General features: G+C 41.1%; 5 protein-coding genes across 10 annotated transcripts in view; 3 read left to right on the plus strand and 2 right to left on the minus strand.

Moving 5' to 3' along the window:
• Window positions 1–26,614: 26,614 nt before the first annotated feature.
• On the plus strand, window positions 26,615–46,036 carry APCDD1L (APC down-regulated 1 like). 2 transcript variants are annotated; one of them, XM_054845091.1, is made up of 5 exons: window positions 26,615–26,632; window positions 27,176–27,430; window positions 40,113–40,242; window positions 40,916–41,474; window positions 43,867–46,036. In XM_054845091.1, the coding sequence occupies exons 2-5, from the start codon at window positions 27,394–27,396 to the stop codon at window positions 44,629–44,631; spliced, it is 1,491 nt and encodes a 496-aa protein (XP_054701066.1). In that variant the 5' UTR covers window positions 26,615–26,632; window positions 27,176–27,393; the 3' UTR covers window positions 44,632–46,036. The 2 variants fall into 2 exon arrangements, with proteins under 2 accessions (XP_054701066.1, XP_054701065.1); XM_054845090.1 differs by lacking the exon at window positions 26,615–26,632 and having other exon boundaries at window positions 27,053–27,430.
• Window positions 46,037–46,979: 943 nt separating this feature from the next.
• On the minus strand, window positions 46,980–86,248 carry VAPB (VAMP associated protein B and C). Of its 3 annotated transcripts, XM_054845093.1 has the most exons (7): window positions 85,815–86,152; window positions 69,695–69,847; window positions 61,915–62,018; window positions 59,572–59,652; window positions 58,463–58,516; window positions 58,165–58,203; window positions 46,980–56,078 (listed from the first exon to the last, which is right to left on the minus strand). In XM_054845093.1, exons 1-7 carry the CDS (start codon window positions 85,870–85,872, stop codon window positions 55,920–55,922), a joined length of 648 nt encoding a protein of 215 aa, XP_054701068.1. In that variant the 5' UTR covers window positions 85,873–86,152; the 3' UTR covers window positions 46,980–55,919. The 3 variants fall into 3 exon arrangements, with proteins under 3 accessions (XP_054701068.1, XP_054701067.1, XP_054701069.1); XM_054845092.1 differs by lacking the exons at window positions 58,165–58,203; window positions 58,463–58,516 and adding an exon at window positions 58,231–58,407 and having other exon boundaries at window positions 85,815–86,248; XM_054845094.1 differs by lacking the exon at window positions 58,463–58,516 and having other exon boundaries at window positions 85,815–86,151.
• A 3,877-nt stretch (window positions 86,249–90,125) lies between these two features.
• Window positions 90,126–111,320, minus strand: RAB22A (RAB22A, member RAS oncogene family). Its single transcript, XM_054845099.1, has 7 exons — window positions 111,086–111,320; window positions 109,106–109,185; window positions 105,055–105,136; window positions 100,893–100,964; window positions 100,680–100,786; window positions 98,699–98,808; window positions 90,126–97,362 (listed from the first exon to the last, which is right to left on the minus strand). The coding sequence occupies exons 1-7, from the start codon at window positions 111,119–111,121 to the stop codon at window positions 97,265–97,267; spliced, it is 585 nt and encodes a 194-aa protein (XP_054701074.1). The 5' UTR covers window positions 111,122–111,320; the 3' UTR covers window positions 90,126–97,264.
• An 88-nt stretch (window positions 111,321–111,408) lies between these two features.
• Window positions 111,409–137,430, plus strand: LOC129214059 (serine/threonine-protein phosphatase 4 regulatory subunit 1-like). 3 transcript variants are annotated; one of them, XM_054845095.1, is made up of 20 exons: window positions 111,409–111,532; window positions 111,657–111,701; window positions 118,341–118,473; window positions 118,826–118,932; window positions 119,542–119,684; window positions 120,189–120,335; window positions 123,161–123,268; window positions 124,380–124,445; window positions 125,034–125,192; window positions 125,702–125,895; window positions 126,244–126,680; window positions 127,989–128,221; window positions 129,290–129,382; window positions 129,894–130,079; window positions 130,363–130,524; window positions 131,125–131,225; window positions 132,303–132,423; window positions 133,132–133,266; window positions 134,100–134,241; window positions 135,220–137,430. In XM_054845095.1, exons 1-20 carry the CDS (start codon window positions 111,526–111,528, stop codon window positions 135,369–135,371), a joined length of 2,871 nt encoding a protein of 956 aa, XP_054701070.1. In that variant the 5' UTR covers window positions 111,409–111,525; the 3' UTR covers window positions 135,372–137,430. The 3 variants fall into 3 exon arrangements, with proteins under 3 accessions (XP_054701070.1, XP_054701072.1, XP_054701071.1); XM_054845097.1 differs by lacking the exon at window positions 111,409–111,532 and adding an exon at window positions 112,230–112,371 and having other exon boundaries at window positions 111,656–111,701; XM_054845096.1 differs by lacking the exon at window positions 111,409–111,532 and adding an exon at window positions 115,147–115,240.
• A 1,066-nt stretch (window positions 137,431–138,496) lies between these two features.
• Window positions 138,497–143,694, plus strand: part of ANKRD60 (ankyrin repeat domain 60) — a 6,328-nt gene continuing 1,130 nt past the window's right edge. The window contains exons 1-3 of the mRNA XM_054845098.1: window positions 138,497–139,761; window positions 140,592–140,722; window positions 142,776–142,941. Of these exons, the coding sequence (XP_054701073.1) occupies window positions 139,587–139,761; window positions 140,592–140,722; window positions 142,776–142,941 (472 nt within the window). The 5' untranslated portion in view covers window positions 138,497–139,586. The remainder of the gene's footprint in view (window positions 139,762–140,591; window positions 140,723–142,775; window positions 142,942–143,694) is intronic.

Genomic DNA, 143,694 nt, shown 5'->3' on the forward strand with positions numbered 1-143,694 from the left:
CGGCCACGAGGAGGGCAGTGCTGGACTGGCGTTTGGGACACCTCCAGACTACCCTCAGCTCTGCTAAACCAATCGGGGAGCGTGCGGGATTTTTATAATTATTGGTAAATAGCTGAGGGGGTTTGTTTTTGCACTTTCATTTTGGTCATTGTAATCTCTGGCATCACAGCGCTCAGAATGTGAGCAAATACCTTTTCTGATTGAAATAACAGAGAAAATGAATATCAGTTCATCCACGATCGCTTTACGTCAGAGAGGAAAGGTGAGGAAAGGTGAAGGACAAAGAAACTTTTGCTAAAATGTCTAACAGTGCTGCAAGACCCCTAAGAGTGAAGAAGTGCCTTGCTGGGCTGCCTGGCACCCTGACCGAGCAAGCCAGGTCCTGAGTATTTTTTAAATATTAAAAAACAGGCACCATAAAATCTCTGTCCTGGAAATCCAACACAGGGAAAACTAAAGCAAAGCTACAAAGGAAATCTCGTTCTCTGGCCTGCTCTGTGTGCTGGCTTCCTACATGCCGGGCTGAGGAAACTCTGAATCCTGTGGAAGAAATCCATGGAGAGGAAGCAACAGCCGTCACACAGTATAAAAGATGGGACTGGTTTTAATCAGGGCTGACTCTTCACAAATAACAAATGGGAGAGAGAGGTTCAAGTGGGCCATAAGGCTAAGCCAATAAAGCCTTTTTTGAGACGAAATAAGAAGGGCATATTTCAATATGCCACAGTGGAGAGTCGAACTAACATGCCTAGGACGGACAAACACTGTCTGAGTCCAGGCGTGTGAGCTTACGCTGCCTCCCCAGCTCACGGCGAGCAGCAGGCTCCTAATTTAGGAGCTCTGAGTAACCCTTGTCAGAAGGCGAGTCTCTTTGACGATGCAACCAGGCCAGATCTTAATTGAATTAGACATATAAAATTAGACAGTGTGAATGTCCACATGCCTGCATCCCTCCCCCCCCGCCCCCGACATGACCATGCGTCACTTGCTTAGGAGCGTCCTAGCATTTTTCAGACTTTATTGGGGGAAAAATACCATTTTTGGAACATCAAATTAGTGAGAAAAGTGTGAATGAGAGCAGTGTTTGGCTCTGCCTGCATCCAGGATGCGGAGAGCTTTCCTCCTCGGGTGAAGCCGGGGTCTCCTGCCTGAGTGGGGTGGGTGAAGGATGTTACTTGTGCTGCTGGTGAAGGTTTCCAGCGGATTTAAGTGCAATATGGATCCAGTGCACAGGTTTCAACGATTCTCCTGCAACCAGCATCTAACACTAGCCCTTAAACTGCCATGCTCCTTTTTCTGAAATTCTGGTGTGTTCAGAGACTGGATAACTAGGCTGGAAACAAGGGACTGCTGGTGACAGAAGGGAAAATTTCAGGAGATCTTGATCTGATGGTCGTGTGTGGGGTTGGCACTAAATCATTCACTGTTGCAGCACCAAAGCTAAAAAATGATCCCAGCAAGCTGTGTAAATGCCTTGGGTACCAGTTGATGTTAGGGCCAAGGAAAAAACCAGCTTTCTGGATTTCTGTAACAGATATTGGCAACACCTAGAGCAGAATCTTCCAAGACCACAATAAAATTTTCAGTGCTTACTGGATTTTTTTCAGCATAAAGCTGTGGTTTGTGTGGGTTGCTCCTTAGTGTCCTTCAAGTAACTAGCCTGCTGCTATGCAAACATTTGGGGTATGCAGTGGCCTGTGTGGATGCTGTCTTGATTTATAGCAAATCCTGTGAAGAACTCCTATAGCACCTGAAAGCAATCTTTCAGCAACTCAAGGAAGCTGAGTTGACTTTTAATTCTCCAGTGTTCAGTAAGAAAGCAGGAAACCATATATATATATATATATATGAGATATAGTAGGGCAGGGGAGTTATGAAACCAGAGATATGTAAAATGCAAGCTATTAAAATGCACCTATTACTGACTACTAAATGGCAGGTGAGATCTTTTCTGAGTATTGCGGTATATTATTGGAAATTTATTCCACATTTTGCAACACTGGCTGCTCCATTAACTGATCTCACTAGGAAAAAATCATCTCATAAAATAAATATGACCCCATGGCGTGTGCTAGCCTTTCAAGGACTGAAATCAGTTCCTAGAGATCAAACGGTTTTCATGAGCCTGGAATTTTAAGGTCCGTAGAGGATGAATTTCAATGTCAATAATCTTAAATCGGGGTCAAAATCAGCACAAAATTTAGAAGGATGATAAAAAAAAATAAATCTCCACATTTGCTTGATAAATTATCTGAAAGAAGTTGAATTCACTAGGTATGCAGAGATTTTAATAAAGTGGATCATAGCATTTCCCTGGAAGGAATTATATGCCAGACTAAGGCATAGGTGGTTAAACAACAGGAAATTCATAAAGCCAAGCAGAAAGTTAGCGATTATGCAACTTTATATGATCAGTTTAGTAACTTACATTTGCATTGGACCAAATATACCAATGAACGTATTTTTCCCAGAGTGACTGAGAATAAAGGGATCGGTTTCTCATAATGCAATTGCCCTTCACTGAAGCTGATTTGGAACAGATCTTCCTAAGTATAAATCTTTTATTAAAAAAGAAATAATTAAAAAATAATCAAATACAAACTAGAACTCTTGCAGTGAAGTGGTATTGCCTGTGATTTCCAGGACACCAGAGATCACCCTGGTCTCCTTCTCCTCGGTGACTCTCCGGTTTGCCAGAGCCCAAAATTTTGACTCAGAGTGCAACAAATGATGGATGCAAACAACTATTCATGCAGAAAACTCACTGGTGTCAGATTGTTTCCTTCAAAGAAAATAACTTTTCCAAGTCTGGCTTTCATGGTTCTTCACTCCTGAAGCAAACAATTTTCAGCAATAAAGGGAGCGAATACCAAGTTGGTCTGGAATAGAATTTTCATTCCTAGGAGTGCAGGATGGACTCAGCCAAAAGAAAAAAGACTAAATCTATCCTGAAGGTAGGAGGAAAGTGTGCAAGCGACAAAAGCCAGTGCCTCACCTGCTCTCCAACACTGGCGTGCACATGCTGCCGAGAGAGAAATCGCAGGCATGCTGTGAACCCAGTGTGCGGAAGGTGGGTTCCTAGAGCCCTCGAGGACACATCTGAATCTGCGTTTTGGTGCAGCTGAACCAAGCCATGTCCTCAGTCTGAGAAACTGTGCTATATTCATTCCTATCATTAATCTTTCTCTGCATCTAATGTCTTAAGTGGTTCCTGAAGAGGTTTGGATTGGGGTTTTTTTCTCCCAAAGAATACAACTTTGCACAGCAATAAGGAAAACATTCATCCAGCAACAGCAGTCATTGCGATAGTGGCTCATACAACTTCAATCCTTCCAGCCTCCACCTGCCGTTACACAGAGGTAAGCGATACCTCCTCGTGGGCACTGGCTCTCCAGGGTTACAGGTGCTTTTCTTCACCCTGGCAGGGAAATCTGCAGTATAGTCACTGAGACCCAGGTATTAAATTAAGTTTTTGGGTTTTTGTGAGCTCAGGTGTACAGCTCACATTCGAGCCCAGGTCCTGTACATGAAGAGCCGACTGGGGTCTGCAGGAGAGCGAGGAAATGTAGGTGCAGGGGAGCAGCCCCATGGTTTGAATTACTCCTTTGCTCACCCAAGGACCAAGAGATGCTCCCCACGGACCTGAGGACACCCTGCAGTACAAGCAGTGGTTCAGTTACCGTGTTGTCGAAGGAGGGAGACTATTTGCTTTTATCCTTTGGATACTTGCACTGAAACAATTTATCAAAAAACCCCATGGAAAACCAGCTAATCTCTTCACCCTGAATAAAAAAATCCCTTGCACTGCTGCTTCCCTCTGTGAAACATGACATGTGGCCCGGTCATTTGGTTTTCCATCCAAAAACCTGACCTCAAGTGCTATTTTCTTAGGCACACTTACATTTAATTAAAAGGAAACTATCAGACATTAAAGTAACCCTCTTAGATATGCTGTATCCAGTCCCAGGTTAGGCCTGTTCATAACTTCTCCATGTACAATTTCCTCCAGGATTCCACCCTAAACTGAGACCCGGTGTGATGCAACACCACTTTCAGCACAGAAGATAGAGTAATGCTGGCTTGACAAGTGAAATTAATTATTGCATTCCATTAATTTTGAGTCATGCGCCCAGCCCATGGAAGCTAGGAGAACCTTGTGAAAAACAAACTCACTACATTGTACTGTAATATTATTCTTGGCCGGAGTTTCAGGAAGCCTGCTGGGGTCCTCCTGAGCAGCCGAGCTCCACAGCGGTTTCTCCACGAGCATCAGTAGAGCAGCTGCTGTCTTCAGAGAGAGAAAGAGAGGCTCAGCCTTTATCCGGGACTATAATAAGGACAGCAAGGGCCTCCTTGGGATCTTTAAATGCAAGAATGATTTGGGAGGGTGGTGATATTGGCTCCTGATGCTTTTGAGTGTTGAGCTTCAATTATATATTTACTTGGAATTGCTAAGTGACTGCTTTGAGCATTTCCTGTGCAAAACTGAACTCCTGGAGCGTGCCATGGGAATGGCTGTGGCAGTGAAGGGACTTTGATCCTCCTGAGAACAAAGGGACCTCCATAAAGGCTCTGTGACAACCGCGTGAAATCTGCACCGCAGCATTCAGCTGAAACCCTGCGGTAGCATCTTTCCAGTTGTAAAGAGGAATGGCTTAGTGTGACTCAGAGCAGAAACACAGCCCATCCCAAATGTTGTATTAAAATTTTGAGTGTGAGTCAGCCCAGTTCCCTCTGGGGAATACAATTACTGTCAGTGGGCGTCTGCGAAGCAAGGCCCTGCTCAGGGATCATGTCCGTGGGTTTCTCCGATGGGAACCCGTGCTGGAGACACCGGGGTACTTTGCTGGCCTGGCACCATGTTGGTAAGTCCGTGACTCATAGTGGTGGCTGTCTTGCAGTACTGACTTCATCAAGCCACAGGTGCTGATGTGGATCTACCAGACTTCTGGAGAGTGGGATAAAGCAGAGCTTCCCAGGCTCGTCTGTAGGCAGGCCTCATGGTATGACAGAAAGATGGCACCTTCTCCTTCGGTAAGGACAGTGGCTAAGCACGGAGGAGACAGAACTAACAGATAAGGCTTTTGCACCGTCACAGCAGGGAGCAGACACTGTGTCCACAGCCTGAAGGCCAGGGCAACAGTCCCCATCCCAGTCCCTGCTCTTTTCTCTTCTTTTTCCTGGCAGCCTGAACTGGGCTGGGCCTCTGCATTAACTGACTTCACTTACTTTGGTAAACAAAGTACATCTTTTGCCCCAGCTGTACAACGGCTCACACTTAGCAGTGCTCTGGGTCCTTTCCATACGTGCCGCTGGGCTGAGGAGACACAAGCCTTTCTCCTCTCGGAGAGCCAGGACGTGCGACCAGTGGCTGCCCCAAGGCCCCCCAGGAGCCTCCACGCTCACCTCTTCGCTACCGATGTCAACAGAGTGCTTCCCACCCCACCTCTTTCCCTTAGCACCCACTTTCCGTCTCTCTCTGACAGATAATGAAGTATGTAAGTGCTGTCTTATCTCAGGTATCTGTCTGGGGCATCAAAATTTTTCCCTGCAGTGAACGAGGGTGCTTTGACACAGTTCAGGCGGAGGCTGTTTGAACACTACAGGCCAGGGGCACGCACCGCTTCTGCCTCTCCTCCTGATCAGCTTTCTGCCGTCAGGCTGCTCGTTTTGTGTGGGAAGAGAAACGAGGAGAGCGGCGACGGAGATAAAATTAACTGCGCAGGCAATCTGAAAAGCCTTTCGCTGAGCGCAAGGACAAAGCGAGGAGGATTTATCAGCGGGAAGGCAGCAGTCATGAGAGGCGGCAGAGTGATAAAGCAGAGGGGACGAGGACGAGCTCCGTCTCCCCAGCATGGCCCGGCCTTGCCATGCGCTTGGCACCTTCGCTGCCGGGGTTCCTCAAGGCAGCAAAAAGGAGGTGCTGACCCCGGGATGTGGGAGGTTTGGAAGGGATCCTGTCGATGTTGGTTTTCAGTGGAGAAATTTTCAGTTAGCAGTATTATTTTAAGGAGAAAAGGACTCTTCTCAACAAAGTCCCACCTTTCTGAGAACTGAAAAATCTTTAGTCCCGTTTCTTCATTTTTTGAGTATGAAAATTCTCTGCAAGAATCTCCCTTGGAAATCACTGGTGGTTTCTGTGGCTCTGACTGCTTTTATCTGCTTGTCCTGGGAGGAAGAAGAAATAGAAGGACAACTTCCAGAAAGACATCTTCCCTCCTGGGGAGCACCGGAGCTCCCTTTTGCTTTCCATGCCCCGAAACAGGCTCTGCGCTTCTGACTGTAGAAGATGCTACATTTGCATGCTGGTTCAGACCCTCGGGAGAAGCTGAAGTACCACGACAAAGGCAAGTCAGCGCACGCAGGTGTTGACCGCACGGCAGCAGGATGCACAGACAAACTCTATCTTTTGTAGCCAGAACTCCTGTTGTACCAGGGCGAATGATACAAAAGTCATCTGAATTTCTTGACTTTTCAGTTGAGCATCTCAAAGAAAATTTCACATCTGGATGAGTAAAATTGGACACATTGTCTCCCGTGTCGCAGCCAAGAATCTGAAGATGACAAAACCAAACTGCATGCAAGACTACAGCCTGGCTCTTCCCATCCCTGCGCTAACCATGGGGCTGGCAACAGCCAGCCTGACAGCACAGCCCTGATAGGGAATTCAAAGTTATGGTAGCTCACTAACAGTAGGGAGCAACCTAGTCTTCCAGGTGTGAAAATATGGGTAATAAATATTAAAAGATCAAGGCTCTGAGAATAGCCAGGGAAAACAAATCAGAAACATTTTGCAGAATCTCACTGATTAAAGTGAAATTTAATTTAAAATACTTGATAGCATTAGTTCTGCCTTTACCATGTCATTTTAGCCACATCAAAATGTTTCAGTTTGGTAAGAAAAAGCAGCTTTATTTTAACAGTCTCAGTTGGATTAGTTCTGATTTATGTTAGACTTCAATCGTAGAATAGATACTTTTTTTTTAAGAAGAACTACAGCTTTCAATATGCTGAGAGGAATGTCATTTTCTGAGCCAGGACTTCACAAGCTCATGTTTTGTCCAGGGAGGAGCCAGGACCACATTTACGCTGGTAATTACAGACCTGTGACCATCCCACCCGGGGCTGGAGCAGGGTTTTGCAGAATGTGCTGATGGATTTGGTAGGCATTTCCACACATGCTGTGCAAACCGCTGTGGAGAATAAACCTGGGGAACCACCATGATGGAGTGACTGCCTGTTCTCTGAGGACTCCACATAAATCTCCGCAGCCTCTGTAACCACCAGGCAGTGCCCAGCTCTAATTAAGGCCTTGGAAGACTTTTTGGGGCATACGGTGGGATGTCTCTTCATGGTTCCTGCAGCAAAACCCCAGGCTCTGTCTTGTCCCACACTCAACTGCCCACTGAAGTCAGTAGGAATTTAGCATGCAGAGGTCTTGTAAGGTCAAAGTTAGTAAGGATTTTGATCCATCTTGGTCTCAGTTTTTGGGATGGAGGAGTCCAGTGTCCACATAAAGGCACTATCACTGTCTGGGCTGCTGAACACACGTGTATGAGGCAGCACTTTACCTCGAAAGGTTCATAGAGGTGCCCACAGTGATAACGCTGCTGACTCTTTTATGGGATATAATCACATTACACTGATGGCAATAAAACTTGATATATTGGGAGGACAAACAATTTTGCAACAGCCAGTGAGAAACAAATCTTAGAATGACACAGATCTTACTAAAAGTCTTGTTTTTGCTAAGTCTTGCAGAGAAAAAATGAATAGTTATAAAGATTCTGAAAAGGATGGTACATATTGTTTAATTTTAAAAAGGGAGTCAATCATAAACTACATTTTAAAACTTATCAGTTCAACAGCATCCTTGGTGCAAAATGCCATGTTATATTCATTAGCAGGTTGTTTTCCGGGATCACTCATCCAGGGACTGGACATTTGGTGCAAATCTTTGATTGTAACAGACTGTCTCTTAGACTTCTTCCTTGTGTATATCAAGCCTGAAAACACAGCTAATAAAGGCCAGATGGCTGCAGGCTCCTTCTCACACCCATAATATTGATGGGAACATTCTGGAGGGAGTGGATTCTGCCCGAGTCTTTGCCTTGTGCATGACATGATGATAACCACATTTCAGCCTTTGCACTGTTTGGTCCTAACTCGATTCAAATGTTTCCTGGATTTCTAGCAAATGAATGAAGTGCAGCTCAAAAGAAAATATATCCAGCCCTTATTAGAAAAGGTTGTACTCATCACGAATCATCTAAATACCTCATTTCTGACAGCGGGGAAATCCTTTTATTACTGCGTTTGTTTGGAAAGATTTTGAATAGTTCATTATAAAATTGCATTCATCTCTGCCAGAACATATAGAAACCAGCCAAAGTCTGGCCCCACTCAAGTCCATGGGATTTTTTAAAGTTTATTTCAGTGGGATCAGGGTTTGGCATAAAATGGCAGAACTACTGGGCAGACTACTTTGATCTGGAATAAAGTAGCACATCATATCTGCTAACGTAACCCACTGAAGTGTGGTCTCCAACACTGCAAAGACCTTGCAGTTAGGTTCTGTCTGACTAATTAAGACTAATTAATGCCAAGATATAATTCTCTGGAATGTTGCAGATATCACAGATATTTCACGATTGCACAGGATATTGCACAGGATTAGATACTGTCTCTGTTAGTAAATTCCTCATGGTTAGTAATCTCATCTTTTATATTTAGTTTTTAATAAGGAGCTGCCTTCATTCTGAAGTCAGCTCTGTTTAAAGCTGCAAGAAAAAAGTAATTAAATCTGACAGGACTCACTTTCATGACATATATTGCAGGCTATCTCATGACACAGAGACCTGGTCATATTTTTGTTATAAGGAGCTGATTTATTTTCACCAAGTATCTCTCCTAGAATCAGAGTTTTCCTGAATTCTGTATTGCTTTGGCTAAACGAGACCCGCTGCCTGTCTCTGGTTTGTGCGCTGCAGCGCTGCTGGCTGCACACCCTGTATATGTTGACATGTAATGGTTCGAACATTTGACATTTATATGTAGCTGGCATTCGTTTTGTTGCCTTGCAACCATCTGGTTCCCGAAGAAACTCATAAACTGATCTTGAATCATGCAAGCACCAGACAGCAAACAGATAGAGCTGTAGGACTCTGACAGCACATTTATCACACTTCTGCGATAGCTGACACAAATACTGCACTGCACTGTCTTCTCCTATCGCTGTCATACAGACCAGTGAGGGCTGCATTTTAAAAAGAGGATTTGATTCTTCACAGCAGTGGGAGCTTCTGGTTTGCACTGACTTTGGCACATCCCGTGTTTAGGCTCTCTGTCAGCTCGTGGGAGCTCTGCATGAACCAGCATGTGCCACTGGGTCCCGGCATCTGGCGTATGGTAACAAGTCACCTTGCCAACCCGAGCTAGAGGGGACAACGCCAAAGCCTAGGGTTTGAGCTGCATTTTTCCAAACTTTGGAAATATCAGGGTGCGGTTTTCAAGTCAGAGCCTTTCATGTTTGCGCATGAAACGAAAATGAAAAATGTGTAGCCCATGCTGATTCTGGTGGTGTCACAGCTAAGGAAAGAGGACTGGCAGTGACGTGCCATCACCCCCTGGCTCCATCACCCAGGCCAGAAGCAGGCAAGCCAGCCTGCTCAGAGGTTTCTATTAGATAAAATCCTGTCCAGAATATGCTTGCCGCAAAAGCTATATTCTTTATTGTCAAGTGTTTTGCTCAGTAGATTAACTGATACATGAATGGAAAGTTTCTAGGAACAAAGTGTGGTCTTGAAAACAGAGCAAGGTGAGTGCAGTTGCGTTTTTCCTGGCTGTGGTTCGTTTAGGAGAACAGTGGCTCCCCTGTCATCCCACTTGCTTGTCCTCTCCTTTTTATTTCCAGTTTCTAAATCCCTGACACTGGTCTTGTGACCATGAAGCAAAAGAGATCACTTTCCTCAATAAACAGGAGAACTGAAAAATGCAGGAAGACCAGGCTATTAAATCCTAAGAACTTTTACTCACACATTATGTAATACCAATTTAACGAGAATCTTGCTCTGTAATTAAATGCCTATAACTCATCATATAACTAGTACCTCCTCTTTCCAAATTAAACATTGCTTTTTCTATAATTGGATAATATTAGAGTACTACAGCAATTTGGGTTAAGATTTCATCACTTTTTTTTATTTTCAACTTCCATAGATGTGTACACAAACACACATTACACCCTAATGCAAAAGAATGACATTTACATTACAAAACTCAGCAACTAATAGTAGCAGTCACTGGAGGGCACCTGCCTCAAATTCTCACCTGGCTAAATACGCCAGAAAGGAAAAGTATGTACTTAAGATGACTGGAAATGCTTCCAAATTCCAAGTCAAAGTGCCTGCAAAAATGTTTTATTGGGTCTGTACTGGTTTTCTGAATCTTTAAGAGTGTGATGGAAAAGGAACCAGAAAAATAAAAAAAAAAAAATGGGGTCTGTATGCTAAGGATTTCACAAACATATAACAAGAAGCCATTCCTGTGCCAGAGATCCTTATATGTATATGGACAAGACAGCAAAAGAGAGGATGGATGCACAGGCAGTTACGGATGCAAAGCAGAAACAGAACTTTGTTATCAAGACTGGTCTGAACCTGACAGAGGCAGGGATTTCCAGTGCCCTTTAATGGTATTGGCTCTTCAGGGAGGGCTTAAGATCTTATTCTTGAAAACTGCATCTCTGTAAGGGTTAGATAAAAAGAGAGGCATCGCAAAGAGCCAGGGAGACGCATCCAAGTCCTTTGCGCTCTTTACAACAGCCCACAGGAATGCCTCTGCCTTCTGCTCTCCTTCAGGGGCATCTGCCTCCTGCTCGGGTCAGCGGATTGAACACATCTTGTGTTTTTACTCTTTTACACCCTATAGCAAAGCAGTGCAGGTCACGGCATCGCTTACTGATGCTCCAGATTACAAAGGTGTGAAGTACTGGGCTGTGTAAATATTCAGAGTCTCAGACACGTGAACCATCCCAAACCTAAGTGATGAAGAATGACCTGTTCTGCTCCCTGATACACCCTGTCTCTCTGCAAACCTGAGTTCATCTCGTCAGGCATCAACAGACTCAGATAAACAGATAAAAGGTGTCAGAAGAATTTTACAGGAAGAAAACTATACGCAAGAAAAGCAACACTGCTTCAACTGAAGGACACTCACGAGTTCTTTGGATTTTAGTTTTACTTTCAACTATTGATCGATTATTTAAATTCTTCTAGTGCAGCAAAAAATGCAACTGGAAATCCTTCTCTATTCTGTACACATACTTATTGAAAAGCCAGTGGATGATTTCAATAACCAGAGTCATTTGGTAGACTAAGCTATCTTTAGGGAAAAACATGTTTACTGTGTTAAGATTAAAAGTTCTCTGTTAGTGTCTGGGATATTGTCCAGCCCACCACTGAGATGTGCAGTAGGCATTGCTTGTACTTCTACACAGCACAAAGTGCTATGCGCTTGCTACATACTTAGGCAGAGGCGTTCTGCCTGAACTGAAACAAGACTTCACACAGCTTTATGAGAGAAAACCACTAAGAAACAAGTTGTCGTGGTTTAGCCCCAGCCGGCAGCCGAGCACCACGCAGCCACTCACTCACTCCCCGCGCCCCCCGCCCCCCCCCAGTGGGATGGGGAGGAGAATGGGAAGGAAAAGGCAAGACCTGGTGGGTTGGTATAAGGACAGTTTACTGGGATAGCAAAGGGAGAAGGGAAGACAAAACAGAACAAAACAAAACAGTACTTAACAGAATACACAAAACTGGTAATACACAATGCAGTTTCTCACCCAAGGACCGTACAACTCAGACCGCATGCTCAGACCTGTCCCGAAACCGGACTGTCCCCAAGCCATGCGTCCTGGAGCTGCTACTCCCCTCCCCGGCTAGCCCCCCTTTTATGCTGAGCATGATGTCATATGGTATGGAATACCCTCTTTGGCTAGTTTGGGTCACCTGTCCTGTCTATGTCCCCTCCCAACCCCAGCCGTGCCACTGGCAAGGCGGTGTGAGAAGCAGAAAAGGCCTTGGCTCTGTGTAAGCACTGCTCAACAACAGGTCCACATAACAAAAACATCTCTATATTATCAACGCTGTTTCCAGCACAAATCCAAAACATAGCCCCATACTAGCTACCGTGAAGAAAATGAACCCTGTCAGCTGAAACCAGGACGCAAGTAAATTAAGACACATTGCTGGGTATCTGCTTCCATGTGAGTGTAGCTGCTAGTCTATACTGCAGCTACGCTTAAGCTACAGGAGATTCAAGCCCAGCTTTTCCACACACCAAACCAAAGCCTGGATTCCTCTTACACCACAGTTAGGTGCTGGAGCACCTACACTTCCCTCCTCTCTACTTTTCTCTTCTTCAAGTGATGTTTAACAGCTTGGTTTAGTCTTTCCACGTAGAAGAGCACACAGAACTGCCCTCACTGGCACCTTGTGGGCCTCGGTTGTTTTCCCACTCAGACTGCATTGAGAATATCCTCAACACCAGGTATATCGAATTTTTTTCCTGGCCTCTCAATTTATTGAAAACCTTAGGTGAAACTCTCTTCACAAAGAAATGCAATGAAATTACTCTCCACAGGGAAATTCCTCCTCTTTAAAAAACAAACTGAAAGGAAGAAGCTGTCTGAAATGAAGCTCTGGGAACTATTCATAGGGCTGAGTTTCGCATGGCTATAGCTGTTCTAGGGCTGGCACGTTGAAAATATCTTTGAGTAACATGACAGTTAAGAGCAACTAGGATACAGGAGAATTACCCTGGCCCATTTTCCTCTGATTGCTGAAACTCAGTTGCTCACTAGGAGGAAACCACAGAAATGGGCACTTTTTATAGTGTCATGTATTAGAAACCTACATAAATGGGCACTTTTTATAAGCTTTGCACTGAGAACCATTATTGTCAGTGCCAATACGTCTTAGAAGCTGGGACAAAGCACTGGAATGATGGCAGACCGATGATTTAAGGCATGACAGCGAGGGGCTCAAGAGGGAGCCTACTTACGAGAGGCTAATGGCAGTAGCAACACTCAAAACGTACCGCAGGCTGCAATAACAATGTCTCCCAACATCGCTGCACGCTGGCGTGCTGGCGGGAAAGAAAGGGAGGATGGCTGCAAACTTCCTGCCCGGAGCAATGCCACGGCACGGGGCTCTCACTCATGCCGTAGTGGCTCTGGCAGCGATGGCTATTGCTCAGTCACTTTTGGCTGTTGATGGATTTCAGGGATCCCCCTGCAAATTGCTGAGGCGTTTTCCAGCGGAGGCTAGCACCGGGATCTCTCGGCGGGCAGCGCAGCATGGCTGGCGTTTAGGAGCACAAATGGTGCGAGAGGATTTCTTGCTGTTTGTCACCGTGACATGACAGACACACCGAGGTCCTTTTCCAAACAAGACGGAGCATTTCCAAGGAATTTAAATCTAGTGGGAAACCTCTCTACCCCAACTGTCCTCTTGCAAATGCCTCTCTCAGGTTATGTGAGCAGCAAACCTCAACCGGAGGGATATACTTGTTGAAAGGAGAAAAAAAAAAAAATGTTTGGCAGGCTGCAGTGCGGGGAGGCTCTGACAGAGCTGCCTGCGCTCCGGTGCCTGCCCCACGCCCAGGACAGGGCAGCTCCTGCAGGATCAGGCTCCGGGGAACAGCCTGGTGCGTGGCAACCTGTGGGATTTCGGAGGAGCGGGGAGGGGAGGGTTGCAGCTGGCGAGAATTTCTGAGCTCAAACTGAGTAGTCTTGATGCGCTGCCGAGGCAGGTTACTGTGGAAGTGCTAAAATCTGATGTACCCATCAAACCACGACTGTCGTACGGTCCAGATCTGTCAGTCCGACACTCTAGGAGAGGACTGATCCTGGGATCTCAGCAGCAGAGCCAGGACAGCCTGCCCCAGTCGTACCCAGTTCAGAAGAAAAGTGGGATACCAGTTACCAACTGGAAGATAACTCTGTTAGGCATGTATCTATATATGCTTCATCTTTTATCCTACAGTAAGAAAGCTTTAAAAATATTTATTGCTAATTCGTGGTGACCCTTCCAACAAAGTTATGTTACTGCAGAGTCCTTGTTATAGCCACATAACTGTGGTATCAGAAGCATTTTATTATTATCTCACTGCCCAACTGATTTGTTTTATAAGTTTCCCCTCCTGTATTTTTATTTATTTTCCTAATAATTTTCCTGGTTTTATGCTGAAGGTAAAAAGGTCAATGTCTGTTCAATCTCCAGGAACATAATAAAATATCTATCGATGCAAACAAAGGAGAAGTAGGTTCCGGATTTTTTTTTTCACTGTCTTTGCAAAAGGAAAGACTGTGGTAATTTTTAGAAGGATTTTTGTGTGTTTTGGGTTTTTTTGTTGTTTTGTTGTGGGTTTTTTTTTCATTTAAACCAGCCAAAACAAAAGTCATCCTTAGGTAATATTTAAGGAGATATTTCACTCTAGTTCTGAACACTCTTGGAATGTTTTCAAAGGAGAAAATGAAGGAAAGTCCACCATTAGCAGGCAGTTAGTTAGAGAAATTTTCAGATTACTTTCAGTTTCTTACTTATCTTGGCACTCCATTAAAATAATTACATTTGCTGCAGTAATAGAGAGATTGATTAGACTGAAAACTTTATTGTTAGCATGTTTAACATTATATTTACCCTACTTAGCAGTTTTTGATTCACAGTGAGGCACTAACAATAAAAAATGGAAAGTATGAGGAAGCTTCAATTTTAGTAGCTTTAGTATAATCACTATAAAGAGGAACTCTGGTTTAATCTAATTTTTCTTGGGATTAGAAAACTTTTAATAATTGCTTGGAATCAAACTTTCTAGCCTTGTGTGAAGCAACGCATTAAAGCTGGGATTTTAAAAGAGCCTAAGGAATACATCTATCATTAAAATTCAGTGACACTGGCAGCTTAGCTCCCTGCCTCCTTTGATCATCTCAGGGTTTCCTATTAATAAAACAACATATGTGAAATTCAGAAAAAAATATTAATTTTGACCCCCTCTGGATTTTAAATGGGCATATTGACCTGATGCAAACCCATCCTCCGCTCCCACAAGCCCTTCCTGCACATTTCACTTTCCTGTGAGCAGTTTTCTTCAGTCCTGGGGTTTTTTTATTGCAATGTAATGGTTTTTCAAAATAGGAAACTATCAGGACCATAGTGGGGGGATTCTCTGAACATTTCCAAAGAGAAATGAGCATCAGCTTTGGTCAAGGACTACGCGATGGGGTGGCTGCAGAGCATCACTGAAATGTTTGGTCCAGAATGTGGCCAGGGTGGTAGCACAGAGTGTGTGCGCGTGTACACGGGAGTGAGTGAGTCTGGAGGACCTGAACTCATGTTTGTGCTAAAGTTTTAATTGATAATGACAATTTTCCACACTAGGTAAGTCACCCTCGTACTTCGTCACACTCTCCCAAAACCAAACCAGCACACTCCTCCCTCAGGCAATGCTGCTGCTGCTCTGAGACCCGTCCCTAAGGCTGTGCTCTGCTAGCCCCAGGGAAATTTGCTTCGACAAAGCTTCTGCACTAAAAGTGGCATTTATCTTTAATTCTTTCTCCCCCAGAGTTTCCACTGGATTCCCATTACAGACAGAAAATTGGCAACTGTTCAGATTAAACACCAGAGTGAATTTGCTTGGCTCCAAGGAAGACATTTCTGTGTCGAAAGCTAAATTATGTTGCTGTTTTTCCACCTGTTAATGTGTAGATTATATAATAGAGACATTTTTCAATTTATTTTTTTTCTTCTTATGATTGCAATGATGTGGAAGATGTGATCTTCACAGCTTTTTCTTTGCTTCATAGACTAATGCCAATGTTTTTGTCAAAAAGATCAAATAGTAATATTTGAAACCATGAGGATTTTGCTTGCTGCTTACAAAGATGTTTTTAGTGGTAAATCTTACAAAAATTTTAGTCCAAAGCCTTTTTTCTTTTTCTTTTGGTTTTTTTTTTTTTTTTAGGTTTAAATCTTTGGCAATACAAGAGCTCAATCCTAAAATTTAGATGGTTGTGGGTAGCACTGTTGGAAATCCAGATGCGTGGGTCCCAATTTGCGTGTGTTTGGGGATGCCTTGATTTCAGGGTAGCCGGCCTGCAACATCTTCTGAAACTCCCAACTTCCTGGGCTGGTGCAGTCAGAACATCTGAAGACCAGTCCCGATACATAATGAAAGGGCAAGGACAAGGGCTGAGATCCCCAAACCAACCGTCTTGACCTCCAAGTTGATCACAGGTTGTGCTATAACCAGTGCCTGATTATTTCCTTCGACGGACTGGAGCTGCACCCAGTGTAGCAGCATGGATGTCACATACTGAGCCCACTAATGCAGCTGGGCTTTATATTTTCAGACTGCTATTGAATATGCAATGGCAATTTCTGTTACTTTTAATCTCTCCTTAAACAAAGTCATAGTTCTTACATAGTCACCTCTGAGACAGGGAGAGAAATATTTTCCTAACAATTACTGCAGTCGGCTTAGCTGGGCATTTGAAAGTAACAGACATTTAAAAATATACAATAACAGTAATCTTTAAAAATACTTTATTTTAAAAATATTATTTGGGAAAAAAAGTCCTTGCTCCCTTTATTCAGCAGGAAATGCCACACAATTATCTTTATTTTCTTACTGTTTGTGGGACGAATTGAAAATCACTGTTTTAGATGAATTTACCTAGCAGCAATTAACATTTAATTTCCTTTAAAAACACAGAAACAAGATTAAAATGCCCATTGGGGGGTGATTTCTCCTTGATTAAAGTTTAGAAGAGACCAAAAAAAGTTGATGTTCAATGCACTAATCAAGAAATAACAGAATGAAAACTTATGTCTGATATTCCAGAAGCAAACTCAGAAGTGGCTCAGAAACTGGTTTAGCTTATTTTTATTATCAGAGAAATAAGTGTCTTACAGATGTGCTGGGGTGAGCAGAGCCCAGCAAAGCAAACAGCAGCCATTGAACTCAGTGGGCCTTGGATGGTCAGAAAGGTGGACTAATATCCCTAAAGAAGGGATACAAATGTGATAACCCGTGTGATTCAAATTGTAATATTGCTTACGATGATCTGTATTAATATATTTTTTACCTCTACAATTACCTGACACTAACCTGCTCATGACCCTGCAAGTCCTTGTCCTGCAGTTGCCTAGAAAAGGTAAATATTTCTGTGCGTACTAGAAACCTTTTATCTCAAAGGCTCAGTGGGGAGATTTATGAAGGCCATTATATTCTGTTGTCCTTTATTTAGAAGTCTTACAAAGAGAAATAATAAGAAACAATCCTGTAAAAATTCCAGAAGGAAATATGTCACTACTGAGCATAATGATGCATTAAGTAAGGTGGCACTGCCAGGATAAAGAATGGTATTTTTCAAGGGAGTGTACGGCTACACACCCAGCAACGTTTATTTATTTAATGAGAAGTATGAATTTTACACCTTCACAGTGACTTAGCTAAAAGGATTAAGCAGCATTTTTATTCTCCAGACTTAAAAAGATCTCCAGAGTGGCTGTGTGCTTACAGTTGCATTGTGCATGACAGTAACTGCTGCTCTCTACATACACTGGTTTGTGCACAGACACTTACTGGGACACCCAGGGAGCAAATACTAGGGACATGAGCATGGCTGAAAGCCCCCTGCCCCTTCTGCTGGAGGGACTTGTGGCAGAGGATTGCTGGTGGTTTTCTTGTCAAGAATATTTACCTCTCTGCTTAATATATTGCTGATACCAACTTTCACTTTCAGGTCATGCCTTTAGGTCATACACCTTAAAGTCACTGAGATTTTTACTAACTAAAGCAGAAAAAAAGCTTCTTCCATCACCCATGTTGTTGTGTTGTCTTTCATAACCAAAGATGCTGTCGATCATACTGTGTTTTGTACATATGGGCAGAAAGCATTGGGCTTGAACAGCAATCTTTGCCATACCACACAGTAAACACATTCAGGCCGTTCTGATTTCTTTACTGAACAGTGAACGGATCTACGTTTTAGACCTGCCCACCTCTACAGAGACCTAGAGGTACACAACTGGTCTTTAAACTGTTTCTTCTCTGGAGGGATCCTGTGCAGCTCTCTGCATGTAGGACTGTGATCCCTGTGTACACAGTCATCATGGAGTGGATGCATAAACACGCAGGAGAATAAAGACGGAGACAAAATGATGACATTTTTATTGCATTTTGACTCTTTGCAGATTGAAAAATTTGGAATCTGGTACACCAAAACCAATGTTCCAGATTGTTCAAAATGCACGTGTAGTTGAGTAAGTTCATGTGGCCAATTATTTGACTTGTGAGTAGATTGGGTAAAACTTGGCATATTTTTTCTAGCATATGGCTGTACTTGTTTGAAACTTTCAACTGGTTTGAAAGAAAAAATGACCCAAGATCCACATAAATAACTGTCCCACAGTTTTTCCTGTCTGTCTATTTTGTCTATTTTCCCCACTAGTAACCAGAGATCCAAGAAACTACTGAAGGCTAAAGGCTGATGTAACTTCTTTTTTAGGGCAGTGATTTCAACAACAGCAACTGTGTATGAAGAGTTTTTTTAAAAAAAAACTAGGGAAGAAGAGCAAACAGCTAGAAAAACAAAAATGTAAAGTGCTTATGCAAAAATCTGTCATGGACATCTGGACCACCCTTGTCCAGCTCAGGAAACGTAACACCAGCCATGCCTCCAAGTGAAAAGAATCAATTGCACTTTCTGTTTTCAGAGGATCAAAGATCCCTCTGTCAGCTCTGCATTTCAGGCTGGGCAATAACTGGCAGAGCTGGGGTCTTGGTGCAGGTCTCTGTCTCCCCTCTGTCCTGCAGCACATCTGCAGCTGCGGGCTCGTGAGGTGTTTCCAGCATTCTTGTTGCTATGACTTCTTAGCATCCATGCAGTCAGGCACCTGTGCACCATGATGCTGCAGTGGTGATGCAGAGAAAGGGAAAGGCTGGCACTGAAAGTCACACAAGTCACCTCTTTCTGTGAAAGCCTGACTCGAGCCCAACGATATCATTGTTTACAGCACACATCCACCTCACTAGATACTGAGGTTTAAATCTCTTCACATTCTGTAAATAGGGAGTACCTCTGCCTTACCCCTAAGGTTTTGGGACATACAGGTACAGAGCTCAGATTTCTAATCATCTTATTTTTGGAATACCTAGACTGCCACTGCTGTGATAGACTGTATTGGCTCTGAAGGTCCGGTATAACTAAAAAGTGACACAGTTTGATTTAAGATTAGATACTTTTGTAAAAACAAAGCTTTACAAAATATAAGGTGAGGAGAAATTTGCCATATTTATAGTTCAAATACTAAAGAAATCTCTCTCCCACTACTGGGTCTAGACATCTGTTTTTCATGCTTAAAATACAAATGCTGTAACAGCAAATCGGTTCACAACTGCAGGAATTGAAGCTGTCTAGAAACAAGAATAAAAATGACCTGTCCTCTACGGCAAGCAAAAAGCAGGAGTAAAAAGCCTCTTGCAATTAGTGGTGGAAAATAAAATTAGTTTTTTCAAAATTGTTACAGCCATATGTAAGATGGACTCCCTCACCGCTGAGGGCACAGGCAAAACACAGTCTGGAGCACTCTTCATACACTGATCCCTAAGTAGCTGGGAACGATCGGGACTTTTGGGGTCCTAAGGCTCACAGCTATCCCATACAACCACATCAGAAAATACCAAGAGAGGTCTTGTTCCCCCCCCCACCTCTTTTCCCTGTAGAAGGCTGTACATCCAGTCAAAAACCAGTTCCAATCCATCATCACCTGTCCAAGGTTACATCCGTCTTCTTTCAGGTCTATTCTTTTTATAATGAACTATGCTCTCTGCTGATTTAATCCTCATGAGAGTCATTGACTCACAGTTTCAAATGTAATGTGGATAACATGAAAAGAATAATCTATAAAAAAATACATGTGGCCAAATTCACTGGCTAACCTGGACAATGTTCCTTTAAGTTTAAAGCCTCTATTGTGCTAAATACCCAGATGTTAACAATCACTTCCAGCAGCTATTGAATGCAGGAAGGACATGTTTTTAGCAATTAGAAAAATAGTAGTACACTTACACATGGCAATATTTAGCAGAGTTTGTTTGGTTAATAGGTCAGCAGTTTGGGACAGTTGGTGGTTGTTATGGGGCAGCAAGGAAGGTTTGTGCAAGGAGATGTAATGGCAAGCACAAGAACAGCCAGGTGCCCACGAGGCACTCGCAGATGAAAGTGTGCTATATAATCCAAGACACTCAAAAGACATCCCTTATTCTATCATTTCTTTCTACCTTTTAAAAAAAAGCTTTGAAAACACTTTGCGAAAGATATGAACAGTGGCAGGGAAAGTGCACATACATAAACCAGAAAAAAAGTGCACGTGGTGGAATAATGTTTTGGGCATATAGGGATACTACGCATGTAAAATTTGAACTAAAGTTCCTATCCATAAATAATTTTTGGGTAAAGCAAGAATTAAATAAGTGATTAAGTGCTTTCCTGATTAGGGCACCAGTCTTGGCTGCTATTTGCAGACTCCTGTGAAGATTTTCTCATGCTCTGCAGGAATACACCGTGCAAGGGGCTGGTCTCAAGCCGTGAGCAGGTGCATACTAACATTGCTTCTAGGGTAGACATGTGTCTGCTGCAACGATTTACGATGCGTTCCTCACAGTAGCATGAATTTGGCTGGTGGCCTTTGTAATTTATCTTTGCTGATATCGTTATGTGCCTTGAGAACATTTATCTTCCCAAAAGTAAAGAGTAAATGATTGTTTTAACGAGGAGAAAACAAGCCTTATTATAAGAGCCCTGGACCAGGGACCACAGAAAGGCTTGGATTTTTAACACATTCCCATCTGTTTTAACAGCTGCTTATGGTTACTATAGTCACTGAACAAAGAAACGGTTATTTTACCTTTCTTTAGTGATAGCCCAAGTTCCCTCTTCTTTCCTCTGTCTGCAGAATGGCAGAGGCCGTGCTTGGAGCCACAGACCTTTGGCGTCAGCCAGATCTGTGCAGTTTTCTGCATGCAGTGGTGCAACTGGCACTTCTTACATTGAAATCTTACACTGAAAAATTGGATTGCACATAAGGATACAAAAAAGAGGCCATATCCAAGCTAAATAATCCATCCATTGATCTCAGTGGTGGTTTCCAGTCTTTTAGAATTCATGGACACCCCCCCGGAGTCACTGACAATGGACTTGCTTTTCTTGGTTATTTTTTGCAGAACCTTAGAATTAGCTCACAGTCACCACCAGGGCCATGGAAAACATACATAAAATCACACATCTAAGGTATTTATAAGACGTAGCACCTAAATTCCTACAATCCTAACAGATGAACACTGAGAAACCTTGCTGAAGTTTTATTACTTGCCCAGCAATCAGACTAGATATATGATTATGCTTGCTTGTTGTTTCTAAGCCACATGCTGCCCTAAAGAAACCAGTCTCGGTACAGACTACATCTGTATCTATAGTAGCTTCTCCTCTAGCGGAAGTCACAGCTAGCAGCGATTTTGCAATTCATAAGAATAAAAGCAATTTCTTTCCAGATCGTTATTCTTCTCCCTTCCTGGGTACGGGCAGAAACAGAAAGGAACAGGACCTCCCACTAATCTGAAAAAGCTAAACCCTAGAGAGGAGTAAAATGAAATTTTAATGAGGAATCGGGGCTTTGGAGGTGTCAAGTGTTGGAGTATGACTGTCCCAGCTCTCATGCCACTAGAAGGGAGAATGGAAATTAATGCTGGGCTGCTGGGATTGCGAAGGAAGCAGCATAACCACAGAATCAGCACCAATTTTTTTTGAATACAGGCCCAGCTTTTGCTTTGGAACAAGAACTTGGACTCACATGAATTGTGTGAGGGCTTGGCCTTGAAAAATCAATGGGTGCTCAGTATCTGGCAGGATCAAGTCCGTGGTGAACATGAAACTTGGCCCAGATGTGAAACAACACTTCTTCTGCTTTCCAACCCCATGGTGTAACCACCAGACCACAGACGTCTTTCCCACTTTTTGCTGTTAAGAAGGAAGCGTCAGTTTTCAGGCTTGGAGAAATGTGGTGGACTGAGGGCAGGAAGGATCTGTCATTCATAAGAAAACGTGGGCTAGAGTTTCAAGATCTATTTAAATTTTAAATTTCCTTAACGCTGATAGAGTCCGGGGGCAGAAGAAGGTTCCGTCGCCTGTAGCTCTCACTGCAGCACGCAGCGAGATCTCTCCTCTAGCTGCCTTTTAAAGTGCCTGCAAAAACTAACGTCACACTTAATTCCTTCACACTTTGGAAAACAGTGGCACCTTGCACTAGATAGAAAGCTGGCTCAGTTTTGATTCTTTCTTCTTCCCCTAGCACCAAAAGGGACCTTGAATTAATGCGCATTCCTGATTAGCATGATGATATAAATCACAGCAAGCTGCTTTCATGTTGAGATGTGAAGCCAGCACTGTGCAGTGCCCTGCAGTGCTCGTAATCTCAACAACGTGCAGTGCAATGAAAGCAAACAAAGTTGCTTCTGGTGTAATGTGCTACACAAACTGTTGTAATTCTCTCCAAGGATGTGGGATCTTTATCTCCTTCAAACCTTTGGTCTCAGACGTTATAAAGTTAATTGTAAAACGTGCCAAGGGGGAGGCAAGGAGAAACCTTGTTAACCTTTTCTTTCTGTGGTTTTCCCCCCTCATTGCATTTACATTGGCCTTGAAGAACTGGGACATTTTGCAGATGGTTTAGGGTCCATAAATTCTTATTTAAATCATCACGAGCCAAGTATAACAGGTAGCAGTCCAGACTTCTCCAGAAAGGACAAACCCCAGCTAAGCATGTAAATAATACTCCAGTGCTTTTTAGCATATAAATACATACACTGAGCCAGGTACCCTGGAAGGTTTATTCACATTTTCCTATTGTTATTCTGTAAAGTGCACTGGGTATGCGCCGTATGACTCTGCAACATTTTTTAAAAATGCTGCCTCTCAGTGAATAGCTTAAAGTGACAGGCTAAAGGAAGGTGATACTTCCTTCGCTGCTCCACTGTCAGAAGGTGCTCATCTCTGGTGGCTGATAAAGACAATCGAAACGCCAGCGATCTCTGCCTACATCCACAAGCAGCCTCAAATGGCAGAGTCCAAATAGGCTGTCGCCAATCATGAAAAACCAAGAGGAAATTACCTGCTTAAGATCAGGTTGGGCAATGTTACGTTTTCTTTACTAATGGTGAAGAGCGAGGCAATAATACAGCATGCTGCACAGCAGGGGAATAGTGTTCTGTGCCGAACCGAGAGAAACAGGGTACTCATTACTGCACATAATACCTGGGAGATGTCCTGAGACAGGCACTGATGACACCATTTACTTGTTTGAGCAAAACATATCATCCCTGGCCCCAGTGTCTCTGTGGGGAAGATAACGCTATCGTCCTTTGGCCATGCTATGAGAGTTAATGAATAAAGGCTCTGCACGTTGGATTTCTGATGAAGAATCCTCTGCACATATTGACTGGTTTTAAGAGTGAAAGAAATAGAATCTGCATCTTATATATATATATTTTTTTTTCTGAGAAATTCCAGAATCCTTTCCAGGTTTGTTTATTTTTATAGCTTTTTTATATCTTTTTTCTGTCCCCACCTGCCAGCTCTGCATCATGGTCCATCTGTTGGTGTGTCAGAGTGTTAAATGTATATAGCTCCCTCCAGAGTTTCCCAGTGAGATTCAATGAAGTTCTTGCCATGAGGGATGCCTAGCTCTTCTCCCACAAGCCCCCCAAAACAGGGATTTATTATTCAATTCCATCTATTCTTGGCTGAGACTTGACAAAAGAAGCTCTAGATTGGAAGTCATTCACAGGCACTGAGAAAGATGTCGGCTGTGCCTTTAACCTCCATCCTGCTGCAGAACAATATTTCACAGGTGACCATCCATAGCAGTTGAAATTACCTGGGTAGAAACAGAGTCTGAATGTTAAGAAAGATTTTTTTTAATATTGTACTTTCACTAACATTTTTGCAGTAGTCTTGTGCCTAAACATATAGGCTACCCTAGAAAGCTGTTAGGACATACTAATTCCCATAGCCCCATAAAATACACCCCTGAAACTGAAACAGAGTGCAAGTGGTTCTGCAGGGTAAACATTAGTTGTAAATGCACACACTCAGCACTTTCAGGTCACCCAGTATTTTCAGCTCTGCAAACATTATATCCCTCAGCATTACCTCTTAGAGACTAAACTTCAGAAGCGGAGTTGCTATGATTATGGGCATGGCTTTTGGGGGACCCAAGTACCTGGTCAGAGGATCGCTTTCTTCAGACAAACGGTATTTTCAGAGCTGTTGGCTTATTAATCTTTGTTTTCCTGGCCTGCTGCCTTCATGTGTGGTTGCCTATCCTTACTAGTCTGGCAAGGGGAAGAGAAAATATTTGGCCTTCGGGGGCTAGGCAACTCATTGCCCTGTATTGCTGACAAGAGTGCATGATTCTGAGTTCAAATATTCTGTACCTGTTTTGCACAGGAATGAATATTACACAAGGTGCCAGGCAAGTGAAGCATAGCTAATGTAAAAACACCTTGGTCTGGTTCCCAGTTACCCTGCAGCTGTGTTAGTATTTACAGCACCGTGAGTAAAGTGCTCCTGAATCAGAATAGGAACAACTTATATTCAATTTGAATGCGTAAATCAGGCCACAGAGTTCTGCTGGGATTACAGGCTATTTGCAATCATTTGTCTCCCTCAACGTGCTTTGCCCAGCAGGTAGTCTGTAATTATTTGATAATAAAAATTATAGGCATTTTTATATTGCTGGTCCTCTGCAGGAGCTGAAGATTACCCAGCAATTTTTACACGAGTTGAGAATTTAAGCCTGATGTCCTGGCAGACTTCCAGGTTGGAAGACTCGACCGCCTATCTAAATCCTCACGGTATTTCTAACAGGCTGTGGCACTCTTCTCGTCCTCCCGGGGCGGCGTGCTGCAGAACAGCTGCGTTGCTGTGCTCGGGCAGCTCTGCAACACAATGGTGGCAGGCGAAATTCTTCCAAAGAAAAAGTGCTTATGACTTGGTTACTTTGATAAGGTCCCTCAGGAGCTGCAGGGATGAAAGAGGGCATATGAACGAAATCTATTGCTATGCCCTGTGAGTTTGATATATGATAAAAGCTTATGATAGTTTACATATGATTATTAAAATTTTCAAACACCTGCATAAAAGTACTCTGAAATTGCTTTGGTTTTACTCCCTCCCTCAAAAAAATGCTCTCAAAAGACTCAAAAGAAATGAAGGAGATTAGCATTAGACATTAGAAGTGTCATGTAAGAAGCGCATAGCTGAAACCTGAGTTTGTTACCAATAGACTACCTGTACCATCATTTTTCTGGGTTTCACTGGACTAGGTCTGAAAAGAATATGTCCTGCTTTGTAAAGGTAACCTTGCAAAAGTATTCCTGTCTCTCTAGCATCATTATAAAGGACAATTTTTTTGCCTATGTGTTTGATAATTTTTGTAGTTGTAAATATAAGGAAACTACAGTGGTTTGGACATTTACGGAGAATGACTGGTTTGGGGAATTTGAGAAACAAAAAGAGATAAAAACATCAGCTAGAAAAAGGAGTGCCTGCATTACAAATGGACTTTGTTATTTTTATCTTGGCAAGTATCATTAAACTTTAATTCTTTATGCACCCATGACAGATAAGTTTGTCCCACTTCGCATTAAAGATGTTATGTGTTATTTTTGACAAAGTAATAAACCCACTGCACCGAGACCTCACCCCAGCATGCTGAGGCCTCTGCTCAGCAAATGTGTGACTGCAGAATCCAGCTCCACTTCTCCTCCTCATTGCAATCAACGGGATTACTGCTGTGAACTCACTGACTAGCTTTTTTTTCCCCTAAAGTTTCCCTTTACCCAGTTAAAGAGCCAGTTGCACTAGGAAAAGGGAGTTTGCAGGGTCCTGGGGTTCTGCTGGGGGCATACGTGTATTTTGATTTCTTTGCCCATTTGCAAAAACTGAACCTAGTTTTTCAGTCTGGAAAAATGCACTACACTTCAACCTTTAGTGCCAGCATCAGCATGAACATCAGACTGTCAGAGCAACAACGGCTTGGCCTCTTCCCCTCGCTGCTTCCAAAGACAACAGAGCCCTCACAGCATCAGACCCATGTCATTTTATGGTGTTTGAAGGACAGTGAACAAACCGGTTCACTGCTAATCATCAATATGGACAAGGAGAAGCATTGTTTTGTCCTAGACACGTCTAAGTTCAGGTTGGTGCTTAGCTTCGTACCAAGAGCTGGTTACAAGCCCTTTATCAGTCGCGGTTCTGTCCCGTGCGCCTCGTTCAGGTAATGGAGAGGGAATTGCCTGGCAGGAGCGCGAGGGCCCTGGGCAAGCACTGCCTGAGGTAGGCACTTCTGAGTCACCTTCAAAGGGTTCTATACTTTTTCAGCCTGGGATTTTAGAGGGTTTTTAGGGGCTTTAGGCTCTTCAGGGGACACACTGGTGTCTCTTGATGGCCCCAGCAGCTGAGGCTGAAGATAAAGGAGGGCTGTTGGGCCTGAGGGAGCCATGGCCCATGGTGAGCGGGAGGGCTAGGCAGTGGGGAGGCAGGGATGATCCCCTCTCAGCCCCCCACTGAGGAGAGCTGGCTCGAGACCCCACAGATGCTTCTGGGGCGTCGGGGGAGCCGGGGCAGCCCGACCACCGCGGGTGGGGGTGAGGCGGGGGTGACAGCCGCCTTGGCCCGCCGGGGGGGCCCCTGAGGCACAGAGCGGCCCACCACAGCCATGGCGCCCACGTCGGGGCCGGCCCCTGAGGAGAAGTGCCGGGTCCTGAGGGGAAAGTGCCGGTCCCGGGCGGGGGTGCGGGACTCGGGCGAGGGTGCCGGCCCCGCTCGGCCGGCGGGGCAGCCCTCCTCCTCCTCCCCCGCGTGTGCGATGCGCGGCCGCATGTGGGGCGCAGGCGGCGGAGTCTCCACCTCTTCTGGCAACTTGAACCTGTGGCTGCCAAGCTCCATTAAAGCTATCAGCAGTCGGGGGGACGCGCTCCACAGCGAAGGCGGGCTGGGTTGTGGTGGGTTTTTTTAAAAATATATATATTCATTTTTTTCCGCCTTTTCAAGGCTTGGGGCTGAGCAGAGGAACTGCTCCGGAGCCTGCCCCGCCGCGCTTAGCCTCCCGCCGGCGGGGTGAAGCCAGGGTCCCGCCGCCGCGGGCACTGGAGCGCCGAGGGCGGCCCATGGCTGCGCCGCCGGGCGCCGCGCCCCGCTGAGCTCCGCGGGCACCGGCGGCGATCGCACCTCTCCTGCCGCCGGCTCAGCGAGGAAACAGAGCGGTGACCATGGTCCGGTGCTGGTGGCTCGCCGGGCTGCTCGTAGGTAGGTGGCACCGGCGGCCGCTGCCATTCCGGGGCGGGTGGAGGGGAGGGTGAGCGGGTGCCGGAGTCGGGGTCGTCCCTTCGGGGGGCTCTCCGTCACCTCCCTCTTCCCCCGGGCGCTGCGAAGGGGCAGGAGGAGTCAGGGGATTGCTAGGAGGGTGCAAGGAATTAGGGTGCAAGGAGATTGTATGGAGAGTGCAAAGAAATAGCAAGGAGTGTGCAAGAAGTGTGCGAGGAAGGTGCAAGAAGAGCGCAACGAAATGGCAAGGAGGATGCGGGAAAGCTATAAGGGGAGTGCAAGGAGATTGCAAAGAGGGTGCAAAGAAACGGCAAGGAGTGTGCGAAGAGGGTGCGAGAAGATTGCAAGCAGGGCGCAAGGAAGTTGCAAGGCGGGTCTCCGCGGGGCCGGCTCTGGGACGGGGGTCCCCTGGGGTGTCCCTGCCGCCCCCGGGCGTGCTGGCGGCGGGGCAGGAGGCACCTAGCGCCCGGGGCTCCGCTCGCTCGCCCCCTGCCCGGCTCTCTCCTCGGATGCCCGCCCGGCCCGGGGAGGGTTTCTCCGCCGTGCGCACCCGCGGTGTCCGGCCGGAGGGTCCGCGGAGGAGCCAGGGCAGCATCCCCGGGAGTGCTCCGCGCAGCCCTGCACCATCTACCGCCGTTTCCCTGGGGAGGGCACGGGCAGGGAGAACCCCGGAGGGAGCCCGGAGCCGCGGGATGCTGCTGAGCTGTGGGGCCGGGGAGGGGGACAGCCCCCCGCCGCCGAGGGACTTCCCTGGAGCCTTTCCCGTCCCCCGCTCTGAGCGGCGTGTGGAGATGCCAGAAGGGCGGGAGGTCCGGTGCTGAGCTGCTCAGGGCGGTGCTGGGCTGGGGCTCAGCCTCTGCCTCCCACTTGAGGCTCCCAGAATGGTGGGGGTCGCAGTATCCCTCCCCGCCCCCCGAAATCCTGTTAAGCTGCCCCTGTGCCATTGCAGCTTGCTCCTGTCCGGAGCGCGGAGCACGGTGAGCACTTGAGCCGAGTTTAGATCCAGGAAGGGCTCCGAGGTGATTCTCAGTGGTGTTTCACTGCGAATTATCCCTGGGAGGATCCAGCACCTGCCCCAGCAGTGGACAACTTTCCAAGCACTCTCCTGCTCCAGGGACGTGCCACTGAGCCCCACCTGCGCAGACAGACCCTCAGAGCAGCGCAGGCTGCATCTTTGCCGGCTCCCTTTCAGAAAGGCGTCTTTCAACCCCACAGTTCTTGGAGCAATTTCAGAAGAAAAGGTTCTGGCTTAAGAGACCATATGGGAGAACAAAGACAACTGTGCTGTGAAAAAAGGCAAAATGATTTCTGTTTACGACAAGGAGCAGAGCCTGAGGGGGCTCCTCCATCCTTGGACAGAGTATTTTCATAGGAAATGCAAGGGAGACCCTTTGTTGAGACTGTGCACCCCTGAACAGAAGGGGTAGGTGAAAGGAAGGGTGGGAGGGTGCCCCTGAGGCCCCCATGCAGTCTGGACACTGGAAATCCAGACACCTGGCTTTCCTGCTGCTCGCTTCCTTTCTACTACTTAGTTAACTCATCTGAGGGTTTGGGGCAGCAAAATATCATACTGACTGTCTCTCCAGCTCAGGGCTGTGTTTAGTGATCATTGCAAAAGAATTGTGTAGTGGTAGCTATCGGACATTATTTGCATGAAGTGTAACGGACCAGACTACAGAAAGAAATCTCTAAGCATGGTAATTCTCTAGGGTTACTTTTCTGTTCTCCTTATGCGGAGTCTTTGTCATATGTTGTTCCCCAAAGATAAGGCTTAACAGGTTGGGAAATATGTATTCTCCTTCTCTATTTATTAGCTCAAGTTGCTCTGCTCAGAGATCTGTTATACTGCGTTATGTAAGATTACTCACTTAAGTCTAATTAGAATACTTCTTTCTTAAATCCTCATACAATTTATTTTAATCCAATCTAATTTAAACCCTGTGCTTCTTCGATCTGATGTCAGCGAGAGAACTTTCATTGATTTCAGTAAGAACAGAAGCTGGACCTTAAAACATATATTTAAACAGCTAAGTCAGATCCAGAACTCATTAAAAGCAAAGCAAGGTTTGCCAGTGACTTCACGGTGAGCAAGACTGGCATTCTGTATTTTGCATAAAACTGAACATCAGCATGAGCATGACACCAGTGCATAATTAGTCGAAAAAGCACTTTACTTAGGTAACTGGATCTGATTTTGGAGTCTCCTCCAGAAAAGAATCACTCATTCCTGGAAATGTCCCCAGAGACTTGCTGAGTTTTACCTAAGCTTTCATTAAAGTCTTCACATTCCAATAACACCACGCTGATATTTTTCATGTGCAGCTTCTCCTACACGGTTTTAACATAAAAGATCTATTCTTGCTTTCAATGTTTACTTTTAAGTTTGAAAATTACAGTGTTGAGGTAAGATAAGATCAGCAGTTGCATTCAATTATGAGATTAGGAAGAGAATCCCATAAATGATAGTAGTACATTCAATATAGATATGTGTGCATGTATTTACACATGCATATATATGTACTTACTATTAAATTAACATCATTGCCTTTGGTTCAAATATTTATTTGGGCAATGTTTACTTAGTTAATTTATTTTTACCAAGTTGGTGGTTTTTATTCTTCATTTCTCAAGCTTGCCAAAAAATCAATAAATAATGTATTATGCCAGATCATGTGATATGACTCTATTTGTTCTTTTGATAATTATAGGTTAGCCATGTTTCAAAGTATATAGATATAGATAAAAACAGGGCTAAGATGTAAAAAAAGCACAAGTGAAAAAAAATATCGTGTGGTTTCTATATTTTCCCCACAAGCACAAATTGTTGAGTAAGGAGATTTTCAAAAGCCAGAAATTGCTGTGAAGAAAACCAAAGCTGGAATCCAATGCTAGGGGAGGGTGCATCTGGCAGAACAAAGTTTGGAAAGAGATTCTGCTTTCAATGGGATCCTGTGTTTCCCCACAACATAGCATATGTCATCTATAAAGACAACGCTTTCATGGATGAGATGCAATCACTGCTAAAATCAGCCTCAAAATTAGGAAGCACCTATACAATGCTGTTACACAATTCCTTTGGTTTTCTTACTTATTTGCCAAGGAAGATAAAGTTATGAAAAAAGAAAATACCTAACTTCATGCTTTTAAGGTGGTGCATCTCAGATATAATTATACCAAGAAACTGACCGTGAGAATGTTAGAATTTTAATGTGTAACCCTTCTTCAGTAGGCTAAGAGCGCTGCCAGAAACTGAAAATGTGATTCATAGAACAGCTCCTTCTCTACCTATTTTAAATTGTGTAAGAGGTTAGTAATCTGCAATCTGTGGGTTATTTTTTTTCTTTCAGGAGTTAAAAGGTGTCATGCTCTAAAATGCAAAACTAGGAAAGTTCTGATTCTGTATATTAGGAAAGAAACTCTGATGTCTATTTGAAATGCCAAAGCACCAGAGTGTTAATTGATAAGAGGGTTGAAATCCATCATTATTTTTGAGTTTTAGCAGGGTGATGGTGTGATAATCATGTCTTTCATACTGATGTTTTCTCATTTTCAGTGAATAGCTTATTAAATCATCACGGTTTGAATTCAGCTGAAACTGAGAATGCCGCAATGAAGCTCAGCTCCTGTGGCCCTGTTAGATAGACATTTGAATCAGTGCAACAACAGCTCTCGACTTACAACTGGTGTGATGGTACATAAATCAACAGGAGAGGTCTCACCACTGAGTGTTTGAAGAGATTTGCTTCAGCTTAGTTTTTAAAATAATGCTTTAAACTGGAGTGTATCCATTCGGTCGATGAGTGAAAAAGTCCCCCATGGTTTCTGCTGGGTTAATAAGAAACACTGACAAACGTGTGACATTTTGGCCTTGCGTGAGTCAAAGACAGGGATCTTTGGAAGCGGGCTTTCACCCCGTACTCAAAGATCAATGTATACACCAAGCTCCCCACTGAGACAATTGGATTCACCTTGTTCACACTCTTACTATAATCCAGAAGTGCTGGACACTGGCAGGTTATGGCTTTTAAGTGTCTCTTCTCCCCTGTTGATACAAAAATACAATGACACTTTATTTTTAAAGCTTTTCAGAGAAGCTTTTTCAGAGAAAAAGTCATTTTTCCAAATTAGACTCCCTGGAAAAGATGGATGAAAATATAAATGGCAGCAAAGTTTTGCTGCGGAAAAGCTCTTAAGTTTTGTTAGTGTTGAGTAGCACAAGTCCCGTTATTAGATTATGCAGCACGTAGGTTGAATGTCAGCTTTGATTTTAGCATCTGTCGGCAGTGTTTAAGAGAACTGGAACACATCAAAACTTGGCTAATGTTGACAGGCAAAACAGTAGACTGAAATTTCAGGCTATCTAGAAACCACACCCAGACCCCAAAACACATGTTAGAAGTAACTTTAATTCTGTGCTTCAGCTGAACAAGTAACCTTTTTCTGTGGTCACTTGTGATTCTAAGTTAAACACGTGTGCTTATTTCTGGTGTGGGCTATGTATCAGTTTACCACCTTTCTGCAGAGCTTTTTTCCCGAGGATCCCCTCCGCTATGACTGCTTTTGAATGCCCTTCTCATCCTTGGCTTCGCAGGAGCCCAGTAGCCTTAGAGTATTAGATCCTATTAGATCCCATTTTTATTACTATAAACAGCATCCTTGCAGCAGCGCCAAGAATCCTGTTGTGTTAGGTGCTAAATAAGTACAGAACAAAAGGATCGTTCTTGCTTTAGTGGGTTTATAATCTAATTTCCTGGACTTAGATTTTCAGCAGTGAGTACTTGACATTGCAGGGACCTACTGGGATTCCCAGCTGTGTCCAGCAGTTTAGTACTGATTGCAGTCGCTTATGTCATTATGCACCTAAATGCCTTTGTGCATCTGGCCCGTATTTCTAGTCTCGTGGAGGCCAGGCAGCGATTTCAATGGGGAGGATGGTGAACAATGTGCTTACACAGGAGAGCAGCTGCCTCCCGTGGGAGCAGGGGACTGGGACGGCTCCACGGCAGTGGGAGAGTGAAAGGCCACTCAGAGTATCCCTGCCAAGAGCGGGTTATTCCCTGCTGTACTAATGCTTTGTTCAATCCCTCAAAATCCTGCCAAGCAAGTGGACTTGCGCTGCCTACTAGATTGTGCCTCAAGAAGTTCACCCTGATATACAAGCCACATTTTTTCCTCTCTTCATTCACTCCCAACAGAACCTCTTTATTCACTGCAAGGAATTCCTTCCCTTCCTTGGTGTTTATGCTTTGTGAATATTTATAGGCTGTTATCATGGTCCATCTTGCCCCAGCCGTCACTCAGCCAGGCTACATGTACTCTGCTCTTTTAATCTTGCTTCGTAACTCAATCCCTCCCACCCCCTAATCATTTTTTGTTGTTCTACTCTCGACTCCCGCCAGTGCCAGTTGCTCATTTTGCTTTGGGTAAATGCTATATTTATGTTAATGTTATGTGGTGGGTGGTCCTCTCTGTGCTCATGGTCCATGTGAGTGATTTAGACGTTCAAAATGAGGTTGGCATTTTATGGCCAAGCCATGGCCTGATTACTGGTTCCGCTCTTCAAAGCACTCTGGGAAAAAATATGCTTAGCCATCACTATTAAAAATGGCCACAATAGCCACTAATAAAGTGTCTGAGCAGGGCTTCAAGGGAATTGCCAAAACTGCATGGGTACTCTATACATTCGAAATGACAGTGTGCCATTAATTTCAAACCCATCTGCTGTATTTTCTAATGAGTTTCTATCTTGTCTAAATTGAGGAAGATAGAAGTAACATTTCCCATTTGGTAAGAATATGAATTCTGGTCAGAATACCATTGTACCCCTGGGGTATTGTTCAGCCTTGGACTGAGTTGGTTTGCTTTTGGTTTTGAAAATAAATGTTTTCCTCCGTGTGTTCTCACCAACCTCTCACCGTCTAGGTACTCAGAGATTAGAGATCATCTTACTATGGTCTCACCTATGTCACCAAATTAAAATTTAAATTTTCACCAGTGTTCAAGGAAAAAAGCTCTAGCATTGCCCTTCTTTCCTTCTGTTTCTTTTGCTTTTTGGTTCTATATTTCTCTGTGCCAAACTTCTGTGGCAGTACTGATCAGAGTTTAACACAAGTCACGATGTGTTAGCATAGCCTGAACCCATTTGCTTTTTTCAGTGCTTGGCCGATGCCAAAAAAAGAAGGCACTTAGTAATTACCCTGTTAGTTCTTACCTCTCCTGATAAACCATCCCTCTTCCTCCAGACTCTGTCCTGTAGGTTTGTGTGGAGGCAGTGAATCGCTGCAGGGCAGCTGTGTGATTTCTCTGATTGCAGCTCAGAGCGGGACCCCGTTCTCAGCACTCTGGCCCGCCCTCCTGGACGCCCCGGCTGGGCTGCCCGGCGTGGGGCTGGCAGCAGGACAGCGCTCCGGGCTAAGGGCCGGCTGCCGCTGAGCTGACCACAGTGGTTGGGCCAACCGGGGCTGTTGGGCCATGTGGAATTGCTCAGCTGTTCTCCAGCGAATCTTTTGACATTGACCGATTTAGCTGTGGAAAAATCATGCGACTCCCCTTTCTGAGCCTGCGCAATATCTTCCAGGCGGTGGGAGGAAGAAACGCGCAGTGAAATGACTCTTGTATCTGTCAGTGTGTAGTGAGTAAAGCTGTTGTGTAACTGGAAAGCGTGGCATTTTGATTAACTGTCGGAGATGTCTTGGGAAGATGTACTCACATCCACCTCTAGTGCTTTTCTTTCTCCTCGCACCGCTGAACTCCTCTATGCCAACTCTTGCATGTCTTGCTTCGGTCACTCCATTTGAGAATATTCCATATGCCGTTTCTCCTTTGTATCCCTTTGTTCTGCACATGGAGCGTTTACTGTCAGTTTATGGGGGCGGGCGTTTTCTGAATACGGTGCTGGTGCTGTGTTGGTGCAGTCATGGGATCTTTCCTGTGGAACTGGGCTCAAGCCCCACAAACCCATTTACAGTGTTAGGCCTGGTTTTCTTCTTTGGGGTAAACAGCTAGAGAGGGCAATTTTAAGAAGCCATTTTATTTAAATGTAGATTATACTGAAGAAGATCTTTGAGGTGCAGGAGAGAATACTTTCTCCCTTCTCCCCTTTCCTACCACAAATCCCATCTGTCTTGCCATCTATCGCTAGGCATGACACTTACAGGAGAAATAAATGATTCCATGATTCCAAGAGCAAAATATTTACTTCTCTAGTGCCTCAAAAACTTTCATTCAACTCACCACAAATACTTCACTATTTTAATTGTGGACATGAGACAAATTAGGCAACGATCACAGCCTCAGAATAAAGCTAGGCTAAAGCCATAGAATACAGTGTCTGAACCTGTTTGCCAGTGTGTTGAAAGTGCGTTTTGAAAACGTCTCCAAAATCCTGAGCTGCTTGGCAATTTTGAGTTGGCTGAGTTCCCGCTTAGGATCTGCAGAATTTCATATACGATGATGCTCTGTTGTGCGCAGGAAGCTCAAGGTGATGCTCTGCGATGTAATGTAATACATTTATTGTGCCATCCTTAAAAGAATAACTGAGAAACATCTAGTAAATTTGAAGCATTTTACAAAGAGCATGAACTGAGCATCAGACTGGTGAAACAGCTCTATGTAATTATACCCGTTTTACAGACAAATAAGAGAAGGGATGAATAATAGAAATACTTTTCCAGAAGCCAAACAGTACTCCAGTGAAAGCGCTGGCATCCTTCCTCAACCACTTGACCACATTCTGGCTTCAACTCAGGGAGGCATTACTAATCAGGAAAAATGCTCATGCATGGCTTAATTTCAAGCACATGCTTAAGTTTCACTGAAACCAATTAGACTTAAGCGTGTGCTTAAGTCCTGTCCTGAACTGGGTTGAGTTTGCAGATAGGCAAAATGCAAAGTTCTGTTGGGATACAGTTTTCCACCCCCAGTGGGTTATATTTAAGTTTTATAACTTTATAATATTATAATATAAAATGGATCTCTTCCCACAGAATTGTTCTTTTGGGAATGCCTTATTCTGAGTGAATTAAAAGCACCACTAGCTTAATCTCCACACAAATGCAAGAAAAATTGATTTGCTAAATACAAACATTTTCTTTGCTTTTAAAAGAATTCTTACTCCTTTAGTGGCTAAACCAAAATCCGTTCTGCGTGGTCTCAGGAGAGAAAAATGCTAAAGAAAGACTATTTTGCTCTGTTAATGAAGTCTGTGTGGATAAGTATAATTCGCTTATGCAGAATATATTGATACATTTCTTATCGTCCCTTTCATCCCAGTCTGAACATTCCTCAGAAAATATCAAAGGTTTTATGTCATCTCTAAATGAAGAAATGTGTAATGCTCCATGACTTCAGGCACTGATCTTATCCCTGTGAATGGGTGACTAACTGAGACATTAGAATTATAAATGGGAATAATAAATTCTGGCCATAGGAGGCCATAACATGTAACAGATTAAGCAATCTAGCTCTGGAGAAGAGTTGATCTACAGTAACTAATTTGGTGCAAACTGTAATGTATGCATTTTCTCCTCCATTTATAAAGAAACAGATGTGTGACTCAACTTTGCTTTTTTCCAAAGTCAATCTGCTCAGAGGAACACAAACAAGATTTGTTTCCAAGAAGGCATATTACAGTATTTCTGCCCTGGTTGGTATTTTTTTCCTTTAAAAGTGAGAAGTGGGTCGGAATCGAGCGTACAGCAGTTATGTAGCACAACCCCACTGGCAGGCTCTCATTTTCAGGCTTGGCCATTGCCTAGGAATCTTTCGTCTTAATTTTACCAACAATTTACTTTGCAAAGAACTTCCAGCTCTGCCTTTCTATCATTTGATGCTGTGGGCCTGATGTTTCTGAAAATAGCTTATACAAATAAGTGTATGGAATAGTTGGTCAGTATTTGCTACTGCTGTTGTCTCAAGGCTTGATCCAGTTTCTGCTGATTGCAGTGATGAGCCGCTGTTCCCGGTTACTGGCATTCCCAACTGCCTGAGCGCTCGTGCAGCCCCATTGCTCGGAGACTTTGGGCCAGTACTTTGGATGCAGCACGCACCGGAAAGCTGGAAAAAGATACTGTTTTGTCTAGCTGCTGTACTGAGGAGCTCTCTGGAAACGCTTGTGGTTAATCGATACAGACAGATGGGATAACGAGAGAGTGGAAGAGATCACAGTTGGGGATTTTTTTTTTTTTTTTTTAGATTTTTCCTATGAATGAGTATTTTTGTCTTGAAGATGAATTGTGAATAATTCCTTCCCCCTGCCCAAGAACTCTATAAAGCAGTTAATTTTTGTCTCTCGTAAGATGGAGAGAGGAGCTGCTCTGATGTGCTTTCACCAGGGGCTGAGTAACAGAGTGACATATGAGTGACAGCCACTTTATGCTGGTTTTGGAATAGAGATGTGCCCTAACTACAGATTTTAGGTCTGGAACTGAACTTTTCCAGTTTGAAAGGATGTTTGGATCTGGTGGGGCTGGGATGGAGTATTTGAGAAAGAAAAGCAGCCACAAAATTTGGACACAAGCCAATAGCTTTTGGTTTGAGGGTGCATCCAGCTTGGAGTCTTGTGTACAGTTAAGTAAGACAAAATCCCCAGGAATTCCCATCATGTCAAATATTTACATTCTGGGGGCTTTTTTTTTTTTTTTTCCCATGCAGTTTGATCCCGATTATAAAAATTCCCTTTCTATTGAATGTGTCAAAATGTAGTGATTGCTTTGCCAAAGTGTCTGTGCTCTCAAACAATGTAGACTTTTAGTGTTTCTGCCAAAAGTAGCAATAAGGGTTTAGTCAAATATTGAAGCTTCTGCTGCAATAAACACACACAGAGCAGTTTCAGAGTTGAGGATGGGGCCATATTCTGTGCTGGTATTTCGGTATAGCTATAGGCTGCACCCATACCGCTATAGCCTGTCTGTGGTTATGAGCAAGAGCAAATTGGACCCTTGTAGTCCATTACCTCTAATACAGTTATTTTTTAGCTTACTGTATTGTCTAGGATAATGATTTCATGTTTGTTTTAAGCGTAAGTCAGTTCGGACTATCCTTGTACTGAAGGCTCTCCAAAAGCTTTGCCAGTAATTAGGCCTCTTGATAGGTCAGTCAGATGAAACTTGGCATATTTTGCAGACGAGTAAAAAAAAGACACAGGAGTAAGGAGCACACAGGAGTAAATTTGCCCGAGACCGCAGAGCAAAGTCATGGCACAACCGGGACGAGGACGCAGAGCCCCAACTCCTAATGGGCTCTGCTAACTGGGCACCCATGGGGCAGCCTGCATGGACGCTGCAGCTGCCAAATTCAAGGTTTAACTAACGGCAAAGGGGTTTGTCATCCAGTATTTTCCCCTTTTCATATGAGGACTCGCAGGAACTGCTTTTTAGAAAGCACTAGTGCAAGCAATTGTGAAGGAGCTGGCTATGCCTGCTCGCCACGTCCAGCCCTTAAAGATGATAAAAACAGTACAACTGTGAGTCTGCTCCAAAAAGAGCCCTTAACACTAATAATGCGTCTTTCCAGCTAGTTTATGCACTCCAGTGCACAGTGAGGTAACAGAAAATCCGGGGCTGGTTTCACTGGCCTTTAGGTCGGTAGGCTGCTTCTGTTATTGCTCTCCTGCTTCGCTGGGGGCTTCACTTGCCTTGTGTTTATTCCCTTTGTGGTAGTTTCAGGGTTTGCGTGCTCAAATCTACACAAATACATTTCAAGGACCCTGTTACTGTGACGTGTGAGACCTTTGCAAATGGCAGTGCCGTAGTGAAGTGACTGAATTTGTCCATCAGACATAAGTCTTCAGTTATATATTACTAGATGAGTAATAAAATAGTATTTGAGTGGAAATCTCTCTGCTTTGCCACATGTTCAGGAGTCCCTGACTTGCACAGTTTCCATTGGACTTGGTCTAGGGCTTGTATTTGTGGCAAACTTGGATGCTGAAGATTTGTAACAGGGATTTAACCCTGTGTGTGTGTAGGATGTGTTGATACCAGGGATGAGAGGCTCCTGTCTTGGAATAAATTGGCTGTGGGAATTGGGAGAGCCTCCCTGTTAGACCCCAGCTGTGAATCTCACCCTGAGTGTTTATATTTGTGTTATATCCTGAGCTTGTGAGCCAGGGAATTTTGCTGATGTTGCTCAGCAGCTCGTAGTCTTGTCCATGGCTTTTGGCAGATCCGTAAGCGCCAGCTTCATCTGCAAACGCTTCTTGTTAGGAAGATGATTGCACTCTCCAAGCTGGGCTTGGGCCCTTCGTGATCTCAGCTGTCACTTCTCTCAGGTGCAGGCAGGTGGCTTGGATTTCTCTTCCCAGTGAAGGGTCTGGTTTGGGCAAATCCCCCTATAAAGCTCACGGGATGGTTCAGGTTATACAGAAGTACGTATATGGCACGCAGGGACTAAGAGGAGCAGTTGTGACTCTGGATCTGGATCTCCTTGACTGAGGCGCAGAGCGTGCAAACGTTGAGCATCCTCACTCTGGGAAGGTAAGACATACACGTTAGATCTTTCTTTACAGCTGGTAGGCAGGCCGGAAAGCAACCTGTGTCCTAACCATTGGTACGCAGTGAATGAAAGTTGGCTGGAAAATCCCCAGCACGCTACTGGGCAGATTGCAAAGTACAGCTAGAGCGAGTGAACCCCGGCTGGGCCCACAAACCCCAGGCAGCCCTGGGCTGGGCTGAGCACCACCCAGCGAGGGACCGGGCTCTGCCAGACGGGGCAGCTGTGCCACAGCAGAAGATCCGTGGGGCTGCAGGAGGAGCTGCACTGAAAGCTCGTTTCGTGGTGTTAGAAAGAGGCAAATCCCAAGTTTCTTACTGAAGCAAACTCATGATGAGTGCAACAGAAGTTTGCTTAAGTCAAGAGTGAATAACATATAGGAATATACGTACATATATATGTGCATGCAAAGGTCTTCAGGATTTAGCTGAGTGTTCACACATTCCCTAAGCCAATAACATCCGTTGTTATGGGAAATGAGGTAAGTGACAGAATTACTGTCCTTATGGCGGGCGACAGGCGAGGGTAATGTTCCCATGCTGTAATTCCCTGTTTCAGTTACTGCTTCAACAATAGCTTGAGGGAGAGAGAACACGAACAAAGAGCACTCAGTTTTATTTGAAGATTTCATCTAAAAAATAGTTGGATTCAGATGAGACTCAAGTTGGAAAACAGTAAAATAAAACCTCTGTGTCCTTAACTAAGAGCTTGCTGCTTCGCTAACCCTTCTGGGGGTTTCATTCTCTAGCTAGCTTTTCTGGTTAATGCAGCCAGAGGAGTTTTTCTAGGCAATGGCGTTTGAAACGTTCCCGTGTCGGTGAAGCAGTGCCGGGTTCTTGGCAGGATCCGAGCTGTACCCGTAGGTACCGGCAGACCTCCGCAGCCCTCCCAGCGCGGGCCGCAGCCCCCCGCAGGCGCAGCTCCCCCCCGGGGGTTCGCTGGGGCGCGTACCCCTGCCAGCGGGTGCGGCTCCCAAGAGCAGCCCCCAGCGGGACCCCCAGCCCCCGCCCCACCGCCGAGCCGCGCAGGGCTCCGGGGCTGCCGGGGTGTGGGGGGGGAAGAGATCCGCAGCGCGGGGCGGGCGTGCGGGCGTGTGGCTGCGGCGGAGCGGGAGCGACCTCCGCGCTGCCCCGCGGTGCTGACGGCCTCTCCCCTCTCCCCCCCCCCCCCGCAGCCTGCGCGGCCGCGGAGCCGCCGCTGCGCTGGGAGCCGCGGTGCCGGCAGCAGCTCCGCCACCTGCAGGACGGCGCCAGGATCGCGGCGCGGCTGCCGCCCCGCCTGGAGGGGCGCTGGGTCTCCACCGGGTAAGGCACCCCCGCCCCGGGAACGCACCCCGAACTCGGGAATCCACCCCAAACTCGGGAACCCACCCCAGCATCCCCCCGGGAACGCACCCTCCGCCCCGGGAACGCACCCCAAACCCCCCGCCCCAGCCCCTCTGCACTGCTCCTGCACCCCCCCCGCCCCCCCCAGCCGGTGCTGCCGGGCTGGACTTGGCGGCACGGAGAAAGCAAATAGCTGAGCCACCACAGAAAGCAAGCCTGTCCTTCTGTCTCCCCTCCCCGAGCACCCAGTCCTGGCCGGAGGGAGGCCTGAGCTCCCCCCCCCCACTCCCCCCCGAGCCGCCTTATTGCCCCCTGCCTCTCTCCCCCATTAGGGTGCAGCTGATGAGCACACCCGGCTCAAACGGGCAGAGCAGCCTTGACACCCCCCCCCCCCCCCAGCCCCCGGCACTCCTCCCTGGGCAGGTGGCACAACGTGCGAGATACTCTGTCTGGCACCGTCGCATTTTGGTAACAGATGCCCAGATCTTCAGATCACCCAAGGGTGGCCACCGGGTGTGGGAGGCTCCTGCCCACGATGCTGCTCCCACCCATGCTCACCCCTCACCTCCTGCACCCCGGGTGCCCCAGGGAGGGATTTCACCCTGTCCCCCCTCCCCGGCCATGGTTGGCTCAGGACTGCCTTGCTCCCCAGGTGCGAGGTGCGGCCGGGACCCGAGTTCCTCACCCGATCCTACCTCTTCTACGCCAACCGCCTCTTCAAGGCTTACCAGTTCTACTACTGGGACCCCTCCTGCCGCGACCCCTCTTACTCGCTGGTCATCAAAGGCAAACTCCGCCTGCGCCAGGCCTCCTGGATCACCCGCGGGGCCACCGAGGCAGACTACCACCTCCACAAAGTCGGCATCGTTTTCCACAGCCAGAAAGCCATGCGGGAGGTGGCTGCCTGGATCAACCAGACCTCTGGCGAGGGCTGCAGGGGGTTCCTGCCCCCGGGGCGCACCTGGGCTCCCGGAGCCCTCTACGAACTGCTGAGCGCCAAGACCGAGCGCGATTGCACCGCCGCCTTGGGCTTCGCCATGCACGAGCTGAGCCTGGTGCGGGTGGAGAAGCATTACCAGCCCTTGCTGCAGCCGCAGCAGAGCGGGAGCCGGCTGGTGGAGGAGCTGTACCTGGGGGACATTCACACGGAGTGGGTCGAGAGGCTCCACTACCGACCCACCGGTTATCAGCGACCTATGCAGAGCGCCGTGGTAAGGACGATGCCTCCCTCATACAAGACCAAGCACATATGATTTCCTTGCTGTTAAAATAGCACCCGCCTGCCCTTAGTCCCCTTCTGTCCTAAGGGCACATGGATGAGGAGGTGCAGGCCGGAGGTGTGGGTTCCCAGGGTGCTGCCTGGGTGCTCCACAGCACACGGGGCTCACCCTCTCCCTTACCGAGAGAGCGGGGCTGGGTGGGTGAGAGCTCAGCAAAACCAACATCAGAAACAAGCCTGCGCTGGCACAGGCCTGGAGTTAATGGCTTTTCTTTGGCTCTGTGTTTTCCTAGGAAATGCAGTTTCCTGCACCAAAGTCAGTGAAAGCTTCGGGCTGCACGTCATTAGAGACTGCCTGCTCTGTCGTTTGTCTTCCTCCCCTCTCTTTCGCTCTTTGTCGCGTCCTCCAGGTTGAGAGAGGAACAAGGAAGCAACTTCTGCCATTAAGTCATTACTCCTTGGTGTAATGCCATTAGAAGAGGAAGTTGCGCTGAATACAATTATGTTATTATGCAGAAATCAAACTTTCACTTTGACATAAAACCGAGCAGGCGACTTGGTTGCATTTTATATTTTAATTTGCAGGAGGTTAGTTTATTTCCAGGAAAGCACATTTCTATCTGAATAGTAGCTAATCAATTCAGAAATGATTGAGCAGTGAGATGGGGTGAAAAAACCTCTCTGAACTTTACCAGATAGAATTGAATTAACTGAAAAAAAAATATTTTGGGGACAACATTTCCCACACCCAAAACTACACCAACTGAACTCTGAAAAACACAGAGCAACACCCCTCTCCCCCTCTAAAGTAACATTCTCAAATTGGTTAAACTTGTGTAATCTTGGGCCAAGACCATATATATGAGCAAAACCAGATGGTAAACATAAACACTTTAAAAAGTTAATTTAAAACCAAACCTAAAGATACTGAAATTCACTCTCTGAATATAGCACAGTAATTAATCAGCCAACAGCTCTCCAATGGACCAGCACATGATGTCACCACTTGGCGATAATTAGAAGCTGCCATACATTAGAAATAACTTCACACAACTGGTTTAAGCAAGTAAGATTTTTGGTTCCATGTCTCTAGTGATAATTTTATTAGGCATAGGATTTTTCTTTTTTTTTCTTTTTTTTTTTTCCTGAGCTAACATCCATTTGCTTGCACTAGTGAGGGTTACACAGCTATGTTAGGAATTATTTTTTAACCCTCTTTATGAAAATATCACTCTTTTTCCCTTAAATTTATATCTGTTTTAAAGAAACCCATTCTCCCCAAATTACCTTTCATTATCAAAGAATTTCCTGTCTAAGGAGAGCATTTATATTTGCCAACTTCTGGGATTATTTAGCCATAATGTACTGTGTACTGTCAGCACTCATTAACGTGACAGTAGCAGTAAAGCAAGCTGAAAAGGACTAAATTACAGTAGACTCCAATCAACTTGCATGTAAATTACCCACCCTACAGTTAACTACTGAGTTATTTAACCTTGTTGGGTACGACAGTTCAGTAAAGATTAGCTTGCGTTCTAGAAAATGATACAACGTTCAGACCCTGGTTATTTAAAAATAAATCAGTTGTGATATATGAACTATAAGGAAAAGTTCCAAGCTGCACAAACCCCTCCTGGCATTGCACCGGCCGCAGGACTCGTTTGGCTCGGAGCTCTGTGCGGAGCGCCGGCAGAGAAGCAAAGGTCAGGCCTGCGTTTTGCAGGTCCTTTTCTTCTCCGGCTCCGGTGCGATGCCCGTTCTGGCTGCTTTGCAAACCCGCTGCCTCCCTCCCCACCCGCCTCGCCTGCCGCCCGGACAAACGCGACCGGAGATGCGGGAGCACGGGCAGGGGCTCTGTGCAGCGCGGGGGACGCGGTGCTTCTGGCTGCCCTGGAGAGGCTGCCAGCGATGAGGTGTAGCGCAGCCACAGAAGCCTCCCCTCGGTAGGGTTTCACAGCCCTTTTCATTGCCAGAAAGGCTGCATCGGTTTTTCTGACGCGGTGGCGTAGCTGACAGCTCCCAGCACCCTCATCCGCACCGGGGGTACGCGCAGCAGCTTGCGGTGGGAAATTTGTGGGGGAACAGCCTGGATGGCCCGGGGGAGCGTTCCCTGCCCGTGCCCCGTCCTCCTCCCCGCAGCCCGTCCTCAGCAGCCCCGGCACAGGGCAGGGCGCAGCCTCAGGGCACGGACCTCTCCGTCCTTCCCGGCGTACCAGAATAGCAAAGAGCCAGGGCAGCGCTTTATCTCACTTAATCTGCTTGGATGTCTTGGGCCAAGTTCACTGCAGCTGAACAGCCTGGTGCAGCAGTTTCAGCTTTTAAAATATTCTGAGAGGGTTTTCTGTCTATCAGTTTACAAAAACGTTATTTTTTGTCTTCTGCAGCACCACGTGCACCCTTGCCCGGCCTGTGGGATTATATACAGAGCTGACGAACACCACCCACCCATACTACCCGTCAGAGCTCAGCTGCCAATGCAGCTCAGCGGCAGCTGGGTGAGCACCCACTGCGAGGTCCGACCCGCGGTGCTTTTCCTTACCAGGTACTTCATATTCCACGGTAACAACCACACCTGGGAAGGTTACTACTACCACTACTCCGACCCACTCTGCAAACAGCCGACTTTCACCATCTACGCATCCGGGCATTACACTCAAGGCATCCCCTCCTCCAAAGTGCGAGGTGGGACAGAGCTGGCTTTTAAAGTCACGCAGGCTCGGGTGACGCCGATGGACCAGGTGACGGTGATGATGCTGAATTCCTCGGAACCGGGAAGCTGTGGGCTGACAAGCTCCTGGAGTGCTGGGGCGGAGCAGGATATAACACCCACAAACGGGTGTTTGGCTTTGGGCATCAGACTGCCCCACACCGAGTACGAACTTTTCAAAACGGAGCAAGACACCAAAGACCGCAGCCTGCTGTACGTTGGCGAAAGGCCCACGGACGGATCCAGTCCTGACAGCCCAGACAAGCGACCCACGTCGTATCAGGCACCTCTGATTCAGTGCGCTGGAGCACCAGAGGAATTCTCTAACTATGTTAGTCTAAAATACTTGGGAAAAAAGGATGCTAATGGGAGCGAAGCACTAAAACCTTTGCCTGTGGCCTTTTTATTGTTTATAGCACTTCTGTTTTTAAGATGGGACTAGTTCTCTATGCAGGTACAGCACAGAATTCAGATATTCTTGGTGCTAGCGTGATTTTTATATCCTTCGAATGAGCACATCTGGAATCAGTTTTACTCAGATTTGGAAACACTTTTTAAAAACACTCGACAGCAGCAAATGAAGCCAAGAAGATATGCCTGACTACGCGCCGTTTGTCCTGTGGCTTTATTGCCTAATCTCCCCTCTTCTTCATGTACAAACTTAATGTAGTGACATGGATGCGCTGCACATGGCAATAGATAATTTAGCAATATGAGGGGGGGAAGAAGCAACATCAATTACAATTGCTGCTTTGAGCTTTTGACATTGCTAAGATTTAATCAAGAGCTCGATTCAGATGTAATTCAAACATCCAAAGTGTCAGCTGCTGAGTTTCGCTGAGGTTAAGTTCCCTCTCATCATACTCCTTATTGCTGTTCTTGCAAATTTAATCTGCAGAGTCAGTCAGCAACAGATAAACAGCCAAGTGCTCTTGATGAGGGCACAGCTAATCATGCCTTTCTCAGTTTACACTGTCTGTAGTTTTTGCGTGTATGTACACGCAAAGATGCAGCGTACAATCTTCAGCTTACGCACATACCAGAAGCAGCCCTCAGAGCGTTACCTCCACAGACTGTTATGCCCGACCCTGCTCATAAAAGAAGACAGAGAAAAACGGAAAAGGCTTCTCTGCACAACCGCTCCAACCTTCAGCATTACCTAGCCGCAGACGCTGCATCCTTGCTGCATTATTCTGGCCTTTCCAGTGCGGTACTGGCCTGCGCTCTGGGACGCCCGCATGGCCCCGTGTCACTGCGTGCCTCCTCCAGCAGGCAAAGGCGCTGCCAGGCAATCCCGGCTCCCGCTCGCCGAGAGAAGCAAAAGATCGCTTACAGATCTTCTCAGGCCATGTATTTTCACTGTCTCCTCTTTAGTAAGTGTACCGGCATACCAGTTGTTAATCCAGCTCTCTTTTTCAATCAAAATGTCACTTCCAGCCTCATTCCTGTAAAGACGGTTTATAAATCTGCCTCCAGTGAACAACGGGCTGAGGAGAGGCTTGAATCAGACAGCACAGTCAGGTCAGACTGATTTCTACTGACAAGAAGGACAAACTAGGAAATTATATTCCCTGTCTGCTGCAGCTAAGAAGCATATAACTTACTTGGAGAAGCTCTCCTCCCAGTAGTGAAACCCTTTCCACATAAGCCTATATATCTTACTCAAAAAGGATATTTTGGTAAACCAGCTATGCAACAGCTACCTACTTAATGCTGTATTTACGAACTTGCAGCTTGTACTTAGATAAATTATGGGTTTTATAACATAAAAATACTTCTGGGGGATCTGTACATTAACTAATAATTCAAATGAGATGCTTATTAAATGCATACAATTGTGACATAAATGTTGTCGGCATGTTCGCGTGTTCCAGGCACGATCAAGTATTAATCCTGCACATAAACGGTTACACTTCTAAGATGATACACAAAAAGGCCAACCTTGGCTACCTCGACAATCAGCGGAGCAGGAGACTTCTCCAGGGTTGGCTCAGCAGGCAAAACTCCTCCCTCTGTTCCTGAGGGTTGTTGTGTTTTGTTGCCTGCTGCTGCGTGGAGATCCACGGGCAAACGTTCCAAGAACTGGAAGCGCACTTTGGGGAATGTGGCGTCTCCTTTAGGATGTCCCCGTTGAGATGCTACGAATCGGGGCAAGTCCAGGGTGGCACGGCTGCATCTCACGTGAGCCATGCACGCGGCAGGTTTCCCTTCGACAGACCTGCTTCCATCGCCATGCTGCAGCCTAGAGGAAAGGCCTCCGTCACTCAAATCTGGAAAGCTACGGCTTTGTGCAGGACCCAAAGATGTCCATGGCAAGAACAGGGAACAGCCTCGTGCTGTCTTTGGAAGGGGGTGGAGGAGGGGGAAGGCAATTCCTGCCCTGCATTTTACTCCCAAGAATGAGATTTGTGTGCAGATACATTTCCATACTACGTACATGAAAAAAAAGTATTAAACTTAGCAAGTGTTCAGATATCGCGTGGTGTAAAAAGCCCTTGAAGACCGCAGATCCTCTCAAAGTGGTGCTGGGATTAACATGACGTAAGAAGTTACAGGCCAGCGTCACATACTTATGCAACAAACGCCTGAGAGCCCCACGGCCGCCCGTGGCGGGTCGGGCACCGCTCGGCTCCCGCAGTACCGGGTGCTCGGACGCGGCTCTGCAACTCTGCACCGCAGACGGGCTACGCTGCCTGAAGCTCCCTATGAAAGGCTCATCGGAGCCTCTTTGTCCTCTGTTCCCCCCCTTTAATATCCTTCTGAAAGAAAAAAAAAGCCATGAAAAAGCTATTTGCATAAATATCGTAACTTTTATTGTTCTGTTCACAGTTTTTGGAGAAACATTCCTAAATTACACAGTTACTCTCTCTTAGGAATTTGTGCCTTTTTCCAATTTGAATTTGCCTGGCTTCGATTGCCAGTCAGCGATTCTTGTTGTGTTGCTCTTTTTAAGATTGGAGAGCCACAGTGTTCAGTATTTTCTCCCCGTGAAGGTATTTGCGCACTGTAATCAAGACATTCTCCATTTTGGCAGATAAACTCAGCCAACTGACTTTCTCTCTCACCCTCTCTAAGGCATTTTCACTCTCCACCAGTCATTTTTGAATCTTTTTTTGCATCCATTCCAATTACTCAGCTTTTCTTTTAAAATGTAAATATCCAAATTGCATCCAAAATTCCCAACTCTCGCAGCTGAGACATACAGAAGTATAATCACTTAATGCTAACGGTAATTAAAACCAAGAACACATTCTTATTCGTTAGTCTCTCACCCTGGGACTGCACTGGGAATGCACGTGGAGCTCTTACTCACTCTGGTCCCGAGTATGGATATTTTTGCCACGTTAATGTTTTATCAGTAGTGATTTTGCATCTATTTTCACCAGCGATCTGGAACCACGGAACGGTGTTGGGTCCCAGCAGAACCCTTCTATGAGCATCCCTATTTCACTCTGGTTCTCTTTAAACGTCCTTCCCGAAGGTCTGATTGTCAGAAAACACCAAGCTTTGCAGGGGCCCAGACATACTCAGCTCCCTCTAATCCCAAAGAAAACTGAAAACCAAAGGTAGAACGAAACGATTTACATCATGCTCCTACGTTAACATTCGTCTCCTCCGCCATCCCTTCCCTGGGGGTGCTGACCTAGCCAAGCACCTCACCTGAGCGTCCTCTCCTGTTTGCCATCCCTCTCATCCGCGGGTCAGACTGCCCCAGGAACCTCCCTCAGAAATACTGGTACAAGGTTTCTAGACCTAACGAATTTAAAATGTTAATTTTTAATATTGAGCATTGCTCATGAGTGACATCACCTTTCCAGTTCTCTTACATCATCACTAGCAGTTTTTACCACCTGCATCTAGTAATGGTCCTTATCCTACCGCAAAGACTTCCTCTGAACTTCAGCTCTCCAACCCATACATTCCTCTTTTCCTTTGGCTATTGCTTTCCTTATTAATTTTCTGCACTTCATAACTCTCATTTTGAGTTGATTGCTGTCTGCTTCCCTTTTTCTTATTTGTTTTATATTACTTTACATCTAATTTTTCCCTTCATTTCATCACTGAAATAGGATGGGCGGTTAGCCAAAGTTGTCCCCCTTCTTGATGGCAAAATTGTTGGGGTTTTGGCCATTTAATAGCTTTCACTTAGAAAACTGCCAATTCTAATTCAGTTCTCCATCTCGTTTCTTCTTCACTACCAGAGCTGATATGAAATTTGCTCAGCTCTGCCTTTCTGAAGCACCAGTTACGTTTATTAGCAGTTTGCATGGCTGTATGCCTAACTCCAACGTAATCGGGATTCCACGGCAACCACCAACTTCTGGTTCTGTGATTCATTTATCTTTATCTGGCATAAACACGACAAATCCAAATACCTTAATGTTTCATGTCTAACACTGCATTAGAAAAACAGGTCTAGGACACAAACAAACATTAGTCCTGACTACTGTATTCCTTTCGACTGTAAAATCAATAGATACCTTTTTATTGTACCTGCGAAGAAAAACCAGGCTAACAGAAGCACTGACAGGTTAGTACCAGCCAAAAGTCAATGATAACAGGCACACGTGTCTTGGAAACCTCTTCCCCATTCAGTCCTCACATAGTACTTTTCAAAAATCTAATCATTTTTTAACCACTTCAAAAAGCAGAGGAAAATAAAATAATTTTCAAACACTCCGAATACATTTACCAGCTTCCTGCGCTAAGTCTGAGCATGGAAGTCTTTTGTACCTTCTTTAGTATCAGAAGCTTCAGAAAAGTTGCCTTTGCAAAGCAGGCACAAAAATTTAAAGCATGAGCTGAATTTGCCGGACAAACGTAGTCATGGGTCTGATCTCTTCACAGCTCAATTAACAGTAACTTATTTTTCCAATTAGCCACCTTCACGCCCCATGGTGTAAAATACCGTAGAATGTGTTTTGCGTTCTAGATTTCTCAATTCTTAAACAAAACACAGAAAGTTTTAAAACACTTTTGGATGTATTAACAGCATTGAGCTAATGCTTTGCTTGATAAACAATCCCGGCTGAATACAAAAGCACACTAGTTACTATAAATAAAACTGCTGCATTGAAATGGCAGAAAAAAGCTGGGGACAGAAAGGAGATGACTGGCAAGACTCATTGCTCAATCTCCAGAGAGCAAAGAGGAAAAAGGAACGAATTTGATCAAAGCAGCAGCAGAAAGGTGAGTGGTTCCCTAGGGTGGATGGGAAAAGGCGTGTGGGGCCGGAGTGACACATGTCAAGGGAGCTGTGGGCCCGAAGTCCGGGTCAGGCAGTCGGGGAAGAGCAAGACTGGAAGGGCAATGGGAAGAAAGGCAATGGAAAATAAATAGGGAGCAGAGAAGAAAAGGCATTGAAAGATGCTGGGCTGAACATCGGTTCCTTTGCCAAGGAGCAGTGAAGGAATAAGGATGACTTGGATGGAACCAAAGGGCTGAGGGAGGGAACGGAGTGAGATTTGACAGCTCAGGCAGAATAGGTCAGGAAAGAAACTGAGCTGGAGAGTCTGCAACCTTCACAGAAACGCTCTGTTGGGCTCAGAACTGAAGCAGAAATTCCTGGCTCCAGTCACAGTTGTGTGCAGCCAGCCAGCGAAACGCGGCCACAGACCCTGCTCCTGCAGCTCCGTTACTCACCACCACCTCGGATGCTTGGGTCAAGAACAGGCGCCTGTACGCAGAACATAGAGGATTCGGTCCTGATACACATGTGGCTTACACCTAATACCATCATGGTGCCATTTTTTAAGTTCAACTTTTAAACCCCCAACTATACGTATCTGAAGAGAACTTAAGATTATATAAGGTCAGGCACGCGAAGCTGGGCAGTTTTAGATGCCATCGGGGCGGCCTTGGCTCACTTTCCGACCAGGGACTGAAAGCTTGGTCAGACAGTGCAACGTGCTCACAAAAAACAGCCGAACTAACAGTGCACAAACTTGGCTTTGCCATTTCCTAACTTCTGAGAGCTTGACTTCATACCGCCTTAATAAAGGCCTTTCAAAAGTAGTTGCGTGTGGATAATTGTGTGTGGGAATTCTGCCAACTCAAACACGAGGGAGTTCAAGAGGCTTTTCTAATCTTGTGAGTTTATCCACTGAAGAAAAAGATTTGATTAAAAAAAATGAAGTACAGCTAAAGTGGGAACAATACTTTACTACGGGCTGTGCTTCAGTTCTTCACAGGCACTTCGAAAACTTGAAAAAAAAAGTCACAAAATTAGGAACTTATTAAATAGAAATGAAATGTACTGATGCAGAAACAAACAGAAATGCCAGATGTATAATGTCAACTTGTAATATGCGGCTTCAATTAATTCTTCTTAATTCATTTGTTTTCTTAACTTCTTTTGTTTTGCCATCTGGAAAAGGCCATTTTCTAATGACAGATCATAGGAGGAAAGATCCAAAGTTCAAGTTTGCTTCACGGAAAAGCAGCCTTGGTTCTGTGCTCGCGGACTCAGTGTCCCATTTTGTAGCTTTCACTCACGCAGAAGCTTCAGGACAAACTTAGGCCTGGACTGGGAGGCAAAAAGATCTATGTGGAAGTTTAGTAAGGTTTTCAGAAGTTTTACTCTTCAAAGTAGAAACATGAAAGCAGTACGGTAAAAGGAAATGAAGCCACAGGAAACAGTGGAGTGACAGGTATATAGTCATTTTGGAAGTGTGCAAATGCATGCTTATTCAAATATTACATATAAGAGATTTCTGGCTGGTTCTTACTTGTGTTATTTAAAAAAACAATCTGCATTTATCCCATTTAAAAAAAAATCAACCCGTTAATAAAACAAACACATTTTATAGTTAAGCAGATTTGAGTAGTGGAAACGACAATTACTTTGTCCTCTGAAGCTAATCAAAATAAAAGTTAATAACAGCACAATGAGCAATGCCACTTTTGCACTCATACCCATTAGACAAAGCAATTCAGTATACATGAAGCTGTCAGCATAATATAAAGAAATCTTAATTGGACATGGTCAAAGGATCAGCATTGCCCTGCTTGAACAACAAATCCCACTGTTTGTCTAACTGTAACAGACGATTGATACCAGCACTGCATCCCACTGTCATCTTTTAACTGCTAGGTTTTGCTATATGAGCAAGCAGCCTTGCTCAGTAGTTGCTTTTCTTTCTCAAATGCCTAAACATTGGTTTATACAAATATTTTCCAATTAGTAAACTGAATTTGTAGACATGTATCTGATTACAAAGAATATTAACTTCCACGTACGGTACTGAACTAGTCTCACTCCTGTACAGATTACTGTCTTCTTTTTACATTAGTGTTTCTGACTCAACTCCCCCCTCCAAAATCTCAAGTATCTGTACTGAAATTCACCCACCACCTGCCCCTTCTCAACTTGCTCACTTGAGGATTTGAGTAATGGATGCAAACCCATTTTCAAACAATGAAAAAGCGGCTCTCCGCCCCCAAACTGCTCTCGTGCTGCTGTGAAGTACTATTGCAGCTGTAACACAGCCACAACAAACATTGAGTTCAGAGTGCTTGTTTTACATGTTCTTTAATTTCAAACAGAGGGATTTTTGGTTGTGTTTTTTTCTCAGTTACTTTATATATAAAACAGAACTCAGGATATGGCATTTCAGGACATCACGTAGAGCAAGAGAAGTGTAGTTTCAAAAACGTAAAATACTACAGTTAAGTCACTATAGTGCCAGAGAATTAAGAAGTGTTCCAATTCAGAGATGAGTGTCATACACATTTTCTAAAGAAAAGGGATGACAGAGTTTTCTTTCATTAGGCAACTGCAACATCAAGTATCTTAAGACATTAACAATCCATTTTTGTGCGCACACCACTATGTAAATATGCTAAGTCAAGATTATAATAAGAACTGCAAGTTTACATGTGTAGTGAATAGAAACCCTTTATAGTTTATTGGTGAGAAGAAACTAGCCATTTGCAAAGTGAGGTTCCAACTTTATCCCACTAACAGCATTTCAGGACAAAAAAGTTACATGGAATACCACCATCAAGCTATTACAATCCTGTATTTTTAGAAAATGACGTTATGGTACATCAATCCCTTGTAACGTGACACACATGGTATTATCTCGCCCTTCAATCCCTAAGGCTATTCAACAGTAACTTGAAACTGGGTGCCTAGCTTGCACGTGCAATTGTTGCAGTTGTGCGCTCACAGCTGACAACTGCCAATGCAGAGCAATAGCCATCCTCAGTCATGCACGGAATATTTGCTTTAAGATGCGGATAACTACATGAAAATAGTAGAAACCATTTTCCATTCATTTCCCAGTACTAGGCTTCAAGACATTTTAGATAGATCTATTTATACCACATTTGCCCAAAGAGTGCAGACAGGAGTGTAAAGCTCCACAAAATGAAGACTACCTAAGCAGCCTCTACTGGCTTACAAAAATTAACAATAAATGTATTTGCAAGTGGGCATCTATAATAACAGTAAGGACAATAATTAGATTAAGTAATAACTTGATTTCTACTATCATGTATCAATTACTGTTTTCTAATATCTGGTATGTGAGGACACCAGACAATAATCTTATTTAGAATCTCTATGTTTCATGCATAACTTCTTAAGATACACAATGCCCTCCAGAATAGTTCACTTTCTATGAATACTTCATGAAAACATTTGCTCTGGTGTCGTCACGTAAGGAACAACTCACAAAAGATCCAGGTGGCTTAAGAACATCCGTCCAATATATTTTTGCAATGTATCTACAGACTGGCCTTTTAGGAACCTTGCAAGAAAAATCATCTTTAGATTTCTTTCCACTGCATATGAAAGAAGGCTCCGGTCAAACAGACAGGTAACAAGGATTCCACTGATCAGCTGTTTTCTTTTAAGCTCACAAAGGCAAAGCACTACTCTGACAATTCAGTGCTACTGTCTGTTCAGGCTGTTGTCAGAACGGTTAGGAAAGACCTCAGAATTTTGTTAAGTTCCAAAATATAAGCAGTTACTTTAAGTGTCTTGTTTAGGACTGATGGTGTGGGTCAGCCCCAACCACAGGCTACAGTCAGTGCCAACAGCTCCTTAACTCACTAGGGTCCTCCGTTTGTTGCTCTCCTCCATCACGCGTGTGTAAGGCATCTAGCAAAGCATGAGAGTGTTTTCTGGGACCTCTTTATAATCCTAGAGTGCAAACAACAGGAACAACTTTGCTCACAAATGATTTTAAGTTCCAAGTTGTCACAGATCTCTAAGTGACTCCTGAACTCTGGAAGGAGGACAGACATTCTGCGGGCTTTCCCCTTCATCTGGGAGCTGCCTGTGCCAGCAGAGTCAGCTGTGGTAGCTAACAGCGTGTGTAAAATTTGCCTGGAACATTATTACAGATATACTCACAGGAGACCACTTTAAAGCTTCGATCCTCCCCCTTTGCCCTGCAAAGGCAGTGATTTTTATTTTTTTTTTAAACAAACTTTTTGGAGGCTGTTTTTCAGCAGAACAAAGGGGTCTCAAAAATTTAGTATTTTTTTAAAAAGCAAATTAGGAATTCAGCTCTTCTGATAATGCATTTTTAGTGAGATCAAGATATTTACAGCCTCTTAAAAAGCAACCCCGTATAGCTCAGTCTTCCTTCAGTAAGGGTTTTCTCAAATATATTCTTCAAAGCCATGAAAACTAATTTTGCAACATCACTTACAACCTTGTCTTTCTGAAGAAGTTTTTTTTTTTTTTTTTCAAATGTTTTACATAAAAGTTTTCATTAGCTTCTACTGCCCGGAAAGTACCTTCTGCTTGATCAGTTCTGCCCGATTTGTCACACTGAACTCACTGCTTCATTCTTTCCAGCTCATGTCCCATCTTCTCTGCCCTTTATAGGCATACTTTAATAGCTTCCATCCTGAGCCGACAAGGCACTAGCATTTTAAAATGCTGAAGACACACCTCTCATTTCTGTTGAATCTTCTAGAAGTACCTCCAGAGCTGTGTTCGTAAGCTGAACACACCAGTTAAGATTTTTTTCCCCTATTTTCTTATTAAACCTCACATAAAATTTATTTGCACTTGCAAAGCAGGAAACCCTTGAGACACAAGGGGAACAAATAAAGGTCAAGGAGGGTAGTAGACAGGCTGCAGCCCAAACAGCTTTCTCGAGAAGTCACAGGAATAACAAAGGAATTAAAGAAGTCACTTTTAAAAGACGTATCTTAATCCCGAAAGGTGTTACAAAAACTTTTGTTACCGACAGTTTTTGGACCTACCATCTCAGAATACATGGGAATTTACCTGCTCAAAAGCGATTTCACCTACTGAAGTTCAACATGTTGAAACACACTGAGTTTATGTATTTTGTACTAAAGTATGCTTAGAAACAAAATTACCTTAACCTTACTGCCAATGCTATCAAGCCTCTGAACTACTGAACCCAACTAAACTGAAAAATGGGAAGTTACCCTGTACCTCAGCAGGCAGCATGGTTACTCCGAACACCACTTACGTGTATCAGGCTCATGATGGGGTGGTTTGGATTGATTTTAAAATTAGCCTGGAAAAAAAAAATCACCCTGAAACAATGCTGCAAGTTTCCTTATGTCATAAACAAAGTTGAAACAGAGAATACTGTTTCCTCCCCCCCTCTAAAACTGTGAGAACATGACAAAAGTAACAAAGGAAACATTAATTTGGGGGCTTTATTTAATTTTTCTTTTCTTTTTTTTTTTCTTTTTTTTAAGATGCTACATAGTCAAACAGGATTGGTCTTTTACGTCATAGGACTAATTTACTACTAATATTTTTTCCCCTAGATAGACTTATTTACATACAAAAACAGTTTCCTGACCACTGTTTCTCCAATGCTCAGATGATCAAAACTCCCAACAATTGTGTAGTGCCCAAAACACCAGAAGGCAGAAGAATCTCGCATCGCTACAGCAGCAAATTTTTAGTTCTAGTCACTGGCTTTAAACAGGTGCCTTTTCATACCATATAGTATTAGTCAATTTTGTGACAATAAGGAAACATGAGATGAAATACATTAAATAAGTTAAATATGCATTAAACATCTCTGAATAACATTTCAATTCAACTAAATGAACCAACAGCAATGTAGCTTGGTCCCTTTATGAGAACAAGGCATTGACCTTTATTCCAAATGAGCGTCATATCAGTCAATATATGCCTCTTAATGATGCCTAGCACATTCAGCATTGCCACATACAAGTCTTTTCAGCTTCTCACTATTCATTTAAGTGCCAAGAAATTGGTAACTTGCACAGAGTTGAAGACACTGACAGAAACTGTTAAATTTATGAGCAGAATGGTGGATTAACGTATTTTACAGAAGTTATCAACACCTCCTGCCTAACCCAGCTCCAAACATCCAATAGGGCCAGCTCCAGCAGTGGAGGAATAGGTTTTTTTCTATTTTTCCTTTTTTTTTTTCCTTTTTTTTTTTAAAAAGAGGTAATCCAGCAACATGTACCAGGGTCTAAGAATGTTTAAAATGACATACACAATATTCCATTGTAGTGTTAAATCATGATTTTCTCCCCCCCTTCATCACTGAAGCATATTCTCTTTCATTCATTCACTCATTGTACATTTTAAACTTTCTAGATTATGTTACATAGTATTTGTGCAGGGGTAATTTAAAGGCAAGACCTGTGAGATGTCATACATTAATTTTTTTTAAACATTGTTATGAATAAATTTAATCCAATGATATGGCAGAACCATCAAACCAATTTACAATTTCCAGCATGCTGCCTCTACAAGGCTATTTTTCCTATAATTACACCAAAGACAAAGAACAAAACCACCAAAGCAAGTAGTCTGGAGCTGAGCCCTTCGTCCTTGACAGCAGCTGCAGAAGCAGATATTGGGTTGTTTGTCTGGGGTGCCTTCCTCATCCGCAGTCCATCTTCTTCCTGAAGGAAGATACATTGATTATTTCTACTGAAAACAACAACAAAAAAAGCTTTAAATGTTCACCCTTATCATATTTCTTTTAGGTGGGCATAATAAAATAGGTGAAAGCTAATTTACAGCTAATTTAGAGCTCTATTTCTTAGCTAATCCTGAAAAGGAAAGGAATTCTGTACCTACAGACTAGCAGAGCAAAAATCCCCTGTTTTGGAAGTTTTCTCCTGTTGACTAAGGTAACAGGGGAAGCAATGAGGAAGCCTGCAAGAACTCGTCCAAAGTCTGGAGACAGCTCCAGAACTTCAAAAACAATGATGGAGGGAATGGCACAAAGATGCTTTTCTTGCTCTGTAAGCAAATGTAGTGCTGTTGGGGAACACGCTTTTCAATATAACTGAGATAGGTTGTGAAAAAATATACAACTTTAAGGCAATTATACCATCATTCCCCTAGTTAGATGCCACAAGCACATTTTACTAGCATTTGAAGGGAAATCTTTCCCCCATCACATTAATGCTGACATTTTGACATGAAACTAATGGCAATAATTAGGATATTTTCTTGGTATGAGTTTGACAGCTCTCGATTTAAAGATGTATGAGACAACAGATAAAAAAATCGTAACACCAGATATTATCATTTCAAGTGGAGATGATGTTCCCCACATCTTGATCTAAACTGCTGTGCAGCACAGCTGTGTGTTAGCACACTCCATTCCACACACACACACACACAGAGGAGACGGTAAAGTGAGCCTTTTGTGACCTAACTTGTATACAGCTGAAGCAACAGTGTTAGACTTTATGTGATACATTATTACAGTGCAAAAGTATAAGATACTGAAGCAAAAGCCTCCAGTCTATACATAAAAAAATACTCACAAAAATAAAATTGTAATAAAAGTTACTGCAGTCTTAAAAATTGTCAGATAAGTGAAACTCAAAAGACTCAGTGTATAGCACTGCTGCTCACTTTTGAATTTAAATGGGCACCTACTATTCTGGAATAAAATATTTCTATTTTTTAAAAAAAATATTATTTATTAAAAGTCACGGACAACCTGATACCTTGCTACTGCTATAAGTCTGGATAGGGACAACTGACTTTTGTACACAATAAAATGTTGTTTACCTATACAGTAATTTTACTGCTAAAACCAACACATTTTCATTTTAATTACTTTAACTTCCTTTTGACAGTGACTCTAGCCTGACATTGACAGCACCTGGTGGCTGGCAGCAATTTAACATTGTTTTCTGATCTTTTACAGAGTTTCTAACACTCCACAAAGGGAACAAACAGCTCACCGTTTTAAGATGTTACTGTAAGACATCAGCTCAATTCTAAGTATCTCCTGTAGAGTGTTTATTCAAGACTGATTTGCAAAAAATAAAATAAAATCATATAGTACTTATAGTATTGTGAGACGATGGCAAAACAAGAACACAAGGAGAAGTTAAGGTCATGTCTCAGCTATATACATATACTATTTCTATGCGCAAAACAAAACTGGTTTACAAGTGTTTAAAGAATTTCTTCGTGCCTCAACCAGCCAAGCAGCATCAGAGCTGACAGAACAGAGTTCCTTTCATTAGGCTCCAATAGTCACAAATTTTCACTGGTGCTGTCATCTATGAAACTAGACATTTACAACAAATAAAACTACTGTAAAAAGAGTTTTTCAGCATGGTGATAAAGGCTTCTCAATTACTTGATTTCACAGTGATGTGCTGGATATGACAGGAAGCACATAATCTGTGGTCATTTCAACTACATATTATAGGTGCAATTACTAAAACAGTATTTGCACAATACTGCCCTCAAGCTCCCACCAGTTTGAGAGAACAGGGCCAAATCCAACACTAAGGGCTTAATTCAGACTGAGAAAATTAGGTAGGAAAAGAAAAAAAGAGAGGTAATTCATTACTTTGAGTTGCTATCCAATCAGTTTCTCTGACTGCATGACTTGTGTGCTCCTTTCAAAGGAAGCATTGAGTTCAACACTTTTTCTCAGTTTATAGACAGAAACCTCAATTATCTTTTAATTTATAGACAATGTTAAAATATTGTGCCAAGGCCAGGTAACCAAACCTTTAAGTTGGAAACTTCTTTTTCAGGAAAGGGATACATCTGGAAAAAAAAAAAAAGTATCTTTACCTTAAACTGTTTATTCTCCTCCCGTAACCTTTGAACTTCTACTTGAAGCCTCTTATAGTCTTCCATTACTTTCTTAACTTCAGTGTCATCCAAAGAAGAACTTATTGATTTAGACATTACAGAGGAATCTGTCTTTGTTGCAGTTGTGGATACAATTTTATTTATTTCTATGTCATGCTGTTAAAAAAGGATAGAGTGATACTTGGTTAGTTACTCACACCACACCACACACCTGATATTTAGGAGGAGAATCAGGTAAAATTGTCTGTGCACACCTGAAACATGCCTGTATCAAAAGAAATAAACAACATTTTTCTTTCTGTAACCTTTACTTCCCCTTTCTGTTTCACAGAAAACACCAGATCAGCAGCAGTAAGTGCAGACAGAATGACCTCAAATTTTCAGTCCCTGCATATACAGAAAAGGAAATATCCTTAGATATTTTTTTGCCCTAATGAATTTCAGGGATTATGGAAAAAATTATGGCTAAACAGAATAGTTGTTATGCTTCATTTAATTCTTTTTTTTTCCTTCCTCTCATCATACCTCTAAAACTGCAAACACAGAAAGTACCCTGGCCTAAACCAAAAGCACCTACTTTTAGAGCAAATGTTTGCTGCCTGGAACAGGTAGAGCAGACATACTGAGACTACAATAGTGACATCATAACAATAAATAATCGTAATTACAAGCTGTCCAGTGCAAGGTAGAACAATTGTGCCTTCAGTACCTGCATACTAGGAAACATTTTTCAATTTATTCAATCCATTATCAGTTCTACATTTGACACTACACACTTCCATTAGAAATTAATGTGTCCATTATCCTAACAAAAACCAATCCTACAATATTATAGCTGCTAATTGCAATATAATCTCTAACTGCATTTGCATCTTCCTTACTAGCTTTCTACTGATTTACTTGCTAAAATCAGTGTTTCATCAAGGAAGCAAAGGGGAGTGTTGGACAGGCAAATTTATAGTGCTGACGGTTGTAACTATTTCAGCATAAACTCTGAGCTTTATGACCGTCAATCAGCATCTTTCAATTTTTTTTAAATATTCTTTATCCTGTTATCTTTCACTAAGTGAAAACAGATCAAGACAAAGATTTCTTTGTGCTTGTGTTGCACTTACGTTGTTCAAATTAGCTGCTAGTTACATTAAGCATCACTAAGATTTTAAATAGTTTATATTGTGTTTTCAAAGGGTGATGCCATCCAGGCAGTGAAACAGAGGGTTCTGTCTTTTGCTTATATAGCTGTCTGCATAAACATGCCATTTTACATGATTTACTGTGCTATTAAGTTAAAACACTCAATATGTATCTGAAAATACTCACAGGCTTATCATTTTCCGCTGGTAGCTCAAACACACACCTAAGTTTCGAATCCATGAGTTCTTCTGGCTTTGCTTCTTTCCACTGGAATAATTTAGTATTAATTTAATATTAAACATATTAGGATAATAAGGCAGATGGAAAATGCAGTGTATTACGTAAACAAATCACATCATCTTTACTCAGGAAAAACCCCACAGGTGTTTATCACATTACCATTAACCACATACATGATGAAAAATGAAACCAAGTACGTAACTGAGTAGCAGCCTAAAGAAAGACCAGATACCATGAAGAAAATAATTCTAAACAGTCTGAAACTTACACAGGTAATTTATGAGAGAACTGGGAATTGTGTATGAGTAATTAGCATAGATAGGGGGAGCTATGGTCCTGATTAAATAAATTAAAAAAAAAAAAAAAAAGAGGGGTGCATTCAAAGGAAGGGAGAGATAACAAAACCCCAAATCAGTAACAGTGTTAGTTCTGAAGTCTTTGTTCAGTGGAGCTCCTATTCAAGCTTTTCAAATTTCATATAAGGTTTTCTTCCTGACTGGTATGAACTACAGGAGTGTTCTTCCCCGTCCTTGTTTTCCACCTCCTTATTTTTCAGCATCAATGCCTAAACAATAACAGATGTGCTACATACAGAAAGGGATAGCTTCCACCTCATCCTTCTCTCCCCTTCAACTAGGGAGTCTACCATAAGAAGTTTCCTTCCAGTATTTTTAATAGGGTTTAACAGTAGTAAATCTTTGCTCGATATCAGCTGTAACCCTGAACTGAAAAGATTGATTCATAGTAGTGACATACAGCAAGAAGTGTCCACATTTATGTCCTGGGGTTCTCACATGCTTCTCTTCACCGTGACCATAGTCCTGGTAGCATGGTATTGCTCGGCACATCTCAAGTAGGCGTCAAATTATGGCTAACCCCTGTGCAACCTCCTGAAGAAGTATTTGACTCATCCTAAATAGTTGAATCTTACTTCAGCTCTTGTGTGGCTGAAGTCAGAATTCTATTTCGAGCTCGTTGGCTGGCTGTGAAGTGCTGAAAGCTTTATAGTACTCCAGTAATTTGTCTCACCTGTTTATCCAGAATAGGAAGAGATTTGGACAGTGGTAACAAAACTGAGAACTGATCAAGTGTTATAGGAAAAGAAGTCGAAGGTCTGGAGAGCTCTGGAAAACTGAAAGGGCCATATAGGTCCTAAAAAATATTCTTTGCTAGGAGAATAACATTTTTCATAGTATAAAGTAACTCATAACAATTAAAGAGTTAGAAAGAAAGGCAGACTGGCTTATCTTTTGAGCAATGCAGATGTTTTATTACTATTGCTGTTTCTCCCACTGGATCTTATTTTGAGGTCATTAAACAAATATAGTTCCATAAATCTCTTTCAGAAGGGCAATTCTTAACCCTGAAGAGTGCTGTAGCTTTAAAAAGCTATTCAGAAGGAGATGCATTTTGTAAAAACTACTTTAAAAAAGCCATGATAAAAAAATATAAACCTCACAGTATGTAAGTAACACACAAACATACAAAGGCACACACTTTATAGAGTAATGGTCTTTTTTTCTTTTTTGTTGTGTCCTCAATAGCTACTGAGTATTCTCCCAAGCTAACAAAAGCTAAACCAGAGAAAGCTTCCTTGTTCCTTCTTGCAGTAGCAAATCTTGCTGTTGTAGGAAAGCCACCAGTTGACATACTGGTTTGTTCCTTTCCAAGTTGTCTTAATGTAGGCTGACATCTTATTTCTAAGTCTTTTGTCCTTCTCTGCTTCAAGCACCTACGTGCTTCTGTTACTCTCATTTGTAATCTAAAGGACAAGCTCTATGAAGGCCTTTCATTTACCTAAGCCACAACAGAGATAGGTAGGGATAAAGAAAAATACAATACTTGTAAATCACCCTCCTGGTTCTTGCCAGAAAAAGGAGATGCTCAAGGGAAGAGTCAAGACTGAGAGTAGAGGCATAAAACATAAAAGATGCCACAGACTTAGAATATATTCTCTCTACATACATAGTTCCAGTTGGCCTTTCTAAAAAATGATATAATAAAAAAACCCTACAACTACTTAACATTTGTTTCATGGCTTGATATTCCATTACTGACAGCAGCGTCCTAAAGAAGCAACCACAGACACCAACTGTGTCTTTCAGTGCAAGATTCCTGGGCCTTGAAATAAAGAGAAAACACCTTGCCATGCACAGAGATGGAAATCTGGCAAAGCTTTCAGGCCTCATTCCAGTGTGGTTTGACAACAGACCTTAAGCTATGCAGTAAAAGGTCTTATAAAATCATACAATCAGAAACAAATCAATTTTAATTAATTTCAATACTTACTACTGCTTCCATATCTGAAGTATCAGCTGGAGCAAACATAGACTGAACCATAAACTTGTGTTTACTTTTTTCATTAGGGTCATAGTCAAAAGGCTGTAGCATCACTGCAAGAAAAACCCCAAAACACATTATGTTAACGTTGCTCTGATGCATAGTCATGCACTGATGATACAGTTACCAGAGTTGAGAAATACAAACATTAAAACAGTTTCAAGTTGTGTGTCTGTTACAATCAAAGCAGCAGCTGAGATCAGGAACCTCACTTTTAAAACAAAATTCTAAAAGAAAGTAAGAGAAACAGACTTCCTCAGTCTGTCTAGATTTTTCGCCAAGAATTTTGGAAATGTTGACCACTGTACAATATTCTGTAGACAACTATGGCAAGATGATAATAGTAATTTAAAGTAAATAGGATAATTTACATATCTTCTGGGACAGAGGGGAAAAATTCTCAAAGAAAGCATCTTTTTTTCTTCCTCTGTCCTTGGGGCAGAAGTAACAAGCTGGCATTGTGATTAGTTGTACACACAGTACTTCTGATGGTTCCTGAGAAACGCTACAGGGGCAAAGTCAAACATTTTAAACCTTGAGTTCAAGTCTCAGGATGGAAATTTCCTCTACAAAGTTTAAGACTCACGATATTTGTTTTATCAAGTACAAGTTTATCTTCCAAAAACAAGTTGCTGAAAGTTTGTTACCAATTTATAGCTGGAAGTTTACAGGTAAATGTTATATAAACATCACCTCTGAAGGGTATACAAGAAATGGATTTTTCTCCATTCAAAAATCACAAACATTCCAGAACTTACTTATGCAGAAAACAACCATGTTCAGGGGGCAGAGAGAAAGAAACAGAAGGTTTGGGGTTGTTTTTTTTGTTGTTGGTGGTGTTTTGGGTTTTTTTAAAATTTTTATTTTTTTAATATTAGGAATTTCCATGTCTTCTCTTTTTGGGTAAAGAACCAACCTGTTAAAATAAGTTGAAGAGGGGGAGTTATTTGTTTAATTTACAGGGAATATTCTTTAAACACAGTGGTCACTTAGAACCCCTACATTTTGCAAATGACAGCTGGACATTCAGCTACTGTGACATTAACACACACAGGTTTGGCTTCAATGTGAGACAGTACGTATGTGAAAATAAGCAAAGCAGTTTACACAAACATGTTACTGGACATTGCAAAAAGCTACCACCTCCCCAAATTTAAAATGAAACTTACATATACTGCAATTACTGCTAGCATAAAAAAAATGGCGCAAGGTTTAAAAAATTCACATTTTATGACCGATGAGGCTACTTCAGTCCCTCAATCCAATCATTATGAAGAGAAGCAGTTCAAGAATTAGGATTACTTTCAAGTACTAGTGCTATTAACATTACGTGCCCAAATTCACATGCACTAATTGCAGGGGTTTGTTGTATAAAAGCGATATCCAAAGATCCCATTTATTGCAAATGAAGGCAAGTCAAACCAATTTGCCTCCTTCAGTGAGCAGAATGTTATGGCTGTGCCATCTTTATTACGCACACAATCTGTGGCTATCAACAACCACACGCCTTTTAAAGCCAGAAGAAAAGGAAGATGGCAAATTCTCTCAGAGGAGGTGCTTTAAAAATTATTACACATTTTTAACTCACCTTTCAGTAATCAAATACTAGTCCAAAATAATGGTTTGCAAATTAACAGGCTACTTTTAAACCTATTTTTGCAAACAGAAGTGACTGCATTGTGAAAGCACATGTATTTCAACATTCCATGATACATCACTGAAAAGCAGCAGCATAATTTTTTCTCCCCTGTAGTACACACCTCACTTATTTCAAGCCTACATAACGCGTAAGATCCAACTGGGTAGTCAAAACTATCCACTGTTTATGGAACTTCTCCAGATCTGCAGTTTGCTCAGTTTGCTTTGCCGAGTGCAGCTATAACCTCATTTGAAAATCATTATTTCCCAAGTGATAGTGCTGAAGCCATTCTTGAACACCGAACGATTGCTGCTCTGAATTCCATTCACTGAATCATAAGAGCAAGCAGCTAGAGAGGGCTTGACAGTACAAATGTTGTTAGCACTTGTATTTTTAGATCAATACATGAAAGCCACATTGACACAAATTATTCAGCAAATGTCTTGTAAGCCAGATGGGAAGCTCAAAAAGACGTACTTTGTTCAAGAGGAAACCAAACCATTTCAACATTTATTCCCATACTACTGAGGGTTTCTGTGAAAGATCAGTTCCATGTAACTGCCCTAATTGCTGGAGAATTTGCTACTGTGAACGTGGCTCCTTTGTTTTGACTGGAAATTCCATACCTTATGCAAGAACTATGCGAAAAGCATATGTTCCTACAAAATGCCTTATCAAGTCAGTCATCTCATCCGGTCAAAAGTTTCTGACCAGCTTTCATCAGAACCCAGATTTCCGAGAAACAAAATGATTAATGTGAGCTTCAAGTTCACTAGCACCAACGTCCATTAGGCAGAGATCAGTATTTCAACCGGTTTCTAAACTGATCACCCTACAGCTAAAGCACCAGAAGTATTCTACCACAAGCAAAAACTGCAAAGTCATTGAGAGATCAATGGAATGAGCAGTAACGCAATTTGTATTTGTTAGCCCACTTTTTTCTCTCAAAACTCAAACACAAAGGACTGACCTTATGTACATCCTGCTCTGAAGTGTTTCCAAAGAAATAGATACCAGTTTTCTCACACATTCCTGCTAAACCCCCCATATTTTACGCAAGGCCCTCTGTAGATAGTGAAGGAGAGGCGGTGACCACCTAATATGCTCTTTCCTGTTCCTAGAACAGTTTACTGGCAAAGCTAGTAACAATATCAGAAGCATTAAACTCTTCTGGTTTTCCTAGAGTAAACCTGCTTTCTCAAAGAACAGAGGAAATTTGAAGCAAGGAACTCGGAAGGAGGTAAAACGCTACTGCTAATGCCTACTAGGATCTAGCACTCCCTTCCAAGAGCAGAAGGAACAGAAAAGTCAGCAACCTTCCTCTAGTTTCCATCTAAGTTTATTAATGGCCTGTTTACTTGGTCCTGGACCAATACTGCCCTTATGCTTAAATATCAAAGAAGGGGAAGAGTCATTTACTTCTGGTGCACTCCAAGACATCAATCACAGTAACTCCTGGCTTTATGGTAAACTAAGCAAGCCAGACTCTGTGGGTCCTCTCTGGGCCAGGCTCCTCATTCACCCCCTGCACCTGCTCTGGCTTCAGCTCCTCTAATTATACATCCAGGAAGTTTTACTAGTGCCTTGGACAATAGTATTTATATCCTCTTATCTCTTCCATTATCCGGCCTGCTTGCACATACTACGTTTGTCTTAACTCACAGCCATGTTATGTCAGCATCTTGGTCACCCTATCCAGTCTCCTTCGTTTAAAAGCCTGTGATTATAGGAGGAGTATTTTATCCTCCAAGTACGTGATTTTGCAGTTTTTCTGATGAAACTCATCCTTTATTTCTCTTACTGTAGCCTTCAAGGACACCCAGTTCTGCTGCATATCTTCAACCTCCCAAATTCACATCATCATCAGGGTTTTGGTGTACTCTTTTTGTGCCAGAATTGCTTGTAAAAGCATTTAAAAAGATTAGTACCAAGAATCATTCTCAAGAAATGTCACTAGTAACTTCCTGCTATTACATTTCCATCTACTACATCACTGTTTACTCTTTAAGCAGCCCTGTGAATCTATTTTTCTTTTTCTAGCTTTACTGATAATTTTCCCAAATGGCACTGCATGAAATTCTTTATGGTCTGGATAGATCAAATCTATCACACTCATGTCACCTTTACATAAAATACCCCAACCAGCTACAGGGACAAGCCTCAAGATCATTGTGCAATTTGATCAGCTCTGCTAGAGGTGAGGAAAGGACGCTCCATCTACAGAAACATGCAGAATCCACTGCATCACTTCACATTTGTTCCATGTTTACATAGTTTTTACCGTAAGTATTTCAGTAACACTAAAAAATGGGACACAATCAGTGTCTTAGCGAAAGGGGGGGACCCACTGCGACCTAAGAGAACAGCAGCTGCAGAAGCACCCTCCTGAAGGCAATGCAAACTGCCTTTTCAAAGTCAGGCAAGTCTAGAGAAGACTAAAAAAATCCCTCCCCCCCAAGGATATTCGACAGCAACCTCAGGATAACGTCAGCTTCTCCCCATTTTTAGGAAGTATGTTGAGACTGCTCTCTTCAGCGGGACACTGTGCACAGATGGTACCATCTGTACTTCCTCTCTCTCCCCCCATTATACACCTATCTGCAGACTCATCAGCATCTACTTATAGTTTTTCCACTTTTCCTTTGTAATCCATTCATGTCTTATTTAGATTTCAACCTCTTGGAAGCCACAAAATCAGATATCTTTGTTGAAATAAGACATGTTTAACAAAAGTGGAATGTGCACAAATACCCTTCTTCTCAAAGTATTTCAGACCAAATGCAATGAAATCAGATGACAGCGCACACATACTCTTCCCAACAGTTACATAAACTCCGCTGTTAAAATTACATGCCATTATATAACAGGTGAAAACACAGGCTACAAACCTGACATTGCAGCGCATGCTGACAGGGCCTTAAATGCAGATATTTAGGAAAAGCTGTGATATGGCATAAGCAGCCAGCATTCGACACTCCACTAGAATAAAGCAAGCTTTACTTTTCTCGCATTTTATATGTTTTAAATGAGCCATCATACTAGCACGAAATAAAGTGGAATAATGTTGTGATTGCTGCCTCTATCTTCGGGCAGAACATCTTCTCATACACTTACAACAAAATAGTACAGATAGTTTCACAGGAGTTTAAGGCATCCAGTTACTACAGCCCAAGGAAGGTAAAGCTGCCCCAAACTCAGCTTCAGTCAGTAAAATTCTGAGAAACCTGTAAATTGTTCTAGAGTCTCATGCCACTGCACTTAGGTGCTGATTTTTTGGAGAGACAAGGTGCAGTACCAATGCAGTGCTACCAAGCGGCTGTGTTAAAGCCAGTTGGCAATTCTCAAGAGGACAGATTGCACATAGTAAATACAGCCCAATTAGTTTAAGTGTCTGGAAGTTATTACTGAACTAAGTATATTCTAATAATTCCTCATCAGTAGTATTTCACTAGGTTTGGAGGAATTCGAGTCCTATTTTTATGCCCTGTGCAAGACTTGAATTACATGACTGAAAAATAACTGATTCAGAGACAAAGAAACAAATTCTATTTATTTTTCACTTCCTTAACTCCAAAAATCAGCCCTCTGTTCTTAAGCAACATGACTCCAAAGCAAAGGTTAAACACATCTCCCTCCTTTCTGTGAATTCGAAACCAGTTCTGCTCTGTAAATTAATGAAAGACCCCTCTTTGATCCCTCCTATCCAAAAGATCCCTGCTGCTAATCAGAACCAAAGACACTGCCATCTTCAAGTCCAAAATCAGATCCTATGCATGGTTTAAAGGAGCTACCAGGAGTGCAATATATAGAGCTTTATTAAAGAGAAATTAAACCACAGCACATGATAAAGACAGTTTCAATTTCAAATGTTTTAGAAAATAAAGAATTAACATTTATAACCCCAGAATTCTGTACACATCTACCTATAAATTTACCTTAAAATATTACCTAAAGAACAACGAATGTGGACTACTTACATTTTAAAATACCATGTTAACGCAAGGACTGGCAACTTAGGATCGTTATTATCAGCATAAAAATACGTACAACACAAACATGAGCACGTGATTAAATATACCACAGCCATTTTCAAAGCTAAATGAATCGTACATCACTATAAAGTTATCAGAAAAGGGAAAATTTTCAAAGCTATGTAAGCAAGAGCAAAGCACAGCCTTGGGTTAGCACAGCAATCTCTCATAATGGGATACTTGAAGTCAAGTCTTGGACTAGATCCACGTTCTATCTGGTATGCTGCTGGGAAGAGTCCGGCTGGAAAAGCAAGAAAGATGTAGGCATGCTGGTAACCTAACAAAAATGGTTCATACAACACTCGCCTATGCTATATTCTGCACAAGGCAGAGGGAAGGGTCATTGTAAGCAGAAGTTTAAGAAAACACTCAATATTGAGATCAAGATGACATTTTAAAAAAAGCATGGTACGTGCCAGCAAAGGAAGAGGGCTTTTGATTTTGAAAGTTCATCTGAATGATGAAAAGAATCCACATCTGTATAGCATGAAGATAATTTGTAGCTAGAAACCATGCTAATTTTCATTATCACTTCACTGATTTCTATGCATTTAATATGCTTGCCTGCAGCTAGTACAGAAGACAGACAGCTTTACTTGGGAATTGTCCCGAGTTTTAGAAATCTCAATTTCTCTCTAGAGAGCTTTTTCATTTACATATTAGTCATTTCAGGGCTTACTGGATATGTGCTAACCTTCTCCTGAAGTGCTCTGCCTGCCCCACCTGTGGCTACCACATTGCACTGGTTGTCTCCTCGCTGTGATGTTCCCCAGAGATTAACTGCGAGCGAGGCACAGTTCTGCAATCATATGCATGCTCAATTTGACACAATAGAAATCCCAAAGACAACAGATCAATGAGTGTGCAAATGCAGGCATGCACAAAACAACTTACAGGATTAGAGTCTCTTAATGTTATAGTGCAAAGTATTTTTGGGATCGATTTTTATTTTGTTGAAGCAAGCTCTCCAAGGGTGAGGTGTTTAAATATTTTACATTTTATTAAGTAAAAACCTGAAGTCTTGACTTTTACATTTTGATATTTTTCAAGTAAAAAGCAGTAGTTTTAGCTCCCAATTTTTTTTTACTCCAGGCTAGAAAAGTTTGGTAAAAGACTAACAGCAAACTGCATAACCTAACAGTAATTCTTATGTCAATATTAAAATTTATTAAAAATAGTAAAACAAATCTGCATGTTTATAGAAATAATTTACTTCATCAAAAAGTCAGACTTCATTTAGGCAGTATGCCACTGCTACATGCTTTGACAGAATTCTTTATTAAAAACATGGACTGGAGAAGTCATTGAGAAAACACATTGCTCTCAAGCACGTATCATCAGCAAGTTAACAATATACAGATATTTTGTTCATGGAAAATACTCAGCTTTTTATGCTTTCAAAGTAAGCCACTCCTTTGCCTTTCCATTACCAAACTGAGGCACGTCAAGAGCTACTGACTCATTAGAGAAAAATCATTCACTTTTCCTATGGAACAGCAAAGATTTAGTCACTCGACATTTCTAACACCAAAGCATATCACATCTTCAAGGAACACAAAATAAGCATAGTTTGAAAGTAAATGTTTTCATTATTGTTTATATTAGGCAGTTCGGGAACAGCCTACATCAGTCTAAACTGGTGTGGCTGCAGTCCACCCAGTTTTATTCTTCCCTTGACGTGCCTGTCCAAGCACTTGTTTGACCCTGCGGTGAGCTGGTTCAGGAAATCAAGCTGGCAAAAAAACTAACCGTACAAAAATAATCCCACAGGGAGGGCAGGGCTGATTTCGATAGGTTGGCTCAGACTGTTATTGAATTATATATATCATTTATGTATTTCCACTTGCCTCCCCCTAACAAGATGTAAAACCAAATGTATTACTTCTAGACTAGGAAGAGAAGTAAAGTTCTATTATGAAATGGCTGCTTCTCCATGAAATCACAACCTCTTGCTTTCACGAATATTCAACAACATACTTTCAGATTGCAAAGCATTCCAAGAAAGAATTGATTAAAAGAAGCTATTTTCAATCACCAAAAAATTGCTTGAATGGCTTACCAGAAACATTAATTGATGTTCCTGCATCGATAATTCCACTGTTAGGCCTTACACAGTATCTACGTGGTGCTGTGGTCTTAACTTTGAAGCACACATTTCTGTCTGTGGGATTGCCGAGTTTCAGGTTTGTAGTGACAACATCTGTGAAAGGACCTGAGGAGGAGAACAAAAGCAGACTTGAAACACACAGAAAATACTTTTCAAGCAGAGGCTAAGTAGGCTCTAAATCTCTGTTCACAAATCTTATAAAGTAATTAGATGTTCAATTTCCATCTGCGGCACGTACAGATAATCATGCACACAAAGCTGCGGATGCGGCGAGGCCTCTGAGCATTCTGACATGCAGCATGCTCCAACAGGGCAACAGCTGAAGTTGATCATTAATAGCAAAACAAGAAGGGGGAAATCAGTTATACACGGTGCCAACACAGCAACACGGCATTCAAATGATGCCAAATTCTCTGTGGTACTGCAGTTACTCCATTCTAACTACTGAATCCCAGTAAACCCAGGCTTACAGAGATACCGTATATACCTATGTTATAGATGATAACTAGGGGAGTACAGTACGTTAACTAGAAAGGGAATAAATAATAATATATTTTTTAAATTAATTCTCTTGGCTACTAGAAATGATAAACCAGAAGAAATCTTCATAAAACAGCCTACCTCACCCAAGAAAGGAAATAACCATGTGGAAATAGGAAAATTCTTAGATGCTGAGAGCACTGGCAAAGATTTCTATATTAGCAAAGCCAGAAGCAAACAATTGTCAAGTTCTGCAACACCAAGTACAGGCAAATCATTTTCTCACAGGCTCACTACCTAGTTGAAAATACCAAAATTCCTCCGGTTAGAGGAAAGGGTAGTTACTGATTTCCTACAAGACACTGATAAATCAGACAGGTAGCACAGAACTGCAGTGCTCGCTCACATGGTAAAGTAGTAAAAGAAATATAACCATACTTTAATCAACTGTCTTCTGCATAAAAGTAATTAATTTGATGCCTGAATAAAATATCTTCATCTATCCTCAGGAGTATAAGCAAACTGGTTAAAAAAAAAAGCCTCGACCCTTTCCTTGCAGAAACAACAGTCTTAAAATTTAAAAAAGGTGAATGATGATGACAATAATGAAAATACTAGCAGGCAACATTCCACCATCCTCCTCCTGCACATGGCTGGCTTAAAATAAATTTGTAGAAAAGGAAGCAAACTTAATTTATCACACAAATTTGTCTCCTAAGATGACGTTTAATACAGCTGTAAAAGTATTATAGTCCTGCAACCTTTATCTTTGATCCAATTTGTTTTAAATAATTAGAAGGGGGGAAAAAAATCAAAACAATTGCACACAGAAAAAACCCCAACCAGACAAAAATGCAAGCACCATTTCTGCCTGCACTCTGAATAAGCCAGCTTTGCATTTACAATGCAACTTGGTAGCAAAAAAAAAATTGAAGCAATAAAGTTTTCAGATCCCATGACAAAAGACTTCACTAAACCTGTGCCTAGTGAAACAGAGATCTCAAAGAGAATGAAACACAGCTGTCAAGTTTTCTCTGTGTTCTGCATGCAGAGAGAGACTTTAAGTCTAATGGAAAATAACTGGGCAGAAGCAGCCGTGAGTTGTTAAAGAAGTTAAACAAGCCAAACTATCAGGAAAATCCAGCAAACATTTAGGCATGTAAAGACAGTAGCTGATCTTCAAGACAGCTCTAACTGGGAGAAGTCCAGCATTTCAGAAGAAATTACTTGCCTAAGCATTAAGGATGTGCCTTTACTAAAAAAGTTACAGCCTGAGCTATCCCAGCACAGAGGGAGGGTTGGCCGTACAAAGCCCTACATATGCAGCTGCATCCTCAATAGTGCTTTCCTAGTCCACATGCTGGGGTAGATTTCCTGTGGGAAATACCATGTTTTTATTTGGCTTATCCCTGAATGCGTGCGGGATTCATGCACCCCAGCACAGAGCTGCTGTTTGTAATAGTAATACGACAACAATTCTGTGTGCAAAATAATTTCCAAATGGAGTTACTTATTGCTAACATAGCTCATACCAAAATATTTGGCAGCAAAACCTTTCAGCAGACCAAATTCATTTCTTCTTGTCTGCCTGACATTTCCTCTTCTGTCTGCTAAACTTTAAACAGTTTCTTCAGATACATTTTCCCCAAATTACAGGTTTTACAGATCAGCCAGCACAACTGTAGTAGAAGGCTGATGTCTGCTTTCAGCAAACTTGTGCGCAGGTGTATTCCTTATGGCATTGCTGTTAAAATACTGTAGCAAAGCAAAACAGAGCAGACAAATGCAGGATTAAAGTGCCAATATAGGTGTTCTGAAGTGTGTACGAAAAGCAATAGACAACTGAGTATTACTCAGGGGTAATTAGGGCATGGCAGTGAAATATTATCAGCTTGGTTGGCCTGCCTTGTAAGAGCAAGGCCCATGGACTGCCAACTCAGGCTGAAATGAAACCTTGATAGCCTGTTAGATTACTATAGCCCAGGTTAGACATTTTTTGGGAGGTTGGGGTATGTGAGGGAACTGATCTCAAAATAAACACGAGCTAATTCTGTACTGGAGATACACCTTTGCTTTCTAATGTCTGGATTTGTGCACTACAGGTAAGCTTGGGTTTTAACAGTTGTATGAGACGTGCGTCTACCCTGGAGCTTCATTTTTCAATGCAAGGCATCAGGACTTCTGGAATCACACCACAGATACAGTAAGATAAAACACTCTATGCTTCTTTCCAATGCCTTTGTCCTCACTGCAAGTGGATGGACTATTTATACAAGTATATGCAGCACTTGGATAATGCCTATACCCGTAAGGTGGGCTGTGAGCACAATTACAATCAAATTGGTACATCTGGGTGGTACTTGGGTTAAAAGCAAGAAGTTGCCTCTGCAGTGAAGACTGAATCTTACTGTGTGCCTGAACAGAAGCTGCACTCTTAAGAAACACAACTTTAAGTGTTCAAAAAATAATGTACTTTTGATTACTTTTAATTTTTTTAGATAAGTGAAACATTAATGCAGGGTGCTTTCCAAATGACAATTTGCACTTCTTAAAAAAAAAAAAAAAGGGAACTATGTTTCTCCCATGTTTTTAAAGCTCATGAGAAACATGGTACTGGTGTCATCCCAAGGACAAAGTTATGGGAAACTCAGGGTCTCTACATGCATCATCTGACATGGGGTTGTCATGGCAGCAAGCTGTCTAGAAGAAGAATGTAGTAAATTGAATTTGGTGGTGAAAGTTTGGAATATTCCACAAGGGCTAGAAGATTTTTTTCCTGCCAGTTAGGATAAAGTCAACTTGTGTTAATGCAAACTGGGCATCTAGTGATACACAAACTAGCAATACTACTTAAAGAAAAGGAAAACATCACCTCATATAGTCACGCAACAACAAACAGTAAGAGGTATCATGGTTTTTCATAGGGTCACTTTTCAGCAGGGTTAGTTTCAAACTACAGCTGTAGCTTTCCACCCAGGAGCTACGCATACAACCCTTCACATTTGAAGATCACAGCATTATCTCAGAATTTGCTACGCTCCATTTCCCATTCAAACACCAGTGCTGTATCAATCTTTCCTAAGAGTGCCATTCTGCAGTGTACTGCATTATAATATCCCGGATCATTTTAGTAATAATACAAAAGCCTGGGAATTAGGTCAAAAGAACATGTCATCAACTCTATTTAAATTTTAAATAACTCTCACTGCAATAAAAAATTGTCCATAATTGTACCAGCTAATCCAGGCTGATAACTTTTTGATCAGCACAGTACTTGCTGTAAGTTTTTTGACACACGCTACTCACCATAACCATGTTACACAGGTGCACCATCTATATATATTAATACAATTACTCTCACCTTAACGAACATTCCATGCTTTAGCATGGCAAATACACACATCCTTTCAATGCAAGAACACTGCTGTAGCACCGTTCAGCACGTGAGAGGTGTTAGCGCAAGTATCAGCAGAGTTGGGCTAATTAGGATTGCTTTATTCCTGCAGCAGTCTGTCTCGCTGCTGAAATGGGAAGTGGTCTGACCTCTCATCTCCACCAACTGCTTGTGCTAGCTACACAGGGTTCATCTGCTTGCGCTGAGAGCCGAGTCTGGGAGCTGCTTGGGCTGAAAGTTAATCCACTTCCAAGACAGGAAGTGAGGGAAGGGGCGGTGGGGAAAAGAAAAAGGAGAATCAGTTTTCAGCCAGATCAAGCAGCACTCAGATACTGGCATCAGGGAAACTGCATCTTTCTGCACAGCATTCTGCCGATTTAAGGCAACAAGGTCTTGTATTTAGCAGGTTAAAGCTAGCACATCTAGGCATACGTGCTGCAGTCACACTCATAGCGTTGGCATAGTTATTGAAAATAATTAAGGCACATGCTTAAATCCAATGCAAATTCTCAGGCATCCCCTAAAAAAAAATTTAGGGAACCAGTTATTTTCAGAGCAAAAGCACTGCAGGAGCATGTGGTACAATCACAGTCACGTTAAACTGGCAATCGTTGATCAACAAGACAAAGAATAAATTCTCATCAAGCTGCCCATGTTATTCCCAGAATGTTTTAGATGCACTTTCATCATATTTCCCTAAACAACTTTTGCCACTCCAACTCAGCACCACAGACACGTATCCAAAGCAAGGTAATTGGAAACAGGCAGAAATACAAGCAGAGCTTCTAGTGAGACAATCCCTCTTGTACTTCCTTTGTGGAAAGCAGCAGAATGCAACAATAGGAGAGGAAGGACGTATTTCACCATGGCTTAATCCCATTGATGTGTCAGATGAAAGTCATTAATCACCTGACATATTAATCAGCCATCGAAAGATAACCAAGGAATCTTTAATAAGGGAGATGGTGCAAAGCAGCAGAGAGGAAACTTGTTTTGTGGCTATTCTCAAGAGCCCAAACTCTACAGGTTGATGTGCCCTGACTAGCAGATGCCCACATGGAGCAGTAATTCACCCAGTGAATGAGCCACATCAACCCTGCACCTACAAGTGGAGAGAGTGGGGGTTGAACATGCTATTTCAGGCTCCCTTCCCATCACGGCACTGGGTCCTGCCCCACGGCGTGAAGTGTCTCCCCACTGGCATGCTCAGCCCCTCAAACTGAGGACGCACCTTGCCCTGCTCTGGCACATACAAACCCACTGCAGAGTCCTAAGCCAGAGCGTATTAGCACCACCGACAAAACCACCACCACCAAGAACCCAGTCGTCTCTCCAGCTGAATATTTCAGCCTTTCTACTTATAACTTTTCTTATCATCGTATTTGAGTTGTTTCTCAGTTCCTTTACTATGCCTCTGACAGGACCAAGTGATTTCATTTTCCTTCCACAATTTCTCCCATGTTATTTTCAGGGGTGTCTATCAGCAAGAGAGAGACAGTCAAAATAAAAACACTAGCGATGAGCAAGAGGGCTCAATAGCAGGTGTAGAACTTGACTTACTGTAGACTTCTTTTTAAAGTTATATATAATTGATGACCTTTGAAGATAAACACTAAAATGAAAAAAGCTGAAATGTCAAGCAAGACATCTTGAGCTATCAGCCAGGTGCCTGTGAATCAAGAACACCCAAGATTCAATCAAACTCTCCCACCATCTTACTTGTCTTCAGACAAATCACTTAAGGGTTTGATGTTCTGCTATTAAGAGTCATAAGAGTTGATAGCAACTCCAAAACAGAAGCAGGTTTGGACCCTTATAGTTTTCCTCTCTGTGAAGTCAGGAGAATACTTATGTAATTACAGAGAATCTTGTGAAGATTAGCGTTTTAAAAAGTACTGTATGCCAAGTTTTAATCATCATCATCATCTGGCTCTGGAAACATTCATAATTAAGTGAGCATCCGCAACTTTTGAAATCAAAGTTGAAGAATGAGAAACAAGAAGTGCCTGTGTTGCATAAACAGCTGATTTCACAAGTCATTCACTGAGAGGACCCAACAGCCCCAAATTTGGTAATTTTTTTGAAGAAAAACTTCTCTTAATCCTTGTGTAAACCACTCATAAACCTTTCAATCTCAGCTCAGATTTTAAATGGAAGTAGCTAGAAAACCCCACCCCCGTAGAATTAATTTCTTTACTCTTACCGCAACTATCCTCACCCGGAAGGAGCCCTTGAAGCAAAGTGACAGGAGGGAAGTGGTCATTTCCACTTCTGCTGTGTCAAGCAGTAGAATCTTTGACGAAAAACCTATTACAGAAATAGAAGTGCCATCCTAATAACTCTCTGTGCAATAGCTGACGCAGTGGGGTAATGTTTTTTTAAAAAAAAAAAAGTAATAAAAAAAATATGTGGAAACCTGAAGTTACATGATCCAGATGCCAAAGCTGGAACAAGACTGGCAATAAATTATGTCATTTGGATGGATTAATCAGTGTCCTTCTCTGGCCTATACTGGCACAAACTATTTTTGCCAGAGCATGTCTCATGCTTAATGGGGGGGGGGGGGGAGAAAAAAGAGAAAAAATCTGAGACTGAAGACGATTTTCAGGGTATCTATTAGTATGTAATTTTTGTCACCTTTTATTCCTTGGACAATCAACAGTTTGACTCCACAGTTGTGAGAACTGTGAGGCCACACATAAGCTTGCCAAGAGAAATGGAAGAATATGCCCTTCAAATAATTTTGGTACTGGTATCATTTGTTTTTTCCAACTGATCTCTTCAGAGTTCTATTACATGCAAACATTACTTACAGCAATCTTCAGCAACAAAATCGCACAACATGAAATATTTTCTCTATGTACTAAACTTAAAGCAGCTTTCTGCATACAATTGCACAAACAAGAGACTGATAGCAGGGTTGGCTAGCTTTTAGAGGTCTATCTCTGTTTCAACTGTGCTTTCATATCTTTTAAGAACTGAATGCCAAACATATCGTATTACTTTGTTCATTCCACTCACAAATATCACATGTACCAATTCTCTCCAGGTATGAAAACAACTGAGAAAATAGCGACATACTTCTTTTGATAGTGGAACAGCAGCTATATCTCTTTCAATAAGCATAACACCTACTTATTCTATGTGGCTAGAAGCCGCATTCATGGGGCTGCTGAGTGGGTATAGGAAGGATACTGAAACAAAGCACGGGCCCCCAGGGAGAAGCAAGGATGCAGCAGCAGAGTGGAGAGTCACACGATCACAGCCTGGTGTGCAAGCTTCCCCAGCAAAACCAGTGCTAAAGACTGAATTTGATGTAAAGTATCTCCCTGGAAGAAGCATTGTGATTTTAATCATCATCCCAAACAACACTTTTTCTTCTACTTCTTGTGAAGTAATTTTTCCTGGCCTAATTTCATCACTAATTTCCATTTCAGATGTACATTAAAATGATACAGAAGGAGCAACTTAACTACTCTCATTTTATGCTCGTATATACACATCGAATTTGTCTATTTGAAGAATAACTTGAATAGCAACTGAGCAAATATTTTAAGTGCAAAACTATGCATAAATTGCAAATACCAGAAGAAATGAGCAAAATTATAGAGATTTTGGGATGCACAAGGAGTAGCTGCTTTTCTAGTAAGTTAAAACAAAATTAAATAGGCAGTAAGAAACTAATTACAGCTATCAATAAGGAAGGAATGTTGAATTTAGCAAGATACATTTTTGGGGAGCCACTTGAAAACTAGCCTATTACCTGTGCTTTCAAAATCAAAGGAAAAAAAACAAAACCACCTGACAGCTTATACTGTCTGGCATAAAACAAGATACAAATGTGAAGTTGCATTCTCTAAACCTAAACTCCTGTAAGCATTATCTGCACTACTGTATGACACCAGTAAGCATACTGTAGAAACTGCTATACAAAAAAACAAAGGGAAAAAAGAAAAGGAAAAGGAAATTCTTACTGCCATTACACCTTTGATCCTAGTCCGGTAAAAATGTAGGAAGGCCAGGAGACATTGCAAACCAGAGGAAATTATGCATGCAGATATTCTGAGAAGATGCAAAATATATTGTTAATTCACATATCACAAGAAGCAGCAGTTGCAAATATAAACGGACAACAGTGGCAGTCTCCAAACATGAAACTGCATACTGGAGTGCTGGACTCCTGCTCAAGAGAAACATTAGAAGCACCAGTAGGGATGAAGTAACTGGTTAGATGAAAAAGAGTCATCACAGGAAAAACAAAAAAAGTGCAATTTTTTTTTCTTAAAGAATTACATAGTTATTTGACATGTCTTCTACAAGCACAACTAACTTGAATTAGGTCTTTAAAGTTGTTTGCAAAAACGTTAAGATTTGGCTCCACACTGAGCCCCACACCTACACGATTTTATAATCTGCATGGTAAGTAACTGGATCACCAGGCAAACCTCCCCCTTCTCTATTTTTTCCACCCCTCGTGGAAACCAACCAAGAAAACAGGATTAAATTTAGAATGATAAAAATTTTTAATCCATAGCACCATGGTATAAGGGACTTCGTTTACAGCTCAGAGAACTAAAGTAGTTTAGTAAAGAGATTATTTTCATAAAGTATGTATAATAATGTGGGATAAAGTACTGCACGCAGCAGCAGCACCCAATTTGTACAAATGTTTTTGAGGCCAGAAGAATTACAGTTGAAGTAAGCAGTTTTCACAACAGCTATAACACAGAAAGGATAGACTCAGTCAACTCAGTCTGGATTGTCTTGCTAGTGTAAACACTCAATCACTTCAATCCATGAGCATTTTAATCCTGCACTGAATTAAACATGGAAATGGTGATTCGCGTTGCATACATTTTCAATGACAAGCAAGATTGTGACAGCTGTTCCAGATTGATGCCACAAATCCCTCTTTATGAAAGGTTGCCTAGCAGGCCAAGTTTTAAATTCAACAACATCCCAGACATATCAGAAAATATCCTATATGCCTCTACAGACACCTCAGTCTACAAAGCAGGTATGAAAGGATTTATATAGTGAATAAATATTGGGTCAAATGCCAGAGGAAGAGGCTTGGCAGGAGTCTGGCCTGTAGTTTAGATAAACTGGCATTTAAATATTCATATATGATTCTATGGATGGACTTGATGATCCTACAGGTCTTTTCCAACCTTAAAGATTCTATGATATATGTATGTAAAACAGGCCTCCTTTCTGCCTCTGGTCATCACACAGGAAGATAATGAAAGGAGGCTTCAATGTTACTTGTGGTGGGAACTGTCACACCAGTGTCCCTCATTCAGGGAAGGGAGAGAGGTCTAAACTGGGAAAGAGTTCCTGGTCTTACCAGATTCTCACTTAAATCAGCAACGATTTACTTGGAGAAAAAAAAAACCAACAACAAAACAAACCAAACAACAATGGCTTGCAGCAGCACAATGATAATGTTGAAGATCACATTCCCTACAAAGATGAAATTCAAGTCTGAAACAACAGCTGTTACCACAAACAAAGCTGTTGCACACATCATCAATAAAGCTTTCAAAGCCAACCAACTACACGGACGGAAAAAGTAAAAAGGCTGTTACTGTACCAACTATGAAATGCATTCAGTAGTTATTAGTTGTTCCCTGCAGGGAGCAAACATAAGACCAATATGGTAACAAGATAGTAGAAAATGAGTGTGACTGCAAGATGTGGGCAGAATTAGCAAGGGTCATTTGATTCCTGCATTGTCTCCAGCTAGGCAGAAAGCTATCTTTAGAGGCACTCTGAAAGCAAGAAACAAGACAAACCCTGGGTTGCCCAGTTTTCTACAAAAATTGCATTATAACATATGTAGAAGTCGCTAATTTGATTCAAAACTCATTTGATGCAATCAATACCTTCCAGAACTGGGTGCATACAACAAATTAAGCTTCTTTTAAAATTGGGCACTTGTTCATCGATGTAAGCTGACCTGAGCTCATAAAGTTGGATCATTCACTATGGTGATGATGCCTTTTTTCCAGATGAGTTTCAAAACAGATCTGACAATCTATTTAAAGGTTTGTACTCTAATTTTTACAATCCTAATTCTGAATTAGAGCGCAATTAAACAAAATTCAGCCTTGTATTCAAAGGTAGCTAGCCTATTTAAAAAGAAAGCAATGCATGACTACTGATAAGTTTTTAATTTGTAAAACCTGTGAAGTGAGGAAAAAAAATGCAATAATTTAATTTCCAATGAGAAGAAACCACCAGAAACTCCTGTGCAAATTTCTACTCCATATTCCTTTTTCACAGGTGATAAGACATTGCACATGGCATGCAGGGCACCAGCTGGTAAATACAATTTACTGCTAAGCATCTGTGTGAACCTGCACTGCTATGATACATTACCTGTGTCTTTATTTTGACATGACGCCATGCTGCTAGGACTTAAGACAGCCAGCCCTTACCTTGTGTTTACATATGTATTTTCAATATTATTTTTTATCAAATATATTTTCCGAAGTGAGGAATAGAGGACACATCCCATCAACGAAATCAGACTGGCAGTCTGCCACCCTGAGGAGCTTTAAAAACAAACTTCACAAACTTTTTCATGTATCAGTACAATGGTTCCATAGCTCAAAGTGAGCTGAAAATTTGTGCACAAACACGAGATTCCCAACGAATGGGAAATTATGAATGTATGTCTCCCATCCCTTACAACAAAAGCTAGCAGTTGATCATATTAAAGACACAAAATCCCACAAAAATGAGATGCAACTGCCAAGTAAGAGTTGCTCATGCTGATTTTATCACTGCATTAGGACTTTCCTCGAAATAGTAATACTTTGATTCCGTTAATGCTTGTTACTTCAACTGCAAATCTTAAGATCTATGCAGTACAAAATTATTCAAAACCCCTTAACCCATAAATCACATTGGCCAAAGCCTTCAAGCAGATTGCGATATTTTTGGAAATAGTCTTGGGAGACCTAAATACATTAATTAAATTTAACAGAAAATGCAACGAAACCTCCTTGACTGCTTCACACGTCTCAAATAATTGTTATTTGGCTCTCTAACCATCCTATTCAAAGTTTCAAATTTCTGTTAGCCCCCACACGTACAATTCCTCCTCCCTTTCCCAGTGAAGCTGTTCGTGTCACGTCTCTAGCATACAGGACACCAGCAGATTAAGGAAGCTCAACAGAAGCACTATCTTCAACTTATTCCACCTTTCACAAAAACGGATGTGTCATGAGACACTCACAATGCATCACTATCTTGCTTTTATCTCCAGTTCTTTTGCTCCAAACACTGCTCTTTTGAATTGAAGACTCTATGTGAAGTGATAAAGTAATTATAAAACTAATGGTGCACGTGAAATTAGAATAATTCGGTCAGCAAGCCTGTACAACTATAACGAACACTTAATAGTTAGAATAAGCTATTGATTTTAGCTAAGTTGCAAGAATAGCAAGCATAACATGAACTGCAAATATTTAAGCGTCACCAGAATAAGACAAATAATTTTGTTTGATAGCTAGGCCACATACTTAGATTTGTTTAGATTTAGGAAGCCTGCCTGTTATTTAAATACTATGTCCTCTTTTTAAGTGTATAACTTAATAATCAAATTCAAATATGTAAAGACATGTGAAGGTTTACTAGTATTTAATGCAGTAACAATGATTTAACTAGGAATCAGGCTAGACAAAGGGAAGCATGGACTGGTACATTTTCCAGCAGAAAAGTAGATAGCCATTGACACAGCAGCCTCCAAAGAGTAAAGAAAACCTAGTACTGACTGCCATTATGCTGTGAATACCAGGAGGGCTCTAACTGCTTAAAGAAAACAGCATGTAAATTCTCAGCTTAAAGGATGCATATTAATTACACTAAACAGGCAACTTCTCACAACACTGTCAGTATTCTACATTCTTAAACACAGCCTGTTCCAGTGGCAGTGACTGGAAATCCCTATTTATCCAATACAGAACAGAACGAGCAGAGTCAAATCCCTCCAAATACTCTCACTGCAGGAGTGCTTCAATCATTATGGACAGATCGTGACAGGGACAGAGATGTAATCATAGAGTTTAGTCTCAATGTCTGACTAAGTCCTTAACCTCTCTTCTGAGACTTGACAACTGCAGGGTCAGTAAAGACTAATCTTATGTCCCAAACCTTACTGAACTGTTGGATTGAAGAGCCTTAGCCTGGTATCTGATTAGAACTGGATATTCATGTCAGATGCCAGAGGTTTTGCACACCTACACTGCAATGCGCAGATCTGACTATAGTTTACACAGACTTACCTGAAGGAGCACAAACTATCTTATTTAGGAGTGGCAGCCGCCTAACCACGGTAATGCAGGTTACACAAGCTGCATGGGACTGTGGCTAAATACTAAATGCTTCACTCACAGTGCCGCAGAAATACTGTTGGACTGAACGCATCTATACAGGCCGAGGCCACATCTTTGGACTGCAGCTCTGATGTACCCAGGGGATTCACTTGAGCCAGGTGATAGCTTGGAAACAACATGGCTAGGCCTCAGGCCAGGTCTGAATCATTACTATCAGGACTGGAGAGTATTGGCTATTCTGGTTTATTATTGAACCTTTTGCAGAAAGCAAAGTTACATAGTGACATTGCATACGTGCAGGTGCAAAATCACATACTGGGAACAGGAAACAGCATTTCCAACTGGCAGCAATTTACAGAGTTTTGCGAGGAATTAATCCTGCGTTTGGCAGTACTGCTATCTGCCACTTGGGGAGCACTGCAACAGAGTGCTGAGTCATAAGTCCAGCCTAACCTGTAGCAAACCTCTACAAACGGTGCTGAAATGTACCTCAGCCTATGCCACCTCCGGTTTTGTGCGTGTCCCCTATTAAACACCACTCCCCCGACACTCTGCAGCTGCAGAGAATGCAGCAGCATTTCAAACACCTAAGAACCCAGGCAAGTTCTAAAATAAGTTAGAATATAACAAAACGTTACTTGCTGACACTAAACAAATGATCTCTATTCCAGATGGGCACATTATGCTGCAATGACAGATTGGCTAACTAGGTAGCCATCCTGTGTCACGCAGGAGGCAGTGCCCTATAGCACAAGCATGGCACTGTCATTAACAACTGCAGGAAAACACACCTAACAAAAGGGGCCAGAGTTACACATCCTTGTCCAAGTTTACATCTAGTAATTCCCAAAGTCAGAGCCTTGAATATTGTAATCTAACTAATTCTTGGCAGATTGTTGGATGTTATCACTTGGATTAAAAAAAAAATAAAGGAAACATAAATGGAAACGTTGTCATGTATAACAATGGTCTTTTTCACCATTTGTTACCAATAAAGTCTGAGCAATAAACCTTTAGTTCTGTGCTTTCTCACCTAGGCTGCAAGTCTACACCAACCAATAAGCGGAGGAAGTCACTGGCAAGATAGCAAAGCTCTTATTTCACATGGCATGAAAGACCAGGGCAAGAAAACAGGCACCTCCTGCCACATAACGGTGGGCAGAGGAGAGTGTCCTGCCTCCCACTGCTCACAGCTGCATTTCAGCACAGCACATGCTGATGCTATTTTGGAACATGTGTGTTATGGTGTAGGAGATGCGAGGCAGGGAGGAAAGACAACCCCTGCTCATGTTCACATGCTGTGAAAAAAAAATTCTAGCATGAAAAACTCCTCTGATATTTTTGCAAACAAGTCACAAACACAACATTTTGAAACAGAGAGCCAAAGGAATTTAGAAGATTCACTGCAAACCAAGGGGCTGCAAAAGCTTCTTAAAAAAGGTCTTCAATCCTTTACAGGTGCTGGCTAAGAGAGAGAGAGCGAGCAGCAACCCCAGTGACTGGGACACCTTATAAAAGAAATCCTCACTTCGGTATCTTTCTCCCCACATCTTTTTGCAAACATCATACCTCCCTCTAGATTTTATATTTAAGAACTATAAATAGCACTTTAACAGCACCAGAGCTAACTATTTTCTGCTTTTTCTACCTGTCTGCATTGTGACTATGACCTTTATCCATCTCCAGTGTTTGTGAAACTTGGTTTACAGTCCTACCTCATTGACATTGCTGCCCTACATTAAGGGTCAGATCTTTCAGCGCAGAGCAGTGAGGAAGCACAACTGTACCGGTTAGCAGCACCACTGACCTCTGTCAGTCTGTATCTACTCATACGGTGCAAAGCAATGCTCTGGAAATAAACGCAACTATTTACAAAGGTGAGAAAAATCATTACTGCCATATTACCAGGCAATATGCCATCACAAAACCAGTAGGACAAGAAATGCTTAGAGCAGAATTTACTTCATGAACACTTCAAATCGGCCTTTCCTGAATGAAGGACAGCGGTCAGCACTGCTTGTTAGAAAGGACTGTAAGACAAAATTTATTGCCAAGGCATAGGAACGCTACCCATAGCATTAAGTCCGTTTGAATATTAATATTTAAGCATACTTTTAAACTAAGCCATTTAATAGCTTCAGTTAGTCAAGTAACGTTTTACATTATAAGGATAACGTATACATTGCTGGCTAAAGATCTGGCAACCAAAATCTATATGGCTAGTTGATTTAACTTCAACGGTTACTGATTATTTAGCCTAGAGCCTCAACTGAAAGACAGGCAGCCTGACAAGTCATCTTTATTTCAACAAAAAACAGAGTTTGGCTGGATCTATAGCTACCTGTGATGAAGTGGAAAACAAAAACAAACCCAAAAAACCCAAACCTTGAATCACAATTATGTCTCATTAGCAAGTCAGTGCCAATTAAAGCCCCACTTTTTGCCCACCTGAGTTTGGATTCACTTGCTTGTTGAAAGCAATATTATTCAGAGCAAGAACTCATTTTCATCTAATCATACTTAACATAAAGAATGTTAAAACAACAATAGTTTCCTTCTTAAGCATGGTTGATACCGCTGCCATAACAACATGCAAATACTTCAGCTCACAACAAAGGTACATTCATTCCACCCAGTCTTTAATTACCATGCCTTTTGATAAGCCCACTTTATATTACTCCTAATATATTTACTAACAAAACCAGGTGAAGGCTTCCCCTACATTTGGAAATGTACATAAAAGCTTTTTAAAGAAGTATTATTTTCACGAGAAGCTAGTTAATAAATCACTTTTTTTTTTTTTTTTTAGAAAAAAGCATATTTGCCAGATATTCAAATAAAGCTATTAAGCACCTCTGACTCTGGTAGCATAAATAAACATGCTGAATGCTTATTTGTAATCACAGAATATTGTATTATAGTAGTGCTATCCATCAGGCTACAAGATGTGAATTTCAACACTAGTGAAAATTCAAACCATTCAAGATTTTTATTTAAAGAAAGGCTGGATTTTCACGCAGGCAAAGTATTCACGATTAATTTCTCTAAATAGCTTGTCAGATCACAATAATAATATGAAAAAGCCACGGAGGGCTGCCCAGCACCCGGCCGAGGCCCTGTGCTTTCTGCCAGAGCCGCTGAGCCCCACGCACACCGTTCGGGCGCCCCACGCCCCGGCCGCCTGACAGCCCGGGGGGGGGACTCGCCTCCCCCCGCCCCGGGGCCGGGGTCTCTCCGAGCGCCTGCCTCGACGTCAGCTGAAAAAACATCCCCTTCTCCTGCCGCTGCACCTCCGCGGAGGCCGAGGGCTCCTCCCGCCGTCTCGAAGATATATTTCTCCCCTCCCGAGCGGCCCCGCGGGGCTCGGCCGCTGTCCGCAGCCCCCGTCCCGCGCTGCCCACGCCCGGCGGGCGCGACGGCCCCTCCACCGCGGCGGGGGGAAGGTCAGGCTGCGGGAGAAACGGGCTATTCCGGGGCGCGCTGCCCCGCTGCCGGCGGGAGAAGGCGGCGGCCGCGACCCCCCCCTCCCCCCCACCGCGCTCTCCCCTCAGGCCGCCCTCGGCCCTGCAGCAGCCGCCTGCGGTGCGGGTGGGGGCGGGCAGCGCAGCCGCGGCAGGGGCAGGCCCGGGGGGACCCCCGCGCCCCGCTGCGGCCCCGCAGGGCTAGGGGGAGCGCCTCCCCGCCCCGCGGCAGGCGGGAGAGGCCCGGCAGGGCGGGGGGCGGCGGCGCTGAAGGACATTTTAGCGGCTGGTGCCCAGCCCAGGCCCCCGGAAAATGGCTGCCGCTGGAGCGGGGCCTGAGAGCGGCCGCGCCGCCAGCCGGGCGCGAGGAGGCGGCGGCGGCGGCCGCCTCGTACCTTTGAATTTGAGCTCGTGCTGCGGTTCGAGGCTGAGGACCTGCTCCGCTTTCGCCATGTTCCTCCTCCTCGGCAGTGGCGGCACCAGGCGGAGAGAGGGAGGGACGGGGAGGGAGGGGAAGGGAGGGGGAGGGAAGGGAGGAGGGAAGGCAGGCGGGAAGGCAGGCGGGGCGGGGGGGGGGTGGTGTCACGCCCGGCTGGTTTATTCACCCCCGCCAAGCGACCCCAGAGCGGCGAAGGGAGACGCGCTGCGGGCGGCGGAGCGGGGACAGGCCGGCGAGGGCGGGCGGCGGCTCGGCGGCTCCTAGCGGCACGCTGCTCTGGCGGGGACGCGGGGAGAGGGCGGGAGGCGGGACGGAGGCGGGACGATGCAGCATGGAGGGGCCCAGAGAGAGGCTGCGGCTGACGTCTGCCGCCGGCACCACCGCCTGCCGCGGCTGAGGGGCCGGCCCGGCCGCCCCCCAGCTCCCTGCGCGGTGCGGCCCGCCCTGGCTGCCGGCGGAGGAAGGGCACGGGGGCTCCTCGCCTCCTCCTCCAGGTGCTCGTTTGGCTCTAGCTACCCCCTACAGTTGTAACGTCATGGGGAAGAAAGAGGTCTAATTGATACTACTAATGAAGTTCAGTCATGACTGAAAATGATGATTTGTAATAAATGCCTTATTATGTAGCAGCAGCCTGTTATTTTAGGCCTTGATTCCGCAAACCGAGGTCCGTGCCGCCTCAGGGCTGCCACCGGCCTGCCCCGGGCGGAGAAAGGGCAGCCCGGGACTCAGCCGCGCCCCTCCGGCCGTCCCGGGACCGGCCGCCCCTCCCGTGCTCCCCGCACCGCCTCCGCTGGAGCCGGGGAAGGGAAAGGCGGCCAGGCAAGGAGGGACCCCGGTCTGTACAGAGGGACGGACGGCCTGGGGCACGCACGTCATGCAGCAAGGCAGAAGAGCAGAGCAGTGCAGTACCGGGCCAATCCTGGTAACTGGCATCAAGCTTCAGGAAAAAACCCTAACTTTTTAACAAATAAAACCAGACTTTTAGGCCATCTTAGGGATTTTAAGACACACACACACCCCTTAAGTAAACTGTAACCCAAGTTTTGGCTTGTTCGGTTGGGTGGGGTATTTCTGTTGCTTTGGGGTGGATTTTTGTTATCGGTGGGTTTGGGATTTTTTGGGGGCAGGATTGTTGTTGCTGGTTTGTTTTTACTTGAAATAGCATGTGTTTGGTTTTTTTTTTTTAATTACAGTACTGTTTTATTGACAGCCTTAGGTCTGTGTAATTACAAGAGCAGTAAACTTTTTTTTTCTCCCTTCCCTTCTCCCCTCTCATGGTGTTTTAAACATTCTAAAAGTTCCTAAGAATTTATAAAGCTTTGCTGTAACCTGTCAAATTCAGCAGGGGGTAACAATGACACAGGAGTTTGGGACACCCGTGTTACCAGCCAAAACATGCTGGTCTTAAAAACTTGTAATTTATACACACCAAAAAGTATTCATTAGGCAAGTGGACTCCAGACACATCTCCTGGGGAGGAGATACCATTTGCAAAGCTAAAAAGTGTATTGACATCAATCAGCTTCCCCAGAATAGCAACTCAAAGCATACAGTTATGTTGAGTAAGTTCTATCGGGGCTGATTAGTAAACAGGTAAGAGGTGAATAAAACATTGTGAAAATTCATTTTATCACAGCAATACAATCTGTGTGATGCAGCATACCTCCTCGCCCTCACACAAGTCCTTTGTACCATGAATGTTTTCCTTCACAATTGCCAAAAATGCATAAGGTAGCTAAAGAGATTCACAGTTCATAACAAGAGGGTTGTTCTCATTTCTGGCAATAAAAGCCATGGCAAGTGACAGATGTGTACATTAAAATTACCACCACTAAACAGGATGATGACATTCAGTGCTCTAAGCACATCTGCAGTATTTATTTATACCACATATCAACACTTAGCACCTCTTGCCCATGACAATCCCAGCTTTTCAGCTTGTCTGCTTAACCACCTCAGATCCCGTTTCATCTTTTGTTTTTGTTCTGAGATGTCTTTCATTCCATGCCAAAACAAACAAAACTCCCATACGTGTATAGTGTAGCTCTTAGCTTTGCCTAACACAAGTGAAACCTGCTAACTCCTCCTAGCCAACAGCATCAGGACCAGTGTTTAGAAGCTTCAGCAGTGTATGCACACTGAAATATAGTACTGCTGTTCTTCCTTACGTTCCTTCTCTGTTGGAGAAAAGATGGTCACAATGTCATAAAGGGGTGCATTTTCTTTTCCTGGCCCCTGCTATTCTACTTTGCTTAGTTAATTAGATTTGGAGCCTAGGATGTTCTTGGCTTAAACTTGTGGGGGTTTAATTTATAGCATAAACTCCAGATTATGTCATAACATTTTACTAGATCTCAAACCAGGAGACAATTGAGTGCACTTACACTTCAGAGTAGAGCGTTCTTTGGCTGATATTCTGGAAAGGTTATCTTCTTTCACCTAATCTCTCAGGTTTTATTTTTACAAACAGATTCTCACTGAGCTGGGCATTCTCAGTCCAGTAATTAGTAGAAGAGAAGCTGCAAGTTAACTGGAAACTAACTGTGAGGAATAAAATAGAGGAAACTTTATACAACATAGTCATGCATAATAAAAAACCCTAAACAACTGTTCAGTGTTGCTGCCCAGACCTTTCCAAGCTCTACTTTTCCCAAAAGAAGTACAAAGTACACCCTTAAGCATTTGATGATCCACATCTTACAGGGTTTTGCCAACCTGTATCATCCTACCGCAACTGGCAGCTCTGAACTTACCTGCTGTATTTGAAGGGCTCTCCCACATTTTTATAAAGCACAGCATTGTTTAAGTTGAAAATTTACGAAATCTAATGAATGTAAGTTGCCAGGTCTTTGTTGTGTGTAAATAATGCGTGTACCTTTAATATTGCACAACTTGGATTCATTGAAATGGGCATGCATGAAGGCCACCCACAATACTACGTCCTTATCAATTACACAAAACTACCCTCACTTTATTAACAATTCAGCCACAACAAGACTAGAAAGCAACTTGTTGCCTAGGTGGGTTTTTGATTAACAGGAGAAAATGGGGATGAACACTACAGGGAAACTCTGAAGAGCACCTGAAAGCTTTGTACTGGAAAAATTTTAAAGAACAGTTTCATCTGTTAGAAAACTTTTACCTTCAAAGCTATGAAAGACTTGATCCAAGTAAAACATTCTCATATTGTGTCTGCAGGTTAGGTGGTTTGCATTTAGTTATCTAGATTCCCTATGCGAACAGATGTAAATGTGTTTTTCTTGCTATTCTAGCACATTCCTGTGCTTACACTTCTTACGCTCTCTCCGATGCACATTATCCCCTTATACAAACATATCTGACATTCTTCAAAAGCAGTTTACACACATCTGAATGGAAAACTTAAAATAGCAGGTACCGAACAATAAATTTAAGTTATTCCAGGTCTCTGTTAAAAAGATGGCAGTATGTGTTTTCTGCAAGTGAACTGCAGCCAGTTGCTTAGTAGAAACTTGTATCCAACATTTTCAGGTGAAATAGCAGTATCAGAAACAGGACTTTTTTGCTTATTTACACTTTTGAAGGCTGCTATTAACAGAATGTATTAGACTTGCACCATACATCAAAACAAGAAAGCTACATCTTTTAAGCATCACATAAGACAGGTAAGATAACTGTAGCCAACTCCATATTTTTGTGCTTACGTAATCACTAAAGCAATGTTTAAAAAAAATTTAAATAAATAAAAAGCAAGCAAGCTACCAACCAGCTGGCTGTATTAACAAATAAGAAAGGATCCCTTCCCAGCATGACAGGCCCCCACAACACTGTGCAGATATTAAAAGCACTTTACGGTTTTGATTGACAGAAACCTGGCCTGAGCAGTCAAGAATTTTACATTTCATGCAGTCTAAGCTAAAAACAATGTATTAAATAACTTAACCCTGGTAGAATTTGTCAGGCCTTGCACTGGTTGACAAGACTGTGTGTGGCCTGCCGTTTCTCAGATATCATGCTGCAAAGAAAGGAAGCGTTACACAAAAGCTGCATTCTCTCTGCTGTTTTTCCCCATCCCTTCTTTTTCTTTGTACAAGTTTGTCTTCTGCCTTTGTCTGTATATACATAAACCAGGGAAAAGCTATAGTTTCTGAATGACCAGTAGTCAGTACTTTTGGAAACAGCTATTCCAATTGTTACTTAGATCCACTTCTGTATTGCTTTCAGTCCTCTTCTGTAGTTCTATTACTATAGAGACTATTTTTTTAAGATATTGAGAATTTTGCAAGCATTTATAAACCAAAACAGCACACTTATAAACAAAGCTTTTTTATTAATAAAATGTTTACACCTTTTTTTGCACAATACATCAGACTGGTAGTGATTTAGCATGTTATTACACTATAAAAGTTTATTATGTATGCTTAAGCTGAAAAGGCTGTTTACATTATGCCAAATCAACATTTCTTTATTTGCATTCTATGCACTATATGGGGAGTCTAACAATTGAAACAAAAAGGAGAGAACAAAAGCCTGGTTTTCCTCATTAGCATCTACAAACCAACAATACAGACAAACCTGTACACGCTCTCAGGACCAGCCCAAGAGAAGACTAAAAAAAGTCTCAAAACATTCATAAGCTTGGGAATTCATCACTACAATATTTCATCACTAGTAATCTGACTACATTTCATGCAGTGAAGCAATGGTTGTAAATTTGTGCAGTTTACAGTGCTGCAAGTGCTCTGTAACTTTGAGCGGCTTAAGTTTGTTTTAGTAAGAGATACTATAGTAAGAAGGCACAGACCTTTCAACCTTTGTAACAGGTTAACCCAATCCTACAATGAAAAGGCAGAACGTTCTTAAGAGGGACAAGAATTGCTGATACAAAGGTTAACCTTCACGCTTAATTTTACAGGCAAACATTTATTACACTGCAAGAGCTATATGCATATCAGGTTATTTTTGTGCCCTGAATACACAAATGCAAATGCAAAGTTTCTTGTTTAGAAGAAACCTTCAGAATGATTTTTCTTTCTTTCTTTCTTCATTGTACTGAGGGTAAGGAATACAAGGGGGAAGATTGTCAGGAAGTCTTAAATGTCTTACAGCTACAGAAATGCAATCCATTCCTGTGTCTTAAATCAATTCACTGTGTCACAATTTCAATGTTGGATACACAATGGTCAGAAATAGGAAGTACAAAAAAGTCAAAATACAGAAGAGTTTACGTCATGTTACTAGAACCTCACAATAATTTGCTCCCCCAGATGAATGTGCTTTTAGCCTTCGTTATGTGGTATAAAACAGTAGTGGTACATGCCTCAGCTGCCATGTTTTCAGAACAGTTTCCTAAGGCTGTACTAATGAATTACGATTTTTGTTTACAAATATTTGCCGCCGTAACAGATACTTCTAGAACCTTTCAAGAGAAAGAGACACTCACCACCTATTAGCTAAATCCCATAAGGAAACAAAGAACAAATTGTCAAGAAAATACAGTGGATTTAATAGGAAATACATACTGCAACATGAGTAAAAGTGAGGCAAGAAAGTAGCAGTGAACCTATTGAAGTGTCAGAGTTACAGCATATCCAAGTGCAACAACTGGGTGGAGTATTACTCTCGCGCAAATGAAGAGCATGACAGAAAGAGTGCTCTGTATCCTTCAACACTTGCAAAAGTAGCAGTCGGTTTGTTCAATAATACACATGTGAAAAAAATAACAGAAATTAAGAAAACCCCAACCTTCTTAAAAGAAGAGTACCTTTACAAAGGTAATCAGCAACTTTATTCAAGTTCATTGTTAGTGTTTAAACAAAAAAATTTAAGAACCCTAACTTGCAGGATGATGTAATGGGAAAAGCAAAATTGTTTCTTTTGAGAAGTCTTTAGTCTAGAATAAGAGCGGTTTTACCAAGTGCCATCCCAATTTTTCAGAGACAGATCAGCCTACTGCCTTGATTTTCCATGTAAAATAGGAAGCACCAAGAACTCTAAGCCACTAGAACTTTTCTAAGTATTTTTAAATAGCTGTTTATAGCACGTACACTCTGACAACACTATGTTAAAAATTCAAGGTGGGGTGAGGGGATATAGGAGGGTGAAGGAGGAAAAAGCTGACCCTAGGATCATTTTGACATGTCAGAGACTAAGCCCATCAGTACTCTTGGGTTTCACAGAACAGTCTTATATCCCTTGAAAGATTTGTTATCTGTGACACTTTATGGCTAAAGTTTGGTAATGCTTGTTTGATTTCTCCGAGTCATGCATTTTTGATTCTAGCTGACTAAGAAAGGGTTTGCATGCAAACTTTTGAGACCTCCAAAATATCAGAAGTGATTTTTCAGTAACAAGCATTGGTGTAAGAAGGCCCAATAATTTTAGGGAAATATGTTTTAGCACCTGAATTCTTGTATGAGAAACAAAGATTTGGTTTCAGGCATATTTCTTTTGACAAGGTGGAGCTATACAACTCTGAAAAGGACAGCCAACATGACTGTTTTATACTAGAACCTATATTTCTATCTTACATTGGTAATTCACACCATCATCTTATTTCTATAAATCTTCTGTCACCTACCATTACCAGAACTGTGATCTATTACTAGGAATGTCATCTGAACATAAAATTTTAACAGTTTTCTTTAGAGAATTTTGTGCAGATTTTTTTAGAAGCTTAGTTCCAAGCACACAATTCTCCCGCTTCAAGTAACTGTCTCGTGGCATACAGTCTCAGGTCACTGTAAAACAACTTCCTGCTAAAAAAGAAAGTTTGTCCTTCTCTCTTGTCCATGAACAGAAAAGCCCCTTTTTTTCAGAGGTTTAAAGTGTTTAAGAGAGATACATGAAGCTTTTTAGAAAATGAATAGACAGTGTAAAAGTTTAAGTCAGTGAATTATTCAGATTCGTTTGAGATGATTTTTCCTACTTCTATGTAGCTATTGCTGCATATAAGTGAGGTTTGCTACAGGGTGACTAGCTACACAGTTCAGACAGCTTCTGTCCTGTAAATCATCAATTCCCAAGATAGTCTTTGCAGATTGCTGACACAGCACACCACAAATAGACTACACCATCCTTAATAAACACTATAGACTGTTTCACAAGAAAGTAATTCAAACATCACTGATAAAGCTTCCTTTTCCAACTAACAGTCAATATGTTACACTGGAAATTAACACTCATGTTAAGGAATAATTTAGGATTAACATTGTAACAAAAATCTTATTGAGATCAACTTTTAAACCATTCAAGATATTCAGCTTGAATTATTTTTGATAATTAAATGAAGCTTTAACCATGACTGCTCACACTGAATCCCACATCTCTCAACCAGGTTAAAGGATCAGACTTCCAAATCAGTAAGTAGGCATTGTCTCCTCTCCTCTTACTCTCTTCCCAAGCATGTAAATAATCTTTCTTGAACAGGCTGGTAGCATTAAATTGGTATTATGCACACCAAAGACTCAGGTCTGCATAAAACACCCCTCTAAACTATTAACTGTCTGATCCTGTAGCACTTAAAGGAAGGGTGTCTCTGATGTCAGTAGGGATTTGAAGTGCAGTGATGGGCTTTGTTTCAACATAGATCTAGTAACATAAACGAAGTCTTTACCTTCTTGGCAACAGCAAAAGTTGTTAGAATTGCCTTAGAATTTTTCAAAGCACCTATAACAATTTTCAGTAGTCTGACCACTAAATGATTCTGTTATTAAACATAAGCTTTCAGATTTCACCTATTTAGGCATTTAGTATGCCAGTCTTTAGCATGTATATAAAATATACTACAAAACTACCCACAGCACAGATCAAGAGCCTTGCAAGTCAGCTAAGATACTGTTGTAATTTAGACGGCTGGATGAAAGCACCCTCCAAAACTTGGGGAGCACATTTAAGTTGCTCCAAAGCTTAAGAACTAAACATTTACCAAATGATATTTTTGCACAAATCTGTAACTTTAATGGGAAAGAACTGGTATTGTTTAGAAGTTGAAATAGTCATACTTTGTCAGTTAAAAATGCTCTGGATCAGTGATATGATGTGCACCTCATTACATCTTTTATACACATGATACTTTACCCTTCCAAACTTGTTTTACAATTAACTTCCTTTGAGAGTATCTGAAAGTCTAGTCTCTATGATGAGCTCCATTCATTAAACAGAAAGGCATAGTGGGATAAAACTTCAATCCTGAGCTTTTTCAACAACTTCTTAACAGAAAAAAGTTATTAAAAATTTAGTTGGAATGGTTGATAATCAGCACTCCAAACACTCAAAGGCTAGCATATCTCCAAAAAGAGAAGCTATGTTAGGACAAAATATAATCGATTTCAGCAAGCCTAGCACAAGATGAAAGTAGATGGCCTAACAAATTATTAATACAGGAGTAGCCATTTTTCTCCAACAAAAATGAAACAATGGACATGTGCATCTCATCCAGGGAAGACTGCATTCCAGCTAGGGCCAACAGATCAATAAACAGTTATCTTGGCTCAAAACTAACATCAACAGTCTGTCATTTTAAATAGGCATGTCTTAAGAAGCAGCCTCACTTCAGTGTTTGTAGTTTAGACAATCTGAAACACTGACTATTTCCATGTTTTCATTAACTGCAGTAATTCAAAATCAGAACTGCAAAAAGCATATGCAGTATGCTGGCATCCCACTCAGATTGCTAACAAAATGAGTCGGAGGCATTAAGACTTAGCTGCACTTGAGAAGGGCCAGATTGTTGCTGCTTCTTTAGTGTTTTGGAGTGGGGTTTTTTGTTCATTTGTTTTTGAAGTCTGATTTTGGTGTATAGCAAATAAGTCAGCCTAGATCAGAAAGCAGATAATAAATATTTGCTAAGATACATGGAGCTCTCCGCTGACTGGAGAGAACTACAATAATCGCAATACTAGCCTAGCTCTCAGTCTTGCATGGAGTCCAATATTTTCTTCTCAAGTCAATAAATCTTGGATAAATACTATTAAACCATTTTTGTTATCTCACTGAAAAACAGATTTAAATGCCATTTTTACCACATGCTAACAGGCAATAACAATAATTTAGACAGTGGAAAATTCTTTTCTACTAATCTATATGAAAGATATTCCCAATATCTGTGACTTTCCTTCTCCTACTATGATCTTTCCAAGTTCAAGAATTTCCAGGTTTATTACTAACCAACTTTAATAAAAGCAGTATTTTCTGTATCACAGTTATGATACTAAAGCAACTGGTATCTTGGTATAGAATAGACTTCTGAAGCACTGGGAATACAAAATGTTTTAAAAACCTAGGTGAATTAGATAACCTCACAATTTATTTTTTAAAAATTTGCTGGGAGTAACAATTGAGATAGTTCAAAGAAATTAGGGGTTTCCATGACTGCCACTGTGAAAGTTCTACATTTCATTGCTTTTTTATAATTAAAAATATGTTCGAGAGCAAGCTTACTCTTCTTTCTTTACTAATTACACTTCCATCAAGTATTTTTAGGAGTACTAAAGTTTTCTGTTCATAACTTATTTGAGTGACAGAAGAAATTATATCATACATCAGGCTGAACACCAAACACAAATCCATCTCATAGTACTACGAGATGCTTTGTTAAGGACTAATGTTTCAAAAGGGCTTCAAACAGCCTTCGTTTGATGAAGATACACTTCTTGGGCTCTCTGTAAGCACACAGCCTGTACAACTGTAGCAAAGAAGGCATAACTGAAAATGTAGGGTAAATAAAAGGTGTGAATAAAAATGTAGTCATTGAATTTCATTAAATCATACTGACCCATTCAAAATCTCACTATAATAGCTGTTTTGCTCCAGAATAGCTTTATCTACAAGAATTTTCACTAATACAAACTAACCTGAAGTACAAGTCCTTTCATTTCTTACAAACTTTTCTACATTTGCTTCAGAGAAAATACTTGAGATGATCAAAAACAGATTACAAAGAATAAGCATCCTCAGCATGACCTCATTTTGATACTAATACTAAAGAGCGTATTTTAGTATATGCTTAGGTCTATTAAGGTCTTTTTATTCAAAAGTATAAAGTTTCTCACTAGTGCTGGTAGAAATCAAAAGTAAAAATAAATAAAATAGCACAAATGGGAATGGTCAACCTACAGTTTAATTGAAAGTGTACTAAAACCAACACAGGATAAGCTAAACACCTATTTGCTAAAAAACCCTCACAGATGAAAAAGCCCAGGAACCAAGAGGTAACGATCTACATTACCATGTGTCTTAAGGTTATTTCCTATTTGTATTTTTGTGCCCAAAACATTCAAGACTGGGTGTACCAAAGATGAAAACTTGCTCAGACAGACCCCAAGCTGCACCAACAGCATTCTCAATTGGCCCTTCCAAATGTGATTGAAAGAGAAAGAATTCAGTCTGCTTCTAGATGAACACACAGTGACAATACCTAAAATGCAGGAAAAAAACCCGGTGGAGATTCCCCAGGAGTTTATCCATAGGTGTGGAATGGAAGGAGTGTATAAGATGTATAAGATTGCTTTTTTTTTTTTTAACTGTTTTTACATAATTTATAATACTTTACACACTGGTCTCATAAATATAATACGAACAACTTCACACATGCCAAGCAATTAAAAGCTTCCCAAAAAACGTTTAGGTCTTATCAGAACCACTGGCAGCATCTGCTTTTAGTCAGTAACCACTTAATTTAGTCAGAACTACAACAAGGTTTTCTTCAACCAAAATCTTAATGTTAAAAAACTTCGTAGGAACAAAAAGATGCCTGTAAGCATATCAGTTTGCCTTAAAGTGATTAAAGTCAGCATGAAAAAAAAGATTGTCTGTGGTTTAAGATCTGTTGCTTGTGTCCCCACCCTTGGCGCATATCATCTTTAAATAAAAAGTGCAAATGGGATTTAGGGACTGGATGGACTGATTTGCCTATTATTTGTCTTCAGTTGCTTATTCTGTAGCCACCTCACATCAACTGTCCCATTGTACTTTGGATTAGCTACAATTAAATTTAAAATAAGGCTCACTGAAGAAAAGGAAGAAATGACATCTAACTTCCAGACTTCTCCCACCCCTAAATCCCACAAAAGTGCTCATTTTCCTTTTTACAACCCCCCCCTAAAATCTTGATTACAAAACTATTAAACATTTCAGTTCTACCATCCACATAGTCACCTTCCTTTCAAGCAAGGCCAAAAAAGTGATGATGGATTCCCTTTGAATGCAAGAGATACTACACTTTCTTTAAGTAAACAGGCTGACATTACGATTGCAGTCTCTTCTGCGAGTGTACAGATGTCAGATGAACTGGTCCATTTTTGTGGGACCTTGGGTGTATGAACACCAGCAGATAAAGATCTAAGACTGATAATATAAACCCAATGTGAACTATTAACTTCCAAGACCACCTACTGTATAAACAAGTCTGATTTTTGAAGGGATCAGTCAACAGCAGCTGCGCTTTGTCACCGATGGCTGTCTTCTAAGTTTGAAGCCCTTACCACTAGACGGGGGGTTGGTGTCAGTTGATGGAATTCTGCGACCTACAAGGAGGCAGAAAAAAAAATTTATAGCAAACATTATACTCGAAACTAATTCTAAGCATTCAGTTGTATGCTATTAACGACAACATTCCTGCATAACAGAAGGATGGCAGTTAACAGTCTACACTATGTCTGTAAGAGGTATGGTTCCACAAAAGAAGAGTAGAGGCAGTTTTAAGCTAATTTTGCAGCATTTACACTTCAGACTAATCTAGACTTGGAGAGCTAAGTTATAAAAACACCCAGAGAACACACTCTGCAGGATCCAACACCATATGGAACATCTTCATTGATAACTACCATCTTGCCCTGTATTTCCACAGTAGATCACCTGCATCAGGTTTAGCGCAGAAGTACTTGCAAAGATAGCTGCTTTAGTCATCTAATCAACCTTTAAAATTGACTATTCCTGGTTGAATACTCTTTTCTGAGGAGGCTTTATGATTTTTTTTCAATAGTTTTTTCAAGATCAATTTTAGAGAGCAACTGTTAAGTCAGTAAATTGGGAAGCTAATCTACAGCACATACTTAGATCAGCTTGTCAACTGCTTATAAGGACCCTATTTTATTTTCTTAAGTCTAACATTTCTTGTAGTTATTCAAAGCTAAATTGCAGCACACACAAAAATGGATCACTGTTTGTCCTCTTTCCACAAACAGACCTGCACATTGGTGCTGCTGCCTGAAACATATCCTGCAAATAATATTGCATAGAATTCATTTTGGAACACTGTCTGCTTTTCATTCACACAAAAAAATTGTCATTGTTGTCCCCGCCATGAATGAGACAGAAAAGATTTGCAATTTAATTAAAAAAACCTCAGGGTGTCACAAAAATACTAATGGCAAATCTACACAAAATAATTGCTATTTCCTAGGTGGTAATCTGGCATTTATGAACTCCTGTTATTTTTGAAAATGCACTGGTTTAGACTAAGTGCAAACATGGAGTGAGAACTTAATTCTTTTTTCTCAGCTGTATAAAGTCTGGATCTTCCTCATGCCATTTCCTTTCCCTTGCATAATCTTGGAAGTACTAATTGGAAACATTCAATAACAGATACAGTAAGATGACACTGACTTCTGACCTGAGTGTCCTGCTTGCTATTTATCCAGCAGCATCACAGTAGGCTTAAAATCTCTAAAAGGAATATTTAGAGGTCATCAGAGGATCAAGAATTTATACACCTTGTATATTTTGCAGTTTGTATTCATGTCTAGTTGTAACAAATTTAAGTCAGTATACTCTCACCTGTATAGCACAAACTAATACAGTAATCAAATTTCTACTTGAACTTCTTTCAGAAGGCGGCATATTAACTGTTTAAATACTTACTTATTTCTATGAAGAGTTCATTAATGTTTATTGCATTCTTCGCACTTGTCTCTACAAATACTGCATGAATGGAATCTGCATAGTCTTTAGCATCTTTTTCCATGACTTCTCTGGAAAAACAAAGTAAAGAAAAAACTGTGAATGCAAAAAACACCACAATACTTTAAATCTTAAAGGACAGATTAATCTTAAGTGTCTCATTAAAAAAAGGTTGTTGGTTTTGTTTTTTTTTTAACCTGTTTGTCATCACAGTGCTCCCTCATCCTGAAGCTGATGCTCATTTGTCACTCTATGCTGTCTCCCTGCCTTGAGGTATGAGCATCACTGAAGCACAATCATGAACTAAACAAGGCTTTAATCCATCTAACAACATCACAGTGGAGTTTGTTTCTTGAGTGCTCTAAGCATAGGTCTGTGATCAATCGTTAGGGGTGCTTTATTCTTCACACACAGAAGCATTTTAGATGTACTGAAAAGATCTTAAAGCATTAGTTCCACTAATCCAGTGGATTTCCTACAGCTGTTTACAAAACCAAGTATCCCACAACAGTGCACAGATCATTAGTATAACATTTACTTTACATGAAGCATGAAGACATAGCTACAAACAGAAACATATTTAGACTGAGCACACAACAGAGCCAAAAAGTGAAAATGTTATTCTGCATCCTTAAGAAGACAAGTTGATAATGAAGTAATGTTTCCTTAAACAACAGGAAAAAACCACCAAAAACCAACAAACCCTGATAGGTGGAGATAGGACCAGAATGTATCTTGTATCACTTTACATACAATTTCTAGAAAACATAGGCTCCTTTCAGTAACAAGGGACTTGGAATACCAAATGCACAGACTTTGGATCAGTGACTCAAATAGTGCCTCTGACTGAAGTACAAGGAATCTTGCTCATTAGTTTGAATTGTTTACATAATTTACGATGCCACCTAAACACCAAGAAATAAGCGTACGAGACTTAATACTGCACGCCTTGTATTTGTCTTCAAAGTAATTTTATGTCATATTTCCTTCAAGACACATACTACTTCTAACAAAAGTTATTAGAGCTCATAGATAACTGCTATATATTAACAATTTGTAAAAACTATACTAAGAACTAACTTTACAGTGGTTCTTTAAACATATAACCATCTGTTTCCTTTGAGACACCAGCTGTGGTACCTTTTCCAATGAAATCTAAAAACAAGAAGTTTGCACACACCTTCTTTCTGAATTTTGGCTTATTTAACCAGGCCATCAATAAAAAAGGGCTTCTTTTGTTTTTAGTACATGCCTTCTTGAAAGTTTGGCTGTTCATAAAGCTTCTCAAGAACTTTTCCCACTCCCTGCAACTATTTCAGCCACAGCCAATTCCACCCCAACATTTAAGCAGGGAAGGAAGGCACCTGAACAAGCAAGTCAGAAAAACCTACACAATGGTTTCCAACAGGCTCGATGTTTTTCCTAACAAAATGAGGTGCTACAGACTGACAGGGATACTTCTTATAAAGTGAGGTAAACAGCTTGTATTACACTGTAGTTTCACAGGCAGTTTAGGCTTGTGTAACTTGGCACTGCCACCAGAAAAGGTAATCCTGCCTCCCCATAAACTGCTCGTTCCTAACCCTGCTATCCCACCTCTGTCATGCCAGCAAGCGTTCATGGTGTTAGGAAGACAAATACACTCGGATCAGTTTTCCTGTTTTTTAAATGGTTAGTTTTAATCTGGATCTATTTTACACCCTCATTTACTGCCCAGTCGCACACATACTCACACCAACACAGGGGAGGAAGTGGGCAAGGCTGTCCAGGGGCAGACTAATCAAATCTTCTGACAGTAGAAACAGATCAGATCCCTTGTGAAACTACAGTGCTAGTGCAAAACAGCTTAAATTGCTCTACACCTTTCACCTGTTTTGAAATCTTAAAATATTTAGCACTATGGCCTTAAGTGAAAACATCTAAACTGTCAACGGTTATTTACCTTACGTCATTAAGATCACACTTATTTCCTGCAATAGCTACAACAATGTTTGGAGGTCCGTGCTGTCGAAGCTCTTTAACCCAGTTCTTTAATGTTGAGAAAGTTTCCTGATATGGAGAAAAAAGAAAAACAGGAGGAAGAGTCAGAACTGGCCCATGACACACAAAAAAGCCCCCAGAAATTGTAATGCTGGGTCAAGATCAAATTTCTTACCTCTTTTGTGATGTCATACACTATAATGGCTGCAGCTGACCCTCTGTAATACATTGGGGCTAAAGCACGAAACTGAAAGAAAGACACCATACATTATGAATCTGATCTTCCACTGACTTCCATGATTTCCTTATTATTATTATTGAAGAAAGTGAAAACTAGCTTTAAAGTTCACATTAGCGAAAAACTGTTCTTTATAGTTACAGAGAGGCTCTGCAGTAGTCCATAAACTTCCATTAAAGTATTGTTTGACAAAGGCCAAACAATAAATAGCTTAGGGATCAGCAGCAAACCTACTGCTAGAAGCAGGAAGCTAAACTTGACCTTATTTTGACTAGATTAAAATCTCTCATTTAAAAGACTGTAGAGCATACACAGACAAAAACCCACAGGATACATGCTCAACTTTATACACCAAGCAAGGGGAAAACAGTCAAAATTGAATTCACTTCTTCCTCTTTAACACACTCATGATTTTGGACAAAAAGTAATTCCAAGAAAACTAGCATACATTACTGCTGATCTGAAATGTTCAGAAGTTGGTGTCAACCTCCAGCCCCATGGATCAGTCATGGCACTCTTAAATGCTAGAAACGTTTGTTTCTTTGTAATCTAACTTAGGGTTTTAAGGATTTCACTTAAGTTTTTCCTCAAAAGTTAGAAGCACATTTAAAACTAAAAACTGCAAAAGCCCACAACTATGTGTCCTGTTGCAAACAGAGCTTTAAGGAACATGCTAGAGTAAAAGGCTACAGTAATTTTATTGTAATTTTCAGAATTAAATCTACAGCAGGCGTATTTGATTGGTAGTGCATTTGCAGGGTATAAACCAGGCCTATATCTTTGCATAGGTAGTGTTATGAATCCAGGACTGAAAAAAGTGATAGAGCACATGATTAAGTTGCATCAAAAATATCAATCAAGCATTCTTAAAAACAGTGTGATATTCTGCCAATTTAAAAAGAACCAGACAACTAATCTAGCAACCAAAACTCTCAAAACACAGAGTAAACTGCACGTACTGTGTTGATGTAAGCATGGGTGATTAAGAGCTTTCATACATCTTCCTACTCAGGGTAAAAATCATGAATAGAATATAGTTTTTCATAAAGACTTATTTGGTTCTAATAAAATACCAATTTCCTTTTGCTTTGTACAGTTCAACTGAGAGCAATATTATAAATCACAAAAATCTTGCTATAAAGCAGAATTCCAAACCATTTACATCTGGCTCTCAAATTCTGTTTTGAAAACAGGATTTTGAATACAAAGTTCAGAATATAAAAATATTTAATAGTGGGAAAGGGAAACATGGGCAGGCATTCAGTTCATGTTGGGACATAATCCCTCTCTTCCTCCTAAGTACTAAAATGTAAAGGGAAACATATTTGGTAAACCACCACTTGGACTGGTTGCAACCTGGCTTTTTGATTATTTGGCGACTTACACTGGGCATAAACCAAGTTTCACTTGCTGATTTTCTATTACTCTCATTTCCTGCCTGCTAACACTTAGATACTTTTTTCCACCTAAGAGCAGTCAGCAGATAAAATATATTAACAAAACAGATGTTACCAGAAACACTGAATTTTCCTTTTGCTATTTTTCCAAAGACTTCAGCTTGCCCTCCAGCCTCCAATTTGTGTTTTGACAGAATTATTAAGATGACATAATGTAATTATCCAAAGAAACCGTCAAAATTGTTAGGTAAGAAGGCAAAGTCCTAACTGCTGTAAGTAATGTCCTATCAACTTAGCATAGAAGAAATGAGAGAAGAAATAAGGCATATGTGCAGGGAAATGAGCTGTGTGAAGTGAATTAGAGCACATTTCCACCTTTGGAGTGAAGCTAGCCAGCCACTCCCTGAAGCCATTTAGAACAAGGGGGTGCCCAGCGTAGTGTAGAACCATTCGCTGCTGGGCTTTAGAAGTGGAAAACAGCAAATGGTCCTCAAGAAGCCAGGCCTATGAATTCTGTGCATTACACATCACAGCTCAGCAGAGACATTTTAGTTGAAGAATGGTGTGGACATTTTTGGTATTATTCCAGATCACCATGGAGGGGATCCGTTCCGTAATTCATTGTCAGATGCGTTGCACGATCAGAAAACTGTGCTACAGATTTCAGGGCAAGGCATGTATACTAGTCACAAGTGGTCTGTTCTACGTGATAGCGCTGTTGTGTTTTGGAGAAAGAAACATCTATGAAGATACTGGCATCATTTAAAAGTCAATACCCTTGCTCCCATTTCACTGGTTCGGATATATTGGAGCCTCACAGTGACTTCTCAGAGGTGTGGAACATAAGCTACACAGATATCACAGCTCTTGGGTCAGAGCCCATGTAAGACATCTTTCCTCTTTTTTGATTTCAATAAAGATATGATGCAACTCATATGGAAGAAAAGCAAAGAGATATCACTCAAAGTCTAACAACAGAAAGACAAGGAACACACTAGTCATGTATAGAGATGCTTCCTCAAATTGTAGTGTGCTGAATCCAAATTACGGTATTCTCCTATTGCTTGCAAACACAGTTAAAGTGAACCGGATGGAATGCTAATATGTAATGGATGTCTCCTGTCAAGTCGTAGCAGGCATGTTTATAAAGCTTTCCATTTAAGAGTACCAGCCTCTCAAAATTCATAGTCTGCCTCTCAGAAGACTCACATTCCAGCATTAGCATTTCAGAACAGGCTAGGATATTCGCTTAAGACAAACTATTTACAGCAAATGCTGACTGCCAGTAATGGAAGGACTCGGATATTTCTGATAACATGGATACTATTGGACATATCCCGGGGACACATCCCCGACAACATAAGTTTGCTTTATATGCTGCTGCTGGAAGGAAATAAATTGTCATTCAAAATCAAGAGCACTGAAGTGCAATACAAATACACTTGAGTTACTTTCTAGCCCTCACGGCTGTTATCAAGCTAAAAAACTAGCAAGTCAGTTCCACCAGGACTCCAAAGTTCAACTGGCTCTGAACAGGGATGATTGAGCCTTCACAAGCAGGGTTTTTTTGTTTGTGGGTTTTTTGGGTGTTTCTGGTTTTTTGTTTTGGTGGTGGTTTGGTGGGGGTTTTGTCTTGTTCAGCTTTTTATTTGCTTGGGCTCTCTGTTTCTTGAGCCAATCCTGAAAAATAGTACAGTTGCTTTTGCCAATTATCCTAAAGTAATAATCCAACCTGATCAAACTGACTCTTGCTGGGGACAGCTCTGGTATCTACCTTTGTTACAGTTAGCTCACATCCTAAATAAACTCATTGTAATTGACAGTTGCCAGTAAAGTCAAGAAACTGCAATAATAAGCACTTAACACAGCTACTATAATTTCTACCACTGTTACTAGTAATTCATAAACAAGCAAGTCAACTAGGAAGCAAAATTTTCCTTTTAAATTCTAAGTAAAAATCATGCAAATTAATTAACTGATTTCATGTGACTAGTCATTTTCTTGAAAACTTTTTTGCCTCCCCTCAGAACTATGCACGCTGCAGAGATCAAAATCCCAAACTACCAAATTAAAATTTCAAAATAAATTTCTTGACATAGCTTCTAACACTATCAGATTTGAGAAGTAACACTTTACTAATAATAAAAGATCAGTTATCACCTATAACATTGCTTTAAATGCTGCTTTTGAAAGCCACATCCTACTCACATTAATAACCCTAACACTGAAGCTAAGAGAATGTGTTAGCAGTTGCATTTTTCCAGAATCAGGGCCTACTTGTACTATGAAACATGATCATTCATTTCACTTTGATTCACATATTGCCAGTTGCACCAGCTGCAAATACTGCAGTTCAATGTTTAAAACTCAACGAGAAATGGTACTAGAGACAGCTGCTGGCTTCCTCCCCACCTTGTTTTCTTTTGAAATGACACTCCCTTTCAGTGATATCTAAAGGCTGTCTTTTTGTTTTATAATCTCCTCTTCTTAGGTAATCATCCTTAACTTTGTACTTTAACTATGATAACAATGAAAAATAAAAAAATCTTCACAGCACCCATATCTAGACAGAAACCTGCATAGAAACAGACATTCTAATAGATGCTCGTAAAACCAGATCACATTGTGACTTTCAAGGGCAGGGCTGAAAAGCAACCCAAACTCTAGCCAGAACTATCACCACAGATATTGATTCTACTTACTCGCTCCTGTCCAGCTGTATCCCAAATTAGGAATTTATGCAGCTCATTTTGATACTGTACAGTCTTGGTCATAAATGAGGCTCTGGAAAAAAAATTACAGTTTATGCTTTTCAGAATATAAATACATCTTAGAGCATTACCACCATGAACTTTTAAAAAGTTTTACCTTCCAATACAAATGCCTTCCACACACACAAAACTGATGAAGATTTTCATACATGAAGGCTGAAATTAATGAGGCAAAGGGCCTCAGAGGATGAAATTCAACTAACAAAACAGAAGGAATGTGAATGCAAATTATAAGCTTTTACTGTTCGTAGCTTTTGATAAAAATAAAGGATGTATGACCAAAAAATAATCACGAAGGTCAGCCTTTTTAACAGCATTCTTCCTAAAAGGAGGAACCACCACAGCAAATCACTTAAGTATATACCAGAAGCTTCCAGAGGGAAAGAGATCAAATCCTTCCCCCTTGTATCAGCTTTTTCTATCTCTGTACTAACATTCAGATAAATGCTGGTAAGTCCATACTTGGGAATAAAATAGGAGAGATTCGTATCAGTATTGCTAAGTGTTAAGAAGACAGAAAAATCAATAATGAGTAACTTGCTTTTGTCTGCACTCTGTACAGCTCCCAAATCCTGTCTGTCATTATATACTTCAGTCTGCAGAGGCTCTTGCATTTCCAGAAAACAAACAATAAAAAATAATCTCTTCCTATGCTCCAGCTGCCCCTCAACTTCTAGATGTTTCACAGTAAGATATTGCAAAATATTGTAAAGTACTTTTGTGCTTTACTTGATCTGCTTTACATCAGTGTATTTTCCACAGGAATAGGAATTCAGAGACCTAATCTCTTAGAAGAGGGAGTTCTTTGCTGTATCTATTACCTGTAGGCACATTTTTTACTAGAAAAGCCACACACTGAATTCAAATCCTTGTAGGATAGGAACTATAGATGCCATAATTATTTTAAGCATATGAGATCCTATTGTTATGATCTTTAACACCTTTTGTATGCTTAATTCCTGTCACTTGAAAATACTGCAGACTTCCTAACTTGTTCTACTGTCAGTTTTGGATAGCATGCAGAATAGGATCCTGGAGACGGCCTGGACTGGAGCTTCTTACAGTATCCTAAGCTCGCTGTAGATTCAGAGTCAGAGAGCAAAAGTCTTTCAGCGTGATCAACAACAACATTAAATACCTGATTCCAAGACTCTGAACTTCAGTTTATCTTGGATCTTAAGTACCACCAGGGTATAGATATTAATGATCTCCACAGGGGGACAAAACAGCTATCTACATTTAAAAAAGGAAAGGGAGCAATTACGCAAAGCTTTCAACTGTCAAGAGGTAACCTTCTCCCCATTCGTTAAGCTCAGAGGGTTTGCCAAATAGTACACCAATCTCTGAAGCTGATTACTCTTTCAAGAAACCAAATATAAGGTTGCAGCATTCTTGAAGAGAGTCTAACTGCAATGCATTTCAACACAGTTAACTAGATGACATATTTCAGCAATGAGTAACAGAAAATAAAGTGATGAGAGTATCTGTTGTAAAGCAAAGACTTCCAGCTCCTTAAGACTGCTGCAAATTCAGCATCAATTCTGAATTCTCTGGCCAATATGGAAACAATTTCCTAAATCATAGATTCTCACTGAAAATTTCTCTTACTTGGTCGTATGAACCAAAACATTTTTGTACAATTTGAACTGAACAGCTGTGTTGCTCTAATTCACATCACATTAAACATCACAAATGGTACCTGACAATAGAGGTTAAATGCTTCTTAAAATTCTTTGACAAGTGGAAGCTTTCATTGTGACAGACGTCAATTTAAAAAAATAAAAAAATAAAAAAGAACAAACAGCTCAAAGATAAACCACTTTTGGATCAACAAAAGCCTCCAACTAGAGCTATCCTCAATGACTTCTAGTAAGAAAACAAGCATTTTCCCTACTAAATTTCCTAGCTGCTTCTCCCAGCCAAGTAAGCACTATAACTACGTGAACAAGATGCAACTGAAAGTACTTTTATACTCATTCATAAATCCTTGTTGATGCTATAATGAAAGACTAGCTATTCTGTGATACCTAGAGATATATGCTGGTCAGGAAAAGCAGGATGCACCCTCAGCATCCTGAGAAGACAACAGTTGCAGAGTTCTGACAAGGTTTCTACAGCTGCCCATATTTGAACTTGAATGACAAACTTTGAACATTCATGAAGTATCACTGCTGAGACAGAAGCATCACAGATCACAATCTTTGCTCTGCAGCTTTAGACAGTCTTGCAGACATGCAGAGCCTAAAGCCATCAAGCACAGTATTTTAGAATTTAGAATCTGAAAGCAGACTTGAGGAAGCTGCAGTTCACATGTGACTGGAGACATAATGCAAATTCCATACTGGGTTACTCAAATGTTCAACCCACATAGTCTAGATGTGTGGTGACATATGGCTAACTATGGAACAGAGCATCCCAACTAAATAAATAGGCACCACTCATGTTTGCAAAACCTAAGTCTGTGTTACCATACATGGTAACCTGCTAGTTAAACAGGCTTTAAACTTTTCTTTTACCTCCCCCGGGAACTGCACGCATGAACACGATGCTAACTTTGGGTCACTGTAGATACTACCCATATCAGCCAACTATTTCACAAACTCTGATTTTAAAAGTATCTGGATGACTAGGAACGAAGACTGGTAACTAATTTCTCAAACACCTCGGATAATAAGAAAAAACCTGGATCTTTCAATGGTGTCCACCTGAACAAGTTTTGCTTGCAATTGATATTACTGTGGACAGTAGGTCTGAACTTAAATGTTTAAGACAGCCTGCACCCCTACTTAAGCAAAAAGTAGTACGACTACTATCCACACATCAGTTTCATGGTCCTCCAAACAAGAACCTTCACTGTAGCTAATTTGGCAGTACCAAAGAATGCTCAATCCTTGAACATCCACGAAAACCACTTTGCAATCTATCTCAAAAGCTGCCTTTAACAGGGAAATTAAAATAAAAGCATACTTCCTACAGAGTATCTTGCAGTTCAATACCAGTATTTACACTAAAAAAAAGAAGTAGGGGGTATACGGAGGAGGAGAGATATATATCATGGGAACCACTTTTTTTTAGAAGGACAGGATGAGACACAGTTGATCTTTATCAGCAGGATCTTTTTTGGTTAAAGCTGTAGTAGAGCCTGTGTGATACCTGAGACAGGAAGTTGCATTGACATCGCCCCCCTACTTCTCAACATCAAGTGAAATCATGTCCTCCTGTAAGTAAAAAATTGCTTCTTATGGGCAAAGCAGCCCCTAAGACACTTGCAAAGCAAAAAGGACAGGAAAAGAAATAATAAAAAGATCCATCCACTCCAAGAATTCCTGATGCTCCCCCTTCCTTCTATCCATTTGAAGATTTGAGCTCAATAACATTGCTACTCTGAGGCTCAACGTTCAAGTATCCTTAGCTGTGAGATCAACTGCATTAACAATTTAATCAGTTACTTACCAGTGTGTGTATTGTATATAGATGTATAACATTAGAACTAATTCATGAAGAGATCTACAACCTGAATGAGTACATTAACTACCTTCAAAAAAACTAGGAAACTTGTTATTGTACTTGACTCAAAAAAAAAAAACCTTAGAAAAAATAATCATGTAGTTGTATAAAAACTGGACTTTGAAATTTAAGAGCAGTGCATGAGAAAAGTGTATTGTTCCTTCAACAGAAACATCTATGGTGTAATTTATCCATAACCCAGGACTCCCAGCAAGATTTTTGTTAGCTTAAGTTAACAATACGAAATGGGTCCAGATCTTACACATGAAAATGGAAGCCGCAGGAGTGCAGAATACACTCCTACGTTTCCTAAGGTAGCTCATGAGTTAATTAAGGCTGCAGTCATGTTTATTACCACATTTAGCTGCCACACATGGAAAATCCTCAAGAGACCTATGCAGGAGGTACAAATATATATTCAAGAATAAAACCAAATTGTATGAGTAAGTCACATTTACTTCATTTAGTTTCTTACCCTATTGTTGGGTTGATGTTGGGATCAAAGCTATCTTCTACAAATCTCCACACAATACTTGATTTGCCCACACCAGTGTCCTAAAAAAAAAAAAAAAAAACCCCAAAAAGACAGAAACAGTTGAAAGAGACCTTAGTTACTAGAAACAGTTGCTTCTTTTTGTCCTCCAATCTTGCAATACACTATGTATGAATAACATGGTCTTACAGAGAATCTCAGAGAAGTTAGATGCTGAAATACTTCAGGTATTATATTTGTTAAGTAGAAAAATGAAAGGTCTCTGATAAGTTACAATTTTCTAAACAAAATTAAGATTTTTTTATGAAGGAATATAAAAATCTGCATTCACTCTTACTATCAGTTATTCAAACATGTTTGGTTTTGGGTTTTTTTTTTTTCCCAAAGCGATGCACAAATTCCATTTGAACAGGAGTAGAGAAAGATCATCTGCTACTTTTAGTAAAATATACAGCAATTAAGTATGGTATTCCATCTTTGCATGCCAATGGAGCACATGAAATTATACAAGTGACACACACATTTCAACCTCTGACTAATGCTGTCCCACCCTGCTTAATGAAAGGCTTGAAATCTCTTGTGACACACCTGAAACATGTTTCTAATGCAACACTACAGAACTATAAATGGTAAAACAAGAAATATAACATGAAAATTCTGGGTCATGTATGTATTTGCACCACTAACTCCATGGTTAAAAAAAAAAAAGATCTAGAAGGCATATTTAGGAGTGAAATAACTCAACAAACTATTAGCAGTAAAACTGTTCTCAATAGTAGCTGGGCTTTTTAAATGGTCATTTAATTAAGACGGGTGAAGACAAATTTTTTGCTTTACATCTCCAGAGTCAATAAAATTTTAATGGAAAAAGCCTGAAGAACTGCTTCATTGAAAATGAAGCTTTACACCATTCATGCATTTTCTTGAATCTTCTGAATACTGTAATAAGTTTGGGTACAGTATGTATGCTTGTGTTTATCTTTTCAAGCTGTTTTCCTCTCAAGGAAAAGCGTATTATCACAGTTCTGTATTTTGTAACATTTACAGTCTCGATAAGCAGTGAAAAATCTTACAAAAAGAAACATAGATGCAGTCCCTGACTCTGAGAGTTCAAGGACCAGTTTTCCTGGGTGCTTATTCTCTTTTTCTTACACAATGAAAGGTTTCTCAGGTTGGGTGAATGCAAACCATAGCTAGTAGTTACCCCGAACGCCTTCATGACACGAAGGGCACAGAAACACATTATTTTCCCTCTGAAGAGCAACGTGGCCATTTAGAAGCAGAAAACAATTCTGCCTGTCATACTCTATACAACACAGGATTTAGGCACAGGTGGAGATGACATGAGGCTCTTCGGTGAAGCCCTCAGACCAAACCAAGCCCACACACAGCTTTATTGCCTTGATTTTTTTTAAACTTTTACTTCAGTTTGCTTGATGTCTCCTATTTCCACCACCTGCAATGCTTTCAAAGGCTACATATGTTGCTACAAAAAAGTTCAGGCCCCTCCCTCTCTCCCACAAGTTTGATTTCAGGTTTTTTTATTTATTTATTTTGTGAACTCCAAGCCCGAAACAGCTTGCGAGGAAGAGGGAAGCATACACTGGATGCGCGTGCTTCCTCTCTTTTCTTTTTTTTAAAGGAAAACACAGAAAAAAAAGAGGAGCGGTATTTACCTCTAGAAAACACCTCCCCCCATGTAGGGGAAGGCCCTTCCGGCCCCCGGTCTCCTCAGGGACAGGGACGGGGCCGGGCAGCCGGGGCGCGCCGGCAGCTCTGGCGGGAGCAGGGCCCACCCACCCTTCGCCTGAGGAGAGGACCCCCACGCCCACAGCCTCTCCAGGGCTCACGCAGAAGCTCTCCACCACCAGAAAGAGCCATTCAAGCCAGCCCCTCAACGGGCTCCCTCCCTCCACTGGCTCGCACTGGGGCTCCGTGGAGAGCCAGCCACACAGCACTTACCCCCAGAAGACAAACTTTCAGCTCCCTCAGAGCCATGGCCAGGCAGGCTGCACCTTTAACGAGCACCTGAGACGCAGCCCAGAACGATCATATCCCTTCACAAGGCGCGCGTTCACCTGGGGCCTGTGGGGGCAGCCCCCCGCCTCCCCCACGCCGTGGTTACCAGTAAACCTTCCTCCTCAGGCTCCGCGGACACGACGCCATCTTGGGCGGCCCGCCGGAGTCACCTGACCACACCCCCCGCCCGCCGCGGTTTTCTTCCCTCTCAGGAGGCGGCGGCGGGTTTTGAGGGGCGATTCGCTTCCCCTGGCAGCGGTTGTTTGTTAAACCGGTGGCGTTTCGGCTGCGCGGAGGCTGACCCGGGGGCAGGAAGTACTAGCGGCTCCTCCCTCTGCCCTCCTGCTTCCCTCCTCCTTCTCCTCGCCCATGTCCATTCCAAGATGGCTGGTGAGTGGGGCTGGAGGGTGGTTGGGTGGGGGGTGGTGGGGCGGCTCGCTCGGGGCTGACGCTGTCCTCGCCGTAGCCCTCTGAAACCAACTCCCCGGTATCTCTCTTCTGTTTTTGTTTGTAGGGATCCCTTTGTATTTTGTGGATTTGCAGGATGACTTAGATGATTGTGAGTAACTGTTTTTTATTTTTCTGTTCCCTATTTAGGCTGTCCCCCGCTCTCCCACCCTGGGGTCCTTCTGTCGCCCTCTTTCACTCTCCGCTTTTTTATCCGGGTTAGGGCGAAGGGAGGATTTTGAGGTTGGTTGCACTGGTAGGTAAAGCCTTACAGAGTGTTAGGACTCATGAGTTAAGTGTCCCCAGGAGCGTAGCGCTGACAGGGGAAGTGGGCTCGCTCCCTCCCTCAGTTGCGGGCCCTCGCCTCACCTGGCATCTTTCATAAGCTTTTAAGTGCTGGCTGGAGGGTCGAGCCGTCGAAGGACTAATGATTTACTTCACCGAGATTTTCCCCGCCTCTTGAAGCGGGGTTTTGGGGGGCAGCCGCCGGGGAAGGAGAACCCGCGGGCGGGAGGCAGGCCCGGGGCGGTGTCTGCAAACCGGCCCTCTGAGGGACCATCCTTGCAGCTTCAAATGGCCGCTGAACTCCTGGATTCAGTGTAAACAGCTCCTCTAACAATGGCCTACAATCAATCCCTAGGAAAAGAAAATGGGTCCGGCCGGCGGTGGTTGAGGGGATTAGCTCCGCTGTTGTTGTCGGTGGAAATGAGCCTAGAGCAGCTGAGGGATTTTCTAGCTGCGGCCGCTCAAACGGGGGAGACTTTTAAACACTGTAGAGCCTGGTAAGAACGCTGTGTTTCGCTGTTCCTGCATCCCTGCGGCACAGGTGCTCAGCAGGACGGTGCTGCGGTGGCTGCGTGTGCACCTCAGTACCGGGAATAAAAGAAAATCCGCTGTTGTACTCCAGTTGGCGTTTAAGCCAGTGGGTTTAGGTTAAATGCCATGTCGTGGGTCCCACACCAGGCAACAGCTCCACCTCAAGCCTGTATAGTCCAGAGTTGTGTTACAGAAGTGGAGCAGAACACCTATCCGACAGCTTGGAAAGAGGTGTTACTTAAAGGGATAAATCTTTGACCAATAATTATATGAACTTGTATTGCTTTAGAAAGCAGCTGGATATGTGGGATGGTTTCCTTGGTGCTTTGGATGCTGGATTGATTTTTCTATTAAGAAAACTGCTGCTTGAGTTTGTTTCTTGTGAGAGACTCTATTTGTTTGCCACAAAACCATTATTGTTTAATTGTACTTGAAAATGCGTAATAGATGTGTCATCCCCCCATCTAGCATCAATAAGCTAATTTAGGAAGAAGGTGGTCTTCAGGAACACCAGGGGAAATAGTAGAATACAAGTGAGGTCTAAAGTACTCTGTTAGAACGATGTGCAGGTGCATCACCTCTGTGGGCAGGCGGGAGGTTGTTGTGTGGGATTCTGTTAGTTGCTGCTCTTAGGTGTGTTTGCTCTCAGTCTTTGAGATTTCTGCACTTCACTAGTAGGTAGCAGAAAAAAAACTATGTGGTGTTTATATTTTGATGAAGTTTTAGAAAGAAAAGTTTGGGATCTTTTGTGATGTAACTGATGCATAAATGGTGAGATTGTGTATTGTAAGAGTTCTTGGTTTGGTTTATGTCTATATCTTTGTGTATTGCAAAATATCTTTAACGTTTCTCTTATACAGATAACTTGTAACTCTGAGTCTTAATGAATTTAAAACTGTAATTAAGAAGCATCCTGCTTCCTTATTGCAGTTATCTATTTGAAAAGCTAGAAATCTAAAACCAATGTAGTAAGTACATGGAATAGTTACATGAAATATCCATATTTTATATAGGGATTTAAAACTTGGATAACACTATAAGGAATTGCTTAAAAAGAGGTACTAAAGGTTATTGCTTGCTGCAATAAGTAAATGTAAGAAGCTAGTAAGAAGTCACACTTTAGATAACAAAAAGCATGTATGTATTGAACAGGATTTAAGTGAGAAGGACATCAGCTGATACATTTCAATGTGCTTATGCTGATTTAAAGATTGTTTTAGAGTGAGTTCCTCTAGCAGAAAAGCTGCAACAGTTGTTGCTGTAGTACATTATTTAAAAGGTGAAAATACCGTTCTTTCTCTGCCCTAATTTAAAAAAAACAGCACCAAAACCAACCAAACAAAAAACCTACAAACCCAAACAAAGCCCTTGATAGTGCTAATGCATGCTTAGCTATTTGAATTGATTGGTTCTTTCTGAGTTGCTCCTGGTTCCCTTTCCAATTTTCTTCTGTCTGTGTTAAAAAAAACAAAAACAAACTAGTGCTTCATTTGAGTTCTGTTTGCTGAGTCTGTAAAGTACAAGCAGTGGAAATAAATGCAAACTTCCTGTAGTGTTCTGTTATGGGTCTTGGCCTTGAACCAGAGGTCCCTAGGAGTTAGATGTTCGTTCTCCATTAGTGTTCAGTCTTTGGCTGTTCAGTTGAGACTAAGTAACGGATTTGTCTGGTAAGTCAATTAAGTAGTTTGCTTGTGGGCAAAACTCTAGCTTGAGTCATAAAGTTAATAAAAATGTTCAGATAAGGAAAGTTTTGCCATAAGCAGTAATTAATAAGCTTTTTATATGGGTCACTTAAAATGTGTGTGAAACAAATGATCAGTTTCAGGATGAGCATGTAAATAAATGTGCATTTTTAGAGCATTATCGAAATCTTATTTTACGATTTAAAAATACTTTGATTGTGTTCATTAATTTCACAGTGCATTTAGAATTATGGCTGTCTTCTACTTGCATTGCAGCAGAGTTCAGATGTCCCATCTAGACTGAGATACTGTTGTGCTAATCCGGCGACTAGTCTAGGAAAGAGTTCATGGTGCATTTTAGGAAAATCTGAGTGCAGTAAATCACTGGAACTGGATTTTTACTTTCTTAACTAAATTAGTGAAATAGTGTTCTGCACATTGAAGATCAATTCCATTTAAACAAATGGAGAGACTGAGGGATTCCTTTGAATTTGGGGAAAAGCTGTAGTAAAATCTACCCAAATTCATTGAGTACAGTGGGAAACTTGTTTTTTGTAAGGTGAGATATTAGATCATCTGGAAAAATAATTAGCTTAATTATGCCCTTTGTACAGTAAAGAAAATGTGTTTTACAAATTGGTTTTCCTTCTAAAAACAGCAGGAGAGAAAATTACCTGAGTTCATGAAATTGTTGTACTCTGCCAATACAAAACAGTAAATACTAGTGCCAAAGTGGATAGCGATACTAGCTAATGATGTTGAATTGCATAGTTAAATCCTGAGACGCTACTGTAGGTGTCTCTTACAGGCTCTAAGCAACTTTTGAGTGTATGTCAAAATAAGGCATGGTGAACTCAAATTCAGCTGTCAATACTTGTTTATAGGTGGACAGATTTCAAGCTTAGTTGTTTGATAAAGTTAGAGGAAAAAATAATGTTTGAATCACCTGTGAAAGAACATTAGATAGAAAAACAAAGAACTAGTATTTCTTGTAATTTACTTGCTAGTACTCTGGTGTGTTATGAAAATTGTAAGTACCTGTAGCTTCTTATTTTACAGAAAAAGAAAATTAAAATTCTTGAGAGAAGACAAAATGTATTCTGCCATGACTATTCCTTACTTATGTGCTGAGAGTGTGTGGAAAAAATTTCAGGTATTTAGCTCTCTTGATCCTGAGCATAAGTAGTTTGCTCTGTTTTTCCTCTGGTCCTAGAAGCACTGGTGTGTGCTTAGCTAATTTAAATGAATAATAGAGCTACTCCATGTAGTAAAATTAAGCATGTTCATCATGTTTACAGACTTTATCCCAGGTGTAGCATTGTAGTCAAACTTAGAATTGTTTTACTTCATTGTCATTAGAATTGGTAGGAATTCTGAAATATTTGAAGTCAACTGATAAGAATCTTCATTTTTTAAACTATTTCTTAATTCAAGAACAGGTGGCCACTAGATAAAGTTAATGGCAAGTATATTTTTTTAAAGCCCTAATCTTTCTTTGTATAACAGGTGGCTAGCCTTCAAAATTAGCTAGTGAAAGTGTCCAATCTGTGTGGATTTTAAAATATATATATTATAATTGCATAGATGTGAAGATGGTCAGAGTTGGGTTTGGATGTGAAGAGTTTGCTGCTACCTCAGAAAGGAAATCTGCAATCCTACACATGCTGTATAAATTCCTGTGAGCTTTAAGTGATACAGTAGGTTTCTTTTGAAGCAGCAAATACTGGATGATACCTCCTCAGATACTATGCTTGGTGGGACAGCTAGCCCTAGAGCATGTGGACAGATCAAACCCAGATAGATCTGTGCAATGTAAATTATATGCGCTTTTGTAGATAAATGTTTTGAACCTGACAGAACTCAAAAATACATAAAGAGCAGTCTCTAGAAATAATGACTAGTTGAATGGAAATAAGAGTGTCAGTACAATACATAGTCATGCTAATTATTCATGGCTTTTTAGAGTATGTTTCTGATCATGTAGCTGTGGGTTTGCTTGTAGTATCTGTATACATTTGAAATGTGAACACTTATTCTAATCCTGCAGTTTTCTTCTGTTTGAATCCTGTTGAACTTGTTGGTCAGAGCATATCATCTGCAAGAACAGCAGAAATCAGAATTGCTGTAGTCCTTTAATTCAGCTGGGTTCCTAGGAGACTGTGTGCTTTCTTAAACCAGTCTGCTTTTTATTTTTTTCCCTGAAGACCCAGGTATAACATTTTGTTCCAAGTATGTTCAGATGATTTCTTCTTTAAATGAGATGTATTTCTGACAATGCTTTGGCATGTGTTAAATAATTGGAAAGCAGCAGAGTCCTATATGTGAAATAGGAATTTTTCTGTAGAAGAAGTAGTTGAGACTTGGTACATCTCTGTAATAGAGGATTTTTTTAATATAAAAAGTGATTTATAATGAGTATTAATGTAGTTTAGAGCCAAAGTTCACTGTGCAGGATCTCAGATTAAAGGATTCCTTACGGTAGAGGGTTTGTAATATGATATGTGTAAAGTAAATGAGGGTAGAGCTTAATTATCCTAATTAAGGTATAGCCACTTCAATCCTGAAGAAATTGTTATATTAGATCATGGAATTAGACACACATGATTTAATCCACTGGCAGTTTCAGGGTACATTATGAAATAATATAGACTTTCCTTTAATATGTGCAAAAGCTTTGTACTGATTGGGATGACATTGGGAAGGACTGCAGGTGTTGTTTTTTTAATTATTATTAAACCAGAATACTGAAAGTAGGGACTATATAGTACTTTACATACACATTTCTTAATCTTTAAGTGTGTCAATGGGAGAGGGTATTCCTGTTCTTCCCGCTTTACAAACAGGGGAAACTGGTGCTATAAATGAAGCTAGTCCTGGTTTGCTTTTAGTTATTTAGCCAAAACGTTGCTGTTTTTTAATATGGAGGCACCATGTAAGTTCCACTGCCCAAAGACAGGAGGTCTCTGCCTGTAGAGGCATAACCTAGAGTGCCTAGACTATAGTCTCATAGACACGGTTTCAAATACAACTCATTTGGCTTGTCATTGTGCTTTAAAGTTATTACCAGTTTTGTGCTTTCTTTACTGATTTAAATACCTAATAATGTGTCCTGCCAAGTCAGAACCTGGCTTGTTGTCTTCAGTGGTTGTCACTCTCGGCGCATATGTTGGTTTGAGAAGCCATATTGGTGCAATTTGCATGTACTTAAGTATGATCACAGTTGCTGCGTTATTTATGTGAACAAAGTGTGCATAATTCTAGGGTTGCTTGGTTTGGAAAGTTGTAAACCCAGAGCAGGAATATCAGCTACTGTAGTGCAACTCTTCCTGTAGATTTGGTTGCTGTATGAGTTCCTATATCCATTACTGAAATGAGAGAATTTGTGTGAAAGATTTGTTGCAGGCATGATATTTCACTGTCTTTGTTTTAAGGATGAAGGATTAAAAAAAATGGCAGCAAAGCTATCCTGTTGCTTCTCCTCTTCACAGTCTTAACTTTTTGCGTGTAATCTGTAATCAAGTGCATGTTACTGTAAGACTTGGTGAGGCAAATTTTAACAGTCAGTATGGTAATATCTGGTTAAAAGTCTGAAGCTGCAAATACAAAACAGACTTAGAGAAGAGTACGTGGACATGGGAAAGTGTGTAGTTGATAGGTCTGCAGTAGAAAGCTCCCAGTATGTTCACAAGTAAAGTTAAGTTTTTCCCAAAGCTACCAGTTGTAGGTGTATGGGACCCAGTAACTACAGTAAGAAAAATGTACCTTGGTAACTTTGAAACAGACCCAAGAATTTGCTGTTTTAAAGCAATACAGTTTGGGATTTTCTGTCATTGTTAAAATTTCAGTTTCTTTTAGTGGGACTTACTTTCCTTTTAATTGTGTTGGTCAGTTTGTGGCATGCAATTTTGTCAGCTGAGCCCTCTTAACTCATAGTGCATGTGGTTAGTCCACTCAAATTGCAAAGTAAAATGTGTTAAAAGCCAAAGATTTTATGACAATTGAAATAAATTAAATTTCAAAGCTTGAATTTACAGGTCTGTATGCAGGTGTTGCTCTTGACTTCATTAGGTACAGCTTAAAATTTTTTTTGTAAGCTGTTTCCAATGATGTGCAGATACTGTTCCTTTGAAGAATAGCTCTAAAAATAAATAGTTATTGGTATAGTGTATTTTACACTGTAACATCTTGTGACTCTTGGATTTCTTTTTTTAATTTTTTTTTTGGGGGGGTGGGTGTTACTCTTGTCTTTCAAGTTGGGTTTGAAGATTATGGACCAGACTGTGATAGCATGAGGATAACAGCATTCCTGGATATTCCCGGACAGGATAACTTAACTCCACTGGCTCGTCTAGAAAAATATGCCTTCAGTGATAATATATTTAACAGGTAAGAGTATAACAGCTACAGTTGATGACAACTGAGTCTGATAGCATTGTGGATGTTAAGGTGTCTCTGCTTCTGTTGTTATTCTCCTAAGCACAAGCCTAATATTATTTCTGTTTGAATAACTTTTCCATAAAAAGAGGTTTGCATTCTTGGTTATCTGAATAAGATTTCTTAACTCCATCTTTGTTTTGTTGGGGCATAAAGAAACTGTATAAACCATTGTGCCTGAATGTTCAGAGAAGAGTTTGATCTTTCTTAAGATGTGCATTTAAATTTGATAAGTTCCCCTTGTATCCTATCTGCATACTGTTGGCAAGATATTAAGGCAATTTATATGCTGTTCGCTCCACAGACAAATTATTGCCAGAGGTCTTTTGGATGTATTTCGAGACTTCAGTAATAATGAAGAAGACTTCCTGACTGTAATGGAAATAGTGGTCAGGCTCTCTGAAGATGCAGGTTTGAAAGTTTTGGGGGTTTTGTTTGTTTGGTTTTTAATTTTTGTAACTTATTTTACATAAGCTGCAGTACAGTAGACAATAACTTTCAATTTTGACAAGGCAATGAGTAAACTAGAGAAACTACATCCTCTAACAGCAACATACATTATTGAAAATGAGATTATTTTTTTCCCTGTTTTTGAAGTAGTTTGTATGATAGATATATAAATGAAAGACCCTTAATGTAGGGCCCAAAGTAATATTTTATCAAGAAAATCATTACACCTGAATGTGTGATGTATGTGGCACAAAACAGTCATGCATTTTAATACTTCATGTACATATATTCATGGTGATTGGGTTTTCTAGCTAGTGCTCTTATTTTATCTGATTTATTTGAGAACTGATCCCATGTCCCTGGATTGTGGTGATGATGTATGTAAGGCTATTGTGTTATATTCAGCTCTCCTTTAAGAACAGGTAGTTTCTGTGGTGATATTTCTTTGTTTTGAGTATTTTCATTTCCCTCTTGTGAAAACATTAAACAAAAAATGCTACTTTTTTCTTAAGGTACTTGATCTTAATTTTGTATTTACTGATGTAGTTTTGACTTTCTTCTTATTACTAGAACCAACTGTACGTACAGAGCTGATGGAACAAATACCTCCTATTGCCATTTTTCTGCAAGAAAGTCGACCAAAATTCCCAACAGCATTTTTTGAGTACCTTATGCCCATAGTAGTGAGATACCTCACAGATGTTAACAATCAGGTAGGAAAACCAGACAACATTAGTTGAATTGTTGGAAAACTGTGTGGCTCGGTGATTTTAGGGCATAAGGAATAGATAATAAGAAATTCCATGTTGATTGATACCTAGATTTTATGTAGTGCTTTGTGTTTATTGGGTTCAGCACACTTTGCTAGGGAGGCCTGAATTTTTTTTGTTATACTTTCGTTAGCAGATAAGGGAAACTTATAGGATTTGCCTAGCAGCATATTGACATAGTCTGTTATAGGGCTCATGACTTAAAAGTCCTGTCTTCTACTTCATCTTTTGGCTTCTGCTCAGAATTTGATGAAATTCATCTAACGATTATGTTCAACTTCAGTACTTATTACTAATTCCTTATGATGTTAAAACAGAGGATTTTTGTGTGTCTTTTTTAACTTGTACCTGTGTGTTCACTGAAAACATGCCTCTTGTGGTTTGCATATCAGCAAATGTTGGTTTTATAGTGATGTACTTTTTTGGTTTGTTTGTTCATTTTAATAGGTTAGAAAGGCAGGCCAAGAAGCACTACTTATACTGCTAGAACAAGATCTTGTTGCTCAGAGTGACATTGAAAATAAGGTGTGTCCAATTCTGTTGGACCTTTCTGCTCCTGACAGTGATGATGAGTACAAGGTGGAAGCTGTGAATGTAAGTGAACTTAGAAGAAAACTTACATATTTGCTCTTTTTTCTTTTTTAATTGCTTTTGTTCTCTGTTTTAGCAGTGCTACTATAAAGCTCTTTTAGAATATAACAACTTTGTGTGATATTTTCATAAGCATAAACCCCAGAAAATAAAAATTGTGCTTGCATTCTTAATGTCTTGAGAGTTTTACCCTTATTGAACTTAAACTTTCTGTAATGTTACTGTTTCAGGTTTTTTATTCCTTCTCTATTTGTCAGTCACTCTGTTGTGAATTGAGAACCTGCTTTTGTGATACAGTTGAAGCTTAAGTGTGCTAAGCTGTTAAGCCTTGAATCAATAGGTTTCTTAGTCATTTGTAGTGTTGAGGACCATTGAAACAATGTGAATTCTCAAAGAATTTGAACAGGGTTAGGACTTGACGCACCATAGTGAGAGGGTAAAAATGATCCTAACTGAATTCAAGAAGAAAGCAAGGTTATCCTGAGTACTGTTGTATTGAGTGCTAATTATTAATGCCTTTGGCTAAGTGTAGAGGTACTTTAGGTAAGCTTTCTCTAACTCCTATACCTTTTGTGTGATGAAGAAATGTGTGCTTTGCATCAATGAAGTGCTTGAGGAATTTTTTTGAAATAGTGCTTCTTGAGAATTGAGCTATGCAGTACAGTAATTGGGAACAAGAATGTTAGTGTATGCTTAAAGATGTAAAGTATCAGATCTTCAAACTCACTAAAAGCTTTTCCCAAAATAAGGGGCTTTTTCCTGTAGATGATTGATGCATTGAATACTTTAGAATTAGTCATAGAATATCCTGAGTTGGAAGGGACTCATAAGGATCATCGAGTCCAGCTCCTGGCTCCACACAGGACCAGCCGAATCAGAGCATATGACTGAGAGCATTGTCCAGACGCTTCTTGAACTTGGTCAAGCTCGGTGCTGTGACCACTTCCCTGGGGAGCCTGTTCCAGCGTCTGACCACCCTCTTGGTGAAGAACCTTTTCCTGATACCCAACCTAAACCTCCCCTGTCGCAGCTTCGTGCCATTCCCTCGGGTTCTATCACTGGTCACCAGAGGGAGATCAGCACCTGCCCTTTGCTCCCCCTCGTGAGGAAGCTGTAGGCCGCAATGAGGTCACCCCTCAGTCTCCTCTTCTCTAGGCTGAACAAACCAAGGGACTTCAGCCTCTCCTCATATGTCTTCCCCTCTAGATCCTTCACCATCTTTGTTACCCTGAATTGAGTATTAACAAGAACTACCACTCCATTTGTAACAGTAATTAAAATGAGGTCCAGGAATAGTGCTGACATTAAATAAAATAAGCAATCAAACCTTTTGTGTTTATTCATTAACATATTTGAATTTTTAGTTTAACACAACAAATCTTTCATTTTTATTCTGAATTTTTGAAAAGATCAGGTTTAAAGAGACCATTTTTATACTTCAGGATGCTAAATGATTGTCAAATGGTAGTCAAATAACTTTAAAATGCAGTTGGTTCTTGGCAGCCTTTTTTTAATTCTTGTTAAGATCATTATGTTCTGCAACAGTTTCTTTACATTTGCTCTACCAGGTTTCACAATAATGCTGTTAAAGTGTGAATGATGACCTGATCTTAATTCTTAAGTGATTTGAAAAAACATTCCCTGCTCGCTTTCAAGAAGTCATTTGACTCCACAGAAAAGTGCTGGTGTGTAATTACATTTCCGCATAGATAGCTGACACTTGACCTGTAAAATAGTTTTACCAGCTAGATTTTCCTCTTCCTTGTTTGGGAGTTGCGTATTGCTTAGGCAGTTTTCCAGGGGTGACATCTGAGCACCAGATGCCTTTTAGGAGTTTGAAAATTGCAGGAAAGGCCTTGAATGGTGTCTGTCTTAGTTCTTACTTAGCATTCTGTTATGAAGGCAAACACTTCTACAAATAAAGCTTATTTTTGTGCAGGTAGAAAGCTTCAATACTTTTTGAAAAATAAAAATAGCAAGATGAGTAGTCAATCTGACAATACTTGTGTAAGCATTAAACTCCTGGCGATGCAGGCAAACAGTTGAGTAGAAAGGTGCTTGGGAGCCCCTTCCATTTTACTGTTGCAAATATAAAAATTGTAAGGAGCTGAAAGGAAAAATACAATCCAAGCATCTGATTTTTTCACAGCAGAAATGTGGCTTGTAATGGTGGTTGAAATTGACAGTTCCTCAGAGAAAGCTAAATTAATGAGTGTGTTACTGACTTTATGCTGTGATGTTAGCTCCTAAAATTTCTGAGGATGTTTCATGTAAAGTGTGCATTAGATCACATACTCTCCCTTTTCTGTTGTATGGAAAACTTCTACTTTATCATGCTGTCTGAGCCTATAAAGAGCTGGGACTGTGCTTATTTTTAAGTCTCTGAACAGTCCTGTTAAAGCCAAGGGGCTTACTTGCGTGCTTAAGCTTGAGGTATTTCTAATGTGCTTAAAGGTTGTGATTTTGTATGCTGGCTAGTGCAATGGAACTTTTGTCTTCTCTGTACAAAATACCATTGTATGCCACATTGTAAAACACCATGAAAAAGCATTTATTAATAAAAGTCTATTTAACTGGATGAAAAAAGACAATTATGTGCAGAAACGTTATGTTCAGGCACAGCGGCATAGAGTTATTCTAAATAAAAACTATAGTTGTGCTTCATGTTAAAACAGGTCTACGGAAAGATGAATAATGTGTAGCAGTTAAATCTATTTGATGGTGGTTGCTCCTTTGCTCTCACAAGTAATTTTTTGAAGGAATATTTGGCCGTGCTTACAAGCTTTATAATTTTCTTTTCTTTGCACATATCCACTTCTTGATTTTAGGTAATCTGTAAAATGGCTTCTGTGTTGAGCAGAACAACAGTTGAGCACATGCTGCTTCCTCGTTTCTGTGAATTGTGCAGTGATGGGAAATTGTTTCAAGTGCGAAAGGTTGGTGTGTTTTTAACTCTAAACCACTTAAAAATGAATTTGCATATTGTTGTTTGAATGTCTTCCTGAATAATTCAGTCATAAATTTAGCTGATGAACTTTGAAAGAGTATGGAAGAGCAGTTTTTATTTATTGACATAGTTATAATTTCTGTAGTTCAGTAAAGAAATAGATAAGTCCTTAGCGAATAGCTTTGGTGTAGCAGCTAAACTGATCTTGCACTTCTAATAGCTTTGCACAACCTTTTTTAAGTAACCATGCTTGGTTATAGCATGCAAACAAGTTACCTGATCTCCGCCATCTTATTTCAAAACAAGAAATTCAAAAGTGATAGATATTTGAGGCATCCTTCCTTTAAAAAAAATATGAAAAATCTGGTGGTATTGAAAGGAGAAATCCTAAAAGACTTATGTTAATTCATGTTTGAGTACAAAAGGAAACTTGTAGCATAAGAAGTCTAAAATTTTTGAGTAGTCTTAAGAGTCATGCAGAGCTTCAGCTTGGCCCTTAACATAAGCTGCACTTGTTGGAATTTGAACTGCATTATAGCCTTCTAAATAAGCATATAGAATGAATAAATCTTACCTTAAGAGTCCTATTTTTCCAACATGAGGGTGCGTCCCTTTGCCTTAATTATAGCGCCATTTATAGTACATTACAAATGCTAACTTGAGATCTTGATTAAACTTTGCTTCAGCAAAGTACTTAAGCCAGTCTCAGCCATAGCAAAGATAATTGTCAGTACACCTAAGTCCTGACCCTAGTATCATATTTTAGCCTGCTTCAGTTTTGATAGCTGCTGTTCAGAGTAATTTAAACTTTCAAGTAGGCTTATTAGTCCCTTTTAATGATTACTGAAGTAGATGATGCTCTTCATGCAGATATCTTTATTACTATTGATTTCTTCAAAGGTATGTGGCTTATGGAAGCTTGCTCTCATGAGTCTTTGTTCGGCATGAGTTAATATTACAGGATGTAGTTACACAGCTGAAATTTGAATAGCCAAATGTGCAGTTGTTACATGGAATAAATAATGCATGGTGAAGTTGATAATAAAACTAATGCACTTGAAAGACCCAGAATGTTATTAATGTCTTTTTTTATTTCTTAGATTTGTGCAGCTAATTTTGGTGACATTTGTAATGCAGTTGGGCAAGAAGCCACAGAAAGACTGCTGGTATGTAAAAATCAAAATCCATTCACAAGGCTTGTATTTCTCAGTTCAAAAGGTTTAATAATGAGTTCTTTTATTGTCTTCTCTGTAAATTAATCACTGTGCATGCATTTTTAATTAATTTGGCTAAGGCTTTAGCTGCAATTATATAGCAAAACTGGGAATGAATAGAAATGGAAAGTTCTTGTTTGACAAAACATTTTTAAGATGTAGTTGACAGCATATGTGTATATATACACACACACTCTCTCTTACTTTAGCATTACTGACTTGCGCCCCGCCCCCCCCCCCCCCCCCTAAACTAGATGATCAGTCAAGTTACAATTTTGGTAAAAATGGACTATTAATAACTCTCTCTTTTCCTAGTGTGTATAGTTATACATAGAATCCTAATAAAGTAAATGGCAGACAGATAGTTTTTACAATTTCTTCAATTAATATGTTTTTAACTTGCCTGTCTTCTGTATACTTCACTCATTTTACTCTCTTGAGTTATCATTGTCTCCAGTTTCCAAACAAATACCTTGATAGTAAGTTGCTGCAGTCTTTGTTTAGTCTTTAATTAGTCTTAGTTTTGCTTATTTTTGGCAGATTCCCAAGTTCTTTGAACTCTGTTCTGATAGTGTTTGGGGAATGAGAAAAGCTTGTGCTGAATGCTTTATGGCAGTGTCTTACACCACATCCCCAGAAGTTCGCAGAAGCAAACTATCCCCGCTGTTTATCAGTCTTATCAGTGACACTTGCAGATGGGTAAGTAACTTGCTCTGTAATTGACGTATCTTTCCAGGCAGATCATACACAAATAATGGGTGGGTCAGAAGTGCGCTGTAAAAGTTCTGTAAAATTTCCTGGGATTAGAGTCCAATCTACTAAAATCTAGTCTCTAATAAGATAGTGTCTTAGTTTTCCTCTCTTACATACTTAAAAAATTGTTGACAGAAATTCTATGTGTAAACACTCTCCTGAGAACAGGTTGCTTGTGTTAAAGGTATTAGTTGAAGTAGACAGTGGTGTCCTTCAAATTTATAACTTGAATAATTTCCTTACTATGATTGTAGATACACATGTAATATTCTAACACCCTTTGCTTTGGTGTCACTTATTTGGTAATTGATAATGGGTTATATTTGGTATTGAGTGAAGCTGTAATAGCAAGAATCAGCTGGTTCTTACTAAAAAATCAAGCCAAATTTTTATTTTTCAGCATTAACTCTGTGGGAGTTGCGTGAATCCTGACTGTTGTCTTTATACTATCACAGGTTCGTCAGGCTGCTTTTCAGTCTCTTGGCCCGTTTATTTCTACCTTTGCAAACCCTTCAAGTGCTGGTCTTTACATTCGAGAAGACGGGACACTGAGTATCCGACCATCAATGCAAGATGTGAATTCCAATTCCTGTCAGCCAAGCAACAATATAACTTTAATGTCCTCCAGTACCGATGCTACTTTGTCCAGGTAAAATCATGGGAAAGATACGGTATAGCAGAAGGGGAAAAAAGAAGATAATTCTTTTTGTTGCTCTTCTGGGCTAAAAAATCTCAATTTGAGAATATAGATCCAGAAAAGGTATGAAGAGTGAGATCACACATTTGATCTATTTGAGTGTAGCCACTGTATTGAGAAATTCTCTTTGGCTTCACAGGAAGGCAAAGGGAAAGAAGTGAAGTGTAATATAAATTCTGTCTTTCTGCAGAGAAAATAAGCTTCTGTAGTTGATACTATCTTTTTGAAGTATTTCACTGAAACATATTGTTGCTGAGTACTTTAAGTTTTATTTGGATAATGATGTATGTCTGTTACTAGTTCAGAACAACCAATGGAAATCAAACCGGAATCGTTGACTGAGGAGACTTCAGCTGATGTTAATACGAAGCTCTCAGTTGAGAACCTGAATAAAGACACACAGGAAGAAAGTTCAGATGACTGTACCAATCCTGGAGAAGATGTGTCTCGGTTGTCTCAGGGTGACAAAGTTGCTACTGGTGTCATCGAAGTCACTAAGGACTGCAGTTTTCCTGGAAGGAACTCAAGGCTACAGTCTGCTGAGGATGTATTTAATACTTTTCTATACTGGCGCCCTCCTCTGCCTGATATAAGTCAGGATCTGGAGTTGCTTCAGTTCAAGACTGAAAAGCGCAAAGATAGCTGCTCTGTGCCACGTAATAACTGTGTTGCTAGTACTGAAATAAAAAAAGTTCTGGAAAGCTTACAGGAGCACATAGATGATCCAGATGTTCAAGGTGAGACTCTGTAACAGTAAAACCGTGTTTTCTCTGAGCAGGTTTTCTCCTGGCATTTACAAAACCCTTGACTACATTTTAATTGGCTTAGGATTCGTAAGGTGATAGGACTAGGTGGCTCCCTGTGGCCATTTGGAAGGTACCAGGAAAATAAAATTTCTTCAGGTGTGAGGCAAAAGATCAGAAAGACAGGGGAAAAATTTAAAAGATGAAGAGGTGAAAAAATTAAAATTTAAAGCAATAAAGGAAAAAGTGGGAGTTGAAACGAACAAATGGAGAAAAAACTGTAAATGAGTTTCAGAAAGAAAAAGCAGAGAGTAGAAGAAAAAGGAAAAAAAATTATGTAGAGCTAAGACAGATGGAGAGATGTTAGCTCGACAGCTGTACAATGAGAAATGAGGGGTGTGGAGAGGCATGGGAGAAGACAATGAAGGAGATTTCTCCACACACACCCCATTTTTATTAGGACTTTAGCTGAACAGTCTTGCTTCCTTTCTCAGAATAAGGAGATGTGGATGTTTATTTTAGCAGTTACAGCAGAAGGAAAACAGAAACTCATAAATGTGCTTGCAATCTATTCTGCCTTTTAAAGTTCTCTGTTCCCCTTATTTACGAAGTATTCTAGTATTGTTCACATGAAAAGTATGCTCTAATGTTCCATCTTAAGACTGTACTTGCTGTAGGCTTGTGCAGATGTAGCTATCTCAAATTTTCTGCAGCAATGTAGCATCACATGCAAACGCAGTTTGTCCTAACTTTATTGGTGATGCAGTGGTAAACCTGACCTTTTGTTTTCTATCTGCTTCTGCAAAACAGTTCAGAAATGGTTTGACTAATTCCCACCTCTGGATAAAGTTTTTCTTGGAAATGTTTTAAATGCACATTGATGTCTTTTTCTTGGAAATGTTTTAAATGCACATTGATGCCTTTTCCAAGCAGTTGAATCAAGTAAAGAATATAACAAAAGAATTTGTTTTAAAATGTTTGACAATATGAAGAATAGGAGGTGAGCCAATATGCTGTGATACCTCGTTACAGGGGATTATTAGAAATATCTTTCAGTAGTAGAAATGGGTAGAATGCTTCTGCTGAAAATGTTAATGCATCCAAATCATTACTCTTAATTTGTGATCGTTTTACGGAAGAGTAATGGGCCTTTCCTTTCTAAGAGCAAATGTCTTGTTAATATACCATTTCTGTGCAGCTCAGAGTGGGCATTTTTTTATCTTTTCAGGTAAACTAATTACAAGTTTAATGCTTTTTAAGTGCAGAGGGGAGTCTAAATACTCATCTTTTTGCTTTATACAGTTCAGGTCCAAGTGCTGTCTGCTGCTCTCAGAGCTGCTCAATTTGATTCTGTTGGTGAGTATGAGACCAAAAAGATGGAGGAAAGCAGTGGCAAACTTCAGAACAAAACTATCTTAGATAAAACAGCTGTTTCGGATGCTACCTGTAACCAGGTGGAGGAAGACACTCTTTCATCCCCTGCCTCCCAGGATAACATCAGTGACCAGTCTTCCACCAGTATACTGAAAAGCACAGTAAGTATGCGTTGTGCTTCATGTCTGAAATTAATTCTTACCAGCTGAAGTACTATGTGTGTTCATGTAGTCCCTGGCATAATTGATCCACTTCTGATCTAAAGCCTTCGAATGTTACTACACCATAACTATCATATACTACTTATTTTAATGAAAAAGAGAAAAAGAAAAGCTATTGAGGGCTATTATTTCTGCTTGCGCACTAATTACCCAAGAGTTAAAGTTCTGCAGTAGTCTTTTTTTTTTTCAGATGAAATGTACCAAGTACAGTTTTACCTCTTCCTGTAATGAATCTAAAATTAGTCTGTCATTTCAAGAAAGTAGGCTGAATCAGATGGTGACACACACACAGTTCCTGGTTACTGTTTCTTGATTATAATGTAGAAATAGGAGTAAAAAGAATTGTTTGCACAGTATTTAATGTTGCTGGAGCAAATTGTGAAATATGAAGAAAAACTCTTCTTGTCTATAAACAAAAATTGCACATAAAACTTGTACAAACAAAAACATAAAATATTGTGTGAACTTTTGAACTTTGTATGTTTTAGATCTTTTAAAGTTTTGAATTCTTTCAGAGTTTTTTGTTGATATTTGGGGAGAGGTGTATGTTTTATAATTTGATAGGCTTGGGTGTTTCCAGCAGCATGTTCTAAAATAAGTAAAGCTTTTATCATAGTATTGACTGACTTGGAGAAACTGCTCAGCTGTCTTGTTTAATATAATTCAAATTCATGACAAGAATAAAAACTGTTTAAGTGTATAATAAAAGTAAGCATCCAAAATCTGTATGAATGTTGGGTTTATTGTGTTAAATTAGGTTGCTCTTTTTTTAGAAGTAAATCTGACTACTGTTCCCCGTGTTGCTGCTATGGTCTTAATTGTGGTTGCCTTAGCGTACAACTGTGTTGTCTTTCTGTACTTGTATAAACACACTGAATAAGGTTTTGCCTGTGCAGGGCTTTGTAAAAGGCTATTCTGTATCTGAATTGCGTTCTGTTGTGTGATGCTTTGAAATATCCCAAACAGCCGTAAGTAATTTATTTCACTAATTAGCACATCTTTTTACAGGACTCAGAAGAACAACACAGAGGAACCACTGTATTTTTAAAGAAAGAGCAAGAAACTAATCCACCATTTGAAGATGACAAGTCAAAATTACAGGTGACTTAAAATAGCATCTAACTGCTTTAGTGGAGTACTGGATACAGTTCATCTTACCCTTAATACAGTGCTAACTTTTGCAACTAATCAGTTGTGGAATGTGAAGAAATGCTCTGGGCATTTGAGGAGAACCCTATTTTAAATCGGAAAGATAGAAAAATTGCCTTAGAGGCGATCTGTGCAACCAAGGTAGGCACTGACTATACTGTTTTGTCACTGGATTTACTCTTTGTCTTCAGCAAAGAAGAAAGTTTGTGTGGCTTGATGCAACATGTTGATAAAGTAATAATTACTGTTTGTTGCTGACTGATCTATCCTAATGAGAGGAGAAATAACTATGGGGTCACTTACACTTTGTAAAGCTAGCCCACAAAAGGGCTGTCTTGCCACTGTTAGTGTTTTGCTGCCAGCTGGTTGGTAGCAAGAGAATACTGTAGGCACAACAGGTGTATTTTCTTTCTGATCTTTAAAATTAAAGTGTGTGTTGCTGATGTACTGTCTCTATCTATAGGATATCATACCTCAACCTTTATTAGACCAGTACTTGTCTATGACTGACCCAGCTCGAGCCCAGACTGTTGATACTGAAATAGCCAAACACTGTGCGTATAGTCTTCCTGGGGTGGCCTTAACGCTGGGCAGGCAGAACTGGCACTGCCTGAAAGACACATATGAGACGCTGGCCTCAGATGTACAGGTAAAAAAAAAGTTTTTAATGATAAATCAGAATTTTGAGTAGTTTTTCTGTTCAGTTTGTTGCACTGAAGTTATAACATTGTTACTTAAAAGGTATTAAATGTGAACTAAAAATACAAAATTCAAGATGTAAATCAGACTTCATAAACATGATTAACATTTTCTACTGCTGTGTAACTAACCCTGTTTCTTCTGCTGTCTCAATCCTCACATAGGTGTAGCTCAAAAACTTCTTTATTTTAGTTATGGTGCCTAATCTAGTTCACTTCTTAAACTCTTTGCAGTGGAAGGTACGTCGAACTCTAGCTTTCTCCATACATGAGCTAGCAGTTATTCTGGGGGATCAACTTACAGCTGCTGATCTGGTACCAATTTTCAATGGATTCTTGAAAGATCTGGATGAAGTGCGTATTGGTGTCCTTAAACATCTGTATGACTTCCTAAAGGTAGGAAAGTGTAACTTTAATTTCTGAAGATAAAATTTTTTCTGACTCTATTGTACTGAATTTGTTAATGAGATGTGCTGGTATCGGTATCTAATTACATGTTTAGTTTTGTGCGGTATTGCCATCGTGTGCATCTCTTGCTTTAAGGTCCATCACTTCTCTTCTGTCTCATATCCCAACAAAATATCAAAACTGAAACCCCTTTGTAAATGTGGTTGCAAATGCTCCTGGCTGTTGTAAAGGAATTAGTATTTTGTGCAGTCTAGCTGGAAAGTTGGACCATTAGCAATTTGTGTTTGGGGCTGGGAGAGAAGAGAACAGATCCTGGTGGGCTGCTGCATAATAAAGGCAAATCCTTAGTTTTTGGTTGCTCAGTCTTATGCCCAGAGATGGTGCTTTGACGGGTATCCTTGTAGAAGTGATGACTTAACGTACTATTTTTGATGTCAGTCTTGTGTGTCCAGACATTCAGCTGGTTGTGCCCAATGTTTAGTAAGCACTGAGTAGGAAAATGCGCATAGGTGTGAATAGAGTAATACACCAGAGAACTGCAAGTATTGAATTTTTACGAGTTTTATACTAGTAATGTTTTTCCTTTAGTTACTTCATGCAGACAAAAGGCGAGAGTATCTTTACCAACTTCAAGAATTTGTGGTGACTGATAACAGCAGGAACTGGAGGTTTCGTTATGAGCTGGCAGAGTATGTAATTTTGTTAACTTCCAATTTTTAATCTACATTACTTACTTGGAAATAGATAATTACATTCAGAAGTTAGCACACCCTAATTAGGAGGTAAAAGATTACAACCGTTCTTTATTGAGGAACTGAACGTAAAAACCACTGGCTGTAGGGGTTTTTTTATTTTTGTTGGGTTTTGGGGTGATTTTTTTGGGGGGAGGAGGGTGGTAAGTTGTGTTGTAATCAAGCGTGACTGAAACTTAAAATGTCTGTGATTATACCAAAATGGAGATCTGGTCCACTGGCAGCTTATGAAATATGATAGTCTGATAATTTTCAGTGAGGTTTCAGATTTTACTCAGTTCTATACTGCCTTGTAAAAATCAGTGAAATGCATACACAAAGTCATTTTTCTAATGTGTATGAAAAAACCCAGTTCTTAAAAAATCAGTTTATTCATTTGGTATTTCCATATAACTGAGTGTATAATGGAGACAGAAAAACATCCCACAATTCTTTTTCTACAAGCCCTGTTGATACTTGAAGCACCCAGAGAATGTTTGTAGGCATAGTTTGGAGCTAAAATCTGACCTTCATGTTTATCTCACTGCTTTGTTTGGGCTATTGAGGATTTAGTCTCCCTTTGTAGTTTGGAACAGCAAACTAAATCTCACTCCGATGCGAGAATGTTGTACAGCAGTTCCCTGACATCTAGTGGAGAGCTGTCACTTTGTGGTTGGTTTGTGCATGGCTGCTGGTAATACGTTGGCAGTGGATATTGGTTTGAAGCTACAAAGAAACTTCTCATTGTACTTCTGTTTGTAGTTTTTGTTGTTATTCGGCATAACTTTGATTCATTGGTACATTTAGTTTGGATAAAAGTGTCTCTTGAACTCCTTGATGGATTAAAGCATGTACCTCTTTAATACGTGTGTGCGCTTTTATAAAGGAAAGAGAAGAACAAACTGTTCGAGTGCTTTGTAATAACCATGGTGTTTTTGAGGCTCCAAATGATCCTTCCCTACGTTTAACAGATGGTGTAATGTGAGCAGGTTAGCGTTGCACTTGCTAGAGTTAATCATTTTCTTTGTGTTCCAGGCAGCTGATCCTGATACTGGAACTCTACAATCCCAATGATGTCTATGACTACTTAAGACATATTGCACTAACTCTCTGCTCCGATAAAGTTTCAGAAGTTCGGTGGATCTCCTTCAAACTGGTAGGGGATTTAGTTCACTTCCTGGCAGGAGAGGAGGAAAATGATCCTTGAGAGGGATACCTGAAACCACTCTGCTTGCTTTCAGACAAGTAGGGTGAATACAGACATGTTTATCAAAACATGGTGAACAATACAGAAAAAAGTGAAATTAAAACTTTATAAAAATTTTGTGTTTTCAAACTTGCACAGATTTTAATATCTTTCTCTGTTGGTTGTATGTGAATGATAAATGTATTTTCAACTGGATGAAAGCCAGGTTATAGAAGATTTGGGAGACCATCACCCAGTTCTGGGAGAGGGGAAAAAAAAAGTTACTGATCTTTCATCAAAGTTGATTTTAATTTATGATCTTCATGAACATCATCCTATAGATGTCCTGAATGAGTAGAAAGATTCCTTCAATTTCTTCTTTTTCTTCATGGCCCCATGGAAAGAGGCATTATTTTAACAGTGGTTTTAATTTCTTTTGGTGTTTTTTGTTTCACCTGAACAAACAGCTTTTTTTAAAGCTTATGCTTTCTTTTCTCCAGAATAAGCACAGTAACTTAATAAATTTTGCAAGCACAGCTGATTACAATGAATACAGTTTTTGGTGTCCCTTGGTAGGATTGAAATGAAATGATGCTTTTTCAACTTTAAGGGCTACAAGTTAAGTCTCATCTCTTCTTCTCCCCCGCCCTGCTTTTCCCCCTTTCCTTTGCTTTGCAGGTTGTAGCAATACTACAGAAGTTCTACGCAAACAATGCAAATGCACTGGGACTAAATTTCATTAATGAACTTGTAGTGCGGTTTCGTCATTGCTCCAAGTGGGTTGGAAGACAAGCATTTGCCTTCATTTGTCAGGTTGGAATGTTGTCTCTCTGTGTTTACAGTTAATTTGGAGCCAGTTTGAGGCTTTTCAGCAATGGGCAAAACTGAAATTTGGACTCAGGAATTTTGTTGTCATTCTTTAGGTTCTGTGATTCTGTGGGCTGACAAAAGACAGTGGCAGTGTTGGTCTCTTCTCAGTACTAGCACATGGTTGTCCAGTTTCGAAGCTGTGGTCCTTGTTTGGTTCTGTGGCTCCAGCTGAAATAGCCGATCCTTGTGCTTTCTGGCATCCCAGTAGGAAAGTCAGGATTTAAGACCTAAACTGAGATGCATTTTCTAATACTTTGACATGCTAGGATAAAAGTTCACAAGAGCTCTTCAAACTACCAACGGGCGCTAGATGCCAGGAACTATTTCCCTCTTTATTTCTATTTACCACCTCCCTCCAAAACAAAAATGCTTACTTCGTGTTTTGAGTTTGCATGGCAAGGTTTTGGTAGCGGAGGGGTGGCTTCTGCGAGAAGTTGCCAGAAGTTGCTTTCACTAGAAGTGAGGAGAAAGGGTTGAATGTTGAAAGGCAAAAGGGTAACGACAGGCAAGAGAGTAGTATTTCCTAAAATACACTTGAAAAACTTCTCTGCTCTTGTTGGGTCATCTGCAGGTGAACTTTAGAATGGTTAAGACATGTTTTTGTAACAGTATTTCAAAGGTTGTACTTACTTCACCAATGTAGAGTGTATTTGTTCAGAGTTAAACACTGATTTTTTTTTTTAATAGGCTATATTAAGGACAAGTTGGAAAGGAATGGCAAACAGTGTATTTTTAACATAAATCTTGCTTTCTCATGCTCTGTGTTTATCCCGTAGGCTGTAGTAGAAGAAGAATGCATGCCTGTTGACCAGTTTGTTGAACACCTACTCCCCAGTCTTTTAAGTCTTGCGTCAGATCCTGTGCCAAATGTAAGGGTTCTGCTTGCCAAGGCTCTAAGGCAGACGTTATTGGAGAAAGGTGTGGTCATTACTTTCTTTTGAAAGCGCTAATGTCTCGTGAATACTGTCTTTCCTTTGCCAGTGCAGTTCTTTATAAATTCACTCAACTGGTAAAAGGCTGTTTGGTTTTGTTTATACTGAAACTAGAACTGTACATGGTAATCTGGGATACTGCATTTAAATGCAGATTGAGGAACGTATACTGTAGTGGCTTTTCTGTCATAGAATATTTGATCATCATCCCTGAAGGGCCTGAAAGCGGCATCGATAATCTGACACATGTCGTACTTCATTCGCTAGAGGGCAGTTATGTCCTTGCATATAGCAAGAAGAGCTGCAGTCATTGGCTGTTGCTGCAGGTGGTTGTTTTTGGTATCCGTGATGCGTATGGCAATTACATTTTTCTTAAGCATTGCATTAGATTATTTTGATGTATTTTAAGTCTTTATGTTCATGAAGTGGTTGTCTTTGGGGTATTTCAGGTGAAGTGCCATATCTTTTTCTGAAATGATTTGCTTTGTCATTTTAGTCTTAAGGTAACAGTTGTACTAGGAAAGAATGTAATTTTCTGTGCTGCTGCAATTTCCTGTATTACAATTCCTTAAAAACAAAAACCAGCTGATCTCTGATTAGTCAAAGGAATATACCAGAAACTTCCTAATTTTTTTCAGAATGAAGTGTGGAGAGTATTTTGTAACGCATTGTACAGTGGCAGCTTCCTGAGCTTGCTTTTACTTGTTGATGCATTTCTATTTAGGACTCAGCAAAAAGAATTTCTTTTAGAAATACCGAAGCACCTAGTAAGATGAGTATGAAGCAGCATATTTCTCTTCCTCTGTCGGCTTCCTTGGCCTGCTGTAGTTTCTCTAGGGAGCCTGTAAATTGGATGATCTACCCCAGATGTCTTTGGCATTCTCTGTATTTCTGCACTACTTGTGCCCTAGGGTTTATTCTTTTGGCTTTGATTAAAATTGACTTTTTCCTCCCTTTATTCTAGCTTATTTTAAAAATGTTGGCAATCCTCATCTAGAAGCTGCAGAAGAGACCATTCTAGCCCTGCAATCTGACCGAGATCAAGATGTGTCCTTCTTTGCCACCATAAAACTAAAACAGGGTAACATGAACAATACCATTGAAAAACAAAACTAATGTGTTCTGCAGTGCACGCCGACCATCAGAATGGTTATTCACTTTGTGTTCATGGTTATTATGAATAATGTGGACAAATAAGAAGGTTTTTGTTACCTATTTGAGCTGGAAAGGGTCTAGTGAGAAATATTATGATCTTCATTTCATGACCATGTTTCATCTATAGCTGTGTGTTTCTGATATGCGTGAGTAATTCCTTTTGGTTTTTTCTTTTGTAAATGTGGGTGTTAGCTCTGATCTCGCCTGCAGTTAAGTATTGTATGTAAAGTCTTACACCATACTCAGTGTTTCAGTGTAATTGGAATTCATATTTCATTTTTTAACAAAACATTTCCAGTAGTAGTCTGCTGTAAGCTTAAAAATGCTTTATAAATCTTAAAACCTGATTATAGCAGACTTATGTGAAGATAGTCTTTCCTCACTTTTATTGTAGTTTTTGTATTGTTTCAAGTATTACATTTAAACTGGGGAAAAAAGTGTATATATGTGAATAGTTTTGAATTTTAACAAGAAACAATGAAGAACTTAATTCTCTATCAGTGGAAAGAAGCTCAAAAATAATTTCATCTTAAAGTAGTTACTCTGCTAGAATTAAGGCATTGTTCATTTTTACTTAATACAATGTGATATTTTTCAAAGCACAGAGAACTCAAGATTCTTTGTATATTGTGACTTTTCTATTAATTTGTTATTTCTGAGCTATACCCTTACAGGTGTTAACATGTCTGGATTTGTTACTGCTGGCTCTGATAGTGACAGGTATGAGTTCCCCAAACTGAAAATTACTTGTTATGCCCAAGCAAAGTTCACTTCATTTAAGGGATTCAGTTCCTGCAACAGGTGCTGTATCTGTAGAAGGGTATTACAGAATTTGTACAGAGTTAAGTTTTTGTTTGTTTTACATACCTTATTTAAAAAACCCACCAAACTGCGAACAGCCCGCTGCTTTGTTCCTAAGAAACAAAGGACTTCTAAATTCTGGAAAACCCTGAATAACAAAGGTACAGGGAAAAGGTGCTGAGCAGTTTGCTCTATAACTTCCATTGACTGTATGGCAAGGTTTGGGGCAAACAACAAATGAAGGTTACTGAGATCCTCAAGCTTAAGTAGGACATCTTCTCTGTACTTAAACAGATGTTTCGAAAGAAGGACTATACAGGTAGAACAAAGGTCTCTTGATAAAATTGGATAGCTACTGACCAGTTTGAAAAACTATAAAGCTAATACTTTTTGGTGAATCTTGTCTTCCATTGTGTCCCAAACCTGCAGATAATGTGGGGCCTGGGTGGGGCAAAAAAAAGTCTTCTAGACTGTGGGTTGGAACTTTGTCCTGTTTAAAAACTAATGCTTAAATACTGAAGAAATGGTTTCATGTAATAACAGTTACATTCTCTGTGAACACACTTTATGATATAGACCTGTGTAAATATTTCCCCTTATTTCACTGTTATATGAGTAAGTAGTTCACATGGGGTGAAGGTTTTTACAGGAATAACTTTTTCTTTTCTGTTTTGTTTTAAATCTAGCCTGTCTGCAATGCAGCAAGTAGGTTCCTCAGCTGAGTTCTATATTTTTGGAGGGCTCAGTTTTGTATGCATTTGTTTAACTGGTATTATTATATGTACAGTATTTGTAACAGATTGTTTTCTTGTGAGATCACAAAATGCTTTTTGGAAGTTGCAGGCGGAAATACACCACTGCTAATCACTACTATTACAGAAAACAGTATAAACTCTGTAAATTCTGCAACATTCTACATTTAATTTTTTACAATTTTTTTTATAATTTAAAACAAATGTTTCTTCAGTACCGACTTTTTATGATTGCAATTTCTTAACAAGTTAATTTTTTCTAGTTCTAATATCTTTTTCTAATGCTGGCATTATACTGGTATTTTCTAACAGTTCAAATTTTCTAGGGCCTTTCTGACAAGGTTTTACTTATGTTTTTTATTATCAGTTCATTAAATTTCTCAGCACTGAACAAATTTTTTTAAGTGTGTGTATATGTAAGTATGTTTGAAATGTACTGTATGTAAATTAAATACTTTGAACATTAACCGAACCCAGGTTTCTGTTTTGTCAGATAGTCTTAAATAGGTAGCTTTACTTGCAACAATCCACTGGAAAACACAAGTTTCCATATGGTTTAGCATGTTTTGTTAGCGTTCACTGAGAGTTTTTAATTAGGATATGTGTAAACAGTAAGCCATCAGCTATAAAAGTTCACTAAAAGGCTAAACAAAGTTCTTTGGTTTTAACAATATTTGATACCTCTCTGGCTCCAGAAATCATGTCTGTTTGAAGTGGTATGATTTCAGTAGAGCACTTAAAAACTTTTGTTAAAACCCTATGGTTGCATGCACTAATGGGGGACATTATAGTTTTGGGGTGCATTTTTTTGTAGACAATGTGCAGGTCTATTAAGCAGATCTGCCCTCTACAAGGTTTGGTTTTTTGGTTTAGTTTTAAACTAGAAATGATTTCAGCATGATTAAAGACCGCACTTTACGTCTTGTACTAGACAACTGTATGCAATGCGGTGTGTTCACGTACAATTCTCTCTGGGTTATTTAAATTATGCAAAAATACGTATTTTAAAAGCCAGATGGAGCAAAGTTAGGAAGTTGATCCACTTTCACAACAGCAGTAAGAATATCACTTTTAAACATTTCTAGCTAAGGAACATGAAAATAACGTTAGTGGGTGCAATATTACTTGGATGCTATAGGAAATTATCAAACACGTGTAATCCAAAGCATGTTAGTCATGTTGCTTAGAATTCAGGCTCGCTGGTATCTCATGTATGATGCAAGCTGGGCATCGGTCGGGATGCTGCCCTAGTGGCAGCTGTGTCTGTACACAGTGTTGTTTAGAACCCAATTAAGTGGGGACACTCTGGAAGTGTCATTAGTCAGAACAGAGAATCTATGTAACTTTCTATTTGTATTTATCTCAATAAATCCTGTGACTGTTTTATAAACCAACTTGTGGTAACTGACTTTTGTCATCAGTGGGATGTGAGTGTATTCTTCTGGTTAATGCAACATCTCCCTAGGATAAACACTGCCATCTGTCAAACCAGGGTTGTGTGGGGAATTCATGGTACTGTGTAGTGAAAAATCCATTAGATGTCCAGAGATTCAAAGTAGCTCTTCCCGCACTTTGTCCTCAAAGTGAGCATGCTGAAAGTGCTTCACAACTAAAATAGTTCTGTCAGAACTGAAACTTTAACAAGATATATTTTAAATTAAGAGAACTTGTGTGTGCTGGGTGAGACTGGCATCCAAATCCTTACCTTAAATCCTTCCCTCTCCAGACTTCAGCCAGGAAGGATGTTCTGGGCTGTTTGTTCAGTGTGGTGTTGCTCTGGGACATCCAGCATTGATGAATTCTGTAGGGTTGGGGAGTGGGGGAGAGAGCGGAAATGAGTAACTGACACCTGGCTGGTTGGTTTTGCTTCTAATTTCAGGAGTCTTCCCTATCTGCTGCTGCTGCAATCCCCCTTTTGACCATTTCCGACATGCACTGGCTGTTCCATCCTGTGCTCTAGAACTTCTGCCAACTGCTGCAAAAGAATATCTGACCTCTCCTCTCTTCTCTGCAGGATTTTAGCTGATGTGAAAGTGAGGGGAATAACTGGTCCCCTGTACCCCGGTAAAGCCTACCCGTGTTGAGTTAGTGCACAAGACCCCTGTGTAGTAAACTGGAAACACAAACAGCCATATGCTCTTTTTATTACACATTAGACTACACATGAAGATCGAGATCTAGACTTTAACAAAGAAGATAGGAACATTAAAATAGGGCAACTTTGGGTACTTACAGAGTTACTACTTTGTTTCTCTACTGCTTGTCTTCCAAGTAAGTTTATGGTTGATGTCTTCCTAGTGAAAATCAAGAGGGGCAGGAACAAAAGTCTTTCTGTAATCAATGCTGGTGCATTACTTATTGTGGTAGTGTGGTAAGTTCACATAGGCTGTTACATCACATGTGCAGACTGTGTTTCTGTGATGTCAGTTTATGCTGCTTGGATACTGCAATGTGCTTGTGATAGAAGGAGATCTGTGTGTGGAGGGCTTTGCAGATACAAGGGGAATGTCCAGGGGAGGGAGGCGTTACTACCAGATCTAGACCACTGTCCTTACAAAGATTCCAAGGTTTTTTAAGAGCAGTGTCTCATGAACTTTTCCTGGTCAGGAACTGCTTCATTGCTATGCCTTCCTTGCCCCTGCAGACCTTTAGTGTCCAGCTTCGTCTAGCTGAAACGAATGAGATCTTTTCACTGCCTCGATGCCAGGATGATTTGACACTGAAGAAACTTAAGTCCCATTTGGAATTGTTGACTGGGATCCCCCTTCACTTCCAGCGGCTTCAGTACCTGGATGAAGGTGAGAACCTATAACCTCTGGGATTCTTGGGGGTTATTCATGGTATCTCTTTCCCTGCTAGTTTCTCTTTCTCAGTTAAGTCCTGGATGAAGACCAGGGTTCTACTTTCTTCTTTTTACTGTACTGTACTCGGAATTTAGCTCTGGACTTAAAGCATAGGAAGCAAAGTGAAGCATTAAAGATAATGGTCTACTCAACAGGGTGTCTTTAGATTAGAGATTGCAAATGCTGACCTCTGAGTCCCTGCTGAGCCCTGTCAACAGGCAATGGTGGAACCTGGCTGGTTCACCTCAGCCTGGAACAGCTCTCGTGAGGCTCCACAAATTAGAGCTGTGTGGAGCAGCATTTGTTTCCATTACATCAGCTGAATCTGTGGCATTGGAGTACTTGACTTTGGAGGTAACAAGCAGAGGTGGCCATTGAAACTTGTTTAAACCTGCTATTTAAACCAAAATAACTCTTCTTACGATTTGCTTTCTTGGATCAAACAAACTTGGTGCTTTCTTTTTAAAGGCACCATGTGTGCATGGATATACTTACATATTTTTGTCTTACTGTCTTGGTACTTAACACATTAACTGCAGCTCTGGGTTACAGCCACATTACCCCAAGAGCACAGCATTGCGTAGCCTTTTCTAGGCTGGGAGTCTCTCTGTGTTGTCATGGCTTTAGCACCCAAGGTGTCCTTGATGCGTTATGACAGTAACATGAGAGAACACCGGCATGGCTAAACATTCAGTCACCATCTAATGGTTTTTTTTTTTTTTTAAGCTGGTTGGTGTCCTCTCTGAGGATATGTTGACTTGCTTTGCTTTTCTAACTCCCTACAGTAGATCTGCCAGATGAGTCTACGTTTAAGGACAACGATATTGTCCCTGGTGGAACAATTACAATGCGCATCTGGCGACATGATGGCTGGGGGCAGCTTGTGGCAGCTGCTGCAAAAGGAGAGACTGCAAAGGTTGATCCTGTTACTTCTGTGATTGGGTGGGGTACTGTATGCAGAAAGCTAAAAGCTTGTGGCTGAAGGTCAAAGTACTCTTACAAAGCAGCACTTCATAGAGCAAATACTGGGGAAGGCTTTAACGGAAGAGACTTGCCATAGAAATTAAGTAGGTTAGTTGTCCTGGCAGCAGTTCACAACTGAAAATGGTCATTTCAAGGGGGCTGGTAATCCAAAACTGAGGAGTCAATTCCTAACATAGCCTGCTCAATGTAGAAATGAGACATCTTTTTGCCGTTACTAGTAAACAGCACATACACTTAGAGTGCAAGTTCTTTTCACTGTTTTATAACTTTTTGTAGCACTGATGTGAGTATGCTTTCAGATTACTTTCTTTTTCCCTGCTTACCCTGATGTCTGAAAAAAGCATGCATTTTTTGTTCAGCTGCCTGCCACTTTACCTTTCTGATACTTAAACCCGGTGCTTTTCATATAGAAAGGAGAAATAATGCGTAGTATGTAAACAAGGCCTTTTTCTTAGTCATTAGAAGATTGAGGTTATCTGTTCTTGGGTATTGCGTGAGGCCGAGTGACTTGTCTGCTGTTATGAGAATCAGAGGCAGAAACTCTCAGTTTCATTGTCTATCTTCCTCTGGCCATGCTGACTCCAGAGCAAGGATGGGACTCAATGTGTGAGAGTACTGAAATTAAGCATCAGAAGACATTCCCTGTCTCATCTGCTTTGTCTGGTGCTGGCTTACAGACCAGCTTGAGTTTGCAATCCTGTCTAGTCTGATTAGTAAGAAAGCTTTCATTTTTATAGAACAAATAGTTTCTGTGGTGCTTTGATAGAGGGCATGCTGCTTTCTTGATTTAGGACTGAAGCGTTGTCTCAGCAGAAGCACACGGTGCTCTAGCTGATTTGTACCGTAAACCTTCAGGCCCAAACAGATGTGGTCATGAAATATCCTTTGGCACCTTTCGTTAAGAACCGTTATCTCCGTTGCCCTGGCCAAATTCCAGCCTGGCTCATTGCATTATGTTCCTCTGTGTTTCCCTAACTGCTGCAAATGGATACTGCAAGGTTCTTCCCTTCCTTTCCTTAACTGTTGTGTAGTGTTGCGGTTCACTGGCAAGCAGCTGCTCTGCCTTGTGCCACAAATGGCTTGCATTTTGCTATTGGGCAAATTAGGGGTTTTGTTTTGGTTTCCCCCATGTTTTTTTGAGTTGTCTGTTAAAGATTCTTCGTACTCAGTGTAGAGCAGGAAACAGAAGGATGTGCCAGAAAGACAAGTGGTCTCCTCTGAAATGAAAGGTGTATTGGTGTAAGACCCATACCAAAAGCTTGTTGGCACTGTTGATTCCCAAATGAATAAAAAATTTCAAGAAATAACTGTACAGCTGTTTTAATGATGTGCTTCCACTTACTAGATGAGAAAACCATTGGTGCACTGTGGAAGATGTAGCCCAGCATGGAAATGGTTTCTCAGGAAGAACAGCAGCATGAGGCAACTGAAAACTGTTCCTAAGAGGCCTCTCAGCAACACTTTACAACTAAAGTGTATGACTTTACTACCAAAAAAACCTCAAAACCTTCCTTCTGGAAAAGAATGTGATACAGGAGTGTTTCCTGAGGCAGCTTAGGTTTATGAGTTGTCTGCTGGAATTAGGGCCCAAAGTCTCGCCTGCCTCCTAAGGAACCTGGGCTTATGTGGCCAACAGTGTCTGTCTGTGTCCTCTCCCCAAAACCTCAGGTCAGTTGCCAACAAATTTAAGATAAGGACAAGGATTGCAAAGAGAAACAGTTTCTATAAGATTTTGTGGTGCTTAATAACTACATACGAAAGGAAGACACAAATTCATGTCCTCTCCAAGGGATGACTGTGAATAAACATCATTAGATAGTAGAGAACCAAGATGGGGCAAAAAAATAAGAAACAAGCAGGTATTACTTAGCTGATCTTGGAGTTATTTATGCAATGTGCAAGCATCCCCTAAGTACAGATATGGGACTTTGTTGATACAGACTACTCCTCTGAAAGAGACTAAAAGGTTTGTGTTCACTCTGCAGTTAGCCCGTCTGGGAGTCACAGAGGACTGTGCGGGCACCACGCCATACGCAGAGTTACTGGGACCAGAGCAGAAAAAGGAATGGGCAGCACACCGAGCTTTCGTGGCGCTGTTTGTTGCCAGCCACAGAGGTCATGTTGAAACTGCCAGGTTTCTCCTGAGACACGGTAACGTTCTTAGCCAGAGCAATTCTCCTCTAGCTGTACTGCACTCCCTACCACCCTCCTGCTTACCCAGGCCATAGAATTTTACGCAAACGGCCTCGTGTGTTGTGTATTTGAGGTGGAGAATGTATTCAGCACGTCAATTCTGATGTGGGCTTGGAGACGATAAAAACTGCTGTTCTTGCTAAGCGAATGACTTTTGGTGTTAGAAACATTCATTTTGGAAAACAGGATTTCTGATTTTTTTAACTTCCCTCTTTGAGTCTCATTTATTTATTGCGATTTTCTTATTATCTAGAAATGCTTAGTTTTTCAGCCCTGTGCAGTGTTTGAAATGGAAGCAGAGTTGTAAGTACTAGTTCTGTGGCTGTGACATTTGGGCTTTTTTGTTGCTTTGGGACTAAACAAGCCTTCTTTGCCCGGAAATCTGCATTTGCACAATGGACAGTCCTTTGAGTCGGCTGAGGTCGCTTGATTGTCCTGAATGAAAGGGCATTTGTTAATGAAAGGACATTTGTTAATCAACTTTTTTTTTTAATCATTGAAAGTGAGTGCTGAGAGGAAATCCCACTGTCTTTCACCCAGGTTCTTGAGCCTGGCCCCCTCGAGGTTTGTCCCTGTAAAAGGACGTTTTCCTCTCCTGGTAAGTGAGAGCCCCCACTGCAAAAGTAACGGCAAAGCCTTGCTGTGGCAAAGCTAGCAGTGTTCTGGGGAATGGAACAAAGACTATCCAGTTGTGTGGGAGCTAAGGGCAGG

This window comes from Grus americana, chromosome 17 (assembly GCF_028858705.1).
Source record: "Grus americana isolate bGruAme1 chromosome 17, bGruAme1.mat, whole genome shotgun sequence".
Taxonomy (NCBI): Eukaryota; Metazoa; Chordata; class Aves; order Gruiformes; family Gruidae; genus Grus; species Grus americana.

Excerpts from the sequence above, each read along its gene's own strand:
- APCDD1L (XM_054845091.1), top strand. The coding sequence starts at position 27,394 with ATGGTCCGGTGCTGGTGGCTCGCCGGGCTGCTCGTAG. Across the intron at positions 40,243-40,915 it reads GGGCGCTGGGTCTCCACCGG|GTGCGAGGTGCGGCCGGGAC; the intron begins GTAAGGCACCCC and ends CTTGCTCCCCAG. Across the intron at positions 41,475-43,866 it reads GACCTATGCAGAGCGCCGTG|CACCACGTGCACCCTTGCCC; the intron begins GTAAGGACGATG and ends TGTCTTCTGCAG.
- VAPB (XM_054845092.1), bottom strand. The coding sequence starts at position 85,872 with ATGGCGAAAGCGGAGCAGGTCCTCAGCCTCGAACCGCAGCACGAGCTC. Across the intron at positions 62,019-69,694 it reads AACATCAATTAATGTTTCTG|TGATGCTACAGCCTTTTGAC; the intron begins GTAAGCCATTCA and ends TTTTTCTTGCAG. Across the intron at positions 59,653-61,914 it reads CTTCAGATATGGAAGCAGTA|TGGAAAGAAGCAAAGCCAGA; the intron begins GTAAGTATTGAA and ends AAATTATTCCAG.
- RAB22A (XM_054845099.1), bottom strand. The coding sequence starts at position 111,121 with ATGGCTCTGAGGGAGCTGAAAGTTTGTCTTCTGGGG. Across the intron at positions 105,137-109,105 it reads AACATCAACCCAACAATAGG|AGCCTCATTTATGACCAAGA; the intron begins GTAAGAAACTAA and ends TTTTTTTTCCAG. Across the intron at positions 97,363-98,698 it reads TGAACTCTTCATAGAAATAA|GTCGCAGAATTCCATCAACT; the intron begins GTAAGTATTTAA and ends GCCTCCTTGTAG.
- LOC129214059 (XM_054845095.1), top strand. Across the intron at positions 118,933-119,541 it reads CAGGCTCTCTGAAGATGCAG|AACCAACTGTACGTACAGAG; the intron begins GTTTGAAAGTTT and ends TCTTATTACTAG. Across the intron at positions 130,080-130,362 it reads CGCTGGCCTCAGATGTACAG|TGGAAGGTACGTCGAACTCT; the intron begins GTAAAAAAAAAG and ends AACTCTTTGCAG.